General features: G+C 39.0%; 2 protein-coding genes across 4 annotated transcripts; one reads left to right on the forward strand and one right to left on the reverse strand.

Annotated features, from left to right (window-relative positions):
- Positions 1-14,779: 14,779 nt before the first annotated feature.
- ENPP3 (ectonucleotide pyrophosphatase/phosphodiesterase 3) lies at positions 14,780-48,178 on the reverse strand. The gene is made up of 25 exons (XM_008499310.2): positions 48,038-48,178; positions 44,215-44,290; positions 43,240-43,362; positions 42,085-42,210; positions 41,154-41,214; positions 39,257-39,354; positions 36,560-36,639; positions 35,867-35,986; positions 34,570-34,679; positions 33,258-33,323; positions 32,434-32,506; positions 31,074-31,182; positions 30,783-30,911; positions 29,239-29,270; positions 27,123-27,250; positions 25,611-25,677; positions 23,601-23,688; positions 22,573-22,742; positions 22,381-22,432; positions 21,478-21,632; positions 19,956-20,088; positions 19,385-19,462; positions 17,844-17,976; positions 16,054-16,210; positions 14,780-15,065 (listed from the first exon to the last, which is right to left on the reverse strand). Exons 1-25 carry the CDS (start codon positions 48,176-48,178, stop codon positions 14,892-14,894), a joined length of 2,679 nt encoding a protein of 892 aa, XP_008497532.1. The 3' UTR covers positions 14,780-14,891.
- Positions 48,179-51,925: 3,747 nt separating this feature from the next.
- On the forward strand, positions 51,926-89,559 carry MED23 (mediator complex subunit 23). Of its 3 annotated transcripts, XM_008499255.2 has the most exons (30): positions 51,926-52,091; positions 55,272-55,303; positions 55,408-55,495; positions 56,233-56,357; positions 56,482-56,593; positions 57,354-57,452; positions 57,946-58,047; positions 58,996-59,065; positions 60,598-60,710; positions 61,939-62,034; positions 62,611-62,628; positions 69,043-69,243; positions 70,638-70,781; positions 72,416-72,561; positions 73,088-73,333; positions 73,515-73,657; positions 74,230-74,404; positions 75,179-75,342; positions 76,192-76,316; positions 76,799-77,004; positions 77,919-78,099; positions 79,074-79,244; positions 80,291-80,507; positions 81,293-81,529; positions 82,912-83,077; positions 84,060-84,132; positions 85,172-85,386; positions 86,245-86,365; positions 88,507-88,638; positions 89,289-89,559. In XM_008499255.2, the coding sequence occupies exons 1-30, from the start codon at positions 52,032-52,034 to the stop codon at positions 89,460-89,462; spliced, it is 4,152 nt and encodes a 1,383-aa protein (XP_008497477.2). In that variant the 5' UTR covers positions 51,926-52,031; the 3' UTR covers positions 89,463-89,559. The 3 variants fall into 3 exon arrangements, with proteins under 3 accessions (XP_008497477.2, XP_008497484.2, XP_030303372.1); XM_008499262.2 differs by lacking the exon at positions 62,611-62,628 and having other exon boundaries at positions 51,940-52,091; XM_030447512.1 differs by lacking the exons at positions 61,939-62,034; positions 62,611-62,628 and having other exon boundaries at positions 51,944-52,091.
- The last annotated feature ends 54,620 nt before the right edge of the window (positions 89,560-144,179 follow it).

Here is a 144,179-nt window from a genome sequence, read left to right on the forward strand (position 1 = left end):
GTTCTCTTGGGAAGACTATAAATGTTTTCCAACAGAAACAACTATCTAACATTAGAGTCTTACATGTTACTGTCAAGAATAAATGCCTGTCCTTGCACTGCCACATCAGTCTATGCCCAAGTCCCTTGCTGTTGTGCATCTCCTGCTCAGCAGTTCTGCTTCAGTGCTTCTTCTGGCTTGATGTGGCATGCAGAAAAATTCAACAGGTAGGGAAATCATAGAATTATAGAATTGGCTGGGTTGGAAGGGACCTCAGAGATCATCAACTCCAACCCTTGAACCACCACTGCAGTTACCAGACCATGGCACTGAGTGCCACATCCAGTCTCTTTTTAAATATCTCCAGGGACGGAGAATCCACTACTTCCCTGGGCAGCCCATTCCAATGCCTGATCACCCTCTTCATAAAGAAATTCTTTCTAATATCTAACCTAAACTTCCCCTGGCACAATTTAAGACTGTGCCCTCTTGTCTTGTTGAAAGTCATCTGGCAAAAGAGACCAACCCCCACCTGGCTACACCCTCCTTTCAGGGAGTTGTAGAGAGTGATGAGGTCTCCCCTGAGCCTCCTCTTCTCCAGGCTGAACAGCCCCAGCTCTCTCAGCCTCTCCTCATAGGGTCTGTGCTCGAGTCCCTTCACCAGCCTGGTTGCCCTCCTTTGGACCCACTCCAGGACCTCGATATCCTTCCTAAACTGAGGGGCCCAGAACTGGACACAGTACTCAAGGTCATCTCTCATGGTAGAAAATGTTTGCCCTCTCATGTCCAAACAGCATGAATGTTGAGCTGGTCACTCAGTTGTGACCAGCAACTGAGTTCACCCTAAGCCTCCTTCAAGTCCAGAATCTTCAATTCTGCCCTGTCAGCCAGCTAACCTGTGCCTCTTCCACTTAGACTAGCTCAACAAAAAACTACCCAAGGAGATTCCAGGAGACATTTTAATATTATTCTTTTGGTCTTCATAGTTTGCTCTCTCTGCATTTATGAGAATAGATCTTTAGAAATATTTATAAAAGTACAAGAGGATGTATAACATTGTTTCTGATAAAGCTGCTTCAGAGTGATAAACTGAAAACATTTCCTGGAATATAGCCCATGTGGGATGCTCACCAGTGAAGTGGAAAAATGCATATTTAAGTCCTTCAAGATGACATCTCAAGGATGCAGTAGGTGTTCTGGGGAACACTGCATCCACCTCATTTTTTGAGAAGTCCCTATCAGGATACCTACTGCTGAATCCCTGCTCCTTTATGACCAGATCTAGGCACAGGCATCTTAAAAAGACCATCCAGAGATTCACCAGAACTCGGGTTTGAGAACTTAGGCTGTGAGGAATGCCAGGAAGTGCATTCTTCCAAGTTTGATTCAAAGTGCCCATAATCTTCAGGAGCCCAGAAGATCACAGGAGATCACAAATTCAAACCACTGCTCTACTTTCAAAACAGAACTTGTGTATGTAGATATGAGTCATAATACTGTTGTTGGACAAAGAGAACTGAGGGTGAGGCTGACAGATCCCACCCAGGGAACATGCTTTAAACCAGTCCTAAAGGGACACTTGGTGAGTTAGTCAATATTGGCTCCACAATCTGTGTAAAGGAGTAGTAAAACCAGAAGTAACAGAAGTCTTCCTATCTCTACTGTTCTCCGGTCCTACCTTCCTGTAGCCCATCAGAGAAGTGGAAAGCACTACTCAATCCACGTTTTGTTCCAGCTTAATTTGCAAATTAATCTTCTGAGGAATAGAGTTAATTATCCTCTATAAAACTCTCAGACAATTTATATATATAACTTTTTTTTTTCCCTTCCCCTGTTATCTGCATTGAAATATTCTATTCAATTCTCTTACATGGACATGCCACAGCCAGACTACCTTCAAATGTCAGAGACATATTTTCTCATTTCATACTTGTTTCCCTTGCCTGAACTTGTTTGTTCCCAGTTTTTCAGTAGTCTGTCACTTATGAGAAAGTCTGCATTAGTCAGCAAATATTGGCTGAGCATCACTAGATGTAGGATATTGTAGATCCCACTCCGGGCCAGTTTTTCCTTCTCATGAGCTCTTCCTGCTAAGAGTAAGAAGATGGAAAAAAGGAAAATATCTGAAAAGGCAGATGTATGAAATTTACCTGAGAAAGACTTTGTACAGAGAAAAGCTTAAAAGCTAATATTTATTCTATTATTTTTTCCTATTAATTTGATGTTTTGTAAGAAGATACAAAGAAAAACCCCCACTTTTATCACCAGCTCTTGTGGGGATTTTTCTTTAGACTGTCACTGTTTAAAAACTAACATGTTCAACCAAACCAAACTATGTATTTTAAGGGAGGTTGAATTGACTCAATCAGGATGTTAGTGGTGTCTACAAGTGAGTATCCCCTCACACCAGAAAGAAACATTGCGTATTTTTACTGAATGTTTATTTTTGTCTGGGGTTCCTTTTTCATGGAAAGTTCCACAAGCTCTGTGTACCACATATCGTGGCCACAGAGTTCAGCAGTTATTGGTAAATCAGTTTGTCTCAGACTACTCATTTAAGCTTCTGAAGAGTAGCTTGTCTTTGGAAGGTACCTTTGTGCACCTTTGTGCGTCTTAACTCATCCACAGGGTTGTTGCACTGACTCACCCTGTGTCATGATCCAGACAGGGCAGCACCCAGGGAGACACAGATTGGACCCCTTTCTTTCCTAAACTCCTTCTCAGAGAGGAACCTACATGTGGCTGGATCCAGCCTTGGTGTCAGACCTTGCCCTCCCAGGGACTGTGACTTAAATGTTACACTCTGAGGAAATGCTCAGCCATAATCTCTTGATCGTCTCAGATGAAGGTGGAATTACACTCAAGGTCTGTATTTGAGTGTACAATTAGATTTAATTAGAACTGTGGAAGGAACAGCTCATAAAATCTGATACTTTGCCAATTATATATGCTGAGGCTGAGCAATCATAAAGGCTGATGATTTTGATCACAAAAATCACAGTACATGTATATTCAAGCTGCACAACCTGGGCAAAAATTGTGGTAAGCCTCAAGTTACTTACTCATTTTAGGAAAGAGAAAGAGAGTGAACAGGGGAAGAAGAGTTAGAGAGTCAGCAGTGCCACTGCTTTTGTACTCTATTCAGTCTGTGCTTTGTTTAAAAACAAAAACCCACATGCTAGCATATATTATTATTGTTTAGTTTCTCTCCTAGTTATTGGAAAATAGATATGAGTAGAGTGGGTTTTGAGGATGTAAGAAAAATATTGCTGTACTCCTTTGTATGCTTAAAGTCTCAAAGTACATGCCAGACATCTATCTTTTTAGAAGCTTTATGTGAAGAGCGGGGATAAGTAAGCATTAGTTGTACCCTGTGAACTATGTAAATACTGAATCCTCGCAATACTTACATGAAAAGTACTTGGAATAACTTTTTATAAAAGCTACGAAGCAGTAAATCTGCTCTTTCTTCCCCTTTATGGTATAAAAATCCCAAGCTTCAGTATATCAGTTTTAGCTCATGTAATGGCTCAAGCATTTAAACCAATTTCCCTTTGATTTTGTTTCTGAGGTTATTTTTCAGCCATTCGACTTTATCTTATACATTGTGTGTCCCCTAGGTAATTGAAAACTGGACAGAAATGTATTTTTTTTTCTTTTCAGCTCCTTTGGAAATGATAAAACAGGCAGGTCTTTCCAGCATCTTAGGCTAATAGCTTTGTAGTCTTCTGTCACTAACAAAATAATGATATTGATGAACAGTGATCAACACCTGTGTCCTGTATCCCAAACAACATAGAGGCAGGAACCCAGTTATTATGGCAGTTCTGTAATAGTCAATCAGCTCTCACATTTAGGCAGTTTAACACATTTAATTGCCTTTAGCCTCCTGCATTTCTTTTCCATCTTCTTCTGACTGCTCTTTCTGGATATAAATGGAATGACCTACAAGGCAGCTTCTCTGCAGTGAAAACTTCTGAGCAGATCCAATAACTACCACATTCTCCGTTGTGTCTGAGCTCTTTTTAGCCAGGCTGCCTTGCCCCAGTCTCTGTATATGTTCCAAGTAAAATTCACATATATTTTTCTTATGAGGAGCTGGAATAGGATTTTGGCAAAGAAAGCAATGACAACAGCATGGGTTTTGGATGTGCTGAAGAGGAGAGTCATGGCAGAAAATCTGTGCTGGAAAAAATGTCCAGTCCTCAGGGAAATTTTAGGACTTCAGAAACTTCCACATTCTGCACAAGGTCACAGCCATCTTTCAGATGGGGAGAGTGGTCAGAAAGAAAGGCAACAAAACAAGCAGCAGGTTGAGTTGTTAAGATAAGTCGTGCAAAATCTAGAATCAGGCTTGTGCCTGCAAACTGCTCCAGCTATGGATTTTGTCTGCTCAGCCTGAAATGGAGTAATATGGCTATCAGCCAGGACTCAATGAGTTCAAGTTGTTTGTCAGCACAGGAGAAGCCTGAAATAAGTCATGGAGATGATATGTTGGCATCTAACCTTGTTCTGAAAATTGTTTGGCTGACAAGGTTGTGTTGGGACAGCACTGAAATTCAAACTCTGTAAAATTATTTAACTTCAGTGAGCTGACTAATTCATAACAAAAAAACCCCAAACAAACAAACAATAAAATAATTAAAAAAAACCCAAAACAAAACAAAAACAAAAAACCAAACCACCACCGAAGCTTTATTGAGCCTTTTTTCTGACCAACTCTATTCATGCCCTTTTCCCCCTAAATAGTCAAAGGCATTCAGTACAGACATTTTCTAGCTCAGCATATCTCCTGTCATTCAATTTCATAGGGGTTTCTCTTGCACATCCTTGCAGATGCTGTGAGAAAGAGTCAATCAAGACAACACAGGAAGGAGGGATTGACGAGCTGCATTACAACTCCACTAGTGGAATAAAGGACCCTTCCACCCCACAACCACCTTTTTTTCTTCAGGTATTTCTTCAGGTATACTTTTTAGACTCACAAACACAGCTAGAAGTAAAGGAAGCAGGGAAGAGTTTTCCTGTCCAAGTGTTCAGGAAGGGGATTCACAAGCAGTAAAAGCAGAGCAAGAGCTAGGACTGCTGAAATGGGAAGACAAGCAGTGCACATATGAATCCTGGCAACACAGATATTTTTCTTTAAATTGCTGTAAACCCAGGATGTTTCTCAAGCTCCTGGCCATGAGGACTTTCTGTGTTAATCTTCATGAGATATCCTTGAGTACCGTCCCAATCAAACAGATCTTGCACTATCTTTCTATGGTAAAAATTCCTTTAAAAATTAATTTAATAATTATTCATTAAGGCAAAAACCACAGATCCAACTGGGTCAATGAGACAATTTCCTTTTGTCATGGACAACTATGTCATTCAGGCTGATTCATAGATTGACCAAGCTCTTTTTTAAAAGTGTATTTATTTATTCCTTGCAATTTCCCTCGAGTAGCTGTTCCAGAAGCTTACTGGTAAGAATCTGTCTTGATTTCCAGCAGGAATCTACTGCCAGAAAATTTATATATGGTGATAATTATTTGGTGCTAACACTGTTCTCTGCCACATATAGCTCTTTTTTTAAAATTTCTTTGTTGTTCATCACTACCATTGCTCTTAGCAATGAAGCTTGAAACAGTGGTTTATTTCCTCTCAGGTTCTGGGTTTGCTCTAATAAACAGTTTAAATCTCTTGTTTGAGAAGAGCTTTAAGTAGCACTTCCTTTTTTGTATTGCACCAGGATCCTGCCTTTGCTTCTGCTCCAAACTGAAATCAACACTTCAGTAACTGTAAGGAAACCCTTAAAGTTTGAAGTCCCCTTTACCTACTAAACAGGAACAAAAAAATGTATCCATGTGCTTAGCCAGCCCTACATCAGCTCTGCTCTGTCTCTACCTACAACAGCTCTGCTCTGGAGACCAAGTGGATGACTATTTGGCAAGCTGCTTAGCTATCAACAGCCAGCAATCCAAGACAGGGATATTCCATCACACCAATTTTCACTTTGAAGCAAGCTTTTGGCTCCCTAAGAAACTGTTGCAGCTCCGGGTGAACTCTGTACAGGCTTCAGGATTCCATTTGCTTGGAAGTTTCACTGCCAGTGATGGTCATTCCAGGTGTACAACACAATCCTTGTGCCATCTAGTCTGAACTGGCCAAACCTCTAAGTAGCTATATGTGAAACCACTTAGAATTAATATCTGAAGAAGAGATTACACAGTTCTTTATTTCCTCTTCTCTACGTGGCCACTAAGGCATCACTGCAGTTGTCACTCAATCCAGACAAGTCCATGTAGGCTATAGGAACACCGATACACACAGAACACATATTTTGTGTTCAAAGTGATGCATAGAAATTGGTAGCAGTTCACAAATGATACCAAATGTTAATAGCAGATGGATTATCAGAGACCAGAAGGAAATAATTGTTTTCTTCAGTTTAACCTCAAACCTCAGTAGACAGTCCAAGATATTACACATAAAAATCCCGGATCCTTCTGTGTCATGTCCCATATGTCATTACCCCATGATATAGCTACCCAGAGCACTGTGCAGCTTTATTGGACAAGAAGTAGACTGTGGATTCAGTGATTCATAAAGCAGATGCTGTAGCCAGAACCTAAAAATCTATCAGTGCTATTTTTCTTTGCTGTTATTCCAGATTAATCACAGTATAGAAACATACAATAGAAAATAGAAAATCAATTCTTATGAAGATATATAAACTTTCTTACAGTAGGTTTCATAAAGTTCCTGAGATATTCCAGAAATCAAGTAGAAAACTTCCCTTTTGACTTTATGTCACTCAACAATTGTGTTTCACCAGGACCGATTTTTTACAGCAATGAATTAGAAAATGTTTCAAGAACATTACAACAATCTGTTCTTGGTTGTATTAGGTTATTCATGTCTGGAAAAAAGGAAGCTTTCTATAACTTCATTAAAATCAGACAGCAATTTGTGCCTACTACTTTGAACTGTCTGTGACACAAAATTCCAATTCTTATTTTTATTTCTATATCTAGAAGGCTTCCACCTTGCTTTTATCCAACTCTTTTAACATTTGGCAACTTTTCACAATTTGATATTTATAATCATAAACCAAACAAAAATAAAATGGAAATAACAAAACAAATGTTGGTAAACATTTGATATTACCCCTGACAACATTTCTGGTGGATTTGGCTTAGAGATTTTGCATGTGAGGAAGCTACTGAAAGAATTACTAGGTATTCTTCTGTGGCCCATACAGTGATCACAGTCCCAAAGACAAATCAGGGAGCTAGTTTACATGCAGGCTTTGTTCAGAATTAATTGTCCAGGGAATATGGCTGGCACATTGGGCCAAATGTTAAGGGCCAAGTTGGAGAAAGGACTGGGGACTTCTTTAGTTGCCAGTGGCCACCACTGGAGAAGCCAAAGATGCCGCTGAGCCATAGGTGCAACTGAGAAAAATAAGTGGGGCTGGGAAGAGAAAAAGACACACATTGGAGCAAGAGAAATGATAAGCAGGAACCGTGGGAAAAGGAAGGTGCTGAGCTGCAGATACTGCCAGTGACTCACAGAAAAACAGAAACTTATGTGGTTGCTTCTTATTCCCAAGCTTGTGGGTCAACTGCAAAGAGGAGTCACTGGACAGTCTTGGTGCCCTCCACAGCTCTCAGTCTCCTTGGAAAATGTTAACAATCACAGAAACACGTTGTCACAGGTAGAAAAGACCTTTTTGAAACATGTCTCACTTCTATCTCCTCTTTCCTCATCCCTCTATTTTCCCACAAGACGGTGTCCTATTTGTCACTCCAGCTGACTGTGCCTCTAGGACCCAGGATTAGAGGAAATCATTCGCTGCCAAACCATCAGAAGCATGTTTAATATAGCAACCAGAGCCTGAGAGTTGTTGGTAGTGTTCATCAATAAAAATTTACTTTAAAAAGTATGAGATCTACAATGCCCATTTGCTACGCCTATGCAGCTGAACTGTTCCGAGAGCTATATACTACTCAGAAGATTAAGTCACATACCACATAAAATGTGAACTAATTCATATCTGAGGAAAAGAAATGAGGCAAGATTTCTCATTCTGTGGAAAGAATTAGAGTAAGCAAAAGTTTGAACTTGCCTTTTACATGGGTCTGCAGTTAAGCTTTTAAAAATGCCAAGAAACAAGACCTTGAATATTCTTTTTTTCCACATTCAGGCAGTGCTTTTTTCTGCCCTTGCTCCTCATTGTAGCTGAAGACTGATTTGAAATGTTTAATGGTTCAAGGGAGATACCCATCATCTTGAATCTGAATGAAAAATTTAGGAGACTATAAACTGTTGAGATGAAAAGATGTGGACAACGCCCTTAGGGAAGACTGGAAAGGAGGGCTGCAAACCCTTTGTAATTGCTGCTGTATGAAAATGTGCTCCTAGGAAAGGCATATTTGGCCTAAAGTGGAGGAGAAATTCATAAAGAGAATTTAAAAACAATTCTCATTTCTGAAGCACATTTTGTATTCTTGGCTATGGGAATTTCCTTCAAATGTTCTAAAGATCATAGAAATGGTATTCACAGCTGTAGTTTTGGTAGTTAGACACAAATCTATCAGTTTTTCTCTTGAAAACAAATAGCAATGGGACAAAAAATATGAATCAGAATAGCTGAGTAGATGGAAATAACATTCACTGGCTTGCTTGGAAAGCAAAAGGAGCATTCTTTTCAAAAATGCTTTTTCTAAGCCTTTCCCCATCTGTCCTTTCTTCCCCTAGAGACCTGGGATTTGCAAGAAAATTCTGCAGCATGTCCTGCATATGATAAGAGAAGGACAGAGGTTGGTATTTCCCATAGTTATTCTGAAAAGCTTTTTTTGTTGATCAGATTGAGTGTCTTTATATTTACAGCTGCCTCATGCAGCTTCCATCTGTGCTGACGAGTATCAAGCTGCTCATACAAAACAGATTGTCATATCTGAAATGCAGGACTGAAAAAACTCTTTAATCCCATCTGTAGAATAACAAGTTTCTACTTTGCAACTAAGAAAATTCCATAACATCAAACCACTGGCTTCAAAAAGCATTCCTGAAAAAGCAAAATTATTTGCCTTACAACATTTGAGGCGCTGCCATTGCTAAGTAGTCACTAGTGGTGACCAGGGGTCTACATGGAGTCCAATAGTGCTCAGCATTATTCAATCAGATCTTAATTAATGATCTGGTTGATGAGGAGGAGTGTACCCCCAGCAAGTTTGCTGATGACACAAAACTGGGAGAAGTGGCTCACACCCCAGGGTCCTGCTGCCATCCAGAGGGATGGCAGGAGAAATAGGCTGGAGAAATAGGCTGACAGGAATTTCATGAAGTTCGACAAGGGGAAGTGAGAAGTCCTGTACCGCGGGAGAAAAAAACCCATGCACAAGTATATGCTGAGGGCCTCCCAGCTGGAAAGCACCTAAGCAGAAAAGTACCTGGGCATTGTAATGGACACAAAGTTGAACACAAGCCAGCAATATGCCCTTGTGACAAAGAAGGCCAAAGGTATCCTGAGCTTCGTTAGGAAGAGTGTTGACACAAGACCAGGGGAGGTGATCCTTCCCCTCTACTCAGCACTGATGAGGGCACTGCAATGTCCAGTGCTTGATCTCTGAGCACAAGAGAGACATGGATATTCTGGAGAGAGACCAACAAAGGGCTACTATGGTGATGAAGGGATTGAAGCATTTCTTCTACAAGGAAAGGCTGAGAGAGCTGGGACTGTTTATCCTGGGGAAGGGCAGGCTCAGGGGCTTCTCATGAATGCATATAAATACCTGAAGGGAGAGTGAAAAGATGATAGACCCTGGGTTTTTTTTTTTCAGCAGTGCCCAGTGACAGGATAAGAGGCAGCGGACACAAAATGAGACATGGGAAATTCAACTTAAACATAAGAAAAAAATCTTGGCATGTTAAGATGCACTACATTTGCAATGACCCAGAAAATGCATCTGGACTAACCTTTAAATCTCTTCATCTTCTTCTCCTGTCTTACCCAATAAATGGTTCTTCTGGGCACTTAGAAATCCTCCTGAGTTATGGTGGATATCCTGCCTGGAGGATGATGAGAAGAACTCAAGTTGCTAAAAGGCAGAATTAGGAAAGAAAAAACCCAAAGAGTTGAGGGGGTTTGTTTTAAGGAAATGAAAGAACTTTGGCTTATCATGCCCCTGTCATGAAGAGCCTAACCAATACCTCATTTCTCTTTCAGATATTTACCACTGCAAACAGACATACAAATGACTAAAAAGCATTCATTTGCCTTTTGTTTTGTATGCTTTGCAAGAACTGCTGGGGTTGGTATGGTTGGTGTATCTGTTTTTGAACCATTGATCTCACAGAAATCACAATGTGGTCACAGTTCACTCGTCCAGCAATGGCTCTCCTAAGAGAGAAGTTTCTAAATCATCTCCTGCTGTCATTGTAACTGTGAACATGTGTTGTGGAGGTACTACCAGCCAAAGAAATGGCTTCTTACTGCAAAATCTCAGATTTCTTCTTGGGTAGGAAGGAAAGGCTGTGCCCACTCTCCTCGCAGATGAGACCACCCTGCCTCTTCTTACCTTGTAAAACCGCTCTCTACAGTCCCTATCTTGTGCAAAAACCACACATGCCTTTGGTGAGTTGTTCCATCTGTTAGGCATGGATCTGTATGACTCAGTGATAAGAGGCAAGCTAGAAAAGTGAACAAAACTCAGCATGTTTGCCTTTCCTCAGAAAGCAAAGTGGAAAAGCGGAGTCCTCCCCAGCCACGTTTCTCCCACATGGAGTAAGACCTGGAAATCTGCCCTCCCTTGCAGCCAGTCTTGGGTAGCACTTGCTCTCCTTCCAACTTCTAAACATTACAGGCAAATCAGGCTGTGGCTGAGCTTGCTGGACAGTGGGCAATTTGGTTTATGTGCCACATCTGTTGCCTGGTCTCCTTAATATACTTTTCTAAGTAATTTGAGTGTTTGGCAAAAAGACTTCTCCCTCATCATGTCTGGTTGATCCCAAACCCAAAGATATTTGAAGCCCTGACCCTGACTGGTCCCAAATCACGTTCCATCCACCACTTTCTGTCCTTCTGAGGACACTCCTATTCTTTGGTTTCTGCTTTAGGGATTGTGAAGGATTCAAATTTCCTGATACTTTCAGACTGTGGGAAGGGAAGTGGTGTCAGTAATCTTCACTTCATCTTCCCCAGGGGTAATGTAATGAAGCAGGGAAGAGCTGCGTGATTAAGAGGACACTTCTGAATCTCCACTTTTGCCAGAGACATGACAGATTTGCCTGCCTCTTTTTTCACAGCTCTTCAACCAGGAGCAGGGATTTCCATGCTGCACAGAAACAGCACAGTTAGGGTAGAAAAATATCTGTCCTCATAAATATAATTGCACACTTTGCATATGGAAAATGCCATCATCCTATGATCACAAACATCACAGGACCAGTGTAGGAGGTAATTTGAAAAACAGCCCTTGCTACATCCGTTAATACTATTTTCCTTAAAGAAGAACACCCAGGGTAGAAGTCAAGGCTGTTTTGTACCATTTAAATGTCTGCACTCCACTTTGAAGATACTGACAAAAAGCCACTGGTCTCTATAAAAAATATTAAAGAATAAAAAAAAAATTTATATCATACGCTGACAATTTCACAGGAGTAGGGTGTGGTGTTTGGGAAACATAGTAACACTTGCTGAAAAAAAAAAAAATCAGTTAAGCTTTTCCTTCCTCTTACTGTAGGATTTTCTGGAGCAGAGTAGGTTGTTACCCTTGACAGCTCCCTTTCATTATTACCCTGCCTTGCTACAGGGACAAGACTAGCTATAGGTAGTGAAAAATGTCTATATTTGCTCACAGGTTTGATTCTAAAAATATAAAACTCAAAGAAGCACAAGCATAAGATACTAAGACAGACAGATCCTCCTGAGTACAGAATTTCAGTGGCTACAGGAGTCCTCAGTTCCTCGGTTGCAGTAGTGGTCTATGGAAAATCATATTTTACAGAAATTGCATTTTTAATCCTTGCACATAAGGTGGATATGAAAGCTGGGACTCAGTAACATCTGCTTTCACAGTCAGCATGTTGATTTATGTCTGTTCTACTCCAGCTTGACATTTTGGGGTCCCAAAACTTTCTAAAAACCACAGAGGCAAAGGGCTTGCCATTTTTAGGAAGTTATGCCCACATCCCCTACACAATAGGAGGTTTGAAACTTTCAGAAATAGTGTTATTTCTTAGTTCTCAGGACAGACAAGAGTGGTTATCAAAGAAGAAGCATGTTTTCAAGTTAAATGTTTGCCATATACTGGTTTTACTGTCTTATTTTATATTTGTTGTTACTTTTATGGTTTTGTTGGCATAACTTCTGAGTAAACCAATTTTTATATTCAGTCCTTTTGTCCTGCTTTTCTATAGTGAGGAATGTGCCCCAAGTAGACTTCTTAAAATGTCACATACAGTTTCACTACCTTTGAACTGCAAGATAGAACTTATTCCCCTCCTACTCTCCTCTACATACCAGAACTTTAATTTATTTGATAACTGTAATGAAGATTAAGTATTCTTTGCTTTTGAAATACAGAGCAGGACAACCAGTTGAGAGTCTTGATATGTGAGTGGCTGAAAATAATTTTTTTACATTCTTGGAATGACTGTGCTGCAGTTTGTCACTTCGGTGGTACATGAATTGTGTTTGAGGCAGCTGTTCATTTGCACGTCCATGTAAACTGCAGAAGTTACTCTACTTCAGAAAGGAAGAGATCCACAAAAATGCCTTAGGGAACATAAGTTTCAGGCACATATGCAAACATATATACTAAGTATTGAGTGTTTTCTTATGAAATGGCAAAATTTTATTTTGTATTTCTATAAACAGGTAATTTTTAAGCAAAAATGCCTGTGCAAGGCTATCAACCTGCTAAAAGTTTTATATAGGGCCATCAAACAGCCCAAACAATAAAGAATTTCCCCTGTATAAATCTTCAGGGTTAGAAAGCTGCACTTCCTACCATGTGCAGATTTAATTATTTGATACAAGGGTTAGTACAAGGGGCCAGGTCTATCCCCTAGTCATCATTCTACTAATGTTATTACTAATTCTCTCCCAATCTCTGATTCAGGCACTGGCTCATATATCTAGGGAAGGGAAAATAAAAAAACTTAGGTACAGTTTTCCACCAAATCAGTCAGAAATCCAGCAAGGCTTTAAAGCAGTTGATGACTGAGCTTCATTCCTGGCTGAACTCAGTAGTGATGGGGAAAAGAAAACTGCCCATGGTTGTTCCTGCAAGGAACAAAAAGTGCAACAGAGTTTAGGTGGCCTGTCAAACCAAAAGATATAATAGCAGATGGACATTACAACCTCTGAGGAGGAGAGGGAACACAATGCCGCCAGAAGCAGTTTAGAGCAGAGTTTATGTCATACAAGGAGAAGCAGAGGAAACTGGGTTTGTTCACCCTGGAGAAGAGAAGGTTTAGGGGAGACCTTATTACAGTGTTCCAGTTCTTAAAGGGCAGCCACAAAGCAGATGGAGACTCCCTGTTTACAAGGAGTCAGAAGGAAAAGACAAGGGGCAATGGGCACAAGTTGCTCCTGGGGAGACTGCAATTGAACACAAGAGGGAAATTTTTCCCCATGAGGACAGTCAGACATTGGAATGGTCTCCCAGGGGAGGTGGTGGATTCCCCCACTTTGGAAAGTTTTAGGTCTCAGCTCAACAGGATGCTGAGACATCTCATATAAAAAATAATATTAGAAGAATATGATTCTTGAGGTCCCTTCCAACTCCAACCTGACATTCTAGAAAAAAATAAATATTTCAAACATGACTGTTACTGTTCACAAAGGCATATCTACATCAGAAATTTGTTCTCATAACTGAACTTGAGCATTGGCCTGAATAGCAGCTAGCGCTGCTGCCATTTTTGATGATACAGGGGTGATTTCAAATGTAAATATATCCTCACAACATCATCACCTCAGTAAAGATAGTTTTTCTTTAAATCTCTAATTTAGGCATACCAAATATTATACTCTTAAGAAACTCCTTGTTTCTTCTTATCTCTGAAATTAATTTTATGATTCTAGACTTGTTGATTTACATGCCTCAATTAATATTATGTAGATTAGGGCATGATTTATTATGCAGTGAAAAAATCAATGGTATTCTTAAGTAAGGCATTTTAACAGATTCCTCCAATTTAGATGGACAGGCCTAGATGCCACACTGTTGCAGCATGCAATATTATTCCATGCTCAAGTAGATGGTGTCATGATTTAACAATTCTGGGGTCTCCCTACTATGAAACATGTAGCAAGATGAACCTCTTTTAGGGAACTGCGCTTCAAGGTCCAACCAGGTGTTCCAGCAGAGACTCACGAATGGTGCTCTGAGCCTATAGTCCTCAGGGTTGACTAGCCTGGATCAGTGCTATTGCTCCAAGAACAGATAACCTCCCTGCTGGCTTGCTCAGGACTAAGCTGAGCCTGTGCTTCAGGCCTCACCTTTTATTGGCCCCCTAATCCTGCTCATGCGCAGTTGGGGCCCACCCTAATCAGGCACAGGTGGGCTTAACACAAGTTCATGCCCACTACGTGGTAATTAGTGGCACCTGGCTGCCTCATTTCACTACAGAAACATATCCCTTTTGCAGTTTTTTTTCAAACCACTACTAATAGAATATTCTCTACGTTGAAGGCCTGATTCACTGATGGCAATTTAATTTACTTTAGGTAACTTTTATTCATTTGGCACAGACCATTTGACCAAAGAACACAAATCTGAAAAAAAAAAATTGCTGGTTTAAGTGTGTTGCCCTGCAGATGAGCTGTAGTCATGTTTCCTACGTACTTCGGCAGGGAAAAGTTAGTCACTTAAATTTGCTTCCTTCCAAGCACTGACACTCTTTTTAACAGATGCTCAGTTAATTCCAGCCTCAAATACTGGCAGAAATGTCTTTAGCTTTAAGATCTCAGAGATGGGTTCCTCTCTTTCCTGGTAAAAGTCAAGCCCAGTCAGGAGCTCCACATCCCGAACACGTGCAGAATGAGCCTGAAGTCTTTCTTCAACCCATTCAGAAGGTGACTTATTTTCCTGCCAAAACAAACAACAATATTCAAACACATAAAAAAATGCTCTGTTATTTGATGGTGGTGATGTTAGACAATAAGTAATGTTTGAACTGGTTTCATCCACTAAAGGCTTCCAGTTGATAAAATGTCTTTCAGTTTTTCTTAGACATCTTTGCAGCCTTGCATTTAGGGATCTCATTTAAACAGAATCAAGTTAATATTCCTTCCCCCCACCTCCCCACAATGAATATAAAATAGAACAATATTTGGGGTTTCTTGCTAAATTTTAGAAATAATTTATGCTGATTTCTAAATTATAAAGACTACAAATTATTTATTTTGTTTATTCAGTCAACTCTTGACTACCAAGAACACCTCTGGCCAGTTGTGGATTAGCCACACCACCAATGTAGAGACATTCAGGTTGTTTCTAAACAGCACAGGCTTGCACCTGCCTGGAGCTATAATTTCAAAGTTATAAATAAAGTATATAAACACAATTTTATTGCTTTGAGGGTCAGCTCAAGTGTGCACAGCTATACTTGTATGTGGGGAGACTTTGTAACACACACACTGAGCTGAGGAACTTTTTGTATTCCAGAGTTTATGGAACAGCACTCGGCTCAACAATACATATTACACTCTGCTCCATTATTTTATTTGCTGAAAAACATGAGATATACACTCCTGGTGGTAAGAATAGATTTTATTTAACTCAGATATGAATTTCAACTGCAGAACCATTGCTCTGCTTAGGTGACAGCATTTCCAAGTCCTCTTATCAAATCCTCCTTTCTTCTTCTTTGCCTCCTATCAGCTCATTAGTTTCCAGCTACCTCTCCTGAAGCTTCTTCTACTACTCATTGCTTTAGGTCGCAACTTAATCTCAACTCATGGCTAATGAATTATTTAAACACTTAGATTCCTAAAGATTCTCCAGATGACAGGGTACCACTGAGAATCAGTTCACAACGGCCCAGTGGCACAAAGGAGCATAGAACTATACTTACAGCACAGCTTTCAGTGTTGTCAGGTCGATGAGGAATGATAAAAGACAAAGCATCCAAGGAGCCTGAACAGTTTAGTGGTGTATAGGACTTGTTCTTGCAGCTGGTCAGAACCACAAAGTAATGAGTTGGGACAGGGATTTCTGAATCATTGACATGCCTAAAAACCAAACATAATTATGGGATTTATCTAGATACCAAGAATTAAAATGACAGATGTCATTAGTATTTTATAGAACATACCTCAGAATAGATCTTTCACTACTATATTACTTTTATTTATTTTATAAGTGAAATAAATACGTGATGGGATAGATAGCCTCCACTAGCCTTTGCTACAAGCAGTAATGCTGAAACCAACAGGACTGCTTACATGGTCAACACTCTCTTTTGCCAAAACCAAAATCCAGATCTCTACATCTGGGAGAGGCAGAGGAATTGTATTTGCCCTTCGTTACATTAAGAATTTCAACCACACAAAACTGAACTGGAGAAGAGTTATGAGAAAATTAGCTTCTGGTTCCTTGCCAGCAAGAAAAGCCAGAAGGATGACTTGTGGCTATGCTCTATAGAAACCAGCCTAGGACACCTGATTGAAAATGTCTTTGCAACCCTTTTCTGGCTGTTCTGTGAACACGGCCACTTTTGTGTGAAAATTTATGAGCAGCTGAAAGCCTCCCAGATTTGTTGTGCATGTTCAGTATTCAACAAAACACCATCACTGAAATCATTATGCTACTTTGTATGACTGACTAGCCATGCTGAATAAAACCTATTTATTCCAAACTGTAGACAACATTATGTGGTTGACTGGGTATTACAGCATTCCATTTGGAAGGAAGTTCTAGTCTCTCCTCCCTTCCACCCTCCTACTTCGTGGCAGAGCTGAGTTTCCCATTCTCAAACCATTTTTGACAGATGTGGTATTAAGTCTAGTCATGAATAAAACATTTTCAGTGACAGATTCAGCTGTACAAATTTCCCAGCACTTTTCTACTACATTACTGTCATAAGGCATTTTCTCTATATTTGGAACAATCAAAGTTGTTTGTTCTTAGTTCTTTTTCCTATTTCTGTATGTATTCATTGAACATAAATAATTGGTCTTTATCTTTTATATTTCTCTTTTATAGGCTTTTTAATGTAAGTCTCCTCTTATTCCTGTTTCTATACACAGATGAATTTTTAAATCTATTTTGTTATGGTACCAGAGCTTACTGAAATCTACCTAGAACTTGTCAGATCTCCAAGTGACAAGAGCCTTATCTACGTAGAGCCACCACTTGGGAATGTTAAATGTCACATTCCCAGTTATATAATTCAGTGAAGACAAGCACAGAAATCTGATCTTTGATAAAATACATCAGCTTGAGACAACACACGGGTGAGTAAGCACAACACAAAAGCGAGAAAATGATCCTCACACATACCTTCTGCATATTTAGATGTCAGACAGTCTCCCAGTTTTTCTTTTTACAGAGGTCCAAAAATCTAGGCATAAGCCTGGGAAGATATCTGTCTCTGTATGTGAATGTGTACATAGAAATACATGTAACTGCAAATCTTTTTTCTCTTTACCTGGCCTTCAGCTACTACAAAAATGTATCTCTTTGCAAGAGTATTTGCTGATGTATGAGTAACCCTGGATGTAGTATTTTAAAGGAAATACTCCATTCTCCATGATATTTATTTCTTGGTTTTTTTGAGTAGAAAAAAAATTTTCCACATAATATGTGTGGAAGTACAGTGGGATATAATGTGTAATTTGGTTTATGGCTTTTCCATGTACTTACAGTTTGATTTGATCAAGAGTATCAAAATGGCCATCATAATTGTAATCAAAGACTGGTCCACTGATAACATTCACTCCATTCCTTTCTCTAGCATACTCCTGAAGAAGCACATTATGGAAATAGTCCCATATGACTGTCATTAAAAGAGAACATAAGCATATTTAATATAAATTTGAAGTTATTTCACCATTAAATAGAACATAGAACACTCACTATAGATGAACAATTAAAAGTTCCAAACTAAACTGCCTGTAAGAACAATTCTTTGTTTCACATAATATGGATTTCATCAGAAGAGACATACTCTCTTTCACCATTGAAAGAACAGTGCAGGAAGGTGCAGTGCACTAATGGAGATAATATATTTGGACTGTAAGATTAAACTACAGTTCTGGAGCTGAGAGGTCATTCATTTCTGGCCTTTCCACTATCATCTGCAACTGTGCCCATCAGTAGGGACTGAGATAATGGCTTTCCCAGAGGAATATTTACCACCTGAGAGTTAGTCTAACTCTACAGAACTCATGTCAAATATCACTAGGCAATTTGGCTTGTTTCATACATGTAATTTGAGAAAACACAATTTGTAGGATATAAACTAGTGAGATTATTCAAATATTTATACCTATCATGTAAAAAAACAAAAAAACCAAGATGGGGTTGTGGAGCCGAGGGTTTGATTATGGTCTAGAATGACTTTTTCTAAGTTTGAATCTCTCATAGAGTTTTCCTTGGAGAACTGGATTTTTTATAACGTCTTTGATTCACTTGAAGGATTAAAGCCACTTAGGTTTTCTGGATCTGTGCTTTTTATTTGACATGAGTGAATGTCAATGACATCCTAATACATTAGAAAGGTAGTGACATCATTGCTTTTGCTCCATTTTTTTCCTTAAACAAGTCCTCTCTCTATCCTTCATCTAAGAAAATGAGCCTTGGCCTAAGAGTAAAATAGGACAATATATAGTTGTAGAAAATTTCTTATAAAATATAATGAACAAATGTGAGCTGGACTGGGTGGAAAGAGTTATTGTAGCTTACTGCACTAGTCTAGTAGAAACTCCTGCTTGAAGTAAATATCCAAAGGTTATCTGGTTTGAGTTTCTGCTTGATAGAATAGGCACTGTATGAGGACATTGTTCAGAAACTTTGTCCTGTTTTCTCTTGAGACCTTGCAAAAGGAAAGACAAAGTGCCACTTTTATTCATTTTGACCACTTCTTTAAGGAGATACTTTGAGGAGAGTTTGACAGTTCTCATTTCATGTTAGGACAACACACAAGAGGGGAAGAGAAAATTCAAAACTAAACAGGTACATCTTAGCAGAGGTCAGATAAGACTACAAAAAAAAAAAAATTAACCCATATCAGTGTATTTTAAAATTTCACACATCTACTTTTACAGTTTTAAAATATATTTGCACAAGACCTCAATACACTGCAGGCTATGCATCAATGCCTTAAGTCCTTTTCATAGCTTTATCCAATCCAGAACCATAATTCCAGAAAATTAATCAATATTAATCAAAACTTTGCAGCTTACCTGTGAAATTTCTATTCATGGGAACAATATTGCTGTTGAGTAAGGCATCATACTGTTCATCAGCAGATGAATTGAAGTCTGTATAAAAGAACAAAGTATAAATCCATGAAATACTACACAAAGATGAATTTGATTCATATGCCACTATAATTAGTGGGTACATGTAGTTCAATTACATTTTACAATGGAGCATGAGTGTGTGATCCTACAGCAAATTTATCTATAAATTTATTTGTGCAATCTGTTTAATAAATTATCAGATTTTACAGTAGGAAATGAAACTTCATGCAGAGCATGATAGCCTGTCACTCCAACCCTTTATATTTTTCCAATCACTTTTCATCACATTCAAGTTGTTTCAGTTTTTTAAAGAAAAATTTAAATGTTCTAAACTGAAAAATTTTAGATACAAGTCCTGCTTTTGGTCAGTCTACAGACACTGAAAAGCTTTTTCTGCCCAACATGCTGAAGCAGAAGTTTGTTTTGGTGTTTGGGTATATGTTTAAACGTAAACCCACATCCAGCTGATTAAGACTTTCTAAGCTCTGGCTATAAAAAGAACTATACTCACTGGGAGGATAGAGGAAACTGCGGGTGAAGGTCAGCTCTTCTGGGTATTTGGAACAATTTTGGCTCTGAGCAACAGGGATTCTAACATCAGCCCGCAGACAGTCTGAAACAGTGGGAGGAAGAGATGTGTTTTCCTGTGAAAAAGGAAAAAAAAAAAAAGTATCACACCCACAGCTGTGGCTAACCCATTGCTTTGTATGGTTTTAACTTTCTAGAACAGACTTCATTGAATCTTCTCCTATTTTCACAGTGAATCAGGTCACTGCAAGCAACAGACACTGATGTTTTCTACCTAGTGTTGTTCCTCTAGTTCTGTTTTTAGTCAGTTCAGGGAAATCCTTATGCAGCGTGTAAAATTGTAGCAGCAGAAGAAGGTTACACCTTGAGCAAAAGCAGGTGACAAGCTTGACTCATTTGTCTCTTCTACATATTTCTGGAAACACAAATTTGATGTCACATCCTACTGGAAAGCAGCTAGTACATAAAGGTGACACTATCACCTCATATTAGCATCAGATGACACCTTCTCCATAATTAGAATCTGTTGAGACTTTTTAGTCTTTTGAAAACTAAATTGGTAAAAAAAGCTGCCAACAGTAACTGGTTTTCACTAGGGTAGTGCACTTCTGTAGTAAGCTGTAAGAGCAGACCTTTATTTCTATGATGAAATAAAAATAATCTTTGTTGACACTTACAAGCCTTCTTATGGTTGTGTGATCCTTTACCCACATTGTGGAGAATTAGTAGGAAGTATGACTTAAAACTTTATGAAATATTAACATTCTAGCAGGATATATTTCATTAAAATAATTTCCCTGTATTTGTACTGATAGAATAAAAGATCATATAGATTTCAATTGCAGCTGTCTTAAGACAGAAGAACCAGTGTAACAATTTTTTCCTCAGGGCAACTTAGAAAAGAGGTCAAACTAAAGGGGGAATTATGTCCGTGAATGTCTGCTAGTTAACTGACCCTTAAAACTGAAACAATTTATTCCACAGTCACATATCCTCAGAGGTTCACTCAGCCATAATCACCCTTTTCAGAAAGTACATAATGTAATAGGGAGCAAATAAACAGAACATGCAGAAATATGCATCAGTACAAACTCGCTCAGAATTTTACAAAGGTTTGTTAATAGGAAAAAGATCATGATATTCATAAGGGAAGTTTAAAAGTTTCTGATTTTAGAAATCACAGCCTACTTTTCCTCAGGACTGTAGTTGGAGCACTGCCTTGACAACTTAACCAGTGTGCAGAGCAGGCTTAATAGATCCAGCTTACCAGTAGCTTTTTTCTTCCATAACTTTCATATCTCTCTTAGGTGGCCATTCCCACTTTTTAAAAAAATAAATAAGATTGTTGAAACTTAAATGTTAAAGACATTTTTTTTGTTTTCACACGTAAGGGCCTCAGTCACATGATATCAACCAGTCCCTAAATAGGTTTCCTGATCCATGAACCACATTTTCAATACATTATATTACAAATTTAAGAGGAGTATGGGTATTTGTTAACTTACAGACTTATTCACAGTGTATGCAGTCCACATTGGCATCAAAATATCATAGCTGTATCCACTCACATACCGATCATGGGAAAGAAGGCAGTAGGTGGTTTTTGTCTGAAGAACTTTGGGTCTCCCATATGGCAAATGATACAAGTTTGCCTTCCTTACTAGAATTCAAGCAATAATTATTGATTCATTCTTCTATACTATTTTGGATGGAACAAAGATTTAAGAGAACAGAAAAAATGTAAAATAAAACATTAATAAATACAAATAAAACCAACAGTAAACGTGGGTATCTGTTTCTTTAAGGTCTTAGCTTCTGAGTAGAATAAAAAAAAAATTAGAAAATAAGTTTTCATGTTATGTTTAAGATGCACATGTCAGTGTAGTATCGCAGACTTAGAAATTCTTGTTTCTTTGCAATTCCACACCAATGCAATCTTTTGAACTTTTCTTGCCAGTGAAGAGAAGTTTACCTCTTATTAGGTTAGGAAGCATTTCAATGCTTCCTAAAACTTCCAGAAACCCCATAAAAAAGCACACAGAATTATCTTTGGGAATTTTTTATCAGAGAAAGAAAAATTATAATCATGAAGAGGAGAAGAAGAGTTATGGCAATAGCTTGGAAGTGCTCAGGCTTTCTCTAAAACCACTGAAACCTATGTTTTTTTCCAAAATTTTAGTGGGATTGAGATCTGGTTCCTATGCATGGATGTTGCTGTAATGATATCAATTATAATTTTTAAAGAAATGAGAACAGAGAAAAAATAGTTATGCTTCAACTTGGCTTTCCTGCTTCACTATAATTTGCAATTAGCATTGAAAAAAGTTCTCACTGAAACCAATAATATAAAATCTAAGCCAGGTATAGATTTAGAAGTATTGCTATCCTATTCATTTCTTGCTACTTACTTTCTTCTGTGGTGAGATTTAACCTTTGATTCAGGGCTGAAGCATTTGATATCTGTAAAATATAAGGGAATCATTCAAGATTAATCCATAGCTTTGAAAAACAAAGAAAGAAACAAAAAAAACCAAAACAACAAAACCAAAACATGACACATTTAACAAAAATGATTAAAAGATTCCAAAGCCTCTACTTACATCCTTGCATTTGCAACCCAGATCTTCTATGGGAGTCAGATGGGTAACTGGACATGAAGAAGGGGATGATATTTCTTTTGCATGTGAAGGATTGTAAAAAGGCTTTTTTAAGAGGTGATTTAGGCTGCCATGTGTTCCATTGTTTGGTGCTGGTGTAATATGGAGCAAATCTGTTGAAACATTTGAAATGTGCAAACATATTCTGAAGGTATTTTAGGACAAAAATGGCATTTTAAAAAATAATTGCTCTTCCAATTCTAAACATTTCCTATGCATTCATTCTAAATACAGTAGAAATAGCTTGTTTGGTTATCTAAAGTGCTAGTAACATCACCTTGCAAGTTTTTAGGTATGAAGGTTCATTGCTATCTTCTACTGCATTGAGATTTGGTAATTATGTGTTTGAGAACTGTTGATAAAGTTTTATCCATTACCATAGCATTCATAAAATTAGATGATTTAATGCTAAGTACAAACGTGATTGCAAATGCATTACACAGTGAAGCTCACTAGCCTATTGCATTTGTGTGTGATGCCTTAATCCACATATTCTGAGGAATAAACTAAAAATAAACTAAATTCTGAGGAATTTAGTTTAATTTGAGGAATAAACTAAAATAAATTGCTCACTCTGGGGTTGCAATTGTTAATCTTAAATTATGAGTAGGAGTAGTAACTCTTTAAAAGATTCTAATCCCAAAATTATTCCACAGGCACCATTTCAGCAGCAAGCTCCTGTGGCAGGAGAGCGCTCTGATCCTTTAGTGGACTCCTGCAATCAGAAACATCCTTCAAAGCAGAACAATTTCTGGCAGTTAATTTTTACCATTGTAAAGAAGAGAAAGAAAGAGTAAAGAAAGAGGCTTCATTGTAAAGAAAGAGGCTTCAGTGCTTTGCTTCTAAATTAGTTGACTGACTTTCCAGTTACTCTTCTTTGAGCTCCTCCAACACTGGCATTTGACAATTCAATTGTTTTTGAATTTTTTTTAAAGGTTTACCCTCTAAAGGACTGCATTGTTTCTACTCACCACACAAGAGGTTGTAAACCTCGATGTTTTCAAAAGCATCCACTTCTGTTTTGTCTTTAAAGCTTGGGCCATGTGCTAAGAATATAGCCTAGATTGTAATAAAACAAAAGTTGCTACTTAAAGGAATACCAGTTCAAAACCAACATAGTTCCATTTCACAGAAACAGGGACAAGGCAACAAAATACAGTCTTTTCACAGTCCTGAAAGTTAAAATACAGGACTGTTCTGGTAAAGAAGGCAAATTTTGCCCATTACATATAACTCGAGGAAAAATACAAAACATAAATTAATTTCTCAGTATACTTTAAACTACTTAATTAATCAGGGGGTGGGGGAGCTCCTTAATATTTTGATATATACTTTGCATAAATTTGTGTACGTTTGCTGTGTTTCGGATTCACACCTTTTTATGTTTCCATTGCAACAGTCAGTAACAAATGCCATTTCAACAACTGTAGAGTTACAACACCCACAGATCCTATCTAAAGGCTGATATTGACCCAGAAATACAAGCACTGCAGGCAAGTTGGGGTTTGTCTGCTTTAATATATGCTGCATTCTCAAATGTTCCTCAAGAGCCTATTGGAAACTCCGGGCTGTACAAGGAACACCGATGCATTCATTCGATGCCACCTAGGACCAGACTGCTGGCCTGCCTAGGACTGGCCCACCACCCCAGGAAGAAGGATCATTGAGATGCTGAGGGATCCTCAGGATGCTGAGGGATCCTCAGCTGGTGACACTCTTATCTCCTTCTTCCTCTCTCTTCAACAGACTCGCCAAATCTTTACCAGGTCACTTCACATCGCTGTCCACCAAATAAAACTTCCTATTTGCACCCAACCCTTTGTGGTTGGACTTCATTCTTGTGGGATCCAAATGATAAGTTATATCAACCAGAGAGTGGACCATAACACATGGCTAAAGCAAGGAGAAGGGAACTGCAGAGATGGATCCCAAGCCCAGCAGAGACCTGTATTAGTATCACCAAGAGTACAATGTAGTGCTGAGCAGACCTTGCTGGGTTCTGAAACTACTGCAGCAGAACACTCATGCTACTTACAGTCTCATACCAGTTTCTACTGTGTTATAAGCCTCCTGAGCTGCCTGAGAAAATGTGACTAAACAGGACAATGATCTGTTCTACAATGATACTATTATTTTCCCATAATAGTAAAAGAACTTTTATTTTAAAAAGACAACATTAAGACATTTTGCTCCCTTATACAGAAAAAAAAAATTCCTCAGTCATGGTGTCACCAGCTTAAGGTTATCTGTGACCAAGGTATCCATGTTAACTAGAATTTACCTTTTCTTTCCATACAAACATTCAGCACCATTCTGATCAGTATTTTGACCTATTGGCTTAATATGGTTGTGAAAGTCTGGAAGAATCTGAGCCTTAGGCACAAAATATGGGATTAGTAGTGGAATGTTTGACATTACCTAAAGGTTCACATCACAGAAAGTACAAGAAAAACCAAGAAGCTCAAGACTTCAAAATATTTTCACTGTAAATGGAAGTGAAAATGAGATGAAACTGTGATACAGGCTGTGCTAACATACAGGTTATGCTAATGACTTTTTTTTGCTCTGACTATAAGACTAGGTCTTATAAGATAAGCAGGGACAATGAAATCGTTTATTTGCACATATGGATTTCCAGGTGCCTAACTGAATTTCCAGAGCCAATGGAGATTTTTCAGTCATTGCTTCAGCAGAGGAATGGAAGAATTCAGTACCCCATAGCTCCATATGGTATGTCCCATTTACTGTGGTCCATCTGACTCCATGGTGTTAAGGTGAGCCAAGACAAGTTTTACTACAAGATTCCAAGGAAGCAGGCCTCATACACATCAATGACAGGCAATATGAAAACGTGGTCACAATTTCTCTATCTGGTTGACACAGAATAAAAGACTATCATATGTTCTGTACATTGTGGTTCATATAGCACATCATGATTTTCTATATAAGAAGGTGCAAGACTTGAATAGAAATCATCTTACCTCCATACTTTTAAATTCGTTGTTATAGCCATGGTTACCCCCATCACAAGATGTGTATTTTCTGTCCCTAAGGAAGAACCATTATAACATGAAAATAAAAATGGCACAAATAGAACCAGTTCATAACAGTCATTATTAGTCTCTGGATTCCGGATGTCTTAAGAACTGAATCTGGCATAATATTGTAGTACTATTTGCTCACCCAGTGTTCATTTTAGTGAAAATCTCTTTCTCCTGTAACAGATATTGCTACAGACAGAAATAAATTATCCTAGGTAGGTATTGAGTGTACAGAGAATCAATGTTTTCAAAATAAATTGAAAAAAATTGCTATTTTTGAACTGAAGCCTTCACCTAGCTAACAAGTTTCAGAACTAGTTTAATCTGCTTAGGAAGAATTCAGTTATGTTCTGTGGTAGCTGTGTTTTAATAGAAAACTTATAATGGAAGAACTCTGCCAGCAGCCTCTGTGGAACAACATAAATAAGACTGGAAAGGATTTTGCCTTACACGACAGTGCACTTTAGTTATGGATGCTATAGGGTGAAGGAGAGATATGGATGTGTGTGTGCTTTATAGAATTAATAACATGTCAGAATTTCACGTTGGCTCATGCTTCTCCTACTAGTGTACTGTAGGTCAGTAAACACCAGGCTTTGCACTGAGTTTTCTAAGTGTCAGGACCAAGGCTTGTCTGAACTGCTCTTGACTTGGTCGGAGCTATTTTTTTATTGTTTAGCTCTTATAGCAATTTTTTGCCATGACAAAGTTGTTATGTCTAATTTGTTATCTTATCAGCTTATCTTTGCATAGCAAAGACATAGTTTGTATACAGAAAACAAATAGTTATGTGTAGAATGCAGACCCTAAGGCTAAAAAACACACCAAGAGTCAAGGAAATAGAGCAACAATTGAGCAAATTTAGAGGTAAGAAAGAGAATAAACACATGTAGGATGCACCATATCTAGCAAACTGAGTTGTAATATTAACTTGCAGGCCAGTGAAGAATGAGCAAGCTGTAGTGTTCACATATATAGAGGAAGGACCCCCTTTAGATTACAAAGTGAGAAAGAAACACAGACATACTCCTTTCTGAAGAAGGACTCACTATGCTGTTTACCAGCCATATTCACATATGGACTAGACTGAAATCACCAAGCTTAGGGCCCTAAAGGGCAGTGGAGTGAAAAAGGGCTAGATACTGGGAAGGCTTTGCATAACAATTATAGCTGTTATATTTGAGAATTTTTCTGTATAGTATTAATTTATTTTCTTTTTTCTTCCTCTTCCATAAAAATCTGCTCTGGACTATGATTATTAGACTGTTAAGATTTGACATTCGCTAACAATAAAAATCTCAGCTTTAGGTACAAGGTTTTTCCCTCACATTAAGATTCTCAATGTCACAAACACGGAAATGTAACAAGCAGAGCAGGAAACCAGGCATCTGTGAAGGACATTAAAAGGATGAGAACGAGATAAAAAATGTACCAGTCACAACGTTACTTTACCTCACTGCTAGCCACTGCCGATCCACCAAAAGGTGAACTTTATCAATGCGAATGTTGTTAGCATAGTGGAATCTCTTTGGCAAGTCAGGTGTCAGGTAAGGCTTGAAGTGCTGAGGAGATCTTTTACACTGTGCATGAAGAAAGAGCCCAGTCAAGAGTTTTGCTCAGTATTAAAAATAAACCCATCATTCAAAATTATCATGAACATCTCAGTGATAGGAATGGAAGCACAAAGCACATTATTCACAGATAGCTTCACAGGTTACCTGCAGATCTCATTTTTGGCCCAAGAAACAATAGAAGGAAAAGCAGCTTTTTTTGGAACTCTTTGAAAATACACCACTATAATGTGTATAGTAAGGTCAAAAATACTGTGGTAAAAGTACTCCTAGGGTTGAAAGACATTTAGTAGTAACGTTTAGTCCATACACCCATACTATTGCCACTGCTATCTAGTATAGATAGAGAATAAGATTACACTCTGCAAAAGAAACTCTCCTGGCAGTTTGTATCTCCCATCTTCTATGACTTTACCACTCATTAAATAACACAGAAAACCAAGTATACATAATGTAGCCCAGTGTAGGGTTTTGCAACTAAAACGTGCACGGGTACTCTGATGCTGTGTAAATGCCCAGTGCTCAGCTGTTAGCTAAAGGCCTTAAATTTTACATCCACGTTTAATGTGTTAATATAACTGTTGTCTTAGCAGGCATGCTATGAATCAGTTTGGCAATGAGAGCCTAATGATATTCATATGACAATACTGCAAAGATTTAACTGCATATGGACATCAGGAGCCAGTCCAGCTGGCTGCAGCATCATGGCAGAGTTTCAGAATTTTGCTCGTGATCAGGAACCCAGCAGCAGGACAACACAGAACATCTGAAATGCTGAGGGAAGAGCTGCTAGGAAGCTGAGTAAGCCACGGAAGCAGATGTGTTCTATCACACAGGCAATATAAAATATAACACCCTTGGAGTCTGATCCAACATCTTTGCATTTAAGTACTAGAATTATATACTCTGCACAGAATGACATTAACATGTGAATGGGAGTAAGCCTGCCTGGAGAGTCATCAAAAATGCATAGTGGAATCCAGGAATGTGAAAAATAAGGATTAAGTGGGTTTCATAGTCCAGGATAGGAGATTATTCTACAAAGCATAGTTTAATTATAGATAAAAGTAGAGAAATTCACCATATAACAACACTTTATGCCCATTGATTAACAATTAATATACAACATACATCTCCCTTCTCTGCCTCAAAACCTTGTTCTAAGAACTTTAAAGGGACAAAATACATAAATTCTAGTTATTTATGAACTGAAGAGGAATGAGGAAGTGTCCTATTTCTGCAAGAAAAGTCTCATTTCCATAACAAACAGAAGCTGCAGTTTCAGCCGGGACTGAAAACATTCGAATCATGCTATTCCTCTTACACTAATGCACTTTGATATGACACGATCCACATCATACAGTGGGGTAGAGATGTAACTCTGAAAAAGCTCTTTCTGCTCTTCTGAATCATTGATATTGTACCACTCTCTGCTCTGGGTACTGGGGAATAAAGGGTGTGTCCTTAGGTACTCAGAATGAAGAAAAATTTACACAAGCATGTTCCCTGTCCTTTGGACTTCAGTGACAGGCAAAAGCTACATATAATATTGCATAACTGAGTTGTTCAACAGGTTACAGGAAGACCTCTAGTGGTAATTTACCAGAAATATACTCGGCTGAGGCAGCTGAGAATTCTTCCAAGCTGAGAGCATGTGTTCCAAAAGTATCAGAACATCTATCTATCACTATCACTGGGAGGAGTCACAGAATAGAAAACAAACTGACAATGGCACAAAGAACTTTCTGCATGTGAAATCAGCCACTTCTTTTCTTTCAAAGTAAAGTACAGAAAACTCTTGCTCTGAACAGAGATCTCCCATGGCAACCCTGTATGCATCATCTTTGAATAACTTTCAGAACTGCCTCCTATGGTGCATTGAAATGAAAAAAATATTTTAAATAGCACTGTAGTCTCAATTTTTCACAAACTGTGCTTTTTGTTCAGATACCTATTAAGAGGAACTATGAGGGAAAATTATGAGCATATTTACTTACTGTGAGTTTTTTAACAATTCCTTCTGAGTCAACTGTTAAAAAGAAAAGATTAGTTAACACGCATTCAAAGAGCTGAAGGTTCAAAGCCTCAAGAGAAAAAATTTAACATGCTTTTTCTCTGTAAAATTGAATGTCTTTATTAGTCTGTGAAAATTATGGCAACCACAACCTTCCACACATAGGAATGTTGTTACCAATGGTAACTGAGTGTAAGTTTAGTAACCTGTGGAAGTACTTTGCACTTGGGGTACATTAAGAGAGACTGCTGCACTGAGACAGCAAACCACCACGGTGATGATTGTCTAAACCAAAATCTGACACATAATCAGAACAAAATTTTCTTCTCCCACCTAATCTCTGTTTGAATTATAGTCTTTTTTTCTATTATACTGGACCTGTACAGGAGCATTTTTATTCCACTTTCAGCAGCAGTCCCAGAGAAAAATCCAGTCTGTCTTAGCACTTTCACCTCCTGCATTTTCAAAGAGTGCTTTTAGCCTTTTGACATTAGCTTTCTAAACACCAAACCTAAGCACATTACAGGAGAAAAATTGCTTCAGAAAAGTATATCACTAGAGGAAATGAGTCAGCAATTATACGGAGATTAGGACTCATACAAAACATCATTATTCTCTCTGTTTCTTACTGTGCTCCTGTCTGACTTAGTTTTTCTTCTGCTTAAACCAAGGAAGGTCTGCTCTACATTGCATAAGCATTGTGCCTACAAATATAAAAACAATTAGAAAGATAAATAAATGTACAATGGGATCCCAGTTCTTATTTGATATCTGTAAGAATACTTCGTGCATTCTAGAAACTCACTAAATAGAGCACTTCCATAGAGCACCTCTCTTCATTCTTCTCTATGACACAAAAAGTTTTGGATATTTTTTTTTTTTTTTTTTGGGGTGTGGGGGGGAGAGGTAGGATGGGGTTTTTTTCCAGTTGGGTAGTATAGTATCTATTCGGAGCCAGAGTCAGCTCACATGGTTTCAATTTTGTGTTCTTTTGGGATACTAGCTAGAGGGCTCAACCAAGGATTGGATCCCACTGAGCTAAGATTCAGAATCCATAACTTTGTACACACCATTAGAAGCAGTTTTGCTTCAAAAGGACTGGCTCTGCCAACATTGCACAAGAAATCTGTGAGGAGTCATACACTTACAAAAGACCTGAACTTCCAGTTCAAAACAATAAAACTGGATTTACTTCATCTTTCCACTTGCCAAGAAAATGCAAAAAGGAGCCTGTAACAAGCTTTTGTAACCTTCGGTTTCACCTAAAGGGGTTATTCTTGCTCAAAAAAACCACCCCAAAACAAAAAACAAACAAAAAACCCAACCAACCAACAAAAAATATTTAAAAAAACCAAACTAAAACAATACAGAAACCCAGCAGAGGTTTAAGCCAGGTTAAGTGAAAACAAAAGCTGTTCACTCTACTGATAAATAAATATAGAGGGAAAATTATTTATCTGCTTTTTAATCTATTTATTTATTTCCTGTTATATTGATTGTGAAATCCCAGGATTGGGCCACACTTACAATTAAAGTAGTCCTTTGGAACATTCATTGCTCGTATGCGAGCTGCAGGGCCCTGATACATGTAGAAATCAATCTGTTTGAAGTAATCAGTCATATATTCCAACTGGCTGCAGTAGGTCCTCTCCATCCCTAAAGAACAATATAGAAACAGTTGGTTTTATATAAAATATATGGCAAGGAAGAGAAAGTGAATTATCAAATAGGTTAAAAGTAGTAAGCACTCATATTACACAGAAGAAAAAAATGATGGCTAAGTAATATTTATATTGAAAAAAAAACTAGAAACATTACCATGATCAGCTACAACAATGAGGTTTACACATTTGTGCAGGTTTCTTTGCTTAAGTCCATCCATTAGCATCCCCAGTGCTTGATCAGCTCGCTGTAAGGCTTTTATTACCTGTAGGATAAACCAGACTCATTAGATTTTTTTCTTTCTGATTTCAAGTTTTCATTTAAATGCAATCACCAAAGTCTGAGAAAAGTGAGCTTTGATGTCAGATTTCAGGTTCTTAATATCATATCTTTTCTTCTTCCATTAAAATACAAATGTGCAGAGTTCTACTGCTCTACAACAGAACATGCAACTTAAAAAAATCACAATTAATGGTTTTCTACTATCTGAGAAAATAACACATGCCAATCAAATTTGATCCTCACTCCTGATTTTATGCAAGTTACTAGATCTATAAAATAAATACAATTTTTGTGGTGGTTTGAACATGTCGTTGTATTAACAATAAGCAGCATTTCAAAAATATTTACACATATGTATTAGCTGTAACTCCAGCATAGCATCCAAAAAGGCACAGTGCCCTTCTCTCATATATACACGGAAATCATATGGGAGAAATCCAGCACAACCCACCCCACAGCCTTTGACAGAGGATGACTCTTCCACAGGTGGTGCAGCTGACTTGCAGTTTGCCTTCCAGTCCTATAGCAAGGGTGACACCCAGCTGAGCCTAGGACACCATGTCTGAGCACTTGAGCCCTTCTTGTTTCTTGTTTCCCAAACTCTGCTGCACTCTCTTGAACATTTGGCATGCAGAGTTACACATACAGTAATGGGTTTTGAAAGGTTTTATATACAAAGTGAAATGGTAGCTCCCTTTTTAGCTAGGGAGCCTAAACCATCCCACAAAGATCAGTTCTTCTGCCCTTTTTCTCTACAAGGCCCATTGCTGAAGACCATTTTTAAACAACATTCCAGGAAGGAGCTGATATTGTAAGTCCTAAGCTCCTAAAGACTGAACTTCTTGCCACAGTATTTTTGGATTACAAATTAGCAAACATTGAAGTACAGTGTTAGAAATAAATAAAAGACAGTTCTGAGAATTTGCCAGGCTGCAAGCTTCCAAGTATCTCTTGGCAACTAAATTTAAGTTCTGTCTAAATAAAACCATTAAAATAGGGATGATCTGAAATTATTTCTGCCAGTCTGTGAGGTTTACGGAAATTTTGATTGACACACGGTGTTGGAACATAACAATGGGCTCAACCACAAGCAAATGTTCTTAATAAAATCTCACAGAACTGCCAGGGTAATTTTTTATCCACTATATCCACAATTTTATAAATTGGTTAAGTTCATAGTAGAGCACCGTTTTTGCTGCAATTTAGTCTAAGAAAAAACACAAAAACTACTTACACCAGCACTAACTGGTCCAAAGTCATGCCCAGAGTGATCTGGTTCTTCAATATATAAAGTGTAAAAATCAGGCCTGGAGTTGGAAAGAAAAAAGAGTGCAATATTATGAGAATTTGAAGACAGCATTTCAAAAAAACCCTTCCACTAAAAAAAATAAATTAAACACTGCAACTTTAAAAGCAATTTATAAATAACTTCTTAAAACTTAGTAATACTCCATACAGAAACCGTTGTCATTCTACTTCCTCTGAGTTTTGTAATTAATCAACATGGACCATGTAAAGTTACATTTTCAGGAAAGAAGTCTCCAGTGTATTAAATTGGTATACAGAAATCACTCAGATCTCAGAATACAGAGCAAGCTATTCATTTTTGAGATCTAAAATTGAACTACCACCTAAGGGATCTCTTCCTAATTAGGCAGTGAGGCTCTAGAGAATATCTCCTAACTGCAAATATATCAGGAATTTCATAATAAATTATCATTAAAAATATTTCACTTGTTAATATGTCAGAAACCTGAGCATCACAGGCAGTACTGACATCTACTTCTTGTCCTGAATTACTGTCTGAAATTGTTTGGGGTTTTTAAAGTAATAAATAAATCAGTTAAGTAGACATTATTTAGATATTTCTAACTACAATATTATCCTGAAAATTATTTGCTATACTTATAGAATCAGCTTAAGTTTAGCACATTATCATTTGAAAGGGTGAGGAATATTCCATGTATCACACACATCAATAGAAATTTCAGCTGCTAAGTATTAAAGCCTTACTAAGATACAGTCTCACTAACCAGCCAGATCATTACTAAGTGTTACCTCTCAGACTGGGTATAATCAAGCCATTTCAATATTCCTGAAATTCTCTGTTCAAATGCAAGTGAACTGGGAAAAGAAAAAAAAAAAAGTCAACAAGTTTTCTCTGATTATCCCTCCTAATTCCAAGATACTAAGGGTCCACCCTCTTAGCCATATATTAAAGTCACAGGTTTGTTTTTCAAGAATTATGCATTTTAATAAGGCAGCAGCAACCATTTTTATCTTCATTTTTGTTTTAATGTAGCTCACATTTAATGGCAAATTAGGCAGATCCTGATTTTGCAAACACTAACATGATGTTGGAGGGAATACTCATATATAATTAAATACATAAAAAAAAAATTTTAAAAAAAAGATATTTTAAGTTAAGAGCATAAATCTGAAGTAAAGTCAGAATGAATTTCATTCTTTTCAGCATATATAAACCTTTGAGCTTTGTATTTTACAAGCAAGTAATTTTTCCCGAAGAAAAATCATTGTGAGGTCATGCCTTATGTCATATGAAGGAATTCACCTATTAATAGCTTTGCCTTCTGTCAAAGTCATGGAGAAGCTTTAGGCTAGTGACCTACAGTACTCTGGTGTTTTCTGAGTACCCATTTTACACATTCCTTCAAAACTTTTACTGCCTATAGGGACTTACAGTTAAATATTTGCTTTAGATTATCTTTGTAAACATGAAGAATCATAGCAGATCTACTAAAATAATAATGAAAATTTGATGTAATTTACTAATACCAATGCCTTCCACAAGAAACTGGAGAAAATATACAGAACTATGGTTCTGCAGCAGTGTACACATTATCATACAGCAAGCAAGACTAAAGGGAATTGATATAGAACTCATCTTCCTTCAGTATCTTCCCTATCCACCATCCTGTCTTCAGTTACTTTCTGCCTTCTTTATCCTCTGGCCACAGCTTCCAAGTTTGTGTTCATTATCTTAAGGTATAGGTTATCTGAAAGCTTATTCTCAAGTACAAGTATTTCTAAAGGGCTGTATAGTATGTGTAGATTTTACGTGTGGTTATCTGTGGTCAGCAGTTGGTTGACACTTCCAGAATTGTTTAGGAGAGGACAATATCCAGTACCCCTTAAAGTTAACATTGTGAATCTCCTAAATGGTTTTGAAAATCTCAGCTACTATAGGTAGTTCCATGACAAAACCAGGGTGATGTAACATGGCACTTATCCCTCAGACTGGTTTAGAAATCTTGTAAGTTAAAAAAACTTTTCTTTCATTACCTTCAACTGTCATTTGGGCTTTTGAAAAAATTTACAGGAATTTACTACAAGCCCTACAAAAACTTACCCGTTGTATTTCTGGTACAAGGTGGGATATGTTCCACTAATTGGAACATCAGAGCCTGGCCAAAAGAATGCACCCGCTTTCAAATTTTGGTACATAGCTGTCAGCCAGACCTATGGGTAAAGATACAAACAAATTATTTTATGGTATTTATACCACCGGAGGACCTCAGATCAGCAATGTAGAAGTACATTATTGAATCAGAAATATGCTGCAAGCATGCATTTTTCTATCTCCTTTCACATATCACACAGTTGCTTGATGATCCCATCTGATTTGAGGTTTGTTTTCTAGATGCACATTTTGAAGAAAATTTAGTAGCATGGAAGCCATTTCTTGGGTTTTCTCATTCTCTCAGTGTTTAAGAGACATTTGGACAATGCCCTTAATAACTAACTTCTGGTCAGCCTTGAAGTGGTCAAGCATTAGGACTATCCCATTGTTATAGCTCCTTTCTAACTGAAATTATTCTATTCCATTCAAGTTACATGGCCTAGAGGGCATATTTCCATTCTTCTCAAGAGTACATCTGTGGTTCTGTTACAAACCTGAGAGAATCCTTCATGAAAAAATAGCACCCAAACCTGGGTACTTGAGTATACTATAAACATGACTACACAGGCACACACGCATGTATGTCTTTATATATGCACATGCATAAATAAATACATAAATGTATATTAAGTAGATATAGCATTTTAAATGTGTGTATTTTTTATATTTTTGTAACATTGTTACAGCTTGATATTTCTCGTAGATGAGTAATATTAATCATAACCATAGGGACAATCATGATGGGAGGTTTTTACGAAATGTGCCACACATATATATCTAAGTTCATTTTGCTGGAATTAAACTCTCTGATAGTTCCTTCCTTGCATGGACTTTGTAAGTGCATTTGTAATTGTGTATAATTTGAAAGGAGAATTTCAGATTTCATATTGTAGATAGTTTTCAAATACAAACAACAAAAAACCACAATAAAACCATATAAAAAATTTACTATGCCTTCCTGTGGCAAGAGTTCCATTCCAATACTAGCCAAACTATTTAAGTCTTTTTTACTAGCAGACACATTAAGTGAAATTTTTAAGTCACAGTTAACATTTTAAGAGGTCCTTTACTTTCATAAACAGCAAAGTATTTTGTGAGCAAGCTATAATATGAAGCCTGCAGCATTTTTGGTACATACCACAAATATATCACACAGCTTTGCATTTTATCTCTTTTTGGTTTGTTTTATAATATGGCATATGAACCACTGTAGACAAAGGAATACCATGTTAAGAAATAAACTTACTGGCTCCCCTTTCCACCATGAAGGTTTGTACATTTCCTCACTCGAAAGTGAGAAATGCTTGTTCAAGTCTACATCATACATGTTGTTATCAATAATACCATGAGATTCTGGATACAATCCCTGCAAAATTAAAATAATAATTAAAAAATATTAATATTGAAATCACATGAAGCCTAAACTATGTTGCAATGCACATTGTTGCAGTGTTGCAACAACTTTGAGACTGTTTTATCACAGAAACAGAACATGCTTTCCTAACTCAGATCATCAGATTCCAATTCATTAAGTCATTCAGCGTGCCTGTCAAATTCCCTTGAGTTTCCCTCATTTCTCCCCAGCCCAATTAATACCTGATGCACTACAGATTAAGTATCTTCTATTATATTTGTCACATGGCTATGCATCAGCTGTGAAACCCATCCTAACACACACGCTCATTGACTGGCTGTGTCCTTACCCATACTCTTTAGTATTCAGCTGGACTGACAGAGATCAAGAATCCCCAGTTCAGAGGCCAGAATCAGCCAACATACCTATACAGAGCCACACAGATCATGCCTGCATGCACTACCTCAGCAAATCTCTCTTACTCATGTAACTTGAGTTCCCCTGTCCCACAAAAAGCCCAGCACCACAAAATCCTTTCTATTTTGTCCAGATAATGAAAAGGAAAAATAACAAATTCTCACTTACTGTGACAAGAGTATAGTGGTTTGGGAAGGTTTTTGTGGGGTAAACAGCTCTCATGTATTTTGAATGTGTGCCACATGTTTCTGCAACAGATCATTGAATTAATATAAATTTGCTGTTATTTTTTTCAATTGAAAACTAAGACTCTTAAAAAGAAAAAAACAAACAAACAAAAAATTACCACAGACAGTAGCTGTGGTATTAGAGACGAAATGTGACTCCAAATTAAGACACATATGTTTTGGTGTCTCTTTGTGAACTAGGCCTACCTTCCTGTTGCAGTCAACAGGCCCTGGACACTCAGTGCAGCTCCCTAAAGCCTAGATGCCTAGGGACATTTGAGACATTTTCAATGATCCTGCCAGGAGTTCAGATGCTACTCCTCCATCTATTTGTCTGCCAGTCCACAGAAGCATCCCAAATACCTCTGAGACCCAAAATGGCACTAGACACACATTTCCACAAGGAGACTGAAACCTCAGGTCAACCCAGGCAAGATATTCCCCAGAACTGTTTGGTGACCAGGTGCATGGGAAGGACTCAGTAGCTTGAGATCTGGAGTCTGGTGCCAGTTGAGATACCCTTAGATATCCAAGATATCTGCAGTTGATAGTTTTGATGCAGGATCACCAGGAGTCCTGCATTCTCCTGCAACAGCTGCTGAAGGCTACCTAGGATTCACCACAGCACTCTGAAGTGTAGCTGAAGTGTACTAGAAACACACTAAGGCAGCAATTTGTCCTGTGGCACCCTCTGTCTGCTGACTGAGCTGACTTGTTCTCTAGGCTCTCAAGATGCACTGTACACGCTGTGCTAACCACAAACACACAGACTACAATGAGCATGGTGACATCTCACAAGCAGACACCTCCAAAAACATATCTAAATGTAGGCATCCTGCCCTGGAGTGAAACCCACCGAAGGTGTTCTACTTTTATCTCCAAACACTGCATCACTTTTCAGCAATCTAAGGCAGTCACCACAACTGAACATCTGTAATATTTAAGTCCACTGTATTATCCAACTTATTTACCCACAAAACAAAAGTGTGAAGATTGGAAGATGCCTTAATGCCATTTCTTAATTTAAGTCACATGCAGAAACAGTTCTGTATTAAGGTGTAGTCAAATGATTATCTGACTCACACTCGAACACACTTTGTACTTCGATGTGCTTCAGTCAAGGAACAGAAACTGAGTTTAACTTAACAACTTCAGCTAAACAGTTAAAGACTGAAATCATTCAACAAAACTGTTCCAGTGTGGTACTGAAAAAAGGCTTAAAGAGTGTTAAAAGAAGAGCTGAATAATTGACAAATATTTGAGAAAATCAGGAAAATGGATATTTTTTATGGATTTCTCTTGAATGTTTGAGGGAGCTGCTTTCATAGTGTACATATTCCATAAGAGCTATTTTCAATAATCCTATAGAAAAACCTAGGTTAATAGAGTTAATAAAGAAGAAATATTCCATGCTATAAATCAGGGTTACATTTTTTTCTTTTGCAAAAAAAGAAATTCCTTTTCCTTTCCACTGTAGATTTCTGAGAAGAATAAATGTGCATAAGCAATTGTTAAAATTGACCACAAATAGGAGTAATACTGAGTTAGATCTGTTCTTGCTTAGAAGTATTTCTTGGAAATGTGCATGTAACATGGTTTTCACACCTTTTGTCAATGTGACATTTACTTTTCACCTCTTTCAAAATACTGAAACCGAACCCTGACTTTTGCATGCACTGTTTCTTGACTGAATCAAGTTCCTTCCAAAGAAAGAATGACTTCAAAGAATAAAATACTTGCACAAGAAGCCAAGTTTGCACACTGCTTCAAGTTCAGGTTTCTGGTACCCTCATTATCAACAAAAGAAAGATTGTTAAACATTCAGTAAATGTACTATTTTGTAACATCCATGTGAAGTTTTCAGATGAGCACAGTAGAAACAGAATATGGTATAGTCATAACAGATAGGAACTCTGTCAATTTAGACTATTACTGCTGAGGAGAGATGAATGATGAACATATGTGCATATTTTTTGCCCAGGTACAAAGAACCTTGAGAGCTGAGCTCTGAAATATTCAGGAAATTTTAATGATGTAGTATATTAATGGGTGCCAGTTTTCACACCCTTTACAGCACATGCTAAGGATCTTTAGCTTCCTCTCATTCTGCCAATATCCAGAAATACGGGGAAACTTTTACTTGAACCTTATTGAAATCATATCAGAATCTTAAATTATACTAATACGTAAATTACATTGCATTTAAGTCTCATATAATAATATTCACTGCTGTACTTTTAAATATGTAATATTATTTTCATGTTCTATGCAGATTCTCTTCATATTCTACTTCAATGATCTCCTTATCAGCTAAATCTTTTTATGACATACAGAGAATGCAGGAAATCCTTCTCTGGAACTTTTTTCAGTCTTAACCCATATTTGAATGTATATTTTAAACTATTTATTTAATGAAAAGTTGCTGACCAACATGAGAGGCCTTGTTAAAGAAAGTCATGTTTGCTGTGCACACAAATACAATAATTAATGCAGGACATAGATAATTAAAATATATAACTATGAGAGAGACCTGATTTGTGATTTTCTTATTGTGGAGCAACACATACATATGGCTGAAGCAAAAAGGGACTGGAGAAATAGCATACATACTTCTAAAATCAATAGTCAAAACACTTACTGAGTTTTTCAATATTTGGCAGCAAAGAACTCCAAGTTTGTAAGTATTCTGCTCTAAACCCATCCATTGAAAAAAGGATTAGTGGTGGCAGATCAAACCTACAGAAAAATATGAGTTTCTCATCACAAAGGACTTTGCAGAGTTAGTGACATGTTAACACCTTTAACAATATAAATTCTCCTTTTAAAAGCATGATCCATAATTTCCATGTATTTCCCAGAATTAATATTACAGTATGAGATAAACAAATAACTCTGTTTTAACAACAAATACAAAATCCTCCTGAAAACAAAACATATCAAAACAAACCAAAAACCACAGTGGAAGAATAAAGTGCAAGCTACTTACTATACATAGAACCTAGAAAAAGAAACAGGGTTTTGTTAATCTTTTAAATACAAATACACACACACAAAAATACAAATGCTGCAGACTAGCATTCAAACACAAGGCCAGACTATTGAAGAGCCAAAGTACCTCTGTATATGGTGATGAATAGTTGAATTCTGTCACTTGTTTCTTAGTGTTAAAATATCTTTCAGGGCAGCTGCCCAAGGACTGTAGAAGTACAGCAGTCACCCAGCAAGCACTTAAGTTCAATTGCCTGCAGTGCTGGGAAAGTGGTTTGTGCTAACCCCTTACCTCACCACATTTCCTTTGTGAAGACATCACTAAGCACTCCATGTCCTTGCTGTATTATATCTTTCAAGTTCCCCAGCTTTCAGGGAGCTGGAGAACACTTCTTTGCCTCAAGGCCCCCGGCAAACTAAACCCAAAGCTACAAAAGGAATTCAGCAGCTGCTACTGGGGGAGAAAATTACTGAAAAAAAAGTTACTGACTGACTCCAAAACATTTTTTGTTTTTTAGTAATACCTTGAGTGATAACTATTTTTAAAAATTGTATATTCACACAACATGGCAATCACTGTCTCAATTTTCTTTTCTTTCACAGTGGTCTTTCCAGAACACAGAAGTACACTGGTATACACAGTTTGTATAAAAGCAGTTTGTATAAAAAAGCTTCCTGATATGAATCTGAAATTAAATGGAACTGTATATAGTAGCTTAAAGAAACCCTTCTCCACTAGTTTCCAAGCTCTGTCCTATGAAACTGTGTTAGCTCAGCAGGTTATTTGTTAACCCATGAAGAAGCCACAATACTAAAGGCTTTATTTTTACAATTTTATTGTTTACTGCCACTTTAGTGGCATAAACATCAGAAAATGCATAGCATCAGAAATACCATAACTGAACCAGAAAATAATCTGTTTTTCTTTGAGAACAACTATTAAACTGTGTTTCTGCCTAGCCTCTGTCTTTGGATTCTGCAGTACTGCACAAACAGCAAAATACCTGCAGGAGGACATCAGAATTAGCATGTTTCAGCACTTGTAGATACATGGCTACTTTCATAGTTTCCTTTTCAGCACACCTTTCTTCCCGCAGATAATTCAAGTAAAAAAACCAACCCTGTTACTTAGATAAAGAACTGCAATCACAGATTTTAAAAAGTTATTATGGCTTGCATAAGGTGATTTTTCAGAATTATCACAATACAATATTGTAATGTAAAATGGACTATGAACAATTCATTATAGATGAGCGTGAGATGACTCTAGCAATTTTTCTAGGTCTTTGCAAATTGACTTTTGGTCTGGATTTGAACTCCTGCACTCTGCTCTAAACTGTAAATGATAAATGAATATGCAACAAAATGACAAAGGTTTTAGGAAAACATTTCTAGCCACAAACTGCTTTTATGTAATATTCCACAGGGTAGGAATCTTATTCTCAGTAATCATCAAAACCTCATGAAGGCCTGCTTCAGGCCACTGGATAAGTTCTGACCATTACAATGATTTTATTTGCTAAGAAGACAAAATTATTTTATCCTACCCAGCTGGACACTGAGGAGTTTCATGTGATACACATGGTTCTTCCACCCACGGTATTTCACCTGGAGGACAATTGAAAATACTGAGTCAGCATTTAAAACCACACAAAAAATGAAGAAGTTTCCTGGTTGGTCTTTTTAGAGTTATTTCTGGTAATTTTTCTGCTTTAATACAGAATTATAGAAATTTAGGGCTGAAGATACCTTTAGAAAACCTTTAGTGAAACCCATTAGGCCCTCAAACCCCAAAAGGGCTAATGCTTACAATTTGAAGTTAAAACCAAAGCACATATACTATACAGACAAGCAAACATACAAAATAGATTAGAAACCACTATGAAAATTTAGTCTAAGTTTTAGCTGTTTTTAAATGGAAAACGTTTAAACTGTATCCTACCCACACTGGATTCCCGCCTTTTATTTTTGCAGCCACTGGTATACCCTTCAGGTATCATTCCTGTAGTCTGATTTTACCAGTGCTATTCTGTATGTCATTCAGAAATAAGTAGAACTTAAGAAAACCAAACTGAATATTAGTTACGTAAAAAAAAAAAAAAAAAAGGATTTTTTAAATTAGAGATTATTACTACTACATATGTACTTTGGGTTGCACAAAGTCTGAAGCAGGAAATTTGTGTCCATGTATTTTTGAAAAACAAGAAAAGAAACAACTCACAACATCCACATTGTGCATTCTGCTGCAATATTCAAAATATCATCTCTTTCTTATGAATGATACATGTTCATATTCTCTAGAAACCATCTTTTTCCCTCTCTAAAAACCCAAAATCTTCACTTCCAAACATTTTAGTTCTCAAAAACACCACTGTAAGACTCTAATCTTGAGAAACTAACCTTTATATTTGCTATGTTTGCACATGTATTAATTTCACAGAAAAATTTATATGACTGTATATTTGACTTTCGATTTACCTTTGCAAACAGTGTTGTAATTTACACAACAGTCTTTTTTCTCCAAGCAGTCATCAGAACAAGAACAGTAACTTCCTGGTATCCGAGTCTCACCACAGCGGAAATTAGTGCACTTCCAGGATCGGGCTGAAAATTGAAAGAAAAAGATTATGATTCAGTTCACTGAACCTCATGCAAACTCCTTTGTGTGGGAATCCCCTAAATAGGTAAAGAAAAAAGACAAAACATTTTTGTTAAACTATAATTTCAGTGTCCTGCTTGAGTGGCTTTAGAAGTTTCAGCTGAAGGGAAAACTCAAGGTTTCTTTCAACACATAAAGCCTATTTCTGTGGGCATTGAATGGTAATATAAAGTCATAGAATAATTTATTTTACAAAGATGTCCCCAAAATCACTGTATTCAATGCCTTCCATCCTTCCAGAAAGATTAAAAAATAAATTTAAAAAATCAATCACATTTCTCCTACAGAAAAGCAAGAGAAAGGGAAGAAAACAGATCTTTTTCTTGCTCTTGTTCATGATTCCCAGCAGACAGAAAAAAAAAATATTAAAAAATTATTAAATTAAAAAGAGAGATGAGGTGAGCAGGATAAGTGATAAGGATTAAAAACATCCAAGTAGCTGCTGGGAGAGCAAAGAGAGCCACTGGAGATGAGTTTGCCCTGGAAGAGGAGTGCACTCCTCTGACCCCAGGCCCCACTGAGGCTGAGTGTGCCTGGCCTGGAAACCCCCCTTTTGTTTTCAAACACACAAGAGGTGCTGGCACAGTGGCACCAATTTCAGGGCTCCCGGTCAAAAATAACCCACGTTTTCCACTCACGCTCATCCACAGTTTTATCTGGGCCAAGATATATGCACTGCAAACACTTTTGTTACACACAATGGACAAAAAGAGAGGGACCTGACTTGAGAAAGACACAGAAACAATTTGTGTCCTGACAAGCCAGCAAGTGATGACCCTCTAACCACTCGAATGCAGGGAAGGCTCCACACCACCACATCCTTCCCTCCCTGAGGGAATGGAACACAACTATACGTCTGTGTAACGTGAGAATTCATCCTGTCTGTAACACAGGACTTTTTTTGTGAGAAAAAAAACTTAAAAATTTTAAAAGCCTCCCAGAAACCAGTGAGCATTGCCTGTAGGGGAACATACTTGGCTCCACGCAGGCGTCCTGGTAGTCCCAGCAGCAATCCTGACGCCCCTGGCAGCCGCTGTCGCACCCACAGCCCCTCACCCCGTCCCTCGGAGGCTCGGTGCACTTGTGCCTGCAGCTGACTGTAAGACAGTGAGACCCAGTGCTCAGGGAACCCTCTTCCAGACAAGTCAGATGAATGGGTCAGACACAGGCTGCAGGGATGGATGTTCCATCTTATCCCATTTGCTAGGCCCATAGTACTGAAGGATCTCAGAGTATTAATGAATGGGGTTAGGAATATGAAAGAGACCGAGTTTCCTTGAGCTCATCCAGTGTGGGATTACTACTGTTTCCATGCTAAAGGAAGGGTTCTATTTACCTCACTGTGTGGTATGTTTATTTGTTTGTTTTCATCCAGCTTGACCCCCTCACATCAAAATGCTACTTTGTATTACTAACTAAAAAAAAAAAACATTCTACTAAAGGAAAGCATTATCATCCCCTTTTTACTATAGCTTACAGAAAATGAAGTTTTCAGAGAAAATTCATAACCAGTTTTAAGATTAACAATATAGATTAACTATTAGATTAGATTAACTATAACAAGTGTAGCCAAAGCATGCATCCCGAAGGTGGCCCAATGATACATCTCCTACAAAACATTAAGTAAATGCAATGTATGTAGCAAGATTACTCCTATCTCAAATTTCCTAAAAGCAGTATTATGATGAAATTTCCAAACCTGTTGTGAACAAGGTTTAATTGTTCTGAAAAGAGAAGCAAGACACTCAGGAGGTTAGGATAACTTTTTCATGTATAGCTTATGAGTGCACAGTTTTTTACCAACTCAATTAAAAAAATACAAGGACTTCATTTTGACAGTTGGTAGGCTTTTGCAGAGAATTCACATTACACTATAAAAGAGCCTCTGCTGAAGGCCTTTACCACATTTAGCCTCAGCAGTAAGCATGCTGAAATTATCACAAACATACCTTGCTCCTGGTCTCCACGTTTCAGTCCTAGTCCTAAACCTAGTCCCAGGGATACAACCAAGGCACAGAACAGAACCTGTCACACAGACACAGGAAAATTGAAGTTCACAAATATGGTTAGTTGTTATGTTTATTAGAAATTAACTTTGTAAATATTATTTCTATGAAAGTATTTTTTCTTATGAACATATTATCACTTGGAACTTTTTCATCAAAAAATGGGAGGCATTCTGAGCCTGAATGTCTGAGAGGCACAAGAATGATTCTCCTGTGAACTGCTTAAAAGCCAAAGCCTACATATTACTCTGTTAACTATGGCTAGTCCTGTCTTGTAATGAGGGAAGTCTTTGCTGAGGAAAAGGCAGAAGGAACTAATATATTTACCTGTTTTAAAAATTCTTAATCTCTGTAAAGAGAAGCTAATCCCTTTTACTTGGCTTCTGTATTTTTGTGAAATGCTCACAGGGATTTCCTAAGATACTCAGCTGGACTGAGACTGCAAGCATGAACTCTTCATCCACATGCCAGTTTCTCACAAGTCACCATGTGAATGAAGCTAAAGGAAATTGGAAAGGGACAAACAGCACAAGAAAACACCGTCACAGAAAGCAGCATATAGTTTCAGAGACTGGGGAAGAGCTGAAGAATCCTCCTCAGTTTAACAGACATTCAAGATGAATGGTGATGTTTGCTGGCTGAATGGTGCAGGGAAAAGTGACCACCCTGTTAGAGTATTTCATGGTGCAAGAACTTGCCTATTAACTAATAAAACAATGGGAAAGAAAATGCATATCACAACAAATCATCATGAGCCATCTCAGTTTGATTTCCATTTTTGCCTCAAAGCTTTGTTTTGATTCCTGAACCACTGGGCACTGTCAAATACTAAGATTCAAAATAAAGCAAAAATAAGAAACACTCTCACGCCCAGAATTACTGTAATAGAACCTCTCAACTGAGACCACAGCAATTAAAAGGAGCTGAATAAAACTCTGGATATGCATAGAATATAACCAAGTTCACATATGCTACCCTGTTACTTTTTGCCCATCCCTGCTCACACAAGCACCCTACACTTTTTGTGACTGCCCACCCTGCATTGCAGGGAGAGCTTCCCACTTCACATCACAGGTGCCAGGTGTAACAATCTGGCCATGGAGCAGCTCCAGGCCAGAATAGTCCAAGCACGCATGGTTCATTCCAGGAAGATCCAGGCACTCAAGCCAGAAAGTCAGGAACATGGCACACTCCCCACTAGCCCTATAACAGGGACAACCAGGAGACCTGAGTGTGGATCTGGTGCAGCACACACCTCTTCCTCTGAACAGATACAATTGGAGGGGCTCCTTCCAGACCCCACATTTTGTCTTCCTGCGGCTATGCTCCCTGCTCAAAAATTTCTTATTTCTCCCTTACTGTTCACTTTCTCCAGCCTCATGCCACTGATTTTTTCCGGAAGAAACACCAAACATCAGCAACACCAAAGTTACTCCTTGCACACTTTCTCTCTCCCAGCTTCCTTCCTGCTGCTCAGACCCTGGTTTTTGTGCAGAAGAAATACCCCAAAAGCAGGAATGGAAATAGAATTGGTGAGAGAAGTGAGTAAGAGAGACAGATGGGATAAGCATGCTTGGCAAGATTAACCAAAGTGGCAGAAATGCTGAAGTCCCTTGAAGAGACACCCCAGGTATGAAGGCAGGTGTTTAATTCTACATCCAGACAGCAAGGACTGAGAATCAGGGGGTGTAATTGGGCCAGAGCAGCAGCCACTCATTCAGGGCAGGCAGAGTAACCAAGAGCGACCAAGCAGGTCTTGTTTCACCAAGAACAGATCAGCCCAGTCACCAGGACATGCACTCGTCACATTAACATTTACTGTGGCTTTACCCTTAATTTTCATTAAAATTCACTTTTAAATTTCATTTAATTTCATTAAAATGTGCAATAAAAATAAATAGATTATACAAAATTAAAAATGCAGTAATTAAATCAGCAAACATTCCCACTGCTGCAAGCAATGAGGAAGCTGGACCCAAAACTTACAGCAGATATACAGATGAAATACTGCATTTAAGAGAATTTACACAAAACCCCTTGATTTTGGGACAATCATCCTTAAGGTGAAATAACACTGAAAACTCCTCAGACTTTCCACTTCTTAACTTCTATGTCTATGTACAGGACTATGTCTATTTATTAATTAAATATTTGTTCTTAATGCATGTGCTGTCTTCTTGAGAATTTACTAAACAGTCTGAATACTGCTTATGCGTAGACAGTTCTCTGCCTAAGCTTTAATGAAAGAGTTGCCAAAGAAATACTTCATGTATGTACTTTGTCAAAGATGTACATATATGGTGTAGCATATTAACAGTATAAACCTCCAATATTTAGATTAATTTTTTTCACATAGGCATGCATTTGAAAACTACTGTATTTGAAAGAACAAGGATCTTTTAGGACACTTACATTTCTCACTTTACTCTTCCAAGTACCTCTTGAAAGTTCTTTCCTTCACACTCAGGAATTTTTCCCACATTGTTTCTCATGATTAATTTATTTCTGCCAATTCAATTTTTTTCTATTTATTCTATTCCTATTTTATCTTTTTTTCTCTATTTCCAGTATTTCCCTTATATTTTCTGCAACCCTTGAACAATGTAGCATTAAAAGGAAACCAAACTATGTGAAATTGTCCTGACGAAATGGAGCTGAAAACTATCACAACATTACTCTTTTTTCCATAGGGCTGTTTTCAAAATTAAGTTCTTAGCCCTTTCAAAATCACTACCTGTCATTTTCTCTAAATTCCATTCTATAGGTGTAAGAGCTTTTGAAAACATATATACATACATATATTTATACATATATATATATATATATATACACACAAACACTTAATCTTTGGGTTCTTGTGGTCACAAACAGGATCATCCTGGGATCCTCAGGTGGTGATAATCATATTTCTCCTCCCACCCACCCCTCCCTCCCACCTTTTTCCCTCTCCCTTTCTGTCTCTCTAAACTTGCCAGGTCACTTCTTACTGCTGGGGCTATTTGCTGAACACCAAATAAAACTTTCTCTTTGCACCCCACACTGCGGGATTGGACTTCATTCTCAAGGGATCCAAATATAAGTTTCAGCGACCACGGGGTGGATCTTAATAATTAGCAAAAATAGAAGATTAATAATAACAACAACAAAACCAACAACAATAATAATTTTAAAATACACACATTGTTATTGTTATTGCTATAATTAGTATTGTTGCTATTTACAAGGCAGCTCCTAAGAGCACTGGGGAAGACTGAAAGAGTTTACAGGGTATTTGAGATGTGGGACTGCCAATACTGTATGAAGCAGTTCATCACTCTTTTCTCATGCCTTGCTTCCTGAGTGTTTTTCGCAGACAACTTGCCTGCAGTTCTCTTTTTGTTAATGAAAAATCCAAAGCAGTAAGAAAAAAGGAACTAAAGCCACTTTGGCCGAAACCACATCCCTTCAAACAAAGGTATAAAATGATTTAAGCTAGTGTGTGAAAGAACTGTCAGGTTATTGTAATAGAACAAAAAGTGCAGTTAACTGCCAGGAAAAACAAAACAAAACGAAACAGCTCCACAAACAAACAGCTCATTCACTTGATCAGTGCCAGAAATCTGCCTGCATTCATAAATTTGCAGTGCATTCATGCCGTAAAACTTAAAGCCACTCCAGTGACTACATTATTGCCATGAAGCTTCTAAAAAATCCAAACTTCTAAGAAAAATCTGCAGACCTGAGAACTGCTGAACTAGCAGCCCTGAAAAAAACAGTACCTACTTACAGCACAGATGATTTTGTATTTCTGGGTGGTTTTTTTTTCCTTCAAATACTCGTATGGTGACACCTCAGCTATGTGTCCGCTTTGATGCTCAGTATCACCCCGAAGCTCCATTTTAGTAAGATCCGACTCTGGGCTGGGCATGGGCTCCCTCCCTCAGCCTCTCCAGCTGGGTTCGCTGAGTCTAAAATGCTGCTCCGGCTTCGGGCGTGCACATACTTTGTTCGGAGGGGTTTTAATGCGATCTTAGCTTTTGCACCAGGGATAGGTTTACAGGAAGCCAAAGCAAGCAGGAAAACGACTCAGAAAGGTCAAAGACTGCAAGGAATTATCTTCGCACAGAGAACCTGGCTGTGACATTTCCAGATAAGGAGAGCATTAGGTAAACTCTTAGCTGGAGATCAGGAGTAATACGTTGCTAAGCAATAAAATGCAAGAATGACACAAATTCCAGGGCTCAGCTATTTGGTTAAAAGATTGCTATCCAGAGGATTTGTTATCTTCAAAGAAAGCGCTAAATATATTTTTAAAGCTCTATATGAAAGTAGGCAGTTTCTCATCTCGTTTTCTCTATCGTGTGAATATCTCCAGACCCGCTCCCTTATCTATCACCAGAGGATTCCTCCTGATTATTTACAATCCATCTTTGTCACGTACTTCTTTCAGTTTGCTACAGTTTTTTCAGTAGTAATATATGTACTCATTAAAAACAATTCTATACAACCAAATCAAATTCATTTAAAAAAAAAAAAGTTTTGTTAAAGTACTATTTGAAATTCATTTGTTTTTCAGTATAGTGGTTAATGGAAGGGGGTTTTGCTATGAAAATGTACCTTCAGAGCCTACTATAGCTACGCAATTGTAACTATTCAAATGTTGATCTGGTAAAGTTGAGCACCACATGATCTGTAATTTATAATAAATTTGTAATGTTTATGAATATTAAACCAAATCTCAACCATAATACTATACAATCTGATATTATTAGAATTAACTATATCCCAGCCCAAAACACTACATTCTCTACCCCTAATTGTATAGCATTTGCATCATGCATTTGCATCACACATCATCCAGTATGTACCCTTTACTCACACCCCCCCCCACCTCCCCTGCCCATCCTTTGATATGTAGACATACTTCATCCTCTTAGATTATGGGCCACCTCTGTAAAATTTCCAAAAAATGCCCATTGAGTTCTTTTCTTTCATGACTTGGGTTCCATCTCTTATTTTGGATGCTCAGGACAGGAGAGGAATGTTGTGTGGAGTTCTGGTTGACAAAACATATTCAGGTTGGGGGTCACTTGCAGAGCTTCTTGTGAGGCTGGTCTTCTGTTTAATTGTTTTCTTCTTCTACTTCATATAAAATTTACTTCACACAATGTGTTACAATAATTTAAAGTCATAATAAAATCTCCATAAAGTCTCCATAAAGTCATGGAGACTACAGTCTCCATGCCTGGTCCCTTTGAACCAGGCTATAAGGTTTAAACATTGCAATGAACTCCTCCTCCTCTTGCTCATGCTCCAGTGTGGACTTTTCCACACGTGCAGTCCCTTCCCTTGGCTGCCAAGCTGCCTCGTGCCAAAGGACTTGGTAGTATTGGCTGGTGGATGGCTGAATATGAGCCAGCAGTGTGCCCAGGTGGCCAAAAAGGCCACCAAGATGCTGTTGAGCATCTTGGCTTGCATCAGGAATAGTGTGGCCAGCAGGACTTGGGAAGCATTCTCTGAAAGTACCTAAAGGGAGTGTATAGTGAGGTAGGGGCTGGCCTCTTTTCTGAAGCAGCAAGTGACAAAAGAAGAGGAAACAGCTTCAAGTTGTGCCCACAGAGGCTTAGAATGACGTTAGGAAAATTTCTTTACTGTAAGGGTTGCCAAGAACTGGAACAGGCTGCCCAGGGAGGTGGCTGAGTCACTGTGCCTGGAGGTATTTAAAAGATGTGTTAACGCGTTGTTTAGGGACATGATTTAGTGCTGTAGTTGGGAGTGCTAGCTTTATGGTTGGACTGGATCAAGGTTTTTTTCCCAACCTAAAATAGTTATATGATTCTATGAGTCAGGGGTGTACCTGCTCCTCTGTGTTAATGTCTACAGCCACAGATGTTTTAGGCTGCAACTGCTCCAGCATGGCCTCACAGGTCACAAACCTTTCAACTGGAGTTCCAACTGCAGTTAAAGAATTCTCACACTATAGCAGCAATAACCTGGCCGTGTGCCCTCCCAGGCATAGGGGCAGTGCTGTTATCAAGATGTTCCCAGGCACAGCAAAGCAGGACAAGAAGCACTAAAGCAAAGAACAGCCACTATCACTGCTGTCAGCACACAGCAAGGCCTGTGGCAAGCACTGGAGCCCAACAATGAAGAGCTAAAAGCTGTAACAGCTATAAATCGGGATTACACATTCCCTTCAAATCTCTCGTTATCTAAAAGCCCCTCTGGCCCCACACTAGGTGCCAAAATGCATTCCCATGGGTTAACCCCGGCCCCCAAACTGCCCTTGTTCACTTCCCCCCGGTGGAACAGGGAGAAGAATCAAAAGGGTTAAAGTTATAAAACTGGGAAGTCGAGATACAGACAGTTTTACAGGTAACATGAAGCTGTGTGCACAAGCCAAGCAAAACCAGGAATTAATTCAACCAGGAATTCCCATTCTCAGCGCTGGTGAGGCCACACCTCGAGTCCTGTGTCCAGTTCTGGGCCCTTCAGTTCAGGAAGGATATCAAGGTCCTGGAGCGGGTCCAAAGGAGGGCAACCAGGCTGGTGAAGGGACTCCAGCACAGACCCTATGAGGAGAGGCTGAGGGAGCTGGGGCTGTTCAGCCTGGAGAAGAGGAGGCTCAGGAGCCTCATCACTCTCTACAACTACCTGAAAGGAGGTAGGAGCCGGGTGGGGGTTGGTCTCTTTTCCCAGACGACTTTCAACAAGACGAGAGGGCATGGTCTTAAGTTGTGCCAGGGGAAGTTTAGGTTAGATATTAGAAAGAATTTCTTCATGGAGAGAGTGATCAGACATTGGAATGGACTGCCCAGGGAAGTAGTGGATTCTCTGTCCCTGGAGATATTTAAAAAGAGACTGGATGTGACACTCAGTACCATGGTCTGGTAACTGCAATGGTAGTGGATCAAGGGTTGGACTCGATGATCGCTGAGGTCCCTTCCAACCCAGCCAATTCTATGATTCTATGATTCCCTGTTTCCCATGGGCAGATAGGTGTCCAGCCACCCCCAGGGAAGCAGGGCTCCAGCACTCCGAGTGGCCACTTGGGAAGACAAATGCCATCAGGCGTTTCTGATCTCTTTCCTCTGTTTCGTTCCCCAGTTTTTATTGCTGAGCAGGGTGTCCTATGGTGTGGGGTATCCCTTGGGTCAGCTGGGCTCAGCTCTCCAGGCTGTGTCCTCTTCCAGCCTCTTGTGCATCCCCAGCCCATTCCCAGAGAAAGCCTTGAGGCTGTGTAAGCCTTTATGACTTTGCATGGAATCAATAACTCCAACTTAGTAGTAATTAAAGCAAAGAATATTCCTATGATAATTTAAGGAACTTAAATAATTAACCCCTTACTCTAAGAAACACATTATGAGAACCATAGTATGTAAATTGCCAGATCATTCTGAACAGATTGTTAAAAAAAAAAAAAAAAAAGGTAGCTTAAAAAACAAACAAAAACAAAACAAAAAACCCCACACAAAACACAAACTAAAACACTCAAACAAACAAGGAAATAAACTCCCAGATTTTAAATGTCAGCTGTCTTCCCCTCGCTTCCCGCTTTCTGCGCAGGTAGAAAGCGCCTCAGCCCGTGGGGAGACAAACCCAGGCGCCACCACCCGGAACGTTGGAGCCCCCGGAACGGCCGAGCCGCGCAAGCGCTTCTCGGGAGCGGGATCAGGAACAGAGCTTCCGGCGGGGTCAGTTCGCCGCCATCTCCGCCTGACAAAGGGCTCGGCGGAGGCAGCCGCTCGGCTGCGGGGACCGGCCCGGTCCGGCCCGGCGCGATGGCGATCCCCATGGTGCCTATGGAGACGCAGTTACAGAGCATCTTCGAGGAAGTGGTGGTGAGTCCGTTTCCTGAGTGCCGGGTCAGGAAAGAACCTTGTGCGCAGGCCGGCCCGAGCCTTCTCTGAGACCCAGCGGCCCGCCCCTCTCCTGCTTTTGGGATGTAGGGGGATATTCTGAAGAAAATAAAACGGGGAAGGAAGGTGTTGGTTTGGTTTTTTTGTTTGTTTATTTGTTTCTTGTGGTTTTTTTTTTAATTTTCCTGGCGTTTACCTTTCCTCCTCGGTTGTGGCCGGTGGTGTTACCACCGATGGGCCCACGGCGAGGTGCGCCTAGGGGTGGTGTGGAGGGGAGGTGGTTTGCCAGGGATGAAATCCTCCCTCTGTTGAGTCTTTCTGAACTGGGTAAAACGAAGGGGAGGCAGACCTCTTAGCCAACACGGAGTCATGGGGTACTGAGTTTACTGTAGGATAAACAGCTTAAGGAGATGTTTCGAAGTAGCCTTTCAGAAGATGGAGGTCTAGAGGAGGAAATGTTTTTCTTCAGGCAACAGAATGGCTTGAGCAAAATGTGTAAATACAGCTGTACAATGGTACCAGCAAATTAATGCATAATTTGGTAGGTTATTAAAATAGAATTGATTGTTTCAGTTGAAAGGGACCTACTGTGATCTTCTAGTCCAACTGCCAGAACAATTCAGACCTGACTTAAGTTAAAACATCTTACCAAGGGTATTGCTCAAATGCCTTTTAAATGCTGAAAGGCTTGGGGCTTTGCCTGCCTTTCTAGGAAGCCTGATCAGCTGTTTTACCACCTTCTCCATAAAGAAATGTATCCTAATGTCCAGTCTGAACCTCCCCAGGCACAGCTTTGAATTATTCCCATGTATCCTATTGCTGGATTCCAGGCATTAGCACTTCTCTCTCCACTTCCCTTCCTCAGGGAGCTGTAGAGAGCAATGAGGTAAAGCCTTAGCCTCCTTCTCTTCAAAACAGATGAGCCCAAAGTCCTTAGCCACTCTTCACAGAACATTCTTTCCAGCTTCTTTACCAGCTTTTTTATCCATGTATGGATTCATTCAAGGACTTTCACATCCATCACAAATTTTGGGGCCCATAGGTGCACACAGTACTCGGGGTAAGGCCACACCAATGCTGAGGACAACGGGATAATCTCCTCTTTTGTCTGGATGGCCATGCTGTCATGCACTCCAGGGTGTCCTGGCTGCCAGGGCACATGGCTGGCTCACATTGAGCCTGGTTTTCACCAGCACCCTCAGGTTTATTTCTGCAGGGATCTGGACTCTCCCCATTTATACTTGTCTGTCATTACCCTGTCCTTTCAACCAGTTAAATTTCATCCCATTAATCATAGCCCAATGCTCTGATCTTTCTAGCTTCCTCTTTGAGGCCTCTTGTCCCTTGAGAGACTTAACAGCACCTCCCAGTTTGGTATTATGAGCAAACTTTCTAGTGGTGCACCTCACTCCTGGTTCTAGAGCATTGATAAATAAAATGAACAAAACTGGACCTAGAACTGAACCCTGAGGAACACCATGGATCACCAGCCAGAGGTAGCTTCATTCACTGCAGCCCTTTGAGCCCTTTCCTGCAGCTGCTTCTTCACCCAGAGCACCATGAACCCTCTCATCCACATTTGGACAACTTGTCCAGAAGGATTCTGTGAATGGACAGTACCAGAAGCATTACTGCAATCCAGGAAAACTACATCCACCACATTCCCTTTATCTAGGTGACCTTTTGGTAGAAAGAAAACAAATTAATTAAGCAGGACTTTCCCTCTATGAACCCAAGTTTTTGGGTCATCAAGTCATTATTTTGCAGAGTAAAAATAAATGAGTTTCTGAACTGGAAAACTAGGCAGGTCTCATAGTGAAGTGTAATTTAAAGTTATGTCTATTTGATGAATTTCAGTAGAGGGAAGGTTGGGTTTATCTTTAAGTTTGCATTGTAAAATGCATGGTGTACTTTTCTTTGAATGGTGTTAAGTTGCTTATAGCATATTAATTGTTCATACCCTATTGATTTCTCTTTTTGGCACTGAATTATGTTCTCACATGTTTTACATGGTGATTTGACTGTGTTGTCACATTGCCTGGTTTTGAGCAATGTTTTCTAGCTAAAATTTTTATGGAACAACAACAAAAAGGCTCTTACTAAATTTCATTGTATTTTTGAAACCATAAGGGAGAAAACAGCAAGTTGTTGCTTTCAGTGCTGCTGTCACTGACTTGTGAAGGACAGCAGTGAAACTTTCATAGGTTACCATGCAGAACAGATGAGTGAATCCTCCTGGGGACTGTCCCAACTCAAGTGAAAGAAACAAGGTGGATTTATCAGAGGCAAATGGTGCCTAACAAACCTGATTGCCTTCTATGGCAAAGTAACCTGCACAGATGATGCAGTGCAAGTGGTGAACATTGCCTACCCGGACTTCTCACTTTTTTGCTTCTTGAGAAAGCTGTGAGGAGCAGTGACAGGCAGTCCTAGGCTGTATGACTGAAAAGGATCACCAGAAAGATTAATTTATTACAAGCTGTTTTTTCTACAATATAAAAATTAAAATTTTGTGGTTAAGGGTTAGCTAGAGGTACAAAATTCTTATAGAAGGTAAATAATTGTAGGATAGTATTTTCCAGAGACTCTTTGCTGATTATGTAGAAGCATTTGACCAAAATGAAGTTTACAGGTTTTCCCCTTATTTATTTATTAAAATATAGTCTTTACTTAGTACAAGTCTCTGTGTAATCGTTCAGTGGAATTTGAATTCCAATAGACCTAAACTCAGATGAGAAAGCTGTATATAATTGATTCATGTAACTGAATGTCGTGGAACATGAGCAGGACAGGAGCTTAATGGGATTAAAAAATACTAATTTTTTAGTAATTTAAGTATGAACAAGGAACTGCAATAGTAGAATCAAATAATTTCTCCATCTTTGAAAAGTAAATCAGTCTTTAGGTGTTTAGAAGAAAAAAAAAAAAGTGAAAAAACCCGAAGAGCCTTAATCTGGATCCACGAGGTATGTTGTTGGTATTAAAAAAAAAAACCCCAAACCAATGTCACCTTTGGAAGAGTCTAGTGTAACAGAAGAAATATGTCTTTATGATAAAGTCCCATAACAGTATAACTGTTAATCTTCTTTGTTTTATCTGTGTGGTGTGTTACTTGTAGAAAACATTTTCACAATAGCTCACTCAGAGATTTTTCTCTTCCAGAAAACAGAAGTCATTGAAGAAGCTTTTCCAGGGTGAGTGTAATGTTGGTTTATTTATGCAAGACTTCCTGTATATACATGTATTTTTCTACCTGTGCTGTTTCTTTGCTAATAACTAATGTTCTTATTTGCATTAGGATGTTTATGGACACCCCTGAAGATGAGAGGACCAAACTGATCAGCTGCCTGGGTGCTTTTAGACAGTTCTGGAGCAGTCTTTCCCAGGTTAATATTTAATTTATTACTTAGATGTACTTCATGTACTTTTTTAATAGAGTGAAATGTTCTCTAGCAGATAAGCACTAAAGCTATGAGATCTATGCTTAGTTGTTCAGAATCTGGTTTCAGATGTGACACGGTAAAGAATATATAGGAAGACTCTGCAAGAAAAAGATGAGTTTTGACATTTATAAGATTTCATAGCTGTACAGATGAAGTTGGTGTGCAGTGCAAATAAAGATAAGCAAATGGAAGCATAACTATAAGGAAATAAAGTTAGTTGGTTACATAATTTCTGGTAGAAGTGAATAAGAAGGGGGGGGGAAAAAAAGTAAAAGTAGATGTTTATGCTCAAAAATTTCCTTTCAAAAGTTAGATACTTCTAGGCACTTGTGTGTAATTGGACTCTCAGTCATCTCTATTTTCACTGAATTTTATTATTACTATGAAAAATACAGAACAGTTCTATTTCCATCTATTCTGTTCTAACTTACATGTGAAAAACAAAGATGACTATGGAAACAAATGTTTCATCTGGGAGAGGTTTCCAGTACTGGACAACTGGACTTCAAAATTAGATTAAAAGACTTGTAGGAAAAACTGTATATTGGACAACTCTGCAACTTCTACAATTTATAATCTGTTTCTTTTGTTGGTTTCATTTCGTCACAGTAGGATACTGTATGAATCTTTTGTTTCACTGCTTGTAATTGCATTCTTTCTCCCCTCTACCTCTTTTTCAGGAATCCCATGAGCAGTGTGTCCAGTGGATTGTAAGATTCATTCATAGCCAGCATAGTCCTAAAAGAATTTCTTTTCTTTATGACTGTTTAGCAATGGCTGTAGAAACTGGACTTTTGCCACCCAGGTAAGCTGTGTTGGAGCTCATAGAAGTTGTAATATTTGGGGTATTTTGTGATGCTATTGCAAAATTATTGCTTGAGAGCATACACTTGTTGTCTGTTACTCATTCTTGCATTGTCTTCTGCTAGGATGGTTTGTGAATCTCTGATAAACTCTGATACACTTGAATGGGAAAGGACACAGTTGTGGGCATTAACATTTAAATTGGTCCGGAAGATTATTGGAGGTGTAGACTACAAGGTATCTTACCCATTATTTATTTGCTTCATGATAAGACACATTATTTGCTTTGGTTTTATAATTTTAAAGCAGAGAGATACAGTGTTTTGAAGCCTGCTTTGTTTTTTAAAAAAAAGATAAATGAAAAAAACAGTGAGACCACTTTTAATGTTTTTTAATAGTTGAACTTTACCTGTATGGACAATGTAAATCCTCATACCCTATTCTTTCTTACACAGTAATCTTTAATCTCTCTTAATAAGTCTTTCATTTACAAGACAACTCTAATGCAGTTGCAGAAGTGGTACACATGGAAAAGCAATACTATCAAACATGACACTGAAGCTCACACATCTGCTCTGACTCCTGTTGTTACATAGGAAATAGGTCCTGAAAGCTGAATCTTTGTCAGGGTACAGATAATAGAAGGAGTAAGAAACCATACATTTCTTGCAGAGAATCACCTCACCAGCACTGGTGAGTGTGTTAGTGCAAAACCCATGAACATTGTACTTCAGTCAGTGTGCACAAGATGTTATAGATGGGATGCCTCTAGATGCAAACCAGAATTTCAGCATTTATTCTTTTCTGGGGTATGCTAAGATTCAGAAGTTCTGCAATCAGTTTAATGTCATTAGCATTGGTCAGTGGCTTTCTGTCTCCTGACATTTAGCAACAAACAGCTAATTTGTCTGTCCAGAATACTTTCTGACCATATTGATTGTGTAACCACAGAAATAAATAATATCTGCCAACATTAGTTTTGTGTGCTTTCTTACAGGGTGTGCGGGATCTGTTGAAAGTGATCCTGGAGAAAATCTCAACAATTCCGAACACTGTGAGCTCAGCTGTTGTACAACAGCTTTTAGCAGCAAGAGAGGTAACTGTCTGAATTTTAAATGTTGTCATTACAGCAAAAGGTAGGCCTCATTTTTTTGTCATTAATGAGTTAATACAGTTCAAGAGTGGATATTTGCTCTTTGTGCTCTAATTCTTCTCTGTAGTTGCATTTTATACAGTGAAAAAAGAGCTTTTGGGGATATGGTGGATAAACACTAAATCCCTAACAAGAGAGTCAGGTCTCATTTTGAATTGTCTGAGATGTATGAGATATAGAGATTAGTTCTTTTCTCAGCAAATGAAAACAGTAATTGTTTTCAGTACTTCATAGGCAACAGAGCCATAGTTTTACTTAGGCTTAAACAGTATAATTAACACTTGTACAATTTAGAACAGGTTTTAAACTAATGTAGTTCTAGCAGAATACAACTTCAGAAAAAGTATTTTCATGGGCTGTCTGCTTCGAACTAGCAGACAGACTACGTTTTACCTTACCCAAAGTCTTTTACACTGATGTATTTTTTTTTTTATAGGTGGTAGCCTACATTTTGGAAAGAAATGCATGTTTGTTGCCTGCCTACTTTGCAGTTACAGAAATCAGAAAATTATATCCAGAAGGAAAACTTCCCCATTGGGTAATGATATGATATCAAGTCATGTAATCTGTAGTTTTGTTTGGCACAGAACAATATTAATCAATTTTTTCAAAGTATAAATGAAGATTTAAAATCTTCTACTCAACATGCCATCTTTAGGCATGTAAGCTAAGGTACAGGCTTGATGTGATTGCAACAGCTTTGCCCTGTGTTCTTAATGAAACTGACAATGTAGTTTTGACATATGGCTTGATGCTCAAAGCTTTTGAAGCACTGAGTTGATTTTTGTGGAATATATTTGGAAATGCAGGTCCTGCTTACCTACCAGTTTGTGCTTTGTGGCATCAGAATTAGAAACATTACTTTAAATAGCAGTGTTTTCTTTCTGTTTAAATTCAGTTGTGCAAAAATATTTGAGGCTCCAGTGCAATGAAAATGGTCTCTGTTACAAAAAATAATTTAATTGCGATCCAGTTTTTAATTTTATCTTCTGTATTATGTTAAAATAATTAGGTGTCAGGAGAAGAATAAAATTCTGACTCCCATGAATTAGTGAGAACACAAACTTCTTGTAAACTGAGATTTAATCCAGAGTGTACTAATCTAGGTCCATTGTCTTTGTGGAAATGTTATCCAGAGGCAAACAGATTTGTTATAAACAGCAATTTTAAAGCTTGTCTTAGATTATCTTTTCCTAAGTAGCATGCACTTAAATGATATAGTATGCATAGGAGAGACAGTCACATGAGGTGCCACTTGAGTGCAAAATGAGAAGGATGCTTCCTTAATAAGGTCACATTCTTCCTTTTGTGGTTTTAGGTTCTGCATGATTTTTCCATCTTGTCAAAACGTGTAGGAAGCTACTTATTTTAGTAGATTCCTGTATATTTTTTTTACATGGATTAACAATTTTTAAGTTTTAAATGTTCCTTATCAGCATCTGCAACTTAAACCTTTATCTTATTTTTTTCTTCTCTTCTCACCCAGTTACTAGGTAATTTAGTATCGGATTTTGTGGATACCTTCAGACCTACAGCAAGAATAAATTCCATTTGTGGTAAGAGAATGACTTCAAAATGAATTTATTTCTTTTGAACTGGTTATTTTCTTATAACCTTTTGGGGCATATATTCTTGTAAGCAAAGCGATTCAGAGCTTATATGTACTGTGTTTATTTGTCAGTTCTCAGACTTCTCTTCAGTTTTTGTTTTGAATGATAAAATTCATAGTTTTGAGACAGGTCCATTTTTGCTAAAAGCTGGTGTTGGAAGTGTGCTATTTGTTACATGGCTATATAGTTTCTGAAGTGTAGGTTTTCTTTGCTGAAGCATTTGGAGTTAATACAGATCCATTGGTATGCTGGTCTCTGAGTATCTTTTGACTTCAATTTCCATTTGTAGCTACTCAGCTATGTTGCAGGCTTCTGTGTGAACACTTTCTAGCTCAGATGAATACTGTCTTTCCTTTTGTGTGAATAAAAAACTCGCCTTTGTTTACTGCTAGAAATCTGAAGATTAAAATTTGGCTATTGTGATGCCTATGATATTTTTATCTTTTTGAAAAAAAAATGTATTCTGTTTGCTTTGAGAATTTAGTAGCTTAATAGCAGCTGCATTCTACCTTAGATCTGAGCAAGGTTTACTGCAGCTGAGCTGCTTCAGTGCGAAGATTAAGAATGTAAATTCATCTGTAATTCTTCAAAGCATTTTGTGTTTCAGAAGCATATAATTATTTCTCTTGAGAATGTTATTGCTTTTATGCTTAAGACTTGCAGGGATGGCACACAGATTTTTGCAAGTTTTGCATATGTAGATGGACTGTATAGATATGGTTGAAGAGGAGAAAGAGATACTTATTTATTTATTGTTTGATCTGGTAATATTATGGCCATCATGGAATTTGAACTGACAGTGGGATTTAGGTCAAACTTGAGGCACCTAAATATAGGTGCTGATAAACTGGTGTGCGAGGGCCTCAGTTCATATGCCTGTATTTTAGCAACTGAAATAAATCTCAGGTGTCTAATATACACTGACTAACAAATCTAAATTTATCCTGCTAAAAACTCTTCCTATGATTACATTGGCCTCCACTGACTGAATTGACTAGACCTCCATTGATTGTAATTGAAGTCCAGATGCTTGTATTTGACTCGTTTAATGAACAGAATCCTGGTCACTCTTTGCCTTGCAGGGTGAGCAAAGTGAAAGTGAAAGACTAGATTATGTACTGAAGTTAGTAATACCAGTTTTTTTGAGGAAAGAGACAGTGTACCAAAATTAAATCCCTAGGTCAATCAATGGAAATGGTCTTTTGGCAACCTAAAAGGGCACTTTTAGATTATTTGCAAATCTGTTTTCAGCGTACCCAGCCTGAACAAATGGGTATTTTGCTCCTTAGATATTTTATTATTTGAAAATTAGTTAGAAAAATAAAATCAGCCTGAAGCAGTCCTATGGTTGAACGCTATAAAGAGTGGAAACCTCTAAGGAGAGCATATAAGTGGCAGGGCAGTTTTTGCATCAAAGTGATGAAAAAAAATAGGCCAGCTTCACTTTTTTAGATTTTATAATGTTTCATTGCATGTAGGTCGCTGTAGTCTTCTTCCTGTGGTAAATAACTCAGGTGCAATGTGTAACTCATGGAAGCTGGACCCTACAACCCTTCGCTTCCCTTTGAAAGGTCTCTTGCCATATGATAAGGTAGGCCTTATTAAGATTTGCTTCTTAACCATGTTAGATTGAATAAATATGAAGCTTTTATATCAATACAGGAGAAAAATATTTTCAATAGTGAATATCCTGCTTTTCCAGCTAGGCTAACACTGAAGTTGTAGATATTTTCACTGTGTTATGTATTTCAGCGGTTGTAAGCTATATGTGCAGAACTTTAGTTTGTGGTATAACTGCTGCCCAGGATGCAAAGCAGGAGATGTTTAATGTGCTTTGTGGGTGTGTGGATGGGAGAGAGAAGTGAGAGCAGAGAATTGATTGGAAAGTTAGTTTAGCAGTGTAGAAATGAAAGAGAATGGGAAGGTAATTTCTTCTTTTCTGTGCTCTTTGTTATTGCATAGGAAAGATAATTAAAACTCAAATACATTAGCTTATTTAAACTTAAAATTCTGAGTGTGAAATAGTGGTGTGCTGAAGGAATTTAAGAACTTTAAAGGATCAGGACAAAAGTCCACGCTGTTCATTATACCATTACCTGTATCCTATATGTCTAATGAAGGATAAAAAGATATATCTGATGACATTAAGAGTGTTTATGGTCTACAGCCATTATAATTTTGGGTGTTTCCTTAGATGGATTTGTTTTCTATATATTTAGTAATTTGGAAGAATATTTTGAAGAATATTTGGAATATCCTCTTCTAAATACTTGTTCAGTCTCCTCTGAAGACTGTGTAAACTTTCAGATTCCTCGACATTCCTTTGACAAGGAATCCCATCTTTCAGCATCATTTTGCATGAGGAATTGGTCCTTTGTTTTGAGCCGAGCTTCATAATATTAATGTTTTCCTTTAAAGTGATTCAACTGCTAGAAGATATAGTGAACAGATGTTCCATATCTGCTTTCTTCATGCTACTGGTTATTTTTATGGATCTTGGTCGTGCTCTTCCTCACTTGTCTTACCTGGCTTCCTTGAAGTTCATGATGGCCTTCCAGTATTTCAGGGGTGCTTCAAAAAGTGCACTATCCTTTTATTGAACAAAAAATGCTCCTCTGCTTTCTGTCACTTCTTTAGAGCTGTGGTTCTTTACTGCTTTCTTCTGGAGATCAGAGAGCATGATTTACCAAATAATACACATTTGCATAAATTTAAAACATTCATTCTTACAGTATTTAACTCGGTTAAACCTAAACTCGCTATTAAAGATAATCTTGAGGCAATTTATGTTTGTATGTGATTGCTTTTTTTTTTTTAAGGATCTATTTGAGCCACAGACTGCTCTGTTGAGATATGTGCTGGAACAGCCGTATTCAAGGGATATGGTCTGCAATATGCTAGGTCTGAATAAGCAGGTACTGTACTGTGCTGTAACATGTGATTTAATTCTGCATAGAATCTGCACTATTCTTTTTCTCTTTTCTTTGCTATAGCTAACTAAGCAAAACAGTTTAGGTCCAGAGAGTGAATTTTTTTTTTATTATTATTTGAAATTTTTTTTATGAGATCATATTAGGTTAATTGGACACTGTTGTTCCTATCATTTGTATATTGCTTTACGAATGTTGAATTGAAAAGTAGAGATTTGAAATGATTTTTTTTTTGCATTGCTTTTTTTTCCTATAAGGCCAGCCTCAAGTACACCTTTGACAGACAGTAGGAAACTACTCAAACAATAAAAATGGTTATTGTTCATGTCATTAGTTTTTAAAGCATTGTTGTACTCTGTTATATTGGCATGTTGGTAGTACTAGAATAGTAAAAAGCTGGGTTTGGTTTTATTACATTTTTTTGTACCTTAGAAGGGGAGGGCTTAGTCTGGCTTGGGGATCCTTGAGGCTGGCCTCATAGTCACTGTTTTGTCTTTTCTTTTTTTCTTCCTTTATTTTTGTTCTGTCCTGTCTTGTCCTGCCCATCCTCCAATGCTCTAGACCTTGAACATTGCTCAGGTATGTTCACAACCTTACTGTTGTATTGTGACTAACGATACGCTGGCTGCTTTGTAGCCACTGATTCCAGTTAGAGAATACATGTACAGTCAGGGCTTGAAATTGGCAGGACCATTAGTCAAGGGCAAATTATCAATACAAATCTCTAGAGATATGAGCTTAAACCTGGCAGTGGTCCTTTGGTTCTAAAATTTTCACTGGAATGGACTGCTATTATTTCCCTTACCAGTCATAAGAACTTTGCTGGAATTTTCAGATGAGGATCAGTTCTTAGTTTAAAATTTCCGTCCTTATGCCAGTGGAAAAAACATCCACTGTATGTAATTGTAAGATGATAATGCTGTAAATACAGAGTTAAAAAAAAAAGAAGCCCAAAACCTTACTAGAAGAATTTCCTTATCATTAGGAAGCCTTTGTAACAAAGTTCCCAACGGGCAATTATAATACTCTCCAAGCCAGCTGAAAGACAGGTAGTGCAGAATACCACGTGAAAAGTAGTTCCTTAAAATTTGGCTACTTGTATAACTAAGTGCCTGAGCACATCAACCAAGTGGACTTCTGCTTGAAATTTGAAACTATGGGTCTTATATTTAAAGTTGATCCCTTGTTACAATAATAAATTCCACACCTGCTTTAAAAAACATTGTTCAAGATTTATAAAATAGCGTTGCTTGTTTGCAATACTATAGTGAAGGTTGTGTCAGTGTTTCCATTTAAGAAACTTTATTCAGATTTGTAACTTGACTATAAAATTCACATGATCCTGAAACCTTGTGTATATTTCCCAGTGTAAGTGAAATACACCAGTGTTCTTTCTGGTTTGGGACAATGTTTTTGAGTGCGCAGATTTCTACATCATGGCAAACAGTACTCTGTGTACAGTACAACAGTCTTTTGTATATGAGACTTAAAGCAGCTGAAATGTTAAGCCTTGGAAAAGAGCTGCTAGGTTTAGTGTTGAAATGAGTAGTATTTGTATTCTGTGTCTATTTCTCTGTCTATATTCAGTTAATGAATCAAACAATTCCTCTATGCATCTTGTAGCTGGTAAATAATACAAGATCTAGTAAAAAAAAATAGATTGAACCCATTTTATTCTTCTGGCTATGGGTGGTCTGTGCCTTCAGGTCAAAAGACATTGATCTTAAAATGCTGGTTTTTAACTCCTACTCCTGTCCTCTAAAAGTAATTGAAGAAAATCAAATGAAGTAACAATAAACATTGAATGATACTTAAAATTTGGTTACTAATACAGGAATTCCTGCACAAAGTTTCAACCTGGCATGAATTTTTATGGCCAAGGAACAAACTTGAAGAACATACCTAATAAAGGAAATGCTGACAGAACATGAACTATAGCTGTGCTACTACAGTTACACCAGCATTAAAGATGTTTGGGCTGTTGAAAATTTGAGTTAAAAATACAAATACAGAGTAGGGTGGTGTAGCGATACAGAACAGGAAGTAATGTTCCACTTAAACATTGATGCACTCTGAATAAAACTGTGGAAAACATTTATATTTCCCTCATTTTTAGGTACTAAATTTCATGTTATGGCTTAATTTGTTAATATTACCACTTGACAAAAAAAAAGCAGCATGCTTTTCTGGAATTGTGTAGTACAACATTTATAAATGCTATAAGTAAAATGGCTGATAATTTTGTATTGTGTTCTTAGAACTGAACTAACCTGCATAAATGAATTGTTAGTATAATAGAAGACACTTAGAAATGCAAATTGTACCAAGTTTGTTTCAAAATAGACACTTCAAAGCAATGATCATTATTTATGATCATTAATTATTTATGTGAAGCTACTTGTGTGCCCTGTCAACTATTTACACAGATCCAGTTGCAGGATTGGAGCCTTCATTTGAATCTTTTGGCCTCACAAACTAGGTATGGATCAGCAGAATTTGTCCCAGTTCTCAAATATTCTTGAAGATTAAGCAATGAAATTTCCTGGTTCAATATTAACTAAGCAGGTCTGTGTTAGAGAACTGTTGACTCCAACCATCTCTGAATTATTAAAAAAAAAATAATAATAAGTTCAGCTGTCCTGTTAACCTTGCAGAAAGAAAAATGAAGGTAAAATTTCATACATTTATAGATTTGTATGTTCCTTTCAGGATTCTAAGTTTTACTGTGGCATGAAGCTTTCTAATAAATTTATCAAGTAGGTGTCTTGAAGTCCAGATGCATGGACTTCAAAATGTTCTTTTTGTCAGAGTTTGGGGATTTTTAGTTTTTTTGCTACTGTATACTTCTGTGTTGGACAGTACCTTCCCTTATATACCTGTTTGAGCTGGTCTATAGGAAGTAGATGTTTAGATTGTATTTTATCATGTATATTATGGTTTGCAGTTGCACTCAATCTTAAGGGTTTTCTCCAAACTAAAGTGTCAGTTTATATTCTACTAAGTGGGATGATATTCCCAGTACTTAATTCTCTTTTAAGGAATTTGTTGAAGTATGTGATTCTTTTGGTCTTTGGAAAATTATTAACAGTTTGAAATGTTTTGATATACTGCTGCCAAATTATGAATTAGTTTAGAGGTCTTTGCAGTTTGTTCTTAAAACTGAGCATTAGTAATGTCTCAAGGACATAAAGTCACTTTGAACATTCTGGTTTTTATCTTTGCCCTTCCCATATGTACTGACTTGCAGGAAGAATTCAATGCCTTTCTCTCTTGTGTAATTGTGGTCTGGATAGTATTGCAATCCTCTAAACATGGAAAAACTCTAAACTTTGACTTCTCTGGAATGGGAAATATTTGAAAGAGGAGGAAATTTCAGTTGTATTGTTTCTATCATGTTATATAAACTTTAATTAGCAGCTGTTCTATTGATGATTTTGCTTTTTAAATAGTGTATTTGGCTGGCTACCTATTAAACCAGAAGTGATCTGCAGCTTTGAGTAAAAAATTCTCTACTGTAACCTGTTCAGGTGAATGTGTAGCTGTATTCTAGCTACAAAACAGGATGGTTTGCATGGGGAAGGTGTTTATTTCATGTCTGTCCATACAGTGTGTAGGCAGAATCATTAAGTGAAAGGAATGATGTACTGGAATATTAAAAATTTGACTTTCCTTTCCCTTTATTTTTAAAATATTGTAGGTTGATTCTGGGATCTTACTATCTGATTTTATTTGTGTTAACGTGGCAAAGTACTTAAATTTAGGAGTGTGATTGTTTTTTTATATATTCATGATTGTAAGAGTTTGAGAATGCTTCAGTACAACTTCCTTGTTGAAACTTACTCTATGAGGAAAATGGGAGAAAGGCCACTGAATTCAGTAATGTGGCATAATATAAACAAGCTTTGAGGTTTTGTGTCTTGGGAACATGAACATATCTGGAAAATGGAAATGAGGGGGGGCCTATAGTTCTGTCTTGTACTAACAACTTAAGGTATTTAATTTTTACATTTTGAATTAGATGTTTGAAGACACCATGTACTCTTCTGGGCATCATGGGCTTTGAGATTTGGTCTTCTGAATCTATTTCTTAAGTGTAGATACTAAATATTTTTGAGCTCAGTGTTTGCTTTAAAACATTCAAAAACTATAATAGCTTGCAGCTAGCCTTGCTGACTTCTTAGAATACTTTTAGGGAACACTTAACTCTACCTTCTCCCCCAACTCGCCAAAAAGCTCCAACGTAAAAAAGAAAAAAAGAATCCCAAACGAAGTTAAAGCTCTGATCCACTGAATAAAAGTACTTCTAGTCCCTCAGAGGTCTGGTCTTGAGAGAAATCTCACTATCTCGTCATGGTAGCACTTCTCCCTGTTCTGTTATGGTTTAATAATGTTTTCAGTGAAATTACGTATTTATGAGATCTTTTAAATACTATTTTCAGGGCAAAATGCAGAATATATTTATGAAATCAAATTACAAAAACTTGAATAATGTTCTCTTAAGAAAAAAGCAGTCATTTTGAATGCTATGTTTTTCTATATTTAATCCAAAACAGTTTTTGTTTTGGTGGTTATTTTTTTTGTTGTTTTGCTTTGGTTGTTTAAACCATACCAAACCATGAATTCCACCTTAGTTGTGAGGAGAATCAGCTCTCACCTATATTTTTATTTATATCAGTGTATACTGAGATGTTCTTTCAGTTACATCTAATTAATGAAACAATGCCCCAATCCTGCAAATTACTGTGCGCCACAGTCCTTCAAAACTGTAGATACACAATTTGTGCAAAAAAAAGTATATCCACTGAAAATACATATTTTTAAAAGTGAGAAAATTAAACTAGTGACAATGGAATGTGAAGTACTGATGTGTTTCTTATGCTTTAAAAATTATTTTCAATAAAACTATAATTTTCAGAATGAAAGAGTGAATTTATTTTTTTTATTTCCTTGCTCCTAAACTTCTTCCAACCTTAGAATTATTCAGAACAGTGAAAATTCCTACTGGAAATTCTAGCTTTCTGTTTATCAGTAATATTTTCCTGGTGTATTCTTTGAGTAACTTCATTCTAAATTAATATAGCCTAACATGATTAGGCTTTTGGACATTAACCCAGTGCTTAGCAAACTATTAAATTTCAAGCCCTGAATAGTAGTTTTGCATGCTGGATTATAAACTAGTCTGTAGTGTTGTCTGTTGCACCCTGCTCTGCTTCATAATTAGTTGCTTTGGGAGGGGGAAAAAAAACAACAAAAACCAAAAAAAACCCCAAAGCATTCTCAAGGTGGTATTAATAGCTCTCTCTGTAAACCTGTAACGTTGTTAATCTGTGATAACAGCGCTGTGTACTGGAAGAGAAGGCAAAATAGTAATTGATGCTTTCTGTTTTAGTTAGAGGTTTGTGTTAAGCATGCTTCAAGAAAGCACAGGTGGAATTGTAGCTTTCTGCAGTTTTGGACTGGTGAAGAGCATGCAACAGGGGATGCTGTTCAATATATTTTGTCAATTTTACCCATTCTTACATTTTATTTTTAATCAAAGAGAATCTTTTTTTTCATGGCAAAAGACTACCATCGATAAAGGTAGAGCAAGCATCTCCTTTCAGCATCTCTCTTTCCTTTTATTGTTCTCTTCTTTAGTAATTCAAAGGATGTTTTCAGGCTGCCTGGCTAGTAAGTCAAAGAACTCATCCAAGGCATCCCTAAAATGTTACGAGTATTTGGGCTATATTAAATTTTTTTACATAGACCTTTTTGCCTCTAGAAAGGGACACTGCATTTTCATGATCAGTGTTGAAGCAACTCAGTTCCTTTTCTTTCGTATCATTAAAGTAATAATGTCTTCTTTAAGGCTGCATTATGTTACAGGCATCAAGTGTAAAGAAAAAAAAAAAAAAAAAAAGATCATTCCTGAAGAGAGATTGTAATAAACCAGAGGTTAGATTACTTCCAAAGGGCTAGCACTCTCTAAAATAAATGAAGTTCCATACAGCTTTTTGTCCTATTAAGGACATTATGCCAATATAACTCTATGTATGCAAGGTTGTTGAACTAAACTTGTGATATGTGACAATATACCTGATGGTCTTAAAACAAAGATTTATAATACAAGTTCCAAACACTGGCAGTGGGCCTGCTTTAGATGCAACTGCATTAACAAATGTTTCTGAATGTGTAATGCATTCCTTGTTTGATCATTAGTAAAAGTCATCAGGGAAGGTGTGTATTTTAAATTATTATTGTGTTTGCATAGCTCACTGTGGGTACTGCGGCAGTCTATTCACAATATGATGAACATGCCACTCTTACCAGATTAATTTTCAAGGTTTTTTTTTCCTTGTCTTGCACCAGATGGTGGTGTGTCAGTAGGACAGCACCTAGTATTGGGGTATTAACTGGGTATTATTTCTGCTGTTAGTTGTAGCTGGTCCCAAAATGGGCCTTAAAAACAGAGAAGTCATTATATACCAATATCATGTATTGGGATGTTGCCTTTGGGTTTGGTGGTGTAACTTTTTCCTTATGGTGATCCCTGCTTTTGAAATAAACTTTAAAGGAGGAGAGAGAAAAGGAGAAAAAAACAGTAACACAAAACACCTCAAAGCAAACAAAAGAAACACCCCACCCCCCGTGTATTAAAAGAATGGCCTTTTTTTTTTTTTTTCCCCATGAATGCAAGATTATAGAAACAATATTCTGCAGGAATTAATTTAAAAAAAAAAACAACAAAAACCCATATATAATAGCCCAGGTGTTTTTTTGCATTGATGATCTGCGTTTTGGACCAGAGTAGAGAATTACCAAATGTTTCATAAAATGCAAAAGTCATCATGGCCTGTAACATACTGCAGCATTAATACACTGGCTTATCCTTAACTTAAGTTCAGACTTCATTTCATGCTTCCCAGCCTTCTGTCAAAATACTGTGCTGTAACTGCAAGTTCTGAAGTTAATGGCAAGGCTTTTGGAATACTGTATCTGATCTCTGCCTTACAGCACAAGCAGCGCTGCCCTGTGCTGGAGGACCAGCTGGTGGATCTTGTGGTGTATGCCATGGAAAGGTCTGAGACCGAAGAGAAGTTTGATGATGGTGGAACCAGTCAGCTTCTGTGGCAGCATCTCTCCAGCCAGCTCATTTTCTTTGTGCTCTTTCAGTTTGCAAGTTTTCCTCATATGGTCCTGTCACTCCATCAAAAGGTAAATTGATGAAGTTAAAAAAAAAAAGTCACTCACCCTTGCAAGAAGTACCTTATGTGTAAGACCTGCATTTTCAACCATTGTGCTCTGTTGAAGTAAGTCAAATTCTCAAGGTACGTCAGGAAATAGACCTGTGAGCTAAGTCTGTTTCCAGTGAACTCAGTTAGTTACAGGTCTATATTTGGATTCAAAATGGGCTACTAACCATAATAAGGAGATAAACTGGCACAATTAACAAGACTCATTGGGTTCTGTGATGTTGCAGCCAAATTACAGCCAAGCTTCAAACGGAGTGAACACACTGTTCAGTTTGTTAGCTAAAGAAACATACCATCTAGGTGGATGCAAGAACTTACAGTTTGTTTGTCTAATCAAAGCAGTCTAATCAAAGATCACTTGTCAAATTCCAAAGATACTGGCAATCACAGTCCAAAGTTATTATTACTTCCTAATAATTCCTTTAAAACTGATAAACTTTCTAGTGTTTACCTTCTTGTGGTCAGTGCCTCTGAATTCTGAGGGTGCTGACAGGCCTCTGTTAAGAAAGGAGGAAGAGGGTGGTGGTTAAAGTATGTCAGCAACATCCTGAGCTCTTTTCTGAGAGAAGGCATAGTGTTGGTGGGAGGAAAGGGGTGTTCTTTCTCACTATAAGATTAATTAGGGGCTATTTAGCTGCAGTTTCCAGCATGCACTACGTATTGCTCCATCTTCATTTGTCCATAGATTTGTGTTAAATCAAAGTTTACTATATATGCTTCATTTTACTTGTGATGGATTTTAGTTCTCTGATTTCTTTGGTATCCCTTAATTTGATTTACCATGGCTACGTTCCTCTAATTATTGTTAATGAAGCATTGAAACCCTAGTCAGTATACAACACAATGACACAAATCTAATCTAAAGCAAGATAGGTAAGAGTAGAGCACTGGTTATTGGAGAATTGTTGTTACAGATTAAGAAGTTAAATAACAAAAAAAAAAAACATCTAGATGAGGCAAGCCCAGGTTGTTCTGGTTCTGAACTTCTATCTATAAAGTTAGTAAAAAAACTGTGGCCTGCTGGTAGTAATGGCAATACTGTATAGCCTAAAAGGCAGCAATTTCAGTTACAATGTTTAAGAGCTGCTAATTTTTCAAAACAGTGATCATCAAGAGCTAAATAGATTTTAAATCCTACAATTAATTGCTGTGGCCCTCCCAGAGCCTGTTTCTGTGTTAACTCTAATGTGCTTGTTTGCCATCTTTTTGAAAACATGACATACATTGCTAGTTAAGTCCTGCTAAAAAATTCCTAGTAATCTCTGCTGGAATTATTTGGTTGTCCTTCTATCTTTGTAGGAATCTCTGAGTGATTTTTCTCTGCATACAGTGTTTGTCTGTTCCTGTTTTTGACAGCTGGCAGGCCGTGGTCTCATTAAAGGAAGAGACCATCTGATGTGGGTGTTACTCCAGTTCATCTCTGGCAGCATCCAGAAGAATGCACTGGCTGACTTCCTGCCAGTTATGAAGCTTTTTGATCTCCTGTATCCTGAGAAAGAAGTAAGTCTTTCTGAAATTGAAAGTTCTCTTTTTCATTCAACCCAAGACTTTTATATGTCAGTTACTGTTGTTAAGTCACTGTTACTGCAATGTGCTGCATAGATGGAGAAAGATGCTTCATAAAAATAAATGAAAAGTTTCCAGATTTCCTAGCTATGTTTATCCAGTAGCAACATTTGTGCAGTGTTTTTAGGGGCAAAAAAAGACTTCTGTTATCAGAGAATCATAGAATGGTTTGGGTTAGAAGGGACCTTAAAGATTATCTAGTTCCAACCCCTCTGCCACGGGCAGGGACACCTCTCACTAGACCAGGTTGCTCAAAGTCTCATCCACCCTGGCCTTGAACACTTCCAAGGTTGGGGCATCCTCAGCTTTCCTTAGGCAACCTGTTCCAGTGCCTCTCCACCCTCACACTGAAGAATTTCTTCATCTCTTTCTTGACTTTGGTTTGACTAAGGTTTTAAGGAGTTTAAGGCCCTGAGGATACTATTAAGGAAAAATGTAGAATTTTATTGGTACATCTGGGCTGTAACAGTAATACACTGAGAGATGCCTTCAGGTGCAAAGAACTGAAGGTGACACTTAACGTGTTTTGTATTAAATGGTTAGATAAAACTCATTCTGCAGTATGTGCTTTGCACATTCTTTTAGAATGGCCTGAAGCAGGAGGTATTAGAGGAAATTCTTTGTGACAGCATTGCCAACATGGAGTCCTGACTGCTTGCTCTTTTCATAATACCTTCTATTTGAGTCAATAGATATCTTCACACAAATGTGTGGTGCACTAAACTGATATGTCGCAATTTTTCCCCCTGTTAACTTCATTTCCACCCACAGAAATTCATTATAGTTTGCTTTGGGAGTTTACAGTTGGTTTTGTCAGCAGAAAATATGGGAAGAGCGACAAGTTTACTCTGACTGTGGTGATGGGCTCTGAGTTACATTTAAAATAAGTGTCAATGGGACAAGGGCATTTCTGAGGATTAAGTTTCACAAGCAGTTCAAATGTTATCTGCAGCTGTTGCTCTTAGGAGGATCTTGATTACACATTGCTCCTGTCTCATTTGGGCTGTATCAGTGGTGCTTGTGAAGTAGTAACTTTAACAGATGAAAAGAAATGTAGATATTGGCAAACAAACAGCCAGTGTGCCTTTTTCAATGGCAGTAATATATCCGAGTCTGTAGCCAAAACCTTTTGAACTTTGGGTTGTATCTATTCCTTTTCATAGGAAATGTATTAATATTTTAAGTGCAATGGTGATGCCAGACAAGTGAGATTTTTCAGAAAATACTGGTTAACCTTTGAGTACTTACTGTGGTAGGTACCTACCTAAGCATATACAATAACTGATTTCTAAATTGTGTGTGGCTTAGAGTAAAAGTATGCACTTTGGAACTACATATTTCCCTAATCTGTGTACTCAAAAGCATGAAATTCTCTTTGCTGAGGTCAGCTTGTTTGTTTGTTTCAGAATAATTGCACACTCAGATGAGCATAGAATCTTGTTAAAAATGTTGATTATGGTGTTACAAGTTGGGAAAAGAGACTTGACCTTGTGAATGCTGGTTGTCTAAGTTGGTTTTCTGTATATAAATACATGCAATCTCATCACATTCATGTGTTCTTTCTTTAGTGTATTCCTGTACCTGATATTAACAAACCTCAGTCAACTCATGCTTTTGCAATGACCTGTATTTGGATTCATCTGAATCGGAAGGCCCATAGTGACAACTCCAAGTTACAGATTCCCATTCCTCATTCACTTAAACTTCACCATGAGTGAGTTTTGAGGGTTTCCTTATATTTGGATTTGACTCTAGGTATCGTTGAATTGGAAGCTTAAAGTCTGTATGGAGAATGAATTGTGTGAGGGGGTGCTGTATAAGGGTTATCAAAGAAGTTAAGCAGGACTAAGAGCTCAAAGTCAGCATATGTTGTTGTCACACAGCTAACAGAAATATATTATGTATTGGATTATTAATTCTTTTTTACTGATGGAGAAAGCAAAATTCTGCTTATAATAATGTGGCTTGGAAAGTATGGATAAGCAGTACATTGGGCTAAATTTTGTCCAGAAAGATCATTTTTTGCATTTTATTTTTCTCCTGAGTTTTCTCTGAAACAAGGAAATCTTAACACAGTGAAACTGTGGTGCAAGATGTGGTTCTTTTGATGGGGTGCAATTTAATTTTTCTACTGTCTTACAGTGGGCTTTTGACTGGGGTTATTGTGGCTGTAATACTGGAATGCATGTGTACTCTTTCTTGCTTCTTTCTACTTAATGTTTAATCTCTTTGTCACACAGATTTTTGCAACAGAGTTTAAGAAATAAAAGCTTACAGATGAATGACTACAAGATTGCCTTGTTGTGCAATGCTTATTCAACCAACTCAGAGTGTTTCACTTTGCCAATGGGTGTACTGGTAGAGACTATTTATGGGAATGGCAACATGAGGATACCTCTTCCAGGGACTAATTGCATGGCATCGGGGTCTGTTACACCACTGCCCATGAATCTGTTGGATTCACTCACAGTTCATGCCAAAATGAGGTGCAGTATGCAGCTAGCTTGTTTTTTGACTTGTAAATCTGTCTATAACTAATTATCAGCAGGAAAGCTTTCCTGTGTCTGGACATGTAATGTATAGATATGTTAAATTTAACTTAATTAATTTCTTAACTTCCAAGTTTGGGGTTTTTTAAATTGAAAAATACTTTCTTTCTTTCCTCAGTCTGATTCACAGTATAGCTACCCGGGTAATTAAGTTGGCTCATGCAAAATCAAGTGTGGCCCTGGCTCCTGCTCTTGTGGAAACCTACAGTCGCCTGTTGGTCTATATGGAAATAGAGTCCTTGGGCATCAAAGGCTTTATCAGTAAGAAAAAAAAACCACAAACCCTTCCTCCCTCCTTCAGTTTGTTCAGTAGCATTTTATTTTAATGGCACTTAAAGACCATGGTAAAAATGAAAATCTTCTGATGCAGCATGTTTAATTTAATATATAAATCAGTATAATGTAAAAGAAATTGTAATAGTTATTCTAGTGCTGCAGTAAATTTCAGATAAGTGTACTGCTGTCCCTTAATGTCATTCCTGTACATGGTGAAGACCTTCCTAGTTAGGCTGCATTCTCCAACAATATGCTTAATGGAAAACTGAAAACCAAGTTACTGAAGTAGATGTAAATGATATTTAATTGTACTCATTAAAGTAATGTGCATGTCTGCAGTGTATGTTCATTCAAAAGATTACTGAGCTCTACACAGTTACCACATCCCCATACAGTCCTTGCACACACACTCTTTAAAGGAAATGGAATTTTCAAATTAAATACCTGACTTTCAGCTAAATAGAATTGTCTGCCCACAGTGTAATCTGTAGTTTTAAGTTTTTTTATTTTGAAGTATAATTGTTGGAAAACTTACTTTACAAATTATTTTTCACCAGGTCAGCTCCTACCAACAGTGTTCAAATCTCACGCCTGGGGAATTTTGCACACTCTGCTAGAAATGTTCAGCTATCGGATGCATCACATCCAGCCTCATTACAGGGTCCAGCTTCTCAGCCATCTTCATTCCCTGGCTGCTGTGCCACAGACTAATCAGAACCAGCTTCATCTGTGGTGAGTGATGTTTACCATTTTAACTATAATCTCAAATTCCTTGCTCATCATGTGTTGAAGCTGTGTTTTAAATGGAAGATAAATAATTCTAAGTCTTTTATTGACAGAAATCTTGTTTTGTTATCTTAATTTGTGTAGCATGGATGCTAATCAGTCACTTTAGATAAGGACTGCATGCAAATAGAGTGGAGTAAATTAAACTGTAGCATTGGCATTTCAAAGCCAGAGTGTTAGAAAAATCCCCTTAATTACTTCACACTATCTGGTGCAAACACCACTTCCAACTTGAGCACTGGAAGATAAAATACTTTTAATCAAAAGCAGTGCTTTCTTATTTCTTTAATAAGGACAATTTAGTGCTATCAGTTTCAAGGTGTTAGCTTTGAAACTTCCCATATGTTATTCATGCCTTTTCTGGTTTTGCATACATGTACCTGTCTGTCTGTCTATCTATCTATCTATCTACCACCCATCCTTGTTATGATGAAAGATAACAAAAAGGGGAGACTGCTCTGAACTGGGGAGACTTGCACCTTGAATATTGAGTAAATCAACTTCTGAGAGGTTTATTTTAAAAGGAAAGTTGTGTAAATAATCAATAATAAATTTGTGGAAAACCCCCAAATTTCTCTAAAAGGTTAAGAATATCACTTTCAAACCAGAACTTTTTATATTATTTGAAGCAGAAAATGGAGTGGATAAATAGGTAATTTTGGAATCTCAGAGGCAGCAAGGTAAGCATTATTTGCTAATGGGACTGTTTTCTTCTTTCAGTGTTGAGAGTACTGCTCTGAGGCTAATAACAGCTTTGGGCAGCTCAGAAGTCCAGCCACAGTTTACACGATTCCTCAGTGATCCCAAAACAGTTCTTTCAGCAGAATCAGAAGAGCTGAATAGAGCTTTGATCTTAACTCTAGCAAGGGCAACACATGTGACAGGTAAAAGCAGTGGTGTGAGAGAGCACCTAAGTGAGAGCTGTAGTCAAGCTATTTGTCTAAAGTACTGTTTAATAGAGTATCATGGAAATGACCCAGTCATAAAATATATCCATACACTGCTGGTTTTCAGTTTCATTTTAAATTTAAACATTTGACTATATTAATAATGCATGCCATTAAAAAAAACCCAAAACAAACAAATAAACCACCATGAATGTTCACAGCAGGTATGTTGCTCATGTGGAAGCCATTCCTTCTCCAGCTTATCTTTAAGTAAAAGCAGTGCTTGCTTTGGTTTTGCTTTCATGGGGAAGAAATAAGGGGAAGCTTTTTTTGTGTATTTCAGTGTTTTAACAATGTGCAATGGCATGTGTCATGTTTTTATTAGCTTTGAGGGGAATGCTTTCTCTGTCTCCTTTTTTCTTTGAGACTTGATGGAGAATTGAAACAACTGACTTCACAGAAACTGAGCAGCTTTTTTTAAAGCAATATAAAATGGCACATGGCAATTTTATCATCATAATTTTCCCTGAGATTTTTTTTTTTTTTTAAAGTCTAATCAGTTAATCAGCAAAACCTTGTCCTACTGTCATTACAGGAAATTAAATGTATAATCTTAAAATAATTTCTAAATAAAAACCTAAAAATAATGTTACTGTTAATAGCATCAAAAAGATAATCTCCAGCCTGTTCTGTAGAGTAAGATTCAAAGAAAGGGGATAGGAAAAGTTGTCCAAATAAAGGAAGCCCTGTTGAACTAGCAAAGCCTAGATGTGTGTTACTACAAAAGGAATACCAATAAGAAATGGTTTTTATGTGAAGTTCTAATAGCAACAATCCATTTTCTAGACTTTTTCACAGGCTCTGATTCAATTCAAGGAACTTGGTGCAAGGATATATTGCAGACAATCATGAGTTTTACTCCACATAACTGGGCATCACATACACTAAGCTGTTTCCCGGCCCCTCTGCAGGTATTGTTTCAAAGTGATTGTTTTATAATTGGAAATCTAGAGAATTTACTCTCTTAATAAGATCCTTTGCCTTTTGCTTGTCAACAAGATTATTCCCCTATCCAGACCACATTGATCACAAGACACAGAAAAATGAAGCATGATTGTAACATTGATATTTCTTTAGAAATGCATTAGCTTCTTCTGGAGTATTCTGAGGCCAACTTGGCCAACTGATGCTTCCAGTGGAAGATAAATGGGATATTTATTTTTTAAAAAATACTTCTTTATTGATTTATTTTGGTGGCAATTTGTCATGTAGCTTTGTCAGTAACACAGCAGTCACTGTGTCATGGTGAAGCAACAACCCTACCTAGTAGGTTTGTATTGCACAAGGAAGCAGGAACTCGTAAGGCGCTAAGTCAGGCAGACATTTGGCTGTTCAAATGTTTTATTTTAGCCTCTCAATCACAGCAAAGCTCTTTTTTTTTTTTTTCTTTCAGGTATTCTTCAAGCAGAATAATGTACCTCAGGAAAGCCGTTTCAACTTGAAAAAGAATGTCGAAGAAGAATACCGAAAGTGGAAGTCTATGACCAATGAGAATGACATAATCACACACTTCTCTATACAAGGTTCACCTCCACTTTTCCTTTGCCTCCTGTGGAAGATGTTGTTAGAGACTGATCACATTAATCAGATTGGCTACAGGTGAGCTTATAAGATGTGTCATTTGAAAGTAACATTCTTGGTTCTGAGGACGCAGGCATTAACAGCTTGGTGTATACTTTTTATTAATTCATTGTGTGAAGAGCATGGAAAAAAGGATTTGAGCTAGATATTAGCAAGCATATCATAATAATTGTGCAGAGTTTAAGATTGTTTACACTATACAGTCTTCTGTAATGCATATTCTCCCTGGTAGGAGATAAGGATGTGAGGTGTTGGAAGTGAACAGTTTATTTGTAATGTCAGTGTTTCAGGCAGCCTGAAATAGTAAACCGAAAATACAAAGTATTTCTTTACTTAGGCTTTGTATATGAATAAAGGATGAATGTTTAAAAAAATCCCTCAAAATATTGGATGAAGGTGAAAATTTATAGAAGTAGTAGTCATACTATTTTTTTTTCTTGTTCTTATTTACAGTATTAGCTCCCACCATGAAAAAGAGATTGTTTCTTTTCAGTCCTGTTCAGGTCTGTTGAAACAATTAATATTTATGTTAGCATGTGCTACTCTTCAGTGCCATGAGGAAACACCAGTATTTTAATGCTGTGGTTATATTAAAACACTTACTGGAAAATAAAATTGAGTAACAGAAGATTTTCCTAGTAGGTTCATAACTAAAATGAGTTTAAAAACATGAGTTCTCCACAGAATACTATACATATGAGTTGCTGAGCTTAAACTATTTTTTCTGATCAGTGTCCAGACATTGGAATTCCATTGCTTTAAGATTTGGCTTTTTGCTTTAATTTGTGGTTTTCTTCAGTTCATTTAATGAAGGGAGGTTTGGTTTTTTTTGAAGACAATTGTATTAAACCCCACTAAATCCTACACAATAGACCAGTTAAAAATGTGCCAAGAACAGTAACAGTTTCTTCTTGCTTTTTCTTCTCTGCTAGGGTGTTAGAAAGAATTGGGGCCAGAGCTCTGGTGGCACATGTCAGGACATTTGCAGATTTCTTGGTATATGAATTCTCTACCTCTGCAGGAGGCCAGCAGCTCAATAAATGTATAGAGATTCTCAATGACATGGTGTGGAAATACAACATTGTAACACTGGATAGGTTGATCCTGTGTTTGGTAAGTATTGCCTTAAAAGATAAGATGCCATTTCTTCACTGAGTCTGCTTTCTAAGCCACTTTTGCAAGAGTAATCTTTTTTAAAATGAATTTGTTTTAAATAGTGACTATTTGCTAACCCAATAATCAAGTAAACTAATAGATTACTTCTGTAAGAAACATAAAACTCAAAGTCTTAAAGTTCTCTGATTCGTCAGGGTAAGCTTTTCTCAGTTATTTAATGTCAGTCATTGAATTGGTATTGTTAAATGTTGTTATTAGTGCTTTGGGTCTCTGACCTCATAGCTATGCAGTTATTTCTGCAGTCTGAAAAGGTAGAAGGGGTATGGCCATGATTCAGAAGGAAATGGAAGATCTTTTATCCATTAAAGAATGTTTTCCTTCTTAAGAATTCAGCCCATTTCATCAGAAGTGTAGGAGATAAATGGCATTCTCTGCCTTTCCAGGTTGTCCCACAAAGTAAAGCAGAACTTATATAAAGAGTAATTACTGAATTACTAAATTTTTCTTCAGTAATTATCCTTAAATTATATTTTAATATCTAATCTTAGCATAAAGCTGGTTGTTTTTTACGTTTGGTTTCAAATTGAAGTCCAAATATATCAGAGTGGCTAGAAGTTTGAAGGAATCTTAAACAATTAATGATTATGAAGGGCTTTTCACTAAGAGAACTGACAGCTGAAAGAGAGCTAAAATTCTTGTAAAATGTGCAGTCACTGGAGAGTTTGTAAAACTTTCTGCTCATGGTGTACAAATTGTGATGATTGCTTTTCACAGAAGGTGATTGAGCCTGCCTCTGTTCTATGTCTCCACTTGTAAAACATCATTAAAAGACCATATCTTCAGTGGAAGTTTGTGTGCAGTTGTACCTAATATGTAGCCAAATTTGCTACCGAGTATTTAGAAATTATAAAGCAGAGAGCAGTGTCAACTAATTCCCTGTTTACTTTTTTTTTTTCTTTTTTTTTTTTAAGGCTATGCGTAGTCATGAAGGAAATGAAGCTCAAGTCTGTTACTTCATCATTCAGTTACTCCTATTGAAGCCTAATGATTTCAGAAACCGAGTGAGTGATTTTGTGAAAGAGAATTCTCCAGAGCACTGGCTGCAGAATGACTGGCATACTAAGCATATGAGTTACCATAAGGTATCAAAGCTAATAAAATTCTTCAATTGTAATACTTATTGTGGCATTGAGATCAGCCAGAGAGTCTTTTGTCCTATGAATTACAGGACAGTTCTGTCAATTTTTGGACTTACTTTGTAAGTTGTAATTTATTTGAGTTAATATTAAAAAAAATAAAAATCACTGGATTTATTCTGTCACCTCTGTGGCAAGAACATGATGTCCTGGTGTGTTAGGGAAGAGAACTGCTGAGATATTAATGCTGCTATGAGCACAGTGGCTTCTGCTGTATAGGAAAGGATGTACCAATGGTGTGTTCTGTGAAGAGATAAATAAACACTAAGATAAAATAGATGTGAGCAGTCTCTCACGTAGCTAAATACATACAGTCTAGTTCTGAATCAGAAGCTATTTGGTTTATACTAGCCCTCTGCTTTAGCCATACAGTGTCTAACAGTGCCTAAAAGTGTAAGGGTACCAGGTAAGCAAATTACATTATCCTGGGAAGTGCTCTGACACGTCTACACAGTTCCTAGACTCAACCTGACATATGGCAATTTCAGCTACAAGTAAAGCACTACAAGCTTTGCCTTCAGCTGTGCATCTGGTATGTGAGTACACTGCAGTTCTTTCCTAGGGAGTTATTACATGCATATTATTTTAGTGCTCTAATTCAGTATGTCATGCAGAAGCTTTCAGTAGTGCTGATTTCCCCTAAGTTTTCTCGTAAAATACTCGACAAAGAACACATAAGCACTTGCTGCACTCAGCTTTGCTTTGAGATGCTTAATGTTCTCTTACGCCCACTTTAAGGGGGTGGTAAAACTGTTTTGTTTTGTTATTTCGGAAGAAGTTGCTATCTGATAGTCTAATAACTAAATAATTTCACTCAGAGTTTAATTTTTTTCAGTAAGCTTTATAGTAAAATCATCTCACTGCCTTCATATGTGATAAAAGCAGTTAAGAAGTGTCTTTTTAAAGCAAAGTAGATGCTAAATGTATAATGCACTACTTTTAGAGAAAGAGCTTTTTTTTTTTTTTTTTTTTTTTTTTCCTTTTCTCTCCAGAAATACCCTGAAAAGCTGTATTTTGAAGGCTTGGCAGAGCAAGTCAATCCCCCAGTTCAGATCCAGCCCCAGTACCTGCCAATTTATTTTGGAAATGTATGCCTGCGCTTTCTGCCAGTGTTTGACATCGTGATTCATAGATTTCTGGAATTGCTTCCAGTGTCCAAATCACTAGAAACTTTACTGGATCATCTGGGAGGTTTATACAAATTCCATGGTAAGGAGTGCATTCACAGATAAGTATTTCTGTTGCAATAGTACTATACTCTTCATTCATAATTTTCATCTATTAGCACAGCAGTGTTTTAATCTTTTCCTGTTCTGTAAGCCCCATGTATGTTTCCACAGAGAATGACAATCCCTAGTTAGTGAATTTCAGCCTACTAACAGTGAACTTGCTTTTATTCAGGTAGCTCTTGCTAATTATTGCTTCCTTCACACCATTTCCTTTCATTTCCTTCTAGTAGTAAGTACTTGAACCTATGTCCTAACAAACTTGCTGTTAATAAGACTGAAAGAGCTAAAAAAGCAGTTCCTCCCTCTATCCTTATTTATGATTCAAATAAATTAACCTGGTTTTTGTTAACACTTTTATAACTGCACTGTTATAACGAGTTTTTTATAGAAGTTGTTGCTGAGTTACACTTGGGCAATTTACAATATTCTTTCTTTACTCTGACTTTGTACATGGATTCTTCCTGCTTAATGCTTTCTATATGAAGAGATTATTTAGACAGTTTACTTACAAGTATATTTCATTATCATTAAGATATGAACTATTAGCAATACTTTCCAGTACATATATGTATAAGACAAAGGAAAATCAGTGTTGTAGTGTACAGTGAAATAAAGAACATGAATCAGTTCCTTACGAGCTGTCTTTTAATACATACAGCTAACTCTTCTAGGGCTTTTGATTTTAATTATGTTTGCAACCATAAATATAATAGTAACGGTAGAATTCTGGGCTGGTTTTTTTTGTTTTCTTTTTATTCTTTGCAGACCGTCCAGTGACTTACCTGTACAACACACTTCACTATTATGAGACCCAGCTCAGGGAGCGCACAAACCTCAAGAGAAAACTTGTTCATGCCATAATTGGCTCTCTCAAAGATAATCGCCCACTGGGCTGGTGCCTGAGTGATACTTATCTCAAATGTGCTATGAATCCCCGAGAAGAAAACCCATGGATTCCTGATGATACTTACTACTGCAAGCTCATTGGAAGACTGGTAGACAATATCCTTCATAAAACTGGCATTGAGTTAGCTCTGCTAGTGACTTAGAGTTTCATCAAAATAAGCTCGATTTCTGCCTGTTAATTTCAGATACGAAATTAAGATTGGAGTCTTTAGTTAACAGCATGTGTCAGTCTAATTCATATTAGATTGCTTCAGTGTAGTTTCTTTTTTTTTTATTAATCCAGATAGGGAATGAGCAGCCCTAGTGAAAACACATGGAAAGATATGCTGAAAAACAAGTACAGTGCAGCTGTATTAGTATTTCACTGTTTAATGCCTCACATATAAGTACAGATACCAATGTTTATGCATTCCAATTGAATTCTAATTGCCACACAGAATCAGCTTGATACAAAGCATGAGTGTTTCTAAAAACTGTATAAAATGAGATTACTTCTTTCTAATGCCATTATCAATATTGCTAAAAATATTTTGTAAGATGTGTCACGTTTAAGATGGCATATAATTGGCTGTATCTAGTTGAAGACCTCTACTTGTGTTGTTAGCAGCTGCCAAGAATCTGCATTTTAGGAGGGAAAAGCTAGATATGGTGTTTTTAACAAAAACCTATATTAATTGCTGCCCTTAATTAGTTTTTACTGTTATGACTACAGCTATGTAGTACACTACTGCTATGGTGAAACTTGTGCCAACTGTGTTCTAGAGTAGTAGTGCTAATGGAATATCTCTGGTGTTGTCCTCTTTCTGTAGCAGCTTTATGTCAGGTTGACCAATTTTCTGGATATTATGTGTCTTCTTTCACTCCTCTTGCAGAACTTGTCTTTCTTTTATGTGTTACTTAAAGTAGGAAGGAGGTTTATCAGGTTTATAGAAGCTAAAATTGTATAAATAAAAATTATGCAAATTTTAACAGGGCATTTGGAGATCTTTTTTGTATGTGGCTCAAATGAGTTAGTCTTGATTGGGGAAGTGGATTATTTTCAGAGAGTAAGCAGGTGTTCATTTTGCATAAATTGTCACCTTAGAAGTCTGCTGGAAGATCTTATACTGATGCAAATTAATGGTTTCAGTTTATCATTTCTGGAGAAAATTCTTGTTATTTTCATCTTCCTGTCTTTGAAGCAGATGGTGAATGAGATGGTTGATGTTTTGTTCCACCTTAATCAGGGAAATTTATCCTCTGCATGACCTTGTGTGTGTAGTATATTTATAGCTATGTATTCAGTGACTGAGCAGCATTGCCTTATACTAATAATTTTGTCCATATGTTACCATTTCATGAAGTGTGGTTGTTTTATTTGTTCAGTAACTTACCTTCCAGCTCAACATCATATGTGTGGTATATACATATATTTTTAAGCAGTGTGCTGCTTACACTAGTCTGTTTTGGGGCATCTTTTTTTCCTTAATCATTATCACCTATGGCAGGCAAATCACCTGGTCCTTTTCCAAATTGTGACTGGAGATTCAACGAGTTTCCTAATCCAGCTGCACATGCTCTCCATGTTACTTGTGTTGAGCTCATGGCTCTGGCTGTGTCAGGGAAGGATGTAGGCAATGCACTGCTGAATGTTGTGCTGAAGAGGTATGTTGTTGGCTCTCTGGAACTCTTCTCTGCAAATTATAATACATAATTAAACATCGCTAAGGTAGTTGGTGATATTGATATTCTTAGGGTGTTTTTTAATATATTTTTCTTTAAGTAGAAATATTTCAAGTTTAATAAGTATTTGTAGAGGACAAAGAAGGCTATTGGGGATCAAGCAGACAAAGTGGGTTAGATTTCTGTGCTGTAGTGGATGATGTGTGCTACAGGAAGAGTTGATTCAGCATGATACCCTTAAAAGATAGAGGTAACACCTTGCAAAGGCTGAGAACTCATCCAGTGGCACAGAGGCTGGGAGCAGTCTGTTCTTTCAGCTGCGCTGGGAGAAGGACATTTCTACAGTTAATATCAAAGGATTTGTGAATGCAGAGAAAGGGGCAGGAAACACTGGCAAGACTCTGAATCCTTCTGGTGGTAATGTAAAGTCAGAGGTACTTTGGAACAGAGTGCTGTGCTGTGGCTCACCTTTTGTCATAAAGCATTAAGTCTGACCCATAGCTCAGCCACTCTGAAAAGAAGTGAAAGAAAAAGAACTAATATTCTTGCAGTGATTCCGATGCTGCTGTTGAGCAGTGACAAGATGAAACGATTAATTTTCAGCCTTATTCATTTTAGTAATATCTTATTGTTAGCTGTTTGGTGCATGTGGAGGGAAAGAGTCAATAAAGGCACAAATAACTTGTAAGAACTGAAGCCTATTTGGTAGGAAGAACAGCGTGGTAAGAGCCTTTAAAGAAAACATGCTGCTAACCCAAAATAATGCCTGAACAAAGCTTTGCAAGGGAGATCACAGTGGCATTTAGACCACCTGGGGGCTCTCCTACATACCTGTATGTGTTCTTACAGTCTTTTCAACTTTTCAAATATTCTTTTCATAGGTACACCTTGTCTTTAGGTGTACCAGAAGCACAAATTGCAATTGTGAATTTCAAAGCTTTTGTTACCTTTTCTTTGTCTCCAGTCAGCCCCTGGTGCCAAGAGAGAATATCACAGCTTGGATGAATGCAATTGGACTAATTATCACAGCCTTACCCGTGAGTTTAATTATAATTAAAAAAAAGTAAATCTCTTCTATGTAAATTTTATCATCTTTGTAGAGTATACTGTACAAACATCTGTAGATTCTGCAGAGAGCTGTGATTCAGAAGGCTGCTTGAATGTCTGAGAATGAATGTCTACTTCTCCAGCATGAAAAAATTAACCAGGTTTTCTCTTTTCTTTTTAAGTTTTGAGGGTAGGATGAAAAGTAAATAATTCCTACTTAAAACCGTAGTTAAAAAGCCACATGTAGTATTGAGAACTGGAACTATGAACTAAGATCTAAAGGGGTTCTGATGTAAAATTAATTTTCCATTAATGTTGCACTTGCTCATCCTGCATATTTTAACCATGAAAATGAGATGCGCCTGAGACTGCAAAAGCAAATGGGTGCAACATTAGAATTCATGGATCAGTAGAAACTTTGATCTTCTGAATACAATGTCTCTTGGTGACTGACTGGGATGGCTTGAATAAATTTCATGTTTCTTACCTGTTGTTTGTATTTGCAACAGTAGCACTTCCCTGCGGCTTTGCTAACAGTATGGTTCCTTTCCTGAGAGAATGTCAACATGGATTTAATCCTTACTGTCTTTGCAGTGCTTCTTATTATTCCTCCTTATCCCTATCCTTGCATCTTCCTTCTTTGACTTTTGTACCTTTTATTGTTTCCTGTTTCTATCTTGAATTTTTAGTTTGTTTGTGCCTGCACTCAGAAAATTCAGGAAAATCTCTGTCTCCTTCCATTAAAGCTTTTTGCCTCTACTTATTTTGGAGACCTTTATATTAGCTAACTAAATAATTAAAGTTGTGAAATAGATCTTGATAATGCAACACCCTTGAGGGTGCCACATCCACTCTTGTGGATGCTTTCTGTATTTTGTTTCTTAATTTTCATGTTTTGTCTGACAGGGTTGAAATCTACCATGTAGTTGAAAGCATTTTAGAAATGCAACAGTAGTGGAAACTGTTGAGGAAGCATCGTCTTGGATGGTTTTCTTTTCAGAAGCAGTTCTGACTTCTTGTTTTTTCCAGGAGCCTTACTGGATTGTTCTCCATGACCGCATCGTGAGCGTTATCAACAGCCCTAGCCTGACCTCGGAGACAGAGTGGGTTGGTTACCCATTCCAGCTGTTTGACTTCACAGCATGTCACCAGTCTTATTCTGAGATGAGCTGTAGCTACACTTTGGCTTTGGCACATGCTGTCTGGCATCACTCTAGCATTGGCCAGCTTTCTCTCATTCCCAAGTAGGTGTAATGATTCTTGATGGTTTAGTTTGTTTTTTTAATCCCATGCATACTGTTGATAATAAGTCTGTACCTGTAGCACCTATACCAGTGTATATGCAGAGAGGAACTCCAAAACTCACCAAGTAGATTACAAGTTTATTTCCAGCTCCCTCTTCCTCTCACATGACTCTTGTTATCCTTGGGCTTTGAGGTTTTGTCTAGAGTGTGACTGCCTTTTTTACCTTGATCAGCTGCTATGCAGTTTTTCTTGAACCATTGGTTGTAGCATAGTTCTCAAGTATCAACTGTATTCAATAAATATATCCTTAGTTCTAGTAAGTGTCCTCTACTTCAAATCGAGATGCTTTGCTGACTGAGGGATGTGTGGTAGTGGTCCACTTAATCATTAAAGCAAGTTAAAAATACCACTGCTTTTAACAGTTGATCAGACTTTCCCCAGTGCAGTGTCAATGAGAGAATTAACAGACTTCGTTTACTATGTCTTAAAATATTGAACAAAAATGAAGATGGTATTAATATATTCCTGTTGAGCCTTAAGTCAAGGTTCAGGATTCTGTTAAGATGTGGGAGGACAGCTTTTTTGACTCTGTGTAGTGTTCTGCTGAGCTTAATTGTTGCCTGTTCCAGTCCAGTAATACTGTTTGGATATGTCTGGCACTTCACTCAAATATTTCAAATATTAGTTACTTCAAGTATGAGTTAAGTGATTTTCACAGCTACATTCTGTTTTCTAAAATGAAGGCCTAAATTTGTGAGACAGAATGTGATGTTTCAGGTATAATTTAGGGTACAGAAAAGAAGGAGAAAAAAAAACCAGCTTCCAGTTGAAGTTTTCCATGTCATTAAATGCTACAGGTTCCTCACAGAAGTATTGATACCCATTGTGAAAACAGAATTCCAATTACTCTACGTTTACCACCTCGTTGGTCCTTTTCTACAACGGTTCCAGCAGGAAAGGACACGATGCATGATAGAAGTAAATAGTAGCTCTTGATTTTTACTTCATACAGCATATATTATTTTAGCTTTACAATTATGTTATAGAATCTGATAGAAGTCTTTGGTAAGCATTCAAAATTAAATTCTATATAAATTAAACAGCATTTTCAAGGATGTGAATGGCTGAGTTGGTATTTAGCTACACAGTTGACGGAAATCTTGGTTCAGGATGAGCTTGATTCAGGATGAGCTTGGTTCAGGATAAAACTCCTGAACCTTTTATAAATAACAAACAAAGGCACACACATGAAAACCAAACAAAAAACTCCAAATAAAACTAACAAAGAAATACAACCCCTAAAACAGCAAGCAATACTTGTTTTGTTTGGCTCTCCGACTGCATGCAAAATACATGTCAGACTTCCTGCCTGTTCTAAAACTTTCCTTGCAGGGGAGGGAAGTATGCAAGAGCTGAATTGTGAGGAATGGAGGAGCACAAGCTGTTGAATTCATATCAATGTGGATAAGGCCAGGGGAGAAGAGGATGAAGCTAGCTACTAGGCAGATGATCTGAAAAATGGCAGATAGCAGAGACAGTCTTCTAGAAGGAATTGTTTAACTTGGGAATCCAAAGTCTCTAAATCTGTGCTGTTGGTAAATATACATAAAGCCTGGATGTCAAGTATGCATCTCGCTTTCCTCTTAGAGTCTGACCAACATAAGTTATAAATCTACCATCACTAATGATTGCTTTTACAGTTACTAATGTCTGTGCTGGGTTTTTTACTCTTAACCTTCTTAGGTTACCATTAGTTCCTGTGCTGCAGCTCTCCCCCAGCCCCATCCCCACCACCAGTTCTTTCTAAAGCACTTAGTAGGACACATTGTTTTTTGAATAAGCCAAAACCTGTAGGGATGCATACACAGTGGGAGAAGTGTTTTGTAACTTGTTTCCGGGTATACAATAAACACAGGAGACTGTAAGAAACTGTATCAGGGAGTTAAATTACAGAATCAAAGAATTACCTTCATTGAAAAAGACCTTCAAGATCATGAGGTCAAATAATAATAATTAGTTGTGTAGCAGTATTTTTATATACTTTTTACATATTTCCTTCAGCTTTGCCCCTCAGTTACAGCCTTTTATGATTAAAAAAACCCATTTGTAATTATTTAGAAATGCATCGTATTTTTCTTCTTTTTTATTTTTTTCTAATAAATCTGTAATGAAGGTAACTCCAAAAAAAATTTTAATGAACTGTTGCTCAAGTAAAAGTACTTAAGAGTAACAGAATGTTATTCAGCCATGGATGAGTATCACTTTGTAGTTTCCTGTGTAATACTATAAATAGCTTCTAAAGTATTGCTTTGACTGGTTTCTTCCTCTGACAGGAAAAAAAAAAATCCTGCACCTGCAGTCTCTGTATGGAACCGGAAATTTAAACAGCAAATTGAACAACAAAATTTAAAAAGCTGTCCTCTTTCTGTGCTTCTCAATATTCCTGTAGCTCTCCTTTTTCTTTGTGAGGAGTTGATTGCAGTAAGAGGAAATTATATGGAGCTGCTACCTTCAGAGTAGGCAGCAACCCTTCTGAGTCTTCAATGAGTAAGCATGAAATTCAGGTTTCATGTTGCCATCTTTAAATGGTCATAGGTGCTCATATGTTTGCACACACTTCTTTAACAAGTATATGCAAACTGTAGTTCTGAATTCTTTGCAGAGAGTGTTTGAACCATTAAAATGCACAGTGTGCATTTGCTGAAAGACCTTGCTGGATTCTGGGTGCAGGCTGAATGCAGTAAACTGTAATGTCTTCTCTACAGAAGGTTCAAATCTTGTACTAAACTTTTGCTAGTTACTCACTGGTGTCTACATTGGCAAATTTTGTAGGCAGTTTCTCAAAACATGTTGCAGTCAATGATGTTAAAGCACTAATTATGTAGCATGTCCCAAAATACCATCATTGCACTCATTGGAAGTCAGCTTGGGAAAATGGGATCATTGGTCAAAATGGGATGAGTTAGACCTTCCCATTTATTCGTGTAAGAAAGTAAGCAGTTAGGAATCACAGATACTTGAAAAGCAGCACATACATTTATTACACTGACTCTGTTTCTATTTTAAAGCATTTTAAAACCTGTTTTCATTTGGGGTGCTATTTCTGTCTCTGGAAACAGATTGGAGTGGCATTTTATGAAATGCTCCTGAATGCAGATCGGTACAGCTCACATCTCAACTACATGGATCCCATATGTGACTTCTTGTATCATATGAAGTACATGTTCACAGGTGACAGTGTGAAAGACCAAGTAAGTAAACAGCTGATATTGTTGCTTTAGTTAACTTTCTTCTCATACAGCAACTCAGTCTTTGTATGAATTACTTTCATAGGTAGCAGTGCAACAAAATGCATTAACAGTTGATTAGCCTCTACTTGCAAATTAGAAAATCAGTGCACTTCTACACATTTAAAAGCTTCAGATGCAGGAGGCTATCTCAGATTTCAAGATACATTTTTTTTTTTTAATCAGGAATTTAGGATATACAGCTTGAGGGTATTTTAAGTACTATTTATTAAAGCCGTCACTAGAAATAAAGCTATTGGATATTTCATAGCTTTTCGTCAATTCAGTCTACATCTTTCAAGTTAATTTCTGATTCATTAATACAATTTAACATGTGAAAAAAGCTACAATGTACCTGTGTTGAGTGAAAAATGGTTTGGTTAAGTTTAGTTTATAACACTATGCATTTTTAAGTGTCAGTTGTGTGAATTGTTTTCCAGAGCTTTGGTGTACAGGTGTTAGACAAGGGAGGGTTTTTTTTAAAGGTTTAGTTTATCACAAGAGGTCCAAAAGTTAACATGGTAAATAAATTATCAACATAAATATGATTGTTTATGGTATCTCTTTCCTTTTTTCATTGGACTAATGTGATGTCTGTCTGCTTTTTTTAACAGGTTGAGAAGATAATTTGTAATTTAAGGCCAGCTTTGAAACTTCGGTTGCGCTTCATAACACACATCAGCAAAATGGAATCAGCTGCTGTTGCACAGCAGCCTCTCAATAATGGGTCACCAGCACAGCAGCCCAGCCAAGTGCCTGTTAATGTTGCTTTGCCAGTATCACAGTGAAATGATGTGTCTGGCTGGAGTTGGTGTGAAGGCTTTCTGCTGTTACTGACCAAGGTGAAACATCATCTGGTCCGAAATCTGGTATGCTGCACAGAAGGGAAAAGAAGCACATACAGATTTCTTCTTCATTTTTTCGGTATAATAAAGCTCTTCTAACTGTATGCATGCCAGTCTTATTACCTATCTATATTGCACACTAGATGAAGTGTATGCTGCCTCTCTCTGAAAGCACTGAGTAAAGCTCTACAAGCAATTACAGGGATTTCTGAAAAGTACATCTTGCTCCCTATCCTCGTTTGAGTTGTCTGGATTTTTCCTTCCTTTCTGTCTGTGATGTGAAAGAACACTCAATGTATGTAGCCTGATAAAAAATGGCCTTTTAAAATTTGAGTTCTGCCTTACTAAAAATTTCAATTGTTCTTGTCCAAAAGAAGAATTTTAATCCTCTTTGTCTTTTGGGTGGACAAGTTAAGCCCTTATACAGAAATGCTCCTATATAGAGTGCTTGCATTTGTTGCATTGAGTTAATTATATCATCTTTCTAAAAGACTAAGAGTGGACCATTGAAAATATCTGTAAATTTTGTATGTACAGTTTATATTCAACAGATGAGCAATGGATGTGGTCTAGCATCAGTTACTAGATGGTTAGATCACTACCCAGAGGCTGTTTCTAATGAATCAATTTGAAGTCTGCATATTCAGTTTGAGCTGTGCTGGTTCATATTTTATCTTTCCTAATTGGGAAGTGGTGTAGTTTTATTAAGTCAACTACATGAATTTTATTAATATCTTATTTTAGATTTGTACAATATTATACTTTAAATTTTGTGTACTGTGTCCAGCAAACTTTGATAACAGAATTAAATGTCTGTTTTGTAACTGCTCTTCTTGTTTGACAAACTTTTTAAATTAAAAATGAAACACTTTAAAAAGGCTGTACTAGTATTGTTAAGCTTATTTATTTACCATACCCATTACCTTAAAAATAGGGATTGACCATAGCAAGTACACTTCCAGCTTTATAATAATGCCAGATTTAATGTGTTGCAAACAGAGTCCAGATTAATAATGTCGAGTCTGGTTTCTGTGTCTCTGTAAAAATTTCAGTTATGAAAAGGAGTTGTTGATTCAATGAGTAGAAGGATTTTTGTGTTTCTGAAGGACAGCAAAGCTGGATTGCTGGAAGCTCCTGTCATTTGTATTGTCCTTGGATCCTAAGTTCTGCCAAGTGTAATTTGAGGAACAGATCTGCAAATAATTTCTTCTTAACCTCTTCAGTGAATATGTAGTCTGATAGAAAAACATGCTTGCTCATTGTATGCTGTATGTTTGGTTTAACAGGTCTTGTTTTCCATTTCTGAGTCAAGTGACTAATACTACTTGGCTCAATTTTGCTATCAAGATGTTCATCTCTAGAAATCCAGTGGACCACGCTGTATAGGCCTCCTTCCCACAGCCTTTCTGGAGCAGATCTGAGAATCAAAATTCTGGTCGTGTGTTAGCAGATTTCTTTTGGCAGGAAACTGTTTATCTTGCTCTCTTCCTAAAATTTTTGGAGCACATGAATAGAAGAGCCTGTAGAAAGGGCACGTTTGATGACTATTCTGCATGCACGTTTGAACTGAGGTAACGTGAACACCCCAGGCATCTTTCTGAGTTGTCTCATTCTGTATGGAAGCAGCTTTGGTGCTTGAGCCCTTTTAATATTTAAACCAGCACCTGTTTTCAGTCAGTGGGATTTCAGTGTCAAGGAAGCTGGGTAACTGATTTTAGAGGTAAATCATGAGAGCTTTTGGAATTCTTTAAAGCTTTAGATGGGTTTGTTTTGTGTTGGTTTTTGTTTGATTTTTTTTCTCTCTCTTGGGTCTGGAATATTAAATTCCATAGTGTTCTGGCACACAGCAGCCGTGTGCAGAAACAGCTCCCTCAGTCAGCTTTGTGACTTTGGAACGCATGGAGTTATGTTAAGAAGCTGAATGCAACACGCTGGCCTTGCTCTGTGTGGAGGTGATTTGCAGCAGCTGATCTGGCACTAGTGAATAATTGAAAAACTTCTTTTTCTTCAATGCTAGACTACATTTTGCCTTTGTGACTTAAATCTTAAATGCTGTATATATCCTATCACGGACACGATAGTACCGGGCTTCCCCCATGTCATCTGGCTTTTATAGGCAATATTTATAAGAAATAGTCTGTTATAATATGGCTGCCTTGAGTCAACAGATGGTTAGAAATAATTTGAATTCCCTCTTTAACCACCAGATGGAGGTTTCTTCAAAAAAATTGAATCTGACCTTCAGCTGATTGATTGTATAGTGCAACGTCCAGGACACTCAGATCTTCCTTGAATCGACCAACATTTTCACAGAAGCCCTGTTACACTGTGTCCTTAATTTTGAAAATATGCTTTGGTGTTTCTCTCTCTCATTAATGAGTTTGTTGGGACTCCATAGAGCTATGGGATTTGCAAAATCTTCAGAACAAATACAAAGGGTTTTAATCTTCAAAAATTGTTGCAGGTTCTTTAAAAAAAAACAAACAAAAAAAACCCCAAGTGAAAAAAAAACACCACCCAAACTCAATCACTTGATACTTGCAACAGTTACCAGAGTATCAACTCCGCTTGTAGTTATAGTTGAGCTACAGTATGGCTTATTTTATGACTTATTTTTCTGGCTTAGGACCCAGAAACCTTTTGTGGAGAGGTTCCCATCCAACACCTCATATTTCTTCACTTACGCAGTGGTCAGAGTGACACCACTGTGTTCCTGTACCCTTCCTTCCAATCATTTGAATTATAAAAAAGGTCTTTTTTCAAATTTTTTTTTCATTTTCCCCCTTCTGTGTGTCTGTTCTGTATTAAGCTCTGATGAATCGTAGTGCTACTCAGGTCTTGTCCTTCACCTCATTAGTGTTCCACACAGAGACCACTCCATGCACTGGTGGTGTGCATTGATGGCAGATTTAATAGGAGTGAGCTGTTTTAAGTAAGTGGGTCCCTTCTGATCCTTTTCTTCTGAAATGCAAGGGAATCCTGTATGTGTCCTACTGAGAGGGATGAATGCAATGGATTCCTGTCAGTGATCAAAGGAAGAGGTTCTTCAGTTCTTCCCTGACCCTGTTTTTGCACTGAATGAGTCCAGGCTGCTTTTTAGTTTAACTTTCAATTAAAAGCTGAGGTGCCCCCAGACCTAATTGTCCCCACATCAGTGCTGCACAGGAAATTTTTTAAGCATTTGAAGGTTGAGATGCTTGAAGGAGGAGGTTTAAACTAGATTTGATGTATAATTTCTTTACTGAGAGAGTAGTTAGGCATTGGAATGAGCTTTCCAGAGAGATGGTTAAATCACCATCCCTGGAAATACTTAAAAACCCTGTAGATTTTCACTTCACACTTCAGGACGTGTGTCCAGTGGGTGATAGTGAAACTGATAGGTGTATTTTATCTGGGGGAGGGGTTGTTGACAGGTGGACGTGGTGATCTTTGAGTTCTTTTCCAACTGTGACAATTTCTGGGATTCTCTGAAGGAGAAACTGAAGTAGTTTCAGGGCACAGGCACGGAGAAAAACCCAACGTTATTAAGTAGTTCCGAGGTATATAATTTCATCCACATCATGCAGGGTTCTGATCCTTTCATAGCTGTGTTCTGTAAATAAATAAAAAATTTGTTTCAGGTTTAAGATGCGACTCCAGAAATGAATTTTACTCGTGAGAAGAGCTATATAGACTAACCTGTAAAGCTTTGGACCAGGATTGTTTAATAGGTGAAGACTTGAGGGGATGAGATTTATGTTTGGAAAGTGAAAGCAAGAAATACTGATATGATAACAAGTTACAGTTAGGTAACATTACAATTCAAGAAAGAAATTTGAAAAGAAAAGAAAAATCACTGTAGTTAAACAACTGCTTTTCATTCAAGTTGCATCTGTAAACCCTACCTGGGAACTTAAACACAGCTGTGGTTCTGTAAGCCCAGAAATGTGAAGTGATCCTGTTTCATTGTAGGCTGAGGGGGTCAGATCAGCCTGCACATCAACAAGAACCATTCTCACTGCCTCTCAGGTGCAATTTCTTCGTGGCATGTGTGAACCAAGATTCATATATTTTAAATTTTTGTAAGCCCCACGAATCTGGATTTTGGGCACCTCTGCCCTCCTCCTGCTAGGACTTTGATAAATTCAGCAAAACAAACAAGGAGAGGACATAGAAGTGTTGACGAGTTCCATGACTCTGTTCCATCATTACAAGGAAATAACTGATAGCTACATACAGCTAAATGCAGCAGCCAGAGAACAGTTAACATTAAAAATTTTAAATTACTGAAGTTCTACTGAAAGTTGTAGAAAATACAATTGGCGTGCTCAGTGTGGAATGATAGCACAGCATTATCTATATGATTGCACTGGAGTTCAGAAATTCAGGCTTGATTTCTACTGCAGCTATAATGCAGGCAGCCCATAGTTGATTAAATACTGTCAAAGCGAAGAGCACAAAACAAGGTCGAATGAACCAGTGCCTGCATTGAAGAACTTGGAACCTATAAATTAAGGTTTACAGGAAGACAAAAATTGTACAGTTGAGAAAAATACTAATAGCATATTGGGTTTTCTTATTAGCATATCAGTTTTCCTGTGAGTGCTGCAGAAGCAGGATGCATGTGTGGTATCTTTTCTGCAAAATCTGAAGTTTGGAGAAATAAGCCAAGAAGTGGGTGAGAGGAAACATGGCTGAGGGACTGAATTGCTCCAAACACCAGACAAAATTCACTTCTAATTTTCCCCAAATAACTTCTGTGTTAAGTTCAAAACAAGGACAACAAATGTCAGTCGTCAAAGGAACATTTATGAAAACTTCTTCCCCAGTAGAACTGCTGTTGTTTTCCATATTTTCTACGATGTCCCCTTTTTGCACAAAAGGAAAGGACAGCCTTGAAGAAAGGCCACAGGCAGTGGCAGCTTCATCAGTCACAGCCTCACATGCTCTGAGCAAAAGTCTTTCTAGATAGGTCTGACAAAAGGCAGAGATGCTGTTCACCTGTCCCTTTGAAAGAGGAACTCCAGTTATTCCAGCTCATGGCTTCAACTTGACATTTGTTGTCATGTTGCTTCACTGCTGGGAAACTGCACCAAGCAGGGCTGCTCCTTCCCCTTGGGTGATGAATTCTCACTTGTTTTCCTGGCAGAAAACAGCCTTCCCTCTCCTGCATAAGGGGTGAAGTCACTTCACGGAGGAAATTTGGTTTTCTTTCCATCCACAGGAAAAATCAAATGCACAAACCCAGAAGCAGCAGGTGCTGCTTGCCTTCAGCTTGTCCTGGTTTCAGCTGGAGTAGAGTCAATTTTATTCCTAGTTGCTGCTATAATCATGTGGTTTGGATTTAGGATGAGAATAACGTTGATAACAACTGATGTTATGGTTTCCTAGCAGTGCTTACACTAAACCAACGACTTCCCAACTTCTCATAGTGCCCTGCCAGTGAAGGGGCTGGCAGTGAGGCTGGGAGGATACACAGCCAGGAGAGCTGACCCAAACAGATCAAAGGGGTATTAGGTACCATGTGATGCCATGCTGAACCATAAAACTGGGGAGAGTTGGTCAGGGGACTGTGGTGACTCCTTGGGGACTGACTGAGCATCAGTCAGTAGATGGTGAGCAATTGCATTGTGTGTCACTTCTTTTGTATATTCTTCTGTCGTTATTATGATTTTCCTTTTTCTGTCCTGTTAAATGGTCTGTATCTCAACTCAATGAGTTTTGCCCTTTTTTTTTTTTTTTAAGATTTTCTCCCCCATCACAAAGGGGAAGAGCAAGTGAAAAGCTGTAGCATTAAACCACAACAGAGCCTCTCGGAAGATGCTAATTGTTAGTTACTGTTTTCTTGACTCATAATTTGCAGTCTTTCATATGACTGAAATGCTGCTCTAACAGTTTTCAGGAAATACGTCTTTCCACGATGTACAATGCTAGGCAGCACTTCTGGAGCATCTTTGAAGGACAAAGCTCTCACAGAATGCCTCCTGTCCTGTGTTCCTATTTATAATTTAGGTCAATTTTTTTTTCTTATTTTTTTTTTTCTCTAACAGCTCTGTTTTACTGTAGACAAAGGCATTTGCTTAAAAGGATGGATAAGCCTTGATCAATAATAACCCTGTCATCCCTGCACTCTGACAAATATTTCAAATTCCCTTTGAGATTTCCACAGGGTTTTTCTTTTCTTTTTTTTTTTTTTTTTCTCAGCATTTCCTGAAGGCAGGCAAATCAAGGCCAGAGGATTTTCATGATTTCTTTCAGTGCATTACCAGATTTCAGGGAATCATACGATGTCAGATTGGAAGGGATCTCAAGGATCATCTGTTCCAACCCTTCTAATGTTATTGTTTATATGAGATGTCTCAGCACACTGTTGAGACTTAAACTTTCCAAAGTGAGGGAATCCACTACCTCCCCTGGGAGACCATTCCAATGTCTGACTGTCCTCATGGGGAAAGATTTCCCTCTTGTGTTCAAATACAATCTCACCACGAGGTACTTGTGCCCATTGCCCCTTGTCTTTTCCATCTGACTCCTTGTAAACAGGGAGTCTCCATCTGCTTTGTAGCTGCCCTTTAAAGTACTGGAATATTATAACAATGTCTCCTCTAAACCTTCTCTTCTTAAGGCTGAACAAACCCAGTTTCCTCAGCCTTTCCTCATATGGCAAGTGCTCTGGTTCTCTGCTCATCCTTGTGGCCCTTGTCTGGACACTCTCCAGCCTGTTCACATCTTTTTTTGTAGAGTGGTACCAAAACTGAACACAATGCTCCAGATGTGTTCTGACAAGCACCAAGTAGAGCTTGCTGAGGAGATTTCAGACCAGCCCATGAAGGGTGGCACTGTCAAGAGCCACAGTAATGCTGTTTCTTCGTTTTCCATAGTTTCCATGCAGGCATTATCCCATTTCTGACATTTTTCCATGCTTCCACTCACACTGGGATGACATCCGTGGCCAAGGAAGCCAACAGCATCCTGGCTTGTATCAGGAATAGTGTGGCCAGCAGGAGATGGGAAGTGATTGTGTCCCTGTATTCAGCATTGGTGAGGCAGCACCCCCCTTTGTGTTCAGTTCTGGGCCCCCTGTTACAAGACTTAGAGCTGCTGAAGCAAGTTCAGAGATCAACCAAGCTGGTGAAGGATCTGGAGAACAAGTCCTAGGAAGAGAGGCTGAGGGAACTGGGAATGTTTAGTTTGGAGAAGAGGAGGCTGAGAGGAGACCTCATTGCTCTTTATAACTACATGAAAGGAGGCTGCAGGGAGGTGGCCCTTCTTTCAAGTGAATAATGATAGAAGTAGAGGAAATGGCCTGAAGTTGCACCACGGGAGGTTAGACTAGGTATTAGGAAAAATTTCTTTACTGAGAGAGTAGTCAAGCACTGGAACAGTGTGCTCAGAGAGATGTTGGAGTCACCATCCCTGGAGGTTTTAAAAAACTGTGTGTGTCAGATACTGCAGGACATGCTCTAGTGGGATGGATTTTTTTTTATGTATTTTTTTTTATTTCCTTGGTTGACAGTTGGACTTGGTGATTTTAGAGGTCTTTTCCAACTGTGAAAATTCTGTGATTCCATGTGAAAACACAGATTTCCTCTGCAGAACCTTAGTGGCCTTGACTTCCACTGGATTTGGCCTCCCCCAGCTCCCCCAGCTTCTGAGCTCCTCACCCCTGTGAGCATGTGAAGCATCCAAGAGCCGAGCACGTGTATCACAAAAAGAAGTAACCATTTGTTGAAGACATGGGACTTTTTGTCTTTAAAAGAGAAAAAGTAATCAAGAAAATTATAAGCACATTTACTATAATTCATCCTTATTATTTTCAGAAGCACTCTGAAAAAGCCCTTGAGATTCTGGAAAATGCATTGAACATATTTTCCATGTAGTTTTGTTGGAAATAATTTTTTTAGGTTTTTTTATTTTTACTGTCAGTCACCCTAACACATAAGCATGGTTAGGGTATGTGTCACCTGCAAAGGAATATCACAGTGTTATTTTCTTTTCCATAGCTTTCTGAGAGATGGGCTGTCACATCAGCTGTGGCAATGGTCCAGCCTTCCAGTCTGCAAAGGCTTTTACTGAATTTGACAGTATTTTCACCTCTCTCAAAAGCAGTTTGGGCCAGCAGTTCTCTTCAAAATGAGCACTCCAGCCAAACTGAAAATAACAGGGTGCTATAATTATATTCTCTTTTTCTCTTGGTGCATGAAATCAACACTCAAGAAGATGTCTCAATAACATTTCCAGCCAGTGTGCAAGCAAAACCTGCAGTACTGCAAGCTGTGAAACATGTTTTTACAAAGACATTCCTTGTCTGGGCCTTATTTACATTAGAAACATATGTAATTGTGTGTAGTGTATCCAAGCTGTCACAACCAAGAATCTTTTTTGGTGTTGTATCCCAAAATACTGGTACAGCCCTTGGGATAATCCCTGCTCTAGACACCTTCCCAGTGTTTTGGTACGTGCAAGTAAGCCTTAAAACAGAGGGGTTAGTCAGACATGTTCATTCAGGTCCTCTTTCAAGTACTGATGAAGCCTGGGGGAAACTTGTGATCACTTCACTAGGATTTGGATCTGGGATTTGGCCACTTTCTGGGACTGCCACACACACCCCAGCCACCACATACCCCTGGGGAGGTTGTTCAGCAGCTCACTGCAAAGGAGCAATGGCCTGAAGGTTTAAATGTGACATGAATGGTCCATTTTCATATGTGCATCACATCAGCCCTGAGCATTTAACTTTTTTGTGTGTGTACCTTACATTTCAGATGGAGATGTTGGAACACGTGGTGTTCAGCTGACTTGAGAAAAATGCAGGCTGGATAGTTGCACAAATTTTGGATACAGACAGTGTTCTGGAGCACGTGCAAAGCTTCTGAAGCGGCATCCTCTGTCAGCCCTGTCTGAGTAAAGGAAGCCCTTCAAAATGGATGGGACACCATAAAAATCGAACTCCTGTGATGTGTCAGGAAGCTCTTTCTTCTGCTCCAGTAGATGACTAGGTGACAAAGCTTGTTTTAAAGAACATTTTCAACTTGCTTAATAAATTATAAAAGGCGGCTTGCAAATGGCATATTTCATTTGCAGTGACATAAATTCCAACCAGATTCTTCAGTACTGTGAAGAATTATATAAAGTGATTTATAGGTTTCCTTGGTGTCAGTTTTCTGTCTTTCTTCCTGAAATTAGACAAACTAAAAGACAGAAAAGTAGGACAGCATTATAAAAGCATTAGAATGAAACATTACAGAGTGGGAGTATTTGAGAAATTAAAATGTAACATGCTGACAAATCACCAAGGAATGATGAGCTGGTGTCTGAGGTACAAGAAGGGACTGCAAGAACCTAGATTCATTCTTCTTTTCTGACAGACTTCCCAAGTGACCTTAGGCCAAGCTCTGAGATTCTCTGTGCCTTTACTGTCCATCAGTAAAACATGAACAATGAGCCTTCTCTACCTCCTGGTTGGGCCATGGAGACTGCAAAGTACTCATACATACATAGCAACAACCAAGGCTGTGAAAGGCACAGGAAAAGAGCAGGAATAATAATGAACTGAACTGCTAAAAGCACCCTTTCCCTCAAGCCTGGCACTACCCACTTTTTTTTTTTTTTTTTTGCAGAAGTTTCCAAACTTGCTGTGCTCTTGTGCTGTCACCATCCTCAGCAGCTGCCCTGGTTTTCTTTGTGTTACAGAAAATTTACCATTGGTTGGTCAGCATCTGCAGGATCTGAAAAAATAACTTATGCACCTCATACCAGACTTAGCACAGTTCAGGAATCCCAGGTGAAAAATGATTGTTAAGATGGGGGTGGGTTTTGTTTTCCACAGAGAGAGAAGGGTAGAAAGGAAGCTTCAGATAGAGACAGAAACATTAAAGGGACAGAATCATAATATCATATTTATCTTTTTTTTTTCTTTCTTTTATTTTTTTAATGAGCTATTTTATCTGAATGGGTGATATCTGCTGAAGTCACTGCCCAGAGTCCTAGTATCACCCCATCATGAATGCCACCCTCCCTGGACTCAGGTGGTGACAAGGAGCCTCCCTCAGCAAGAGGAGCAGAGCAATTACATTCATCCCTGTAGTAACTTAGCGAAGCCCCTCCATTTGAAGGTGCCTGAAGGTATTAGTCCAGAAGAGAACTACAAATTTGTTTATAGCAGAGCTGGCATCAATCAGCCAGGCTTGTGTGCTGGAGTGGGGCAGCTCCATAGAAGCCAATACCTGGTGTCCCTCACTAAGCTATTCCACCTCACACCAAGGTTTCTGTGCTTGTCCTTCCACATGTTGTGCCCAGGCATTTTTAGGCTCCTTTCACCTCTTTGTTTACTGAGTGGTGAAGCAACATCACAGCTGGAAATAAGGAAAGATTTGACTTTCATCATTTGCTCAGCTTGTATTTCAAACCGGTTTTCCTGTAAACAGCATCCCTGTGGTGCTACCAGTGAATAGGACAGACAAGGGAGTAGATATGAACTGTGAGTATGGGCAGGCTGTGACTTAGCAGAGCTCCATGACCCCTGCCCAGCCTCAGACATGGGGATGGTGTGAGGGTCCCCACTGCTGCTGAGCCAGGCACAACAGGACAACATGGACAGCTGGTTCTCTTTCAACAGGAAAATGCACTGCTATGGATAATAATAGTTCTTCTTGTTTTCTCATCTTAGATACATAATGTGGCAGAAAATATTACAGGGAAGTAATCACAGAATCATAGAATCAGCTGGGTTGGAAGGGACCTCAGATATCAAGTCCAACCCTTGATCCACTAATGCTGCAGTTACCAGACCATGGCACTGAGTGCCACATCCAGTCTCTTTGTCTCTTTTTAAATATCTCCAGGGATGGAGAATCCACTACTTCCCCGGGCAGCCCATTCCAATATCTGGTCACCCTCTCTGTAAAGAAATTCTTTCTAATGTCCAACCCAAACTTCCCCTGGGATAACTTAAGACCGTGCCCTCTTGTCTTGCTGAGAGTTGCCTGCGAGAAGAGCCCAACCCCCCCCCTGGCTACACCCTCCTTTCAGGGAGTTGTAGGGAGTGATGAGGTCTCCTCTGAGCCTCCTCTTCTCCAGGCTGAACACCCCCAGCTCCCTCAGCCTCTCCTCATAGGGTCTGTGCTCGAGTCCCTTCACCAGCCTGGTTGCCCTCCTTTGGACCTGCTCCAGCACCTCGATATCCTTCCTGAACTGAGGGGCCCAGAACTGGACACAGGACTCGAGGTGTGGCTTCACCAGTACTGAGTACAGGGGCAGAATCCCTTCCCTGGACCTGCTGGCCACGCTGTTCCTGATTCAGGCCAGGATGCCATTGGCCTTCTTGGCTATTTGGGCGCACTGTTGGCTCATGTTCAGCTTCCTGTCAATCCATTCTAGACATGAACTTAAAAGGGTAGCAGGGATCACTCTTTAGGTTACACTGTCCCTGTTTCCCAAAGAAGGCTTTTTTTCTGGGCAGGTATTCCCAGCCAAGCCCTGGAAAAACACAAATCAAACCTAGGCACTCAGTTTCACTCCTTCAGGTGAAAGGTGGGATGAGGGTCCTTCTCCTTTCCTTCTGCATTCCCTTCCTCTCCCCACTGCCCCATACAGGGGTCAGGCTCTGAGATGAACAGTGGTCACTCTATCCTGGTCCTCAGGCAGCCAAGAACTGCCAGTGCAGTGCACTTGATGCGCTGAATTTTGGGATGCCCCTCAGTGCTGCCATCATGACCCTTGCCAGTTTGAGAGGCCTCTTGGAAGAGTGCCGGGAGGGCAGGGCAGGATAGGGGTGCCTGTGCCCACCACCCCCAGCAACTCCCCTGAAATTTTCTCTCAGGAGCTTGATGCTCTGACAATCCAAATATATGACAGCAGGAATACAGCCCTGCCTTTTGTGGTCACGAGGACAGGAGGCTTTTGTGGAATAAAATGAAAGCTAAGGTATTTCTCCAGCCCTTCTATGTCCCAGGGGTGCTGAAGGCAACACCTTACTGAGACATGGGGAAGCTGGGCTCTCAGAATCATAAAGAAATCCAGTTACCACAGCTTTATACAGTAATTTGCCTAACTTATGCAGTACAGCTAATCTCATTGCTTTCAGCACTTCAGATTAACATACTGAGTTTTTGCAGCCATAGCAGAATTGGAAGTGACAGTCCCATCAGTGACAGCAAACTTCAAACCCTGCAGGCTGCTCAAGCTCGTGCTTTTCCCACTTGCACACATGCACAAGCACAGTGGCTTGAAACACTTCTCTGATCACATGAAGAGGTAGGACTTCATTTCCCTAGTGGTTGTAAATTGCCTTCTCACCTCACTGTTACCTCTTATTCAGGAGCAGGTATTGATGAGAATTTGATGTGGTAGAAACTCTGGTGAAGAGAAACCTTGTCTTCTATCATGTTAGCTCTCCTCCTCTCTTTTTCATAACAAAGACACTTCCATTATTTTTCCAAACCTTCAGAAAAAGAGATAATATGCTGACCACAGCAGAGTGTTGCCAAAGTTACTGCTTCCAAATCAGCAGCTGTTTGTATCAGCAGGCAGTGAAATTAAAGGATTGGGTAGTGTCATGAAAACTTTATGTTCAGGAGTATGTGAAGGAGAACAGATAGCACACATATGCTTTAGAAGTCCCAGTAGTCACTCAGCTTTGTTATTCCCCTCAGTTTTCAAGTGAGATACTAAACTATCTTTCAGCTTCAACCAGTGCTCACGCTAAATATAATCATTCTACACTGGACAAACTCTCTACATATTTAGTGTCTTTGTCTATTTTGTTTCATCAAATACGAGGTCTAAAGTTAACTGGGACAGAAACTCTGTTTCTTATAGCAGCTGTTCTCAGCAACCTACAAAACAGAGATTTAATTTACACAGAGGATCTTTTGAGCACATCATTAGGTGCTCTGAAGCCCCAGACCTTCAAAGGTGTATAAACCTGCAGATTCTGACATTTCCTTTTCCTTGAGATGTCTCTCACACAATGCCTCTCAAGAGATCCACTTATCCTGCTGGGAATGCTGTGAAATAGTCCTCTGCTGTTTGTCTTTTTGGCTGAGATCTTTGAAACAAAGACATAAAACACAATTTAGAGGAACACAATTTTATAACTTTTGTGAGGATGGGAGACTAAAGGAAGGGATTTATACTTGTGTTACAACCTTCACCATAATTTTAATGCTCCTACTTCTATAAAAAAACAGTAACTTCCAAGAGAGCTTGATTTTCCCTCACTGAGAATACTTTAAAGTAATGAAACTGCTCCACTTCAGAATACATCCTCTTTCAAAGTGTTTTGCCCTTGTCATATAAACTCTCAGCAGATTGTAAAGAGCAATTTAAGACGGTTTTGATTTTACGTATTCCAAAAATCACTCACCCAGTTGGAATGGAACTGATTTTAGCAAAGTCTAAGTTCTGCAAGGTATTCAGTAATATGCAGAATTGAAATTTTGTGCATTAGAGTAAATGGCAGCATTAAAAAAAAGACAACACAACAGTAACAAAAGGAAGCCTGGAATTTGCTCAGCCAACCCAATTACAAAGGAGGAAAATCAGATGCACGTACTGAGCAGAAGTCAATTGGTGATACAAAGGCAAATCCTACATTAAAGAAAAGAAAATATGTTGCATTCAAGACTCATCAGTTGTTTTTCTTGGTCGTAGTCTAGCAATAAAGGTCAGTGATGTTTCTTCATTATTTGTCAGCTAGAAAAAGACCATTATCATTTATTTCACTTCCTAACATGCTGTGGTAGCACAGTGGGGAATTCACAAGCACTTTGATTAGGACATAAAATCACAAGGAAATGAAAAAAAGAAAAGAAAAGCAGGAGGCAGCTCTTTGTAAGTGTGGTTTACATTAAGCAGGAAGGAAGGTGAACTCCAGTGTTTCCTCAGTGCCCAGAGACCTTCCCTTCAGTGGCTGGGGGTCAGGAGAGCAAGGTGAGAAGAGCAGAGTTTGCAGTGACTTGGGGATGCTGTAGGTTACTCTGGAGCTCACCTGAGCAATGTCTGGTCCTTAAATAATTCCTAAGGCCCAGTGGGCTGTTAGTTAGGCAGAAACATCTTCAGGTGAGAGAGGCAGAGGGATATGCAGTCTCCCCCACCTACAACAAGCATGGTGAGATGGCACCAGGGGACCTGGGCTGAGAGGTCACTTCGGAGGCAGGCTGAAACCCCATGTCACCCGTGGTGGTGCAGGGCAGACAAATTTTCATTGCAGCAAGGGCAGAGGTGATGTTCACTGATGTCCCTGTGATCAGTGATGTGTGGAGTTGGTCGCTGACCACACAGGACATTGCCTGGTCCTGCCCAGCAGCACAGCCACAGTGCCACGTTTAGCCTAGGATGTTTGGCTCGAACCTGGCACATCTTCCCTGCAGCAGACCAGGGACTTTCACCTTTTGCTCTAACAAATGCCATACAGCTTTATGAGGAGCTCTTTCCATTGCTACCTTACCTGTTTCTGCAAACATTTAAATTCCCTGTCAACAGAATTCCCTGTGGAATGCGAATCACAGAAAAGTTTTGGAGGGCAGGAGAAACTTCTGGATTTTGAAGACCTTGTGCTAATACAGCAGGTCACGAGACAGTGCCAGAATAGCAAAAGCCATCTCTAGAAGGGCTGTCTTTTCTGCACCAGAAGATGGACCAAAGTCAGAGCTTTTGATGTAGTCTTCTATCAGGAAAAAAAAAACCCTTAGCATTGAACTCCTATTTAAATATTTCATACTTGTAGTGAAATAATTTAATAATGACACATTTAAGATGCAATAGTTAATAATTCAACTTATGTAAATAAATATATAAATACAAAATAATAATAATAAAATATATATTCTACAATGTTGCTGTGCAGAATGGTAGTATGGATAAACATGTTTATATTTCATTATATATTATGTATATTGTATATTATATATATTATATATATTGCCCCTGTACTCAGCGCTGGTGAGGCCACACCTCGAGTACTGTGTCCAGTTCTGGGCCCCTCAGTTTAGGAAGGATATCGAGGTCCTGGAGCGGGTCCAAAGGAGGGCAACCAGGCTGGTGAAGGGACTCCAGCACAGATCCTATGAGGAGAGGCTGAGGGAGCTGGGGGTGTTCAGCCTGGAGAAGAGGAGGCTCAGAGGAGACCTCATCACTCTCTACAACTCCCTGAAAGGAGGGTGTAGCCAGGGGGGGGTTGGTCTCTTTTGCCAGAAGACTTTCAACAAGACTTTTTTTCATTCATTTTTTTTCGTTCAAAACAACAGGCTTTTTTTATAGAAAGGAAACAAAATCAGAAAAATAAATTGAAAGGAGTTTAATTACGCACAACATATTTTGTTTCAGTTGAATGAATCATTGAATTGTTTAGGTTATTTTCATCTGAGAGGGTAATATTTGTTTTGGCTTAACTAAAGCTGTCTTTTTCCAAGAGTGGGGGAAGATGGGGTAGCTCCTAGTGTTCACCTGCAGGCCTAAACTCCTGCCCTTATACTGCTGGTCCACCCTGCTGCCTTTATGAATTCTTTCCAAAAAAGCTTGATTTTGGTTTCCTGGCCCTCTGGATCCTGGTACTTCTCTGTTGTGCCTCTCTTAGCTTTGACTCTGCCATTCTTCCAATGAATTTTGTGTCTCTCCAGCACATTCCCACAGCCCCTGCCTTTGACTAATGGACAACTGCAAACGTGGTATCTGTCCTTGGACTGAAGAGTTTATTTTAGCTCGTTTGTTTGCACAGAACTCATTCCTTAACAATGGCTTCTGTGCATTTCCCTGATCCAAGCAAGGTCAACCTCTCTTAAACTTGCCAGGAAGGTCATTTTAGCAGGCACCCTTCTCTGTGATGCAAGTTTTTTCAGTAGGGGAGGGTGGCTTTTGGCAAGGAGAAGCAGGACAACAAAAACACTGGTACAATTTCAGTTTTCAAAAAACTGTGAGTATGAGACTGCCTTATTTTCACCCTTGAATAATTTAGATCCCAAATAGAGCAAACTATGTCAACAAGCAGCAACCTACTGAGTTAATTAGCTGTGAATTTTCTGGTTTGAATTTATCAGCAATCATACCATCATAAACCAAAGATGGGAATGAGACTTTTATGTTATTGTTTTAATACTCACAGCTTTTGTCTTAAATGAGAGAGGGAGAGGCTCCCTGCCTGCCTGCCTGACTGCACCACAGTCGGGTGGTGAAGAAAAGCTACAAGGTTTTAATGCTCCTTGGGAGATGACAACAAATGCTTTCATGGTGTCAACCCTGTTTGAGATGGAAAACCCAAACACTTCACACATACAGTTACAGAAGAGCAGAATTCCACTTATTTGTTCATAAGATCCAAATGACACTGGAGCTGTGAGTTTGAAAATGTGTAACATGCTAGGAAATAAAGCTTTAAGTGATGTAAATGCTCCTGTAAATATTGCATCTGAATAAAGAAAAAGGAATTGATGAGGAGTGTGTCCCACACAATCCTCATAATGGCTCTTATGTCTAAATAGGTATTTTTAACTACTCTAAAGTCACACAATAATATATGACTTGTTTTGTTTCAGACAGCATATATATGCATTTTTAAAGATTACTCAAAAGGTTCTATGAGTTCAAGAGACTGCTCTGTCAGCTAGCCCTTCTATGTTGGTTTGTTTAGGTTTTTTTTTTAATTTTGCAAGACTCAGTAAGACTGAAGGGTAGTTATGAAAGAGATTTTCCATGGAAGTTCACGCAGAATTAATAAAAAGGGATTTACACTTTCTTACAAGCAATGACTCTGTGTGCATAATTTTTTGCTCAGTGCCTTTGAGATTGGTGAGATGAACTATAAATTGTCTTCTTTCCAGAAAAAAAATTTAATTCTCTAGTGCCTTCTGTTGGAAATGTCACAGAAGTTGAGACCTTTTATTGCATAAAATACTAAGGATCTCCTTCGTTGCTGGGTGGTAAGACTATTTCATGCTTTGTCAGTGGTGTGTATCTAAATGCCATCAAACCTGACAGGAAGACAATAGCTTCACTGTGAAAGTTCTTGTGCTACAGACTGGAGGAGGTAGATCTTTAAGATCCCTTCCAACTCCAACCATTCTATGATTCTATGATCACCTTTCTTTAAGGCACTAGATCAAAACTCAGAAGAGAGAGTGTCCATTGTTTATGCTTTCTCTGAAGTTGTCATCTTGATTCATAGCCCTTTGTTCTACAAGGATGGTGTTCAGGGGGATACTTTGAATGTTTAATGGGATACTGTATAAGGATTAACTTCAACTTAAAATTGTAACTTGAGCTAATTGTCTCAACAAGTTTAAGGGGGTCCTCCTATAATCCTTCCTTGAACCTTCTACTCCAGGCCAAACAAAAATAATGAAAACAGAGAAATTCTAGTTGATGTGCTGATATTCTTCCTCAGCTGAGAGGCTAAGCTACCTTTTTCATTCCTTGTAGGAGAAGCATTCAACAGTGTTGATCTATTTTCATTACATTCCTTTTACCTTTATATTAGTAAAAAAATTAAGCTTCTGTCTTCATCATTGTCAAGACAAGTGTTCAGTAAATGCTCGGCCTGATAACTAATGAAGTTCATAGGAGTCTCTCCACCGACTCCAATACGAGATAGTGAAAGAAATGAAAAACATTATCAAAAGTTTCTGTATTCTCCAGCCCAGTGTCCTTACTCGGTCTGTCTCGCTGCCTCGGCTTGGGGTCAAAAGGAGGAAGTTTCCATGTGAGAAGACATGTCTAAGAAGTGCAGCAGAGAGCATCCAAAATGCAGCAGAAGAGGGTAAAACCAAAAATAAAAACTGAAATGAGCAATGAGCAATGAGTAATGGGCAACGTTCAGAATAGCAAATTTAGGGATTAGAGTAAACAAAGTCTGAAATTAATCCAGCCTGTTATAAGATGCAGGCTTTTCAGGCTAGATTTACTTTTCTTATTTCAAGGGTTGAATTTTAAATGGTTCAGAAAATACAAGAAAAAGAAAGTACAACAGTTGGCACTTATACCTGGTTTGCTTTGTGAGTTCACTGGGAATGCACTTCTCTGAAATTCTTGTGAATGCCCTGCAAAGTGAAAAAGATGTTGAGTGTATTTCTCAAATTGTTTTGTTTATGCCCTTCCTCCAGAGCAACAAGCAGCTTGCTGTCTTTCCTCCCAAACACCTCAGCTCTGGAGTTATAACTGAAATGATTCCTGCCCCAAACATCCCAAATGTGGTACATCTCAAAGGGCACAGCACAGAGTCTGGAGAACACCAGAGAAGTGCTATGACTACAATTTATTTGCATTTTCTCCTTAATGCTGAGTGTCTTTGTACTTCCAGCATTAGATGTGAGTCCCCTTTTGCTCTCTGCTTTCAGCAGTTTTTTGCCAATCCACCCACAGAAATAACAACAAGCAAATGCAAAAGTTCCATCAGCTCTTTACTGGTTCATGTTTCTGTTTCACGTCCTCTCTCTGCCTTGACAGGAAGCCAAGGTGTCAGCAATTGCTCCTTGTCCCCACCACATCCTGCCAGAGGAGGAAAAATTCAAAATTGACAGGTTGGTTATCCAGGCCTCTTGCAATGGGAACTAACATTCTTCTCATCTTTACAAGATATAGATTATTGTTAAAATGGTTACCTAAACTGTAGTAAAAGACTGAGAGCATCAAGATCAGGATCTCTTGTTCCAGCCATAAAATTCTGACCGTATTGATATGTAAATGGATAATTCCTCAAAAGTTTCTACTGTATTTTTGTATGTCCTATATAATCTTTAGATAAATTATTCAACTGAGAACTTTTTCTTCTCCCTTTACAGAGGGTTAGACTCTTATCCAACAGTGCAACTCTTCCCCTTAGCAGATAAGAAGAAAATGCAGAATAATTTATTATTTATGGAGAACAAGTATTAATAGTTCATGATGAATCTGGTGTGGTGGTTGCAACAGAAAGGTACTTGGGTGAAAGAGCTACCTTACAACAGACTTTTTGTTGTAAATGCTTTTGTTTCTGAATGTTCACTGTGTCAATTATACTCGATGGGAGATGAGGAAGTTGGTTTCATTTTTACACCAGCAGTGACTGCTAAAGCACTGATTAACTAAAAGCAATGGCATCATTACTGAGTCATTAGCATCCTCATACAAAAAGCATTAATGAGAAGGGAAAAAACCCAGTTGCTTAGAAAGAAGTGTAAAGCACATGATGGAGTATTTTAATTTGTTCAAAAATAGCTACTGCTCCCCTGCTCCTATCATTAAAGTTTTATTAATTTAGGATGAGAACAGATGACAGCATGAAGCTTTGCGTGTCTGCATCAGTTTGTGCACAGCTCATAACTCTGGTGAGACACCCCAGTGAATCACAAGCTCCATGGCCACTTTCAGTGGGAGAAGTTCCTTAACGTTACAGGCAGTGGGAGAAACGAGCACCAACCATCTCTGTATTGCTGCCTACTTCCATGTCAGATTTTTACAACAAGCCTATATGGATAATGAGCAGATCTGACAAGCCTGACTGTTTAATCATGTTCAGTATTATTTATTTTCTATGGGCTCCTAACAAAAGTCAAGAATTAACAGGCGAAAGAGGCAAAATCCTACCCTACACCTCTGCATGTCAATAGGAAATCCAAAAAGTCTAGATTGACATCCCGTCCTCTACTGAAGCATTGCACAGCAGCTCATAAATGCAGATTTTCCTGGTTAATACCTCTGGGCACATTTAAAATATATAAAGTATGATCTTGTCTAGATTACTCACTTGTATTTGTGGAGACTGAAAATTACTTCTGTCTTCAACATAGCCTGAGAGGGATCATAACAGTAAGTGAGTGAAGATTGAAGGTCCATCCCTGCTAGGTTCTGGGTCTCTCAAATCACAGAACAATTTAGGTGTGAATGGATTTCTCAAGGTCCCATTTACTCTGACCTTATGCTCAGAGCAGGTCTAATCAGATCACCTTTTTCTGAGCTGTGTCCAATCAGGTCTCCAGGGACAGAGGTTACCCAATTGGCCTGGGCTCTGTTCTAGCATTAGGCCACCCTCATGGCAAAAAAAGGCTTTCCTACTATCTAACAGGAATTTCTTGTGTCTCCTGCCTTCTCAGATCCTCTTCTCAAGCAGCTGCAGATGGCCATAACATTTCCTTGATCCCTCTCTTCTTTATTGACTTTTAAGAAGTACAACACATGCAACTTCTACAGATTCAGGCTCTGCACTTCAGCCTGGTTACCAGACAGCAACATTGCTCCCTTCTACCCACTTTTCTCCTCTGTTTCTACCATCTCTTGCAAAAATAGTATTTTAAGGTAAGCGTGACTCTTAAACTAGTTGCTGGCATACCTCCCACTACCCACAGGAGAACACAGCAGCAAGTAGGACAAGCACAGAAGATCTGTGCCCTCTGTTCTCACCTTGTATTCCCCTGTGGGATGATCGGTGTCTCCTGTGCATGTAGAGTTAACCTCTGGAGAAAGACTCCTCTGAACCAAAGTGGGATTTGAGATCAGATCTTTAGGTACAGACTTAAGATGCCTCAAATCCATGTCAATCCCTAAGTCAAGAGTTTCCTATTGGCTCATTCTGCACCATCTTGGTGAATATTAGGCATGTAAATTCAGTTGAAAATGAGGTGTGATTTTGGTCTTCTTGTGGCTAGGGCTTGCTATAGGCCATTCTGTTCTCTTCAGTGTTGGGCTATGCATTTTAGCAGCCAGACATAGCAATGATTTGGGTAAAATCTCAAAATCTCTGCATGTTAACTACCACGTGAGTCCACGTGTGTTGAAATCTAAGCAATGAGGATGTGTTATAAAAACTTTTGAGGATGCAACACAAACCAAAATTGATTAAGAAAAAAAAAACATGGAAGACCAACAGAACAGCTGGAGGTTTGCATCTGTGGAACTGACTCAGTATTTTGTGTTCTCTTTACAAAAAATAGATGGATCCAAACAGTTGGACAGCCCAACTATTTCCTCATGTTCTTCAATATAAATATATTTTTCCTCAGGATTGTATTCCATTTTAATACTTTAATAGAAGTTTCAGGATGCTTTTCAGGTGGCTAAATGCAGAGGGCCTGTGAGGACTTGTTTTTTAAAGGCAGTAGAATAACATGGCAAATAGGATTCACACGGACTACCCAGGTAGTACACAGAAACCAAGCATCACCTCAACCCTTCAGTGGCTGCTCCATGTGAGTAGAGCAGCATCTGGGAGACCTTCAGGCTTCACTGATGTTTTCACTCAGGGTCTTCTTCCTGGTGCTAGCATTACAATTACATTTTAAGTAGTTAAGTGTTGTGAAGGAAATTGGACCAGATGAACCCAAACCTTTTTTTGTTCTGTGATTCTAAATTTTGAGATATTTCCCCAACCTCCAATTGAGTTTTCTTCCAATTAAACATGGAAAGACTTGATGATTCAAGGATGTGGAAGGAATGTTTTAGGTCAAATTCCTCTCGAAGTTCTCATTGGCTTTCATATCTGATCCAATATCCAGATCCACTTTTTTGGAAAGCAGCAGTATCATACTTTGAGACCAGCTCTCTGTAAGTACTCAGGTCAGTGGAGATGGACACCTAAAAGTGTTATTTGGCAGCAGAACTCTCAGGTGAGCCCTCTGTTAAGTGGTTAATCAGTAAATAGGACAGGATCCCAGCTGTGCCATCACTTTCATTTGCCAGATTTGACAGGGTGATGGGCATTCTGTACCAGCCCCAGCACAGCCCACAGCAGGAAAGGGAAACTCATGAAAAGAGGGCTTTGTGGGACTTAAATGCCACAAGCAGGAATGCAAGAAGCCTGTTAGAGAAAGCACCAAGGCCAGGTATGTGAGGTATTTGTTGCTAAAAGTGTTGAAGAGCATATGCATTTGGGGAACAAGTAGGTAGCTAAATCCATCTGTAAAGTCAGTTTTCTTTTTTGGAATGGTCCCTCTTTTTTACATAAATTAATAGATAAATAAACAGAATATTATTCTTAAATTGCTCTGCATAACACCTAGGGCTCTAAGAGGAGAAAAGAATACTTGTGTAATTTTAGTTGAATCATAGTTAAAATCCATTAATCATTTAATTGCATGCTTGTCTTTTAAACTGATGAATATTTTCCAACACGCTGTCATATAAGATTTTTTTATATATTTGATGTAAGAAAAAACCTTAGGTACTAAAAGCAGTTATACTAGAGAGTGAAAGAGAAAGAAAAAAGAAAAGGACCTTGTTCAAAGAGATTATAATTTTTTCCGAAAGTGTGGCAGACTTCTGGTTACTGTGAACCCTGGAAACCCTGCATTTGCACATCAGATTTGTAAACAGAAGCTCTGCTGTTCTCTTTGTTCAGAAAGGTTCAGTTCAGGATTAGCAAGCTGATAAAATATTTTGCTATAAATTTTTATAAGAATCTATGATGGGTCACATCACTGTGTTGTCATGGTGATGAGAAGTGCAGATGTCAAATGCAAACTAGAAAGTGGTATATATGATGGTTTGATATTGAAAAAAGGTTTTAGTAAATCAGCTTTCATGGGGCTCAGATGTTCTTTCTTCCAGCAAATCACTCAGACTTCAGTAGCTGGAAGCCCTGTCCAGAAACCACCCGATTCCCCTCTGGATGATGGTTTTCATGGATTGTGGATACTGCCATTAGGAAGGTATTGATGTGAGACAAATGGATGAGTTCTCTATTTGCACAGAGACAAATCCCTCCTATAGGCCGAGGCTCTACATAAAGCTTGCTGCTGAAATGTATATAAAGATTAAACTAGAATTGAAATTCTAATTTATTTAACCCAAGTATAGAGTAAAAATAAAAAGCAGCATTTTCACTCCTGAAGGCAGGAGAGACAATGCTCTTCCTAAGGAGAAGCTTGGTCTGTATCAGTGTCATGTGCATTGACATAGCATCTCATTGCCAGGTTGTCTTGACTCACTTTCTTAAAAACCACATCAGCTGATGACTAAATGTGGAGGGGTGCCAATCATGCCTACCACCAAAATTCAGATAGGGCATGGCAGCCTTTAGTTATGTTTAAGGATTGCCCTTTTGCCTTTTAGAACATGCTCAGCTTCAGAGCAGAAGCTGCAATATGCAAACAGTAGATGGACTGATTGTCCAAGTTTCCATCTGGAAGCCACATGCCTCTTATGCCTGGAATAAGGGAGGAATAAATGCTTGATTATTTCTTTACCTGCTATGTTTTTCTTATGAAAATGTAGCAACCAGGTTACTGAGAAGACATCCTTCATCCTTTTCCATCAAGCATTTGACTTAGCTGAACTTCTACAGTTGACTCATCCTTCTCCTGTGTACAAACACACAAAAATTATTAGTATTGCACCCAACAATCCTGTGGCCATTTTATGCAGGACTTCATCTACTCACCATCTTCTTTTTTTTTTTTTTTTTTGTCAAGACACTGGGTGCTGACTTGGCTCTCAGCTCTTATGGAGAGAAGTAGACATGGTGTCTACTGGCTCTGAGGCCTAAGGTGAAGAGGAAAGGTGTCCAGCTACTGTAAGCCTTGGGCCCAAAAGCCAAGAGGAAAATCTTGGGTGGGAGCAGACACAGACTGGGTCTGTACCTAGCAGAGTGCTTGGCATGTTTGGAGGGTTTGGTGTCTTTGCCCACTCCCTGGTGGCTGAGAGCTCCTAAGGACAGAAAGAAGTGACCTGACAAAACATCTTTGCCAACAGCCTTGCTAACGTAGCCAGAAGGGCCTTTAAAAAGGTTCACTGTTGAATGGAGACCAAAGCCAGGAGATACAGGGGAAAACTGAGTATGGGAGCAATGTACCTGGGAAAGGGCAATGGTCTCTCCCCTTGGAAAAGCAGGGTGTCAGGAGCCCAGCCAAGTGCCTATTACTGGACACAAACAAGATGGGAAACAAAGAAAGAAGGAAGCTGAAGCCAAACAAGAGCCTGCTTTGTCCCAGTGTGAGGTTTCCTCATGAAACTTAGACATTATTAATCAGAGCCTAAGGAGCAAGCTGGTGGAAATGATGAATTTGCATCAAACTGGCATTTTGTGAGACTGCATTCAGAGCACTGTGTTTAGCTTTGGCTGGATCTGGGCTGCCCCTGCAGGTATCCCCATGGGCTTCAGACCCCCTGTTACAGAAGAGATGTAGGTACAGTGGCCTCTGGAGAAGGAGCACCAGGAAAGGTAGGTACAGGAAGATTTAAGCATATGACTTAGGAGGAGAAGCTGAGGGAGATGGATGGGTTTTTTCAGCCAGGAGACAAGATGGTTTTCGTTTGTTCTTCAACAGCTCTATGTGTAGGGTTAGAAAAGACAGAGTCTTTTTAGAAGTGCACATTGAAAGGAATAGGAAAGAAGCACAAAGTGCAAGAAAAACTGTGATTGAACACAGGGAGAAAAGAGTTTCACAGCAAGGTTGGTCAGGCCCTTGGAGAGGTACAAGAGAAGGTGTGCATCATTGAAGGTATTGGGTGCATCATTGAAGGTATTGGAATTCAGATTAACACAGCCCTCAGAATTCTGATCTAACTTTGAGGATAGCCTTGCTATGAGCAGGAGTTAGGCCCAAATGGCCTCCAGGAGTCCCTGCCAACCTAAGTGATTTTATGATTCTGTGTTTTTCTGATTTAAAGTGGAGATACAAAGCAATGATATGATGAAAGAACCCAGGCTTCTCTTATGCAATTGACCATTCAGCTTACTGTTTTGTTCCTATGTTTAGATTTAGTGACATTTTTAAGCCTCTTTATGTTGACTGGGCCAATAACTGTAAGACCACACTTCACGGAAATGTCAGTGCATTAGCTTTAAATATTTCAGCCGGTTCCCCCTTTTTCATCTGTGAAGTGCTTGCTGTTCAGCCAGAGACCACTTCAATCAGCAACACAGACATTTCTGCTATGGATAAAATCAGAGACTTCCGTGGGGGACCACTAGCCTAAAGCTGAACTCATGTGCAGAACTCAAAAGCAGCAGTGAGTCAATGGTGAAGTTTGGCACAAGCTGACATAAAGACCACCTACCCCACTTCTCCCCACCCCTCGGTTGTTGCTTATTTTATTTTCCTGATGAGATCTACACTGCCAGAAGTCCAAACCCTTGGGACTGATACAAGACCATCCTTGGGTATATCTACATGGTAGATGAATGTGGTGCTTCACTACAGAAAGCCAGTCTTCCACACCCTGTACCCTATATTTCCTGCCCAGAGACACCATGTGCCCATACCTTGCCCTTTGCTGAAATGTCTCCTTCCCCTAATTACCACAGTCTCCATGAGCTTTCTCAGATTCTGCATCACCTTTTCTCACTCTTGGATGCTATTTTCTAGGTACGAAAAAAAAAAAGTCCTTTCATTGACTGCCTTAATACAGCTGGGATTTTGGACTACTCTCAGTGGATACCACTCATAAGCATCTTACTGATATAGGAGGAAGATGTGGAGTCATATCACTATGAACTGGGTTTTTGAGGTCCAATCTGCCATCTTTCATTAGAGATTTTTGCTCTGCCCGGGAGATGAGTCTTCAACTATGACATAAGAAATTATGCATGGTTGATTGTGTGAACAAAGTGGTGGCTTTGCCATCATCAAATATGACTTAATGGACATCTGTGTAACGGTAAGAGAAGTGGAGTCAAGGCCAGAGGCATTTAGTTGAAGTGTTAGTAATAAATATCTAAATGCCTAAATAATTTTTAAAAAGCTACCATCTTCAAGGTTTTCCAGAGTTTCCAGGTCCAATGTTCTGTGACTGAGAATACAGTTGATCAAATAGCAGTTCAAACCAGTGCATTCTGGATGCAGACATTTCATTCCCACAACAGTGATGCTATTTTATGTATACCAAGTAAAATTCTTCTTTAATTGTTGCATTTTAAAAAACATGATAGCCTTTGAGCCTGGAAGAAAGAGAGGGAGCATGTATTTCTCAGCTGAAATCTCAGAGATAAAAATAGTGTAGTTGAAAAACTGTATGAACCAGAGGCACATGTTTTTCAAGTGCCTGTTAACATCTACAGCTGTGAAAAAACAGGTGGACTGAGTCTTCCCAGAAGCCCTTGGAGATACCCACAGGGGGAGCCCAGAACTATACAGGCTGATGTTTGGGCAGAAACCCAGTGACTGAAAAGAATCTGGTTGGTCAAGGGCACAAAAAAGAACTGAAAAGGATTCTAGAGGTCAGGTTCAATAGGTGGAAATCTTATACTTTTATTCAAGTATGTTGGTCTCCACATTACTTCCAGACAAATCTGACTCATTTCCAAGATATAAAAAAATCATTTGATAGAACAGCAAAGGGAGTTTTTAAAAAGTAACTTGTCTCTAAGTGCTCTGAGGACATTATTAAAAATGTAGTTACCTGACAATCTGAATGAACTTCTCTGTATAAACCAGGATGTGTTGCTTCATCCAAATACTCCTTTTAGTAGTATGGTTATTTACTAGCCCTTTCAGATGACATTTAGACAAAAGTCTTCAGCTCAAAAATTATCACAGGGATTTCAATTTAAATAATTTCACCATGTAGGGGACAGTAGTGAAGTACAGTTATTCATCAGCTGTTGGGTGCAGCTCCCAGAATGAAGGGAAACCTTCAGCTAAGAGTACAGGCATTACAGCAGTGATGTGATGTGGCCTCAATTCTCCATCAGTGTCACAGCTGCTACCATAATTACAATCATTATTCCATCAGGAGCTAGTGCTCCTGATATTGAAGAAAAGAGAGAACGTGTGGCTGATCATTGGTGATGCTTTAGCTGTAGAGACTTGTTCTGAGGTCACAAGTTCATTTGCAGCTCTGATATTTCTGCTGCTGTGTGAAATTGTTATTCAGTCACTCATATCTTTTAATGGTTTATGTGTGAAAGACATGGTGCCCGAAGCATGTTCTGAAGTGGATTTTTGCATCCATGTTTTAGGATTCAATGCCTTTGTCAGAGGGATTATTAGAAATTCAAAAAAAGATGTGCTAAGCAACACACTCTGGAAGGTGGAAGAGACTTTCACCGATTTCAGTAAAAATTTAAAGCAGCAAATGCTTCAGCTTCTTGAAACCTCTTGTTCTCAAGAAACAGTTTGAGCTTTGCTCTCAGTGCAAATATAAGCAGAAGAAATCAATACTTTAAGCAAATGCTGTACATTGAATGATAGCACCCAGCTCACCCATAATAACAAGTTTCGTGAATAATCAAGATAGATCTGTAATACACTGTAGTAACTGCATTAGAAAACAGATTAAGGTCAGGCTCCTGGATAACTATTTTCAACTTTCTTTGTAGATTATACTTTCTAGACCACTGGTTATTCATGTTGCTTTTTGGTGGACTTCCTCCCATTGCTCAGTGGCTTTCCCAAAGTACCAAAACTGGAGTTGGTTCTGGAGTTGGGTCTTACCAGTTCTGAATAAATCAAAGGAATTATGTATCCCTATAGTGTAATAGATTCTTTTTTATCCCTTTTTTACATTCTGGGCTTTGGTTTCTTTATTTTTTTCCTAAGGATGATGATTACTTTTTAATTTGCAGTCACACTGTTATCAGCTCTAGAACATTGTGTTCTCTGCAGGGCAGCTGCTAACCAATGTCCTTTACTCTATACTTGGGCAGTTGCTTTCTTGGGTAGATTTTTTTCACTTCTTAAACTGCTTTTAAATCTGCTTTTCTAAAATGTATCTCCAGTTTATAGTGTTCATTTCTATTCTCTTGCACTCCAGTGTGTTTCAGCTCTCCCTGTGTTGGAGTTGCTACTTCTATCTCACCATGCAATCAGGAGCTTTACTCACCTGCAATTTCCTCTGAGTGTGGAGAACACAGGGGCACCTTGAAAGTATTTGGAAAACTACAAAATACAGAATTTGCAAATGAGAGGTCTGCTTAGCTTCCAACAAGTGAAAAAGTTGTTGCAGATACCAACATAGAGAGGTCAGCTTCAATAAAACCAAGTTAATCACCCTCCTTTCCCATACAGTGGAAACCAGGATATCACAACTCACCGTTCTCTGAGTGAAGCCACCAAGGCACTGGGACTTTACCTTTCCCAGGTGGGTCTGAGCTACTTGCCAAGTCTCAGAGCAAGTTCTGGGTGTTATTTCCAGCCAAGAGCTTCACCAGTAATTCCAACAAGAGTTTAATGAGGTGAAGGAAATTGTTAAAGGTAATGGGACTCAGAGGCTTTTCCAAAGGAAGAATACAGTGCCCTCCCAGGAGCCCAATATCTATAGAGCCAGAGACAGACGTATCTCCTTAGGTGTAACGTCTCCTCAACCCCTTAGGGATCCTTGGCCCATCTGCAAAGAGAAGGCTGCATTGCCACAGGGTCTTCCTCTTCTTCTGTGTTGATCATGCCCTGTCTGTCAGCGTGTTCAGTGATACATTAGTGTCCTCTCAACCCTTTGAAGTTATATGTCTTCTTTGATCCTGGAATTACCCTTATGAGCCAGTTATGGTAATCTTAAAACCTTTGTTTACCTGTGACTACATTTCCTTATTCTTTTTCCTTCTTTTCTTCTTTACCTTTTCACAGCCCCTGTGGACTCAGTCCTAGGCATTCAGCCAGGCAAAATTAGGGATGAAAACAGAACCAGAAGCACATTCAGACAAAAAATACTACAGAATTACCAAGCTGACACCCACCATTTGCCACTTCTATGACTACTGAGGATTGTAAAGCATTAAGAGTTTTATAAAGCAGGAAGAGTTTGAAGCTTTGGGGATTTGGCAAGCAAGAGAACTGTAGCTGAGTCTGTGAAAATAAAGGCCACTGAAAAACTTCCAGAAGAAGGGACGTTGAGACAATTAACATTTTCTACTTCTGCGCTTAGCCTCCAGAAATACCTCTTGATCCTTCTCTGAGGCTACAGCAGGATTTGCTGGGTCTGCACCTGCACCTCCCAGAGAATTCTGTGGCACTTCCACGAGCCCAGTCTATTCCAGTGTGAAATCTCATGACCCAGAACTCTCCAGCCTGTGGTTCAGTGGCTTGAGTCTACTACTGCTCCCTGGAGATCCACATGGAAGAAACCGCAGTCTGGTATTCAATGTTTCAATTCAATGTTAAGGGTTGGACTAGATGATCTCTGAGGTCCCTTCCAACCCAGCTAATTCTATGATTCTATGACTCTATGGTTTCTAACAAGGTCAAATATGCACTGCCATGAAAGCTAAGCAAAGAGCCTCACAGGTAGCAAATCACAGGGTATACATTCTTTTGCCTCTATATTCTCTTACTGAAAAAAACTCCATAACCAAGCTCCAAACCCTTCTCTTTGTTGTCCCATGACAGGAGGGGTGTCTACATCTGCATCATGACCTTCACATCACAACCCATAAAGATCACTTCATTTCCCTCTGAGGAGCTCAGAGGCATGGCCTGGTGCTTCATACTTTCAAAAATCAAGTGGGATGTGCAAAGCTGAGAGCCAGAGAGACCAGGTGGAAGCAGTGCCCAAAGGCACCTACAATTGCTGAATTTTGATGTGTCCAAAGATCTTGCAGACAATGTGCCCAGCTGTAGAGATTAATTGTGTTGATCTGATCTACAGAAAAATGAGACATTAGTTAGAGCCATGGGGAGCAGTTTGTAAGTGAGGACAGGGTTTGAGCATCACTTCAGAGAGCTTGCCCACACAAGCATTTTTTCTAGTAGTCAGTGCATATTTGTTGTCACCTTAGCAGCAGAGTTGCTGTGTGTGGGATGGTCTGTAGAAATGTGTGTTATGCAGAGGGACGAGCAGCTAATTGCAGTTAGACAGCCCTGAAAAAGGTTTCTTCCCTGACAGAATTCAATAGTTTCTCATATGTATTGTGGTCTGCATTGATTTCAACAAAAAGAATAGAAATGATTCACAATCAGGTTTCTTTTTTCCTTTCAAAATGAGTTTTTGTTATAGTTTTTAAAATGCTGTCTGCTTGCTCGACAAAATAAAATGGAACATTTTGTTCTACCTCTGGTCAGAGTTAAGCTCTGATTTTGGTGAAATCTTAGTGAAATAGGAAATACATTTACTACCCATCTTTGAACTGATGAGCTAAGCTTTGTTCCTGGTTTGTCTTAACCTAATATGTTTCTGTGCTTTTTAAGAAAAACAAGGAATTTTATTTCTGAAAGGTAGAACTGTTTGGTTTGTATTTCCAAAACTAAAAAAAAAATATCTATTTTTTTAATTCTTTAGTATAAATTTAAAAATACCTTCCAGAAAAAGAGGAAAAATTATGTTATCATGCCATGTATTGATTCTGTTTGCATAATAGCAAGAGTGAATCAGAAGTCACAATGTAATTTTGGTAAAATATTTAGGGAAGTACCAAAAGCTAAGGAAGCATGGAAGTGAGGCTTTCAATGTGGTAACTGCTGTCTTTGACAATGTTTTTTTTCTGGAGAGTGGCAACTACAATAGTACTGCATGCAGGACAGATTTTAAACTAAATTACTGCATCTCTGGCTCAAGACCGGCTGTTCCTTTTTCCCAGAACTGATAAAGCTGTGTTTGGTGAATGGGCCAGGCTTTAGAAGTGAGCCTTCAAGAAGGTTAGATCTTTCAGAAAAGGATTCAAAACAGTGGGATATCTTTGAGATGCCTTGACAAGATACAGATTTGTCAGAAGATATGATGGTGTGAACATGGAGTGTGTCCTGAGAGAAGAACTGAGTTTTCAGAGTGCCTTCCCATTTTCCTTTGTAGCTCTTCTTTTCCTTTTGAATCTATTTTAGGAGCCTCAGTGCACAGTTCCCACGCTGTAACAGCAAAGGAGTCTTTATGTGGTGTGGGCTAGAACAGACTGCAGTGTAGGAGGATGGTGGATTACTGTAGCTTCACATTACAAGAAAATCTAGCGAGTGCTTTAAAAAGCCAACATAAGAAATAACATCAATAAGATCATGATGAAAAAAAAGTCTATAAATATAAAGCTGAGGCTTATTTTATTCTAAGAACATATCTAAGTGAAGAGAAAGGGTCTGGGAATTGAGGGAAGAGAACAATATTACAATAAAGGAAAAGAAGGTCAACAGAAATGAGTGATTTCTCAGCTAACTCACAATCTCATACATTAATAAGATCATTGATTAATCTTTAACTAAATCCTCTTTTGTCTTTGTTTTTATTTCAAACTATTTTAAAAGTTTAATGAATGAGGTTAGCTAGATTAACATGTAGTTAGCAGACAGCAAGGCAAAGAAAGGATTCAGACATAATTTATGGCTTTGATGAATTTTAGAGTTCTATTAAGGCCTTAGAGGTTTGAGAGGGATATAATCCTTTCTTCTCCCAGATATGATCCAGCCAATTGTTATTGCAGCTTGAGTAACTTCCCCAATGAGCCATAACTCCCCAGTAACCACTGGCTTGTCAGTGAATGAGCAACCTCTACTGAAAGAATAAACAAAACCTGCCTTTATTATTCAGTAGATGGTGCTCTTCCTTTCTCATGAAGTTACTTACAGTGCCATGCTTCAGAAGTGATTCAAGTCTACAGTTCTTATACTCTTGAGCCACCACCTCTTGCCAAGATTTGAATGTGTAACCAGGCCAAGTAAGGTTTTATCTTGTTTATTCCATTTATCTAAAACGTCCCACCTTCTCACTTGATAAGATCTAGTTAATAATATGTGAGATTTGGGTCTACCAGTATTTTGCTGTCAATGCCCAGAAAAGAAGCAGTATATGCATTGTGCATGGGCTTGATATCTTGTTGTAAGTGGAGTTCCTGGTTTTCCATTGGGATGCATCCAAGTTAGGTTATAAATGTCTGGATGGACAGACACCTAACTGATTAAAAAAGTAGTTGGCTGATTGTATGTAAATGGTAGGAGGCAACAGGTTATGTTTTAGCTGGAGGAAAGTTACGAGTGGAGAATTGGAAAGGTCTATCCTTGGACCTGTCAGAGGGGCCTTGAGAGGTTTGATAAGTGGGATTATGAAAACAACATGAAGTTCAACAAGGCCAAGTGCTGGATTCTGCACCCTCATCAGGAGAATCCCAAACATAAATACAGGTTGCATGGACATTGGATCAAAAACAGTCCTCAAGAGAGACACTTAGGGGTGATGGTTGATGAGAACAACATGAGCCAACACTGTGCACTTGCAGCCCAGAAATCCAACTGTGTCCTGGGCTGCATCAGAAGAAGTGTGGCCAGTAGCTCCAAGGAGGTGATTCTCCCCCTCTTCTCTGCTCTCATGAGACCCCACCTGGAGTACTGTGTCCAGTTCTGGAGCATCAAGCATAAGGACATGGAGCTTTTGGACTGAGTAGAGAGGAGGGCCACAAAGATGATCAGAGGGCTGGAGCACCTCTCCTGTGAAGACAGGGTGAGAAAGGTGGAATTGTTCAGCCTGGAATAGAGGAGACTCAGGGGACATCTTATAATGGCCTTCCAGTACCTCAGTTCAGGAAGGATATCGAGATCCTGGAGCAGGTCCAAAGGAGGGCAACCAGGCTGGTGAAGGGACTTGAGCACAGTCCCTATGAGGAGAGGCTGAGGGAGCTGGGGCTGTTCAGCCTAAAGAAGAGGTGGCTCAGGGGAGACCTCATCGCTCTCTACAACTCCCTGAAAGGAGGGTGTAGCCAGGCGGGGGTTGGTCTCTTTTGCCAAAAAGCTTTCAACAAGACAAGAGGACATGGTCTTAAGTTGTGCCAGGGGAAGTTTAGGTTAGATATTAGAAAGAATTTCTTTACAGAGAGAGTGATCAAGCATTGGAATGGGCTGCCCACTGAAGTGGTGGATTCTCCGTCCCTGGAGATATTTAAAAAGAGACTGGATGTGGCACTCAGTGCCATGGTCTAGCAACATCAACGGTGGTTCAAGGGTTGGACTCGATGATCTATGAGGTCCCTTCCAACCCAGCCAATTCTATGATTCTATGATTCTATACCTGAAGAGGCCTACAGGAGAGAGGGGAGAGGCTTTTTACAAGGGCATGTAGTGATAGCCCAAGGGTTAATGGCTTAAAGCTGGATGAGGGGAGAGTTAGATTAGACATTAGGAGGAAATTCTTTGCTGTGAGGGTGGTAAGACTGGAACAGATTGCTCAGAGAAGCTGTGGAGACCTCCTCACTGGAAATGTTCAAGGCCAGGTTGGGTATGGATCTTTGAGCAACCTGGGCTAGTGGGAAGCGTCCCTGCCCATGCAGGGATGTTGGAACCAGATAATCTTTAAGGTCCCTTCCAATTCCAACCATTCTACAATTCTATGACCTGTCCTTTTTAGTGGTTTTATCACCTGGAAGAGGTGATTGCAGGAACTCTCATCAAGGTGCAGACAAACTCATCCTGGAGGCACTGCCAGTGCCCACAACGGGAGGCAGGACTGCCGCTCAGAGACACCTGGGCAGGCAGGAGGAACAGGCTTGACATGGGCCTTACGAAATTTATCAAGAATGAATGCAAAGTCCTGCACCTGGAAAGGAAGAGCCCTTGGCAATGATATAGGCTTGGGACAGACTGTCTGGGGAGAAGCTCTGTGGGGAAGGCCCTGGGGTACCGGTGGCAGTGAGCTCAGCACAAGGCAGCAGCATGCCCTGGCAGAAAAGGAGGCTGAGAGATGGGATTCTCTCTCTCTACTCAGCACCCACTGAACCACCTCTGGTGTGTCTGGTTTAGGGACCATGATGACAAGACATATATTTGGTCCAGGCTCTGGCAGGGGGGTTGGACTGGATGATCTTCAGAGGTCCCTTCCAGCCCCTGATGTTCTGTGATTCGGTGATTAATAAACTGTACTTAGTTCATTGGTGGGACATCAAGTTTGGGTTTGCAGCACTCGGGCTGCGTGGTGAAGGTGAGGGATGAGGCTGGTTAAGCCTGAAGAAAAGATGGATTTTTAGAAGGAGCTAAAAGCAGCCCTCTGAGTACCTGTGAGGGATGTGTGAGAGGAGCAATCCAGGCTGTTCCCAGCAGTGCATGGCAAGAGCTTGAGAGAAAATGGGTTTATGCTATGAACAGTTTTCACCATGAGAAAGTTTTCACCTAGTCATGCAGGGGTGCAGGTTGCTCTCAGAGACTGGAGGCTGGACTGCAGACCTCCTGTGATCCCTTCCAGCCCTAACTGTCTTGTGACCCTATGTTATCAAAATTCCCTGTTACGTTACAGTTTGCTTTAAAAGCAGAAGCAATCCTGAAAGATTACTGTGTCTATCGGTGTCTCCGAAGGTGGGATTTATTTCAGTCTGCTTTACAGAGTCAGGAGATGCTCAGAGAAATGTGCACATGTTGCTTGATCATTTGCTCTCTGCTGGGGAAGAAAGAACTTGGAGACCTTCATGTGGGCTGGGGATGGGTCCCACATGGGGAAACGTGAGCCTGAGGGATCTCCCTTGTTCATTGCTCTGGCTTCATTTAATTTTGTTGTAGTACTTAGAAATGCAAAGATCCACCAGTGAATTCATTATGAAGATGAAAGAGGGGTGCATCAGGGGAAGGAGAAAGATCAGTCAGAGCTTATGCCAACTTCAGCAGTACACCTTGGATTTTCCTTTCAGAAGCTATTACCTAGAAAGTAGCTGGAAGGAGAATCTATCATAGAAACTGAAAATAGCTGCAAGTACAGAAAGTGCTAATGGGATGCTTCAGCTCTGAGCAAATGCTGCTGGTTGTTCACTTTAAAAAAAAAAAAAGAAAAAAAGAAAAGAAAAAAAGGCTACACCTTGTAATAAGGAAAGCATTACACATGTTCAAATTATGAGAAAAATTTCAAAAGTTCAGAGAAATGAGTCTGATAAAAGAAACCGTATCTCCCTCTCGGTTTATTATAAATTCATGTAATTTCTGTTTTGGCAGCCTGAAAGGTACTGCTCCATTATACATGGCAATGTCACACTATAAAGAGATGGATGGCTTAATAAGTACAAACTGTGTGTTTTAACAGTATTGCTAGCAAACTGAACCTCTGTTTGATAGGTGAGCTTGATTTGAAGTTACTAAGAGAGAGCAGACCTTCTAGTCTTCCCACTGAATTCCCCATCTTGCTGATGGTTTCTGCCACAGACTTTCTGTTAGTGGCACCTTCTCCCAGCTGGATCTGCAGAAATGTTTTTGGCATCCACTTGTCATCTGTCACAATATGTTTGATATTTGCACAACAACCCAAGTGTGGGTCCCCCAGTCTGCACTGCAAGAAACAGGCCAAGAAGTCTGTGACAATGATTTTGGAGTGACTGCCTTTCAAATGTAATGATGGAATGAGGTATTTGAACTCCTCTGCCTCTGATGCACTGCACAATAATGTTGCAAAATTAAAAAATCATGGTTCCATCATTGCTACAGATGAGACACTTGATGCTGGAACTATCCCATCTCAGTCTCTGAAGGCATGTTTACACACTTATCATACCATTCAGAACCAGCTAGATTACAGAAAAAGGATCCACCTTTGTAGTAGCAGAGTACACTCTTAGTGGAAGGGTGACCATGCAAGAAGAGACATGGATCTATTTTATATGGGAACTAAACTGAAAGCCCCATGGATGCTGAAGTTCAGATTTTAGGCTGGATGCAGTTTGGGTGTGAACCTGCAAATGAGCAAGAACTGACAGACTGCTTGGAGCAGCAAATACAACATCTGTGTTCCAAGCTGGTTTCATCCCAGGTCAGAGGTGAACACTGGATATATTTGTCTAAAGAATAAAAAAGTATTAAAAACAATAATCAAAATCAATATTCTTATGAGCTGCTGCTTACTCGAAACAAAGTGCAGTGTTGATTTTCAAATGATTTCTTAAATTAATCACATTTTATTTTTATTTTCTCATTGTTTCTTATTTGACATGTGCTGTATCGTGCTTTACTTGTTGTATTTAACTGAACAGGATTGTTAAGAGCTCTGACTAATCTTTATAGTATGGGAAAAAATTCTTCAGTGAACAAGAGGAAAACAGGCAGCACTAATTATCTCCAGCATGGAAGAACTTTATGTCAAAGAAATCCAAGCTTTGAAATTTATTTTCCTGTCAAAGCTTGGCTCATTAATATGCTTATCAGTCATGTACATATTCAAAGTATGTGTCATTTAATACAAATCTGGATGCATCAGTGTCATGTGGATGAAATACAATCCTTGTTTGGGGTTTTTTGTTTGTTTGTTTTTTAATTAAGAGCCTTTTCACTAATATATTTATGCTGTTGTGTGGTTGTTGTTCTGTACTGAGCCAGCAGATGAGGGGAGGGGTTCTTGTGCACTATGAGATTCTGCTCTTTCCATCAGGAAAACTCAAGCAGCCAATAGTTTGTTGTTTTGTTTTTTTTTTTGATCCTGAGCAAAGCTCAGTGAGGGCTGATGTAGAATGTTGTAGAATGCTCCTGAATGCTCCCGAAAGGGTAGAGGGTGTGACCCCTTTGCCGTGCCCAACCCCATGTTTTAGGGGCCAACTAGATCGACCCGTGCTACAGGTAAACCCACCGGGTGGCCAATAATATGTTATGTTGGTGTATGGTGGCAGGGGTGTGGTCACAGAAACACTATATAAGTAAAAGTTACTGCGCAATAAAGTTGAAGCTTGTTTATCACCCATATTGGTTGTATTAGTTTTCCCTCACTGTCTCTGACAGGTTGATGTTCATCTGTGTGGACAAAAAGCCTGTACATTAAATGTTTCCCCTTTTTTTCCTTCCCCTCCCTTGTCTTTTCGTGTCAGTGTCCAAAAATCAGACACCATAAACCATCTCAGAAGCCCAGCCAATTGAAATAAATGATTTCTTGATGTGTACACTTCTGTCAGCTGGGTACACCTTCAGGCAAAGTCTTTGCTGTGGGGTGGGCCAGGACCACCTACACAGTCCCTGCAGCAAACCAGGAACATCTATTGCTGACTTTTACCTCCTATTCCACTCTCTGCTCCAGGACAGTCAGGGCTGATGTGTCTGGCAACAAATGTGACAGCTTGTCCCATCCATGGGTGGGCAGGGAAGCACATGTCCAGCACACTTCCCATAAGGACTGAGGGGGCTGATGCCCTGAAGGCTGTGGCAATAGGAAGGGCTCTTGTCCTCCCTTATTTCACATCTGCTACCAGGACCTTCACAGGCACCACACAGGAGACCAGATTGTTGCCCTGAAACTGATTTCTGGATAAGGGCTTTTTTGGTCCTCCTTGGTGTTTCAGCTCCTCACCAGAACATATATGCACCCCTTCCTGCTGCCTGAACAGGTATAATTTGCTGTCAAAGGCAGTGTCTACGCTGAGAGTATAAAAGCAACACGTTTTTAATTAAACACTATTTAAAAATGTTAGCTTCCATAACAGACATGTTATATCACCAATAGACATTTAGTGATTAAGGTCACCCAATGGCCCACTTGATTGTTGTACTTTTTAATGGTTTAGGTGGCTAACATTAAAAGCTAAAACAGCACTTACTTAAAATGGATAAAATTTCATTTTTATGATTTCAGCAAGCCCTAATCCAGTAACTGACAGGGAAGAACTCTTCTTCCAGCACTCCTGGTTCTGAATATGCAATTATCAGACTACTTGAAGCTGAAATCCTCTCCTGGAATCCAGCCTTTCAAGACAAAACATCATCACCATCATTGTTTTCAGCCAGATAAATCAGCTACAATGGACATACTGATAAATGCACTTCCTCTTCCCTCCTGGGTTCCTGACATCTCAGTATAAAATGAATCTGGCTGCACTTTTTGTTTGAATTAGAAGACTGGCATACCCATTCTGCATATTTTTCACACTTGTCTTTCACATGTTGGCCTTCAATAGTGCCGCCCTACTTTCTTTGAATTCTTTGGATATTTACAGAAGAAAACCCCTTTTTTCCTCATTTAGACCAAACTCTTGCAGTGCAGGTCAGGATTCTGGATCACTTCTTTGATTTATGTTAAACTTGTAGCCAACAGACTTCATAAACTTGTCTGGGAGATGAAACAGGAACACTCTGCCAAAACCACTCAAATCTCAGCCCCCCACAGCCAGCCCACACCCTGGGGTGAGGTACTTCTGGTGCTGGGTGGAAATGGCTGTGTGGCTTAGAGGGGACACAGCGTCTGACCCTGCTGCTCCCCCAGACAGCCTGTACAAGAGGGATACCAGGCAGACTGAGCCAGGACATGCTATCAGGGGCTGCCTTGCTGTCCTTGCCACACATGCCACACTATTTCTCATCCTTTGGGCTGTCTCAGCCTTTAGTTACCTCAAGCAATGGGAAGCAGAGGGCATTTAGCATATTAGAAAAGAGTCTGAGTTTTTGCACAGCTGTAGAAAGCAGTGTCCCTTAGGAGCAATTAAGTGCCTTGAGTCTCAAGAAATGACAGAAATTTATGTCTTAATTGATTATTGTCTTAATTTTCGTAATCAATAAACTGAGCAGAAGCAGTTTGGCCTTCCAGGCTTTTATTTCTAATTTGTCCTAATGAATAGCCAAGACAACAACACAGAGAAGTTACTTATTGAGTCACAGACCAGATTTGCCAACAGGCTTCTTGGTGTCTTTTGGGAGAGAAGTCAGCAGCATGTCACCCTACACAGACAGGTGACTGGGATGGTTTTGTTACATAATATTTAACCCTAAAAATGTTTCTTAAGGCACTTTCAGAACAGAAGTTGAGATCTATGTTTGTTATATTTCCTCTGACTTAAGAGAGAGAAAACTTTGCAGCCATTTAAAGTTCACAGTTTGAAACCTAGCAATGATAACTTTTGGTCAAGAAGGATATATAACTTTTCTACAGAAAGGCAAATGAACACCATTTCAGAATGTACCAGAGATTATTTTTTTTCTTGCGACTGGTTTGGATACCGAGAATGCTTTTGTTTGGTTTGGTCTTTTTTTAGTACCTTTCAGCTTCTTCACATCTTGCAGAATCCAGCCCCATTGTCCTACCAAGTTAAACTGCTGATCCTCCAGGAAGAGTAAACGTTGCAAGCAGCTGTCAGGAGTACAGGACAGATGCGTGTGCAATCTGGATTTTCCACAGATCCTAATGTCAGGCCAATCCTGCAGCACTGGTTCAAAGGAAAAAAAAAATCTCATTGTTGTGAAAATGATATTTTTACTCAGTGAGGTCTAATCTGGCTGTATTTTAAAATCTATGAAATAAGCTTAATGGTCAAAAAGGGGAAAAAGAAAAAGTAAAATAATAAACTCCCACTGCTTCTAAGACCTTGATAACTAATCAGTTCTGTGCTTCTCACTCTGACAAAATCCATGCAAGGTTTTACACAAAGATGTCCTTAACTCTGATCACTGATGACAAATTCCTAAACCAGAGGGACTGGGGCAGGAGTGCAACAGAGTCACCAGCAATGGAATCTGAGGCCAAAGGAGTTCTCTGCTCATGGCTTGTGGCTAGACTGATATGTGAAGGGATCCAGCACAAGTCCTGTGAGGAAAGGCTGAGGGAGTTGGGGCTGTTCAGTCTGGAGAAGAGGAGGCTCAGGGGAGACCTCATCACTCTCTACAACTCCCAAAAAGAGGGTGTAGCCGGGGGGGGGGGCGGTCTCTTCTCCCAGGCAGCTCCCAGTAAGACAAGAGGGCATGGAGTTAAGCTCTACCAAGGGAGATTTAGGTTGGATATTAGGAAAAAATTCTTTACAGAGAGGGTGATCAGGCAGTGGAAGGCCTGCCCAGGGAGGTGGTGGATTCTCCGTCCCTGGAGCTTTTTAAGAAGAGACTGAATGTGGCACTCAGTGCCATGGTCTGGTAACCACAGTGGTAGTGGATTAAGGGTTGGACTTGATGATCTCAGAGGCCCTTTACAACCCAGCCAAGTCTGTGATTCTGTCCCTGGCTCCCCTAGAGAGAAGCAACTAAATCCTGATACAATTTAAAATGTCTGTCTCATTGCAGGAAATATAAACAGCTGTTTAAACAGATAAACAGGCAAGAAAACCCTCTTTAGTACTTATTTGAGTTCCTTATGATCCACATTCTCGACCAGTGTTTTATTTGATCTTTGAGATTTCCAATTTTCCATTCACTCAGGTAACATTAGTATTCTGCAAGAAATTCAAGCAGAGATTGTGACTGAAGACCCATGCTGTCAGTGGTCAACAGCAACGGTGACCTGCACTGTTTTCTGATGCAGAACTGGATACTAAAGGGGCACACAGATTTGCATAGAGCATCTAAAGTCTTAATTTTCTTGGGTATATTGATATTTCTTTTATTTTTCTTTTTTTTAGTTTATTTTATGGGAGTTTAATACATTTTTATGTCCTAATGATCCTTGTGGCGATATTTTCAGTTTTTTTCCTACTGTACTTACTCTCCATCTTCCTTCTTATCTCTATCTGGTTCTTAATCACTAGCTTTTCTGCTGCTGCTGTTACTGGTAGCAAGATTTTGGAAGGGCACATCCATACAGTCCTCTACTTCAGATACAAGGATAGAGGAAATACAGACAGACACAAGGAGAGAGATACAGTGTCTGTGAATTCCTGAGATTGGAAGAAGGATGCAAACAAAGAGAAGAGTAAAACTCTCCATTTCAAGGTGGATGAGTCCTAATAAAGTAGGGCATAAAACTGTAGTATACCATATGTTATTTTAAACTAATTGTGTCTATTTTGAGATGTCTCACTCTGGAAGTATTGATAAAACTCTCATTCCTTAGTACCTAAACATCACTCCTACTCTCCAGCTACATGAATCTAAAGCTCACAGTATAGTTTTCCACTTCATGTTATTAACAAAACCAAGACCTAGGTGCATTCATTACTCGTGACTGAGATAACCAACATGATATGGACATGAAAGGAGTTGCTGAAGCTAAAGGACAGCACTGTCACAAGAATACACAGATAAGAACCAGCCATTTATAACCATGACCTGGAAACCAGGAGATTTCTAAGCATCGAAACTGTGAAATGCTGCTGTGTCTTCCTGCAGAACAGTGAGGAATAAAACTCAAATTCCACTTGAAGACAGCACTTAAATACTGTGATAAAGGCATTGCATAGTAGTAAAAGGACCTACACCCTATGGCCCAGGAAAATCCTCATGTCCTATGCACCCTGCAGAACAGGATATCAGGACACAGAGAGCAAATTCCTTTCCCTTTTTGCTCTCCCTGTCATCATCTTTCCTTTTTTTTTTGACATCTCTTTTCACCCCACTCTGACCTTTCATTGCTTTTTACACATTTTTCCTTCTCTATGAGACAGGAATATGCCTGACTTGAGGAAAGTGAGAAACAGGAGTAAGCACCAGACAGGTGAGAAGCTGAAGCACAGACCTGTCACTTATCACTTAATGAAAGTGATCGGAGTGGATCCTTCTGAAGGCTCTGCAAAGGCACATGGGAAATGTGGAGGCAGTGGCTTCACTAAGGGCAAATCATGCCTGATAAATTTGATGCCCTATTACTATGGGGTCAGAGTGTCAGTGGATGAAGGCAGAGGAGCTGATGCCATCTACCTGCACTTGTGCAAAGCATTGAACACTGTCCCACAGGACATCTTGGTGTCTAAGCTGGAAAGATTTGGATTGGGTGGATGAACCACTCAGTAGATAAGGAACTGGCTTGCACTCAAAGAGCTGTGGTCAATGGCTGGATGTCCAAATGGAGACCAATGAATGCTGCAGTCACTGTGCCAGCCATCCATGCATTCAGCTGCACGCTGCACCAGCACTGGGTTCTCTCTGTTCTTTCTTTCCTGGGTGGCAAGGAGCCATGCCCACAACAATGCTTCCCTTGTCCAGACATAAAGAACAAAATGAGCATGTTTAGCCTGATCCCCGCTGGAACAAATCACTTGTGCTTATCAGATTTCAAGGCCTTTTCTGGGAACAGAAATTTGGAGTCCTCAGAAAAGCAAGCAAAAAAAAAAAAAAAAAACCCAACCAAAACCAACCCTCAAAGTAAAAAAAACACAGTCTGGCAAGTCAAAGTACAGTGAGATGCTCCACCTTTGATCCACAGTGTTTTACCTGTAGAACATTTGTGCAACTAAGTGATATTTATATATCCAGTGATCTGAACTGGATGAAAGCAACTGTCATCATTAAATGCTTATTAAAAATATTAATCCTCACTGCCTAAACACAGATACAAAAAAAATAGGAATTGCAACCTAGAACAAGATTAGCTGAATGTCCTCTCTTGCAGCATTTCATGCCTGAGAAGTTGCCAAAAGGACGTTTGTGGGTAATTACTTCTTCAGGGCTTCTTCTCTTCCCTGCACTTCAGATATAAAGCTGATGCCACATGCTTTAAGGCAAAATACCCTAGCATGTCAAGCTGTGGCACAGGTAAGAATCAAATATATATGATATCTGTAAATTGTTGCCTTTTGTTTAAATTTTACTTGACAGGGAATGGCCAAGGTTTGTGTTAGTCCTGAACCTAACCAGGCTTAAAAGAAAGCATTTATGAAGAAGGTCACCCGATGCAGTTGCTGGGATCTGTGGTTCAGTGGCCTTGGCAGTCTTCTTCAGCCTCGCATTATTTCCAAGACTGCAAACAGCTGTTTGATTGTTACATCTTCTGCATTTCCAAGTAAGCTATGTAAGTTTTCTCCTCTGAAGTTTTAATAATACTGATTCTGGTGCCAAAGAGCCCATAAGGGCAGAGACAGGTCAAGTAAGTTCCTTGTTGAGCTCCAGAAAGAATCTATTTATATTCAGAGCCTGTCCATATAATATTTTGGTTTTCTTGGATTTTAGCATATTTGGTCTAAAAGATTGCCCAAAGGGAGTGGAATCAGGGCTTCACAGACTTCCTCCTAACTCAGCCTTTCCCAGCCCAACAACTCTGCCTTTATACTTAGGGTCTCCACAGCTTGACCCTTTGGTTTTCCTTTCTCTTTCTCTTCCTCCTTCCCTTTCCTTTTCTCTTTCCTTCCCTTTCCATTTCTACTGTCTACTCTTTCTGTTACTGCTAGTTCTCTTTTGTAATAATTCAGTAAAATTTCTCCAATTCACAACCTTCCTCCAGCCAGCAAAAATGTACTCTGGATATTCAGTGTATAATGACAGTCTTCATTGATACTTTGTGTGATTCATTTATACTTCATTGATACCCACACAAAGGATGTCATTCTCCTGGCTTCCTAAAAACTGGGTCAGGTCCTACAGACACCAACACCAACTCCCTCTGGCTGTGGTGATCAAAAGACATGTTACTTTTTTTGCAATCCTCAAAGAAAAAAATATTCTTTAATGGTTACCTCATTGTAGGAACCATTTCCATGTTTTTAGTTCTGCAAAAATGGCTAAGGGAAGTTATTAAACCTGATGGATACTCTTTTCATTGGAGGTCTTCTCATTCCCAGGAGCGGGATAATTGGAAAATAAGATCTGTGAGCAGATAGAAATGTTATCTACTATAGGCTGAAAGTTTTACTACTGCTTTTGATAAGATTTTGAAACTTGTGTATCTCAGCCAGACAGAATGAAGTAGAACCCTAAAAGCTGCTCTGTGTTTGCATCTGTCTCTAAAAATACCAGAAAGTACAATCTGATCAAATGCATTCCCACAATCCTTTTCTTTCCCCCCTTCTTTTTGTTTAAGGCTTTTCTGTGAATCACATTGGTAAAGTAGCACTGGTGATACAAAACAATTGTTATTAATGTGTAGAAAATACAAAGAAAATGCAGATTTTGCTGTTACTGTTTAATTCTTACTTGTTTTCTTCTAATGTGTGAAAGATATCTTTTATATATTTATCACTCCTTCATAGTAAAAAGACATAACTGGACACCTATATTCCCTTTGGCAATGTTTACCTCACTGTCACAGAAGTGCTGGGGCTGGAGGGAATGTTCAAGGAGGACTCACAGACCATGCAGACCATTTGGGCTGATGAAGGAGCCCCATGAGGAACCCGTGTTCTGCTTCTGTATCAGTACGTTCAGCTGCCTGGAACACAGGAGAAATAGAAAAAGCTGAGGCAACAATAAAGGTTCAAAAATAGACTTTCTGTACTGGTGCCCTCATTTGAGTGGACTAAGATAGTAAGAAGGAGATGCCCCAACCGCGGACACCCACAGCACCTGCCAGGCTGTTAATGTGATCATCACCATGGATGGGGGTGGCAGCTGGGCCTATGGGCAGGAGAGGATGGGTCAGGTAGCCCAAATGGACCAATCACAGTGCTCCTTCCCAGGACGCTTAGTATAAAAAGGCTCCCAAGAAAGCCTTCTATTGGCTTTTCTGTGTGATATGCTGTGGGGTTGGAGCCTGTTTGTCTGTTGCTGCTCCCCTTCCTTTTTACTCACCTGAGAAGAACATAACTCACCAAGACAGGTTGCTTTCTGCCTTCTCAAGTAAGACCAGCTTGGTCGTTCTTGAGCTGTTGCAGGTTGGCACTGGGACTTTAGGCTTGGCCGCCTCCATCTACTGCTGAGTCCAGACTGGGCCTTTCTGGTTGCAAAGAAATTACCAGCTGAAGAGGGTGAGTTCTATGTTTACATATTTTATATATTGTTCTAATTCACTATCACTATTTCATTAAACTTTATCGTTGGTTTTTTTCTTCCAACCTTAAAATGTCTCTCCATTATTCCTCTCTTCACCTTCTCCTTGGAGGGAAGTGGGGGAATGACAGAGAGCACCTGTCACACAGTTACTGGCTAAAACAGTGACAGCTGGTTAAGACAACATCAAACATGGTCATTTTGTCAACAGTGAAGATCATTTTCTTCCAACTCCAAGTATTTTTTTTTTACCTTCTGCTAACTGATATTCATTTAATTATGTCAAGATCTCCATTGACAAAAGCAGTTATTTCATTATCTAGGAGATAACTGAGTAATGAGGAAGAAACAGTCCTTTTACAGTCACAGAGGGGCACATGAAGACTAAGACCAAGCTACGGCATGGGCTAAAGGGCAGGTATTGAAGATTCAGCTATTTTCATAAGCCAGACTCTTTTTCTATTTTTCCTAGGACTTTTATTTTAACTGTGACACTATTACCCACTGTGATGTGGGCGTCTGAGGTGAAGAGTGTGTGTAACTGCTTCAGCTACAGCAGGAAATTCTGCTCCCTACTAACCTGATTCATGTTTGAACCAGTAACCCAGAGCTGGGAGGCTGCCTAGCTCATTAAAAATTCCCTGAGCGAGTTTTCTGACCCATTTCCAAAACAACAGAGAAAGCTTTTTAAGTTGGTTTTTGGAATTCATGTCATAAAAGATTCAGGCAACATATGGGTTATTTATTCACATAGGGGATTAAAAATTGCTGCTTTATCAAAAAAAAAAAAAAAAAGACCCAATTTCCAGTAGTGTCTTTGTTTTACAGCTATTCAGGTGGCTACTAAATGAGTGGGTGGAGGAGGAAAGAAGGAAACTGGGACAAGGTCTTAGGCATGCCTACAAGGACCTGACAAATCCAGTTCTACTGCCAAATTGTTTCAATGAAAGAGCTGATTTTACTTCCTACTTGCCTGTGAAGGACAAAAGGGTACATTTATTATCTCAGCTATTTTGATTCTGTCTATATAAAGGACATACCCCTTTCTCCAAGTATTTTTAGATTAATCAGGAAAAAAAAAATTGTTTCCATATTTGCTTGTGCAGCATGTTCTCCATTTCAGAGTCAGACCCACAGCAGATTTCAATGGGGACAGGTCCATTGAAGACACAGGACTTGTCCTGATTCCTAGTAGCTTCATCTCTACTCCATTATGTTAATGACAATTAATACAGGTTAAGAAGTCCCCTCCTACTTTAGTTGTCACATGTCAAAATCCTCTTGAGAAAACCAAAGGTAAAAATAGAAAACCCACAATGTCACTGCAGACAAATCTCAAACCGGCAGAAGACTCTCCATGACCTTAAGATAAAGGAAATGTTTTGTTGTGTTTCAGGAAATCTGAATAGCATTTGAACTCTTTGGCAGATGGAAGGTCTCTTTTTTAGGGCCAGAGTAAGAAACTGAAGCACAGCAATCTGTATGTTTCCAGCACTGGGTAATGCAGAACGAAGGGAAGACACAAAGGAACGAGAGTGTAGAGATGCACACAGAGCTTTTACAGCCCTGAAGAGGTCAGAAGCACAAAGGACAGAGGCTCAGGGAAGCAGCAGTGGTGAGAAAAATGTAAGGAAATTGGGTCCTATACAGGGACGCCAAAAAATGGCACTGCCCTTCTGGGGGCCCCAGCTGTGCTCCCCACACACTCACAGCTTCCCTGCTCTCTTTTCCCTCCTCTCCTGGCATCAGACCTGAGGTTTCCCCCACGCCTTTCCTTCTGGATAAGACTTGTCTGACCTTGGAAAATGAAATGTTCAGTTTCTAAAATTTTCAGCCCAGGAAAAGCAAAAAGTTCTCTGTAGAACCTAGCAGCTTCCTAGCTGGGAATAAAAAAAAAAAAAAAAAAGCTGTCTTGCACACTTATCTTGTAGTTTAAAGATTCTCAAAACAGCCCAGCTGAGGTCATGTTATAACTTGGCTAAGCATTTATTGCTGCACACACAGGGAAAAAAAAATAATCAACCATATCTTGCCAGTCTTCTCAAGCAAGACAAATAGAGTCCATTTAGTTATAAGCCTGATAGCCTGAAACTAATCACAGGTAAAATACCTTATAGCTGATCTGAGAGTCAACTAATAAATAATTAAAAAGGGAGCAGTATATTTAATACTGAGTAAGTGTAATTATGAAAAAGTAGCTTATCTGTTGAATATTACAAGATTCATTGCAAAAGTTAACTGTGGCTGATGTAATAGGCTCTGCAGGGTGTGTGATGTGGTACAGCATGGTGTTTTGATTAAGAGGCAAAGTGGATTAAAAATTGGCGGTTAAGTCCCAAAATGTAATAGGGAATTTTTTTAATGGTTGGATTTTAACTGGTGCCACAGAGATCAGTTATGCCATTTAAAACTTTAACAACCTGGAGAAATGCAATTTAGAAATGTCTTTTAGAAAGTGGGCACTAATGAATTATGAAGTAAATACATCTCTGATAGAGAGCAACATGTTGCTGTCAGTAAATGAGATGCAAGTAAGCAATGTATGAGTGTGTCCTCTAACTAAACTCTGTCTCCACAAAGACTGCAAGGTAAATCTGGGTAGGACTGTAGGGAAGGCTGGAGGCTCTGGTACATCACCTGCTGAGGATGAGCTTCAGAATGATTTCATATTTGCTATATACTGATTATAAAAGAACCAAAAGAACAGAGGTTTTGTGTCATGCCCACAGGGAGACATGTTGCCCTGACTGCCTATAAATTCAAGGGAGATGCAGATGAAACTGGAGAAGATTCAGGAAGGAGATACAGAAAATACTGAAGGACTGGAGAAAATACTGAAGGACTGGAAAACATGTCTTTCGCAAAAGAAAGATCTAATTCGTTTAGTTTATACAAAAGTAGGCTCATCAGGGAGCTGTTCACTGCTAAAACAAGGGGAACAGATATAGTAGTCTTCAAGCTAACAAAAAAGAAATTCAAAAGCTTGAAAGTCACGCTGGCCAAATATAGACTATTATTTTCACGTTTTCCTAGGGATAGCAAGGTCTATGCAATTTGGCCATCTTTCAATTCCATCCTTTGTTTTCCCTCTTCCCCCTCTGTACTCAGGCAATTTTAAAATATCTTTAGTATGCTTGTCCAGTTACAACCAAGGTTGCTGGGGGAAAATAGAAAGTTGCAGAAGAAAAATAGAAACCTCAAACATAGGACAAATTTTGTAAGTGTCCTGACAACAAGCAAGTGAGCAGAGTGCTGCGGAGACTCAGGCTTTTGGGCAGGGGAAGGCAGATGGGTTCAGGCTCCATGCTGTCCACCACAGATGCCAGCTGGCTTGTCAGTACACAAGCACAGAATCATCTGGGTTGGAAAGGACCTCAGAGATCAAGTCCAACCCTTAATCCACTGTGGTTACCAGACCATGGCACTGAGTGCCATATTCAGTCTCTTCTTGAAAACCTCCAGGGATGGAGAATCCACCACCTCCTTGGGCAGCCCATTCCAATGCCTGATCACCCTCTCTGTAAAGAATTTTTTTCCTAATGTCCAACCTAAACCTCCCCTGGCAGAGCTTAAGTCCATGCCCTCTTGTCTTACTATGACCATGCCTTCCTTGTCTTACACACTGGCCAGTTAGCCAGTTCATGCCCCATTTGGCTTATACTAGATTTTTCTAAAAGCCTGACCAAGAATGTAACAAAGACTGAAACAGTCCTGTGGGCTGTATGCTACAGCAGATCAGGGTGGTAGCCTTTCTGGTTTCTACAGTCTCTGAATCCATGACCATTTGACTCATAAAAACAAAGCCAGTGAAGAAAGCAAAAGGAAAAAAAAAAAGTAGGCAGCTTTTCCAAGGGAAATAGCCATGTCAGATAACAAAGAGGAATTTAGATATCCTACTGTCCTACTGCAGTTTAATAAGAGCCTCTGAGTCTGACTTTGTCCTGCTCTCCACAAAGCTGGCCCAGAGCAGTGAGAGTGGAGGTACAAGGGAAGTCAGAGAGGTTTTGTATCACCTGTGGCAGACTGTAGCTTGCCTGAGCTGGAAATGAAGGCTGCCCTGGCTGCTGTGCTGGCTCTCTGCTGCACAGATAGCACTAACTGTCCAACAGGGCATCCTTCTCCTCACCAACATCTTGGCCCTAGGACCAGGCACAGTCATGGGCTCTGACAACAGCTCCAGTTTACATCATTCCCTGGGCTGGAAACCCAGGCAATCTCTTTTGGGTGGGCAGCTGGGTCAGTAACCAGGGCACCACTGGCTGAGGCTGCATGTCCTGCACAAAAGCAGCTGGTCCCAGCTCACCCAGCCTTTGCCCTGCTCCACTCCTTTTGACACACATTCACCCTGCCTGCTGCTCCTGCTGCACAGCTTAAGGAGCACTTGTTCTCCAGCTGGCCCTGGGTCACCACACATCTGCAGAAAGGACAGTGCTGCTATGGGAGGGCAGGAGCAAGCAACTGAGGGATGCAGGAGGTAAAGGGATGGAGCACCCACATGGCAGTGCTGTCAGCTAAACCCACACAAAAATGCAATTTGCTGTCCCCAGGAATTGATCTCAGACTGAACTCCTGCTTCAGCAACACTGGTCTTCAAGCTGCCCCACTTAAGGCTAACCCAGGCACAACTACAGACACTACAGTCACACTTTACAGTGCTGTGTGGGCATGGGCTGTGAGAGTCTCAGATGCTGTCAGCAAGATTTTCTCTGTAGTGCATTTGATTTATCCTGTGCATTTTCCTTGCAGGACATCTCCACAGGAGGAAGGAAGGATCTGGGTTTGCTGATGATGAGTAGAGCTCCCCAGATGGGTGCCCGCAGCCTTAAGAGAGGCAAAGTGTCAGTCTGCAGAACCTCCCTCACCAGGGAATGGCATCCAGTGCTTGCTCAAAATGTGCTGAGAGGTAAGACTGTGACTGACAGATTTATTCCAATTTCCTTTTCAGATAAGCACTTTGTAAATAGGAGTCACTTTACTGGGGCTGTTGATGCAGTGACAAGACTTATTTTACTTGAGTACACATGTGACTGGTGTTCAGGCTGGTGAAAGCCATCCAGAAAGCTGGCTTGGAAGTAATATATTGCCTCATATTTTCAGAAATGGGGAAGCTATTTGTTTTAGAGGGCCTGTTCTACCTTGTATCTCCCAGCTTGAGACTTGCATGGGAATTTGAAGGTATCACCTGATGTCATAGGGCTTTATTATAGAAGGTGATGGAAAAAATTGAACAATGCAGGCATTGCTGCTTCTGAATTTGAGGTGGCACCTACACTCCTGCATTTTGCAACTTATCTTTACATGGCTCCACAAGGAAAAACAGTGTACACCCTGGTTGGCCAGTCACCTCCCCAGAAGATGCAGTCCTGGGCAGACTGGTGCAGCACTAACCCAGAGCAGCAAACTATCATATTAGGCTCAGATTAAGACATAAGCTGTCCAGTTTGTGTGATGTTGCACCACTGCTAATGAGAGTGCTTATTGCCAGCTCCTGAGAGAAAAATCATCTGAGCCCTGGAGAATGGCAGGGTCATTTTGTGTGACCGGTTTTCTTGAATATTTGGGGGAGATGGGGCATAATTCCTTCATGGATTAGGAACATTGCAAAAAGTTGTCCATTGCACTTGAAACACTGGAAACTTTCAGATCTCTGCTGGGCATGAAAATTTCTCCAGGTCTCGAGCCTTGCCTGCCCAGGCCCACCACTACAAGTATCTGCAGACTGTTGGAGCCACCTTTGAGATGAACTTCAGGTGTAGCTCAAGCTCTCCCTTTTGGTGTCACAGCAGCCTTAGCTGTTTGGACGGTTTTGTTGCTCTCCAGGCCCCAAATACTTTGCAAAGACTCCAAGCCACTCTGCAGCCAAGGCTTGTTTCAAGAATTCACCAGCCTGTGCCCCAGCAGATGCACTGAAGCAGGTTTGAGGGTACCTCTCCTCATACTGCCCCTCTGCAGACATCAAAGGGAAGGGGCTACTTACTCTTCCTGAAGAAGCTGCAGTTCAAAAGGCCTTGTACCAGCCTGGATAGCCCAAGATAAAAAGAAGAGTCCAGTTATTGTGCAAGTAGAAGAGGATGTTTTCAGAGCTGATTTATCCAGAGAAGAAAGGAAAAAGCTCTGGGGGATGGTACAGGAGAGATCTCTAAACACTGGAAAAGGTTTTAATAGCAATATATTTGCCTGAGTCAATCAATAATGTTACAGAGTTAAATATTGCACTGACTTCCTTTGTATCTTCCTCCCTCTGGTCCTGACCTTTACTCTTCCATCTCTGCAACCCTGACTTCTGTGTTTCCTATCTTATTTATCTTTCTAAGCCTGTTCTGCTTTCCCTGCCTTGTGCCCACATGTTCTCCAGCAGTAAATATCAGCTGCTCTTGGGAAGTCAGTGGTGGATTGGAGGAAAAGAAAAAAAAAAAAAACTGAAGTCAAATTTTCTGTAGTTATTAAAAGGCACTAAATCTGACTTCTGGGGGCTTAAGCAGGGCTCTTATCAAACCTGTTGGACAAGGGAAACTTAAGTGTGAAGGGGGAAAGGTTGGGTGTCTGCACACACAGAGCCAGGCTGGCACCACGTTCTTTTGTGAATTGAAGCCAAAGATAGGACCAGAGTTTTGATCCTTTGGGGGTGAGAAAGAAGGGAAGACTTGGTTTGAAAGCAGTCATCCTTTCCTGAGGAAAGCCAAAAGGATTTATCTCTTTCTGACTTGGGAAGTGTGTTAGTGAGGGATGGGACAGAGGCTCCTACCTTTTTGCCCAAGTTTGCATCAGATTAACAATGAAATCTCTTTGCTCAACCAATACAATATCTGGAATGGGCCTGAGAAGGGCTCTGGGGAGGAGGCTTTGATGAGGATTAAACTGTGGAGAATAAAGGAGATTCTTTTCACTTTGGCAGCATGGACCACCTTAGTAGTTATTCCACTCAGCAAATCCTGACAGTGTTTAAAGATTCAGATACTCAACTGGGATTTATTATTTAGAAGAATTAGCAGGGATAAAACAGAATTTATAACAGCTCTGTGTATACCTCTATCAAACATTTGTTGCTGAGAGCTTAAACCTCCAAATGTGTCATGTAGTCCCCCTTTTCATTGCAGACCAAGTATATGGTGTCTTTATAGTGGTATATTATTTATAGCATGAGAATAAAGTCTTTTTTGCATTCATCTTCAATCATGCTGTTGTAAACATGCAGAGGAGCCTGTAAATGTGAAGCTTTAAGTGAAGGGCTAAGAAAACTGCCAGGCATGTAATTTTTTCTGCACTCCCAGAGGCTGTGAGTCAATCACAGCTGAATATGCAGAGAAAATTCCCAATAACCACACTAGAATTTCATTACAGGCACTGTGTTAAAAATGTGCAGAAGTTTAGGTAGTATATAGAAATCACAATACTATATTTTCAAATTTTTTATAACTGCTGGTCAATTCAAAGGAGTACCCCAGCCAACCTTCATTAGTGTAAAAGATGGTTATGTTTTCTCCTGCTGTTACAATATTTTGCTTTTCCATCTTCATTTCCTCTAATAGTTTCAGTGTTAAACACAACACCAGTGTTAGCAAACTATTATTCCCTTGCCATTCTAAGGGCTTGCAGTGAATGTTGTCCCTGAGACCTGCCACACATCAGTCCATGACAGTGGTGGTCCCTGTGGGCACCTCAGCCCCTGTGGGTGCAGGTCTGTGCCCTCCCAGGATGGAGACATGCGCAAAAAAATACTGTGGAAAAAAATGAGATGGAATTGCCTTAGATCCTGGCTTCACTATCTGCAGGGTAGAAAGCTTTGCAAGGAAAAATGCAGCAAGCAGAGAGTGAGCCCCTTGCTCAGCAGCTCTGGAACTGGGTTAGGAGCTTGTGCAGTGGTTGCCCTGAGCTGTAACCAGGCACAAAGGCACTCAGAAATAATAAGCCTTGCAGGCTGCTTGGATCATTTTATCTTTTTTGCTTTTTCTTGGTGCTAAGTACCATCCCTAAATAGATTAATGAGGCAAAGCCCATAAACTGCTATTAATTTAGTGGAAAAATATGCCAGCTTGACAAGCCAATAGTGTAGTAATTGAATGAGTTATTGGGATAGCAAGGCGTGTGGATAAATAGATTTATTACTAAGCAAGAATTTAGAAGACATGCCAATCATTGTTTTGCTCAGAGTTATTTCTTTCAGATTGTTATCAATATAGGTGTATATATTATAGTTAATATCTTACGTTTTTATATTTGTCAAGATGCATATACATTTGGGCAAAACAAATGTCTGCAAGTATTTTTAATATATTAAGTATCCACTCACTGTAGGTGTTCTGCAACACCTTCTCCATGAAAACTATGGTAGTTTTACATGCTCACAACTGGAAAGGCACAAGTCTTTGGCCTACATTTTTCTTTGTTTAATAGCCCAACCAAGAATATTGTAAATATCAATAAAAAATGCAGAGATGGCCTGGGCACCCTGAGGATCCCTGCAGTGCCATGGAGGGTGCTGAATCTCACTGCTAGCAGAAAACATCTGTTATGTGTCTGCTCTGAAAGGGAGACAGTGGCAGTCTGCTTTGCCACGTCCTCCTCCTGTAACTTTGTCTTAGTGAGAAAACTTTCAGCTCTTACAATTTCTGGTTAATCTCAGTGGATCTGGGGCAAGCCTTGAGATTCATGACTTAGAATGTCCATGTTCACACCACTGCTTCAAGCAGGGCTCTATACCTGACTCAGCCTTGGTACTTCTGTAGGCTATGAGAGACCCAGGATTTTACTCATCAGTTTTTAAGTTCTTAATTTTTTGAACCAAAGACTAAACCAACCAGTGGCAATATATTGCAAGTTGTTTTGTTAATGGTGCTTTCTTCTCTTACTGTATTCAGGATGAGTAACTGTCTGGGCTAGCTCAGACACCTTTTACAATGTGCTGTATAGGGAAAAACCCAGTGCAAGCCATGGTTCTGGCAGGGAAGTTCTGTGACTGTGCTCACCTGGCTTGGCTCGAGGTTCTGCTCTGCCATCTTTCAATAAATATGATTTAAGCTTAAATCATAAATATGATCACTTAAATTTGATCTCACTTAAATATGATTTAAGTGTCAAAAGAGGTGTTTTTGTTGTCCTTCGGTCACCTTTCAAACTGTTACCTGCAAGATGTTCTGGAAGTGCCCCTCAAATTGGTGCCAGTGTTCACAGGGCCATGCAATGAGCCAGATCCCGCAGTTTATCTGGATCAAAGCTAATTTTCCCTTCTGTAACTTCCACTGACAGGTTAGTTTTCAGCAGCTGGATGGGCAGAGGCAGTGTTGCCTCAAGGGATGCAGTAAGGGTAGTGAGAAGGTAGTGAGGCCTGCTGGACCAACCATTTTATTAAAAAAATACAGCTCATACATTGATTTTGAATGACCAAGGGCCAATAACACCCTTGCAGACCATGGCTTGCAATAGGCAGTACTGCTAAAGGGCATTTCCTCCCCTCATATCTGCTAAATTTTTCACCTGCAAAGTATGCCATTACAGAGACAACCCAATAGACTATAAAATCATTGAGTCTGATTTTCTATGCTTCAGTGTTCTTTCATTCTCAAACAAAGCAAAAAAAAGGAGGCAGTTGGGGAATTAAGGAAAAGAAAGATAAGGGAATTTAAAAATTATTCTTTGACCTGCAAAGTAGTGATGAGAAGGGAATTTACTCTTTAGTTTATGGAAATTACAGTCTGCTGCCTAGATAGAGATAACACTGCAATGCAACTTCATTCTTGCTGATCTTTTCTTTTCTTTAATCTGGCTTACTAGAAAGTCTATTTCTGTTCTTGAACTACTACTTGAACTGAAAAGCCTTGATTTAGTTTTTTCAGACAGGACTGTGGAAGGTGTATCTCTGGTTGCTATTATGAACAGAAAAAACCCAAAAATCAGTAAACACTATTTCTCAAATTACAGTGGCAAATTTTAAAATCTATGAAATTGGGCAGCACAATTTTTGATTCTTCTGTATCATCTAGATAGATTGATATGTGACTACCATTTTCTCTCTCCATAGAGAGAATAAAATGCATAAATAAGGTACTGAAACTCATCTGCATTTCAGCTGCTGGGCAAAGGGGAGTAAGAGAGGGAGCCCTGGAGGAGATTCTTTTGATAACAAAATTATAAGCAAGATGCTTGTGTGTCAGCAGCAGCTGGGAGTAAGCTAGGGAGTACAATGTGGAGTAGAAAAATGCATAGCTAGCTCATGAGCTAGTCACAGCTGGCTTAATTTCACTGGAGTTGCTAGAGTATCACCATTATTTTTTCCCAGCTGAAGAGCTGAAAAGTGAAGAGCTTGCATCAGAAACAGTGTAAAAATTTATTTCCCAGAGACATAAATATTGGGCTGATGGGTGTGAAAGAGGAA

The sequence above is a fragment of the Calypte anna genome, chromosome 3 (genome assembly GCF_003957555.1).
Source record: "Calypte anna isolate BGI_N300 chromosome 3, bCalAnn1_v1.p, whole genome shotgun sequence".
Classification (NCBI taxonomy): domain Eukaryota; kingdom Metazoa; phylum Chordata; class Aves; order Apodiformes; family Trochilidae; genus Calypte; species Calypte anna.

Bases quoted from the DNA above. Each gene is read 5' to 3' on its own strand.
- ENPP3 (XM_008499310.2), bottom strand. From the start codon at position 48,178: ATGCCCAGCCCAGAGTCGGATCTTACTAAAATGGAGCTTCGGGGTGAT. The intron at 42,211-43,239 runs GTATGTTCCCCT...TTCAATTTTCAG, and splicing joins GGACGCCTGCGTGGAGCCAA to CCCGATCCTGGAAGTGCACT. The intron at 32,507-33,257 runs GTAACACTTAGT...TTCCAACTCCAG, and splicing joins GATTATACCCAGTCTGAGAG to GCCTGATTTTTACACTTTAT.
- MED23 (XM_008499255.2), top strand. From the start codon at position 52,032: ATGGCGATCCCCATGGTGCCTATGGAGACGCAGTTACAGAGCATCTTC. The intron at 75,343-76,191 runs GTAAAAGCAGTG...TCCATTTTCTAG, and splicing joins AAGGGCAACACATGTGACAG to ACTTTTTCACAGGCTCTGAT. The intron at 86,366-88,506 runs GTAAATAGTAGC...CTCTGGAAACAG, and splicing joins GGACACGATGCATGATAGAA to ATTGGAGTGGCATTTTATGA.